A 129,772-nucleotide genomic window follows, 5' to 3' on the forward strand; every position below is an offset into this window, starting at 1 on the left:
GTGTACATGTACAATCCATTTCTAAAACAACCTTAAACACCAGTCATATGGCATATGAGCCCTATCCCTGAGAAGTTTGATCCTTTGTCATTATGGAAGAAAACCACCGGATCTAGTTTTAATCAAGTTGTGGGAAAACATTAAAGCTTATCCGTCAATGTCCACGGGTCGTCATTCTCCGCGCCAGCTTTATCTGATATGACCGTGAAATCATCTGACCACAAGATCGATGAGTGCTGGTCATTGTAAGGGTAAGAGACCCCTCATTACAAGAGTCTGGTCATATGGAATATAATGGATTCGGAACTGATGATAAGATGGTAACGTGTGGGCATGACACGGAAGACAGCCTAGACGATAGGTGAAATTTGAAAGTGTATATAGTTTCATTTATCCACCATGTTAACAGTTCGAAACTTGTGATTTTTACCGGAACATCGAGAAAAGAAAAGAAAAAGCCTTAGAATGTTTGTTTGCCATGCATAATAACGATTTTACACGATATCAGTACTTACACTAATAAACGACAGACGAACGCCAGCTTGATCGACGAATGTATAGCTTCATTCGACCTCACCCTTCTTGTATTTCTAAACTTGTTCATATCTATAACTAAAGAAAAAATGAATTTGTTTCTCAGAATAGGGAGATGTTCCTCATCATGTTTTAACCCCGCTTTACATTTCTCCAGATAACTTATTAAATCCGACATATAATGTGAATTCTTATGATGAAGAATACTTATTAACGCTATTTTCACGTGGCATTTTCTCAGGAAATTCTGACTTTTAATTTATAGAAGTCCAGCCAATACAGATCATATACTGAGTACGTCAAATGCATTCGCAAACTTATTCTAGTCTGCTTTGTTTACCAACAGCTGCTCGGAGGATCAGTCTAACCACGACCTAGTCCAGAAAATCGTTCCGCGGAATTGTGTCACACCGAAAATTCGAGCTATCTTGGTTTTAGAACGAGTGTCACGTAGTGATGATTAGGAAATCGATTCATGGATCAATTCGTCTTATGACAGCCAGAGCTCATGTACATGTTCCCACTGTAATATCGATTGTCACGCACAGTCGGACCAGTTAACTGGGTCGAACATGTTAATTTCAGGCCCAGAGTGAGAAATCTTTCATGAGAAGACATTTGTGCACAATTACAGGATTAAAGCTGTATAGGCCTATCGTATAAAGCCTTTCTTGGAGGAGCGTACTTTGCATTCTTCTGTCAGACACACCTTCCGTATTTAAATTATGAGTTACGAAATCCAGTCTGGCAATTCTGTTCACGTAGCATTTATTTAGATCAGTGAACAATACTGACACATGTAACTATTGGAAAACTGGCATACTTTTTCCGCTTATGCTCTGTAATTTAAACATAGTTAAGAAAAGTAACTATTGATTGAGTTGTTTTGATCAAATTCTGCTAATAAATTACAATTTAACATCGGCAAATTTCGAAAACAGATTCCTGAAAAAGAAAGGTGCGCAATAAAAATACAGGGTAAATTTAAGTTTGTCAAACTTCAGGTATCAGTGTAGTGAACATTTACTTAAAATGACAAAACAGTTCTTGGTTTCGGAAAGTAATAGTTTATGAATCGGAATAGTATGTAGCATATCGCTTGTGTCGTTATGACGAAAACACAACTTGCCAACTACAACCGTGTTCTCTAGACATTTTACGGTTACATTTTAATAGCATGAAAACAAATTCCCCAAGAGAGCGTGTGAGCATCACAATCTAAAGGGTATAGTTAGGTTTGTATTATCTATTGTACAACATGGCATATTGTACCCCAGGTATTATAGAGTATTGTAGGCGAGTTCCATATGACTGGATGAACTTATCGATATAAAAAAAGTGCTACGCGCCTGAGCAGCAGGTTGTGCAATGATATATACATCGTTTTTTTGCAATACCCATTTATGGTTTACGAGTGGTATACCAATGTCGGAGTTAATGCTTAGATTCCGAAGGTTTTTTTAAATCAAGAGTTTCCCTATGCGGATTTGATCTAAACCATTATAAACCTAACTCTTAATACTGTATAGGTCTACATTGACTCCATGTCTCGGAGGGTTGTCTAAAATAAAGATTTCCCATAGATCAGTTTGATAAAAAACCAATGTAAACGTAACCCCTACTACGATATGCATGGTGGTGTAGTAATATGTAGAGATTGTTACAACATCGGGGTATGAGCTGGGTAGATAGCTTCACCTCTTACAGGCAACGCGTACATTGTGCATGCATTTTGATAAATCGGTATGGATGAGTATAGATGAAGTTTTCTTAATTCTCATCTCATCTGTCAGTGATAATACACTGGTGAAGATTGTCGAAGAGATGAAATTATATAAATCGGTGTGATGGAAAAAAAATTACCTATTTCGACCTCTGTTTTACTAGACATTAGTGTGCAAATCGTAATACGTCAATATACGTGCTCTTTCTGATGATCTCGTAAGATGTTGTCTTATTTATCTCACCCCTCATATTCTTCATGGTTCTTCATGGATTTATCGACGTCTTGAGCGGGGTACCAGCGTAATGAAACTTTACATCATTGTATAACACGTTGAAAAGACAACACTTGCTCCACAGAAGTGCAGCGTGTCAGTTCATCGGGTCACGTGACGTGAAATTGATCAAGGCATGTCAATTGCTCCCAGCTGCTCCTTGCCATGACGGAAGCTATAATTTACCGCAACCATATCCAGTACATCGTGTCAATCTAGCAGAACCTTTCTTTGGTATAAAACCCATTTAGCCTCTAGCAAGAGGAACTTCGTTTTTGCATAGTAATGGATTTTCTAAATCTTCTTGCGCCGACAAAATAATTACGCACGACTGCTTACTGCACGAATGTTTATTAAAACTTTGATTTAAGTTTAATGAGGTTTACGTGTAATTTAGACCGGCCAGGCCACTGTGCCTGTGTACAAGAGCATTGGATTTAATAACTAACAAACCGACGTCACCAAAGTACGGAACAGTCCGATTTGAAATTTTGAAGTCGATGGTTTCTGAACTGTGCAATCCCGATTGCAATGTAGCAACGCCCACCTACCGCAACATCAGTGACAAATTTAAGCGGAGACAAAAAGTTACCGCATAGTAATGAGCTCGGAGTGTTGAGAACATGGGTCGTTTATCGGCACCGGGAATTCAAAATATGGCCGCCATGTTGTTTTCATTGGCATATTGAAACAATCATAGCATACGATGGAATAAGGCTAACTGACTGGTCACAACACTATACAACCTGCGTGAATTGGGTGACCTAATGGTTAGAGCTCGCGCCTCGAAATCGGGAGACGCGGGATTAAACCCAGGTCGTGTCATACCAATGACTTTAAAAATAGGACTTGTTGATGTCTCACATGGCTCTCTGTACTGTGAGGTTAATGGCAGGAAACAGGGTTAGTTGGGCCGTTGTCAATATAATGTGACGGACAGAGTGTCATGTCTGGTGTCTTCAGCATGATATTTCAGTTACAGCACTTTGGCGAATTGAATTCACATTATATGTACACACACTAATGACTCCTCCACGAGGTAAAATATTCTTGATTACGACGTAAAACACCAATGAAATAAAATAAATGAATAAAATAAATAAATCGATTTTAAGACTTTGTTGATCACAGACATTTTTTTGCATGTCTAGGCCTATACTTGTTCTATCCTTCACTCTGTTGCTTTGTATACATGTATATCAGCTTAATAGGTCTTGTATTTTAATAGTTTAGTGAACTAGTGCTTCGTCCTACTGATTGTATATCTTGTCTGAAATAACATTTTTAAATATATTAACCGAATATGTGCTTGTTCTTAGCAGCTGACGTGTGCTGGAACACAAAGTTTTCATCATCTAAATTATACATTTTAACTAGATCGTATGATTGTTGATTGGTCATTTCCGACATTGACATGTGTTGTTGTGCTTCTTGCTTGCTTGTTGTTGTGCGTCTTGCTCGTTGTTATTCTTCGTGCTTGTTGTTCTTCTTGCTTGTTGTTGTGCATCTTGCTTGTTGTGCTTCTTCCTTTCTGTGCTTTTTGCTTGTTGTGCTTGTTGTTTGCTTGTTATTGTGCTTCTTGCTTGCTTGTTGCTGCGCTTCTTGCTTGCTTGTGGTGCTTTGTTGCTTGCTTCTTTTTGTGCTTCTTGCTTGCTTCTTGTTGTTCATCTTGCTGGTTATTGTACTCTTGCTTTGGAGAACAAGCGGGTGCTTTTTGTCTCGGAATCGTTTATATCTGGGTGAAGAGAGATTCCCGGGAATTTCAGCTCATGAAAGGCTGGCGGGGAAAGACTCCAAAATCAATAGAGATCGATACAGATTAGGTCTGGATCCAGGGCAGTGATGAGACAGTCAACAGCAAATGTTGTGTGAGTTTCCAGGAAGTTTCACTTAATCGTACATGGTTGTGTATGTCAAATGAGCCGGTATTCGTGATCGTCTTTCCCTGTAACAATTACCAATTACAAATATATATTTTTTAAGACGTCGTAAGATATAATGACAACGCTGCCTAATTCTGTAAAGCACATCAAGATTCGACATGCGATAATTGGCACACCATACATAAGTTTAAAATGACGAACGCTGACTGCAGTATACATTGTCCGATGGTTAGGCATTTTACTTCAACGTTTCACCAAAGTAGAGCCATATATCACACACGCCAAGAAAACGTTTTTGACATTTAAACAACCATTGTGACGTCGTGTGTGATCTTCACAGTTTGGATAGAAGAAGATTAATGAGGCTTAACCCATGATCTCTTCATCGTGTCTTGCATGGAAATATGTTGTCTAAGAGCTTTATTTCTGAGACAGAAAAGTGAACCAGGACAAAAACATGCAGGGTAACGTTGCTAGCTGCACTCATTCAAAGAAAGTCTGTCCATCAGCCGTTCGATGAATTGATCGCTCAATTAATCTGTCATATTTCCTGTCTTCTAGTTTTTCGAACATTTTCAGCAGTTAATTGCTCAGACAGGAAATTAATTAACCGGTGAGTCAGATAATCATGCAGCGAATGAGAGAATCTGTTTTCAGACAATGCCGGTACCTAAAGTATATATTTTCAAAGGGAGACTTGTTGACAGAATGATCTAGATTGACAGGTATTACTGGCGGTTATGTGTCTGATACTCAGGTCGCTGGTTCAAAACCACCAGGGGTCTCAGCCTATTTTCAACACAAGAATCGTACTATATACATTGAAATTATAATTATTACCTAATAAAAATAAGAGCGCTAATGTACTAAGTAGACCAAAGCACAATGCGAGTGATTAACCATTTTACGTGTTATTCGTATGATTTATATGAGCTCAGCTGAAGCCACCTGTTACTCCCCCTGAGGCATATGCGCTGAATGCTTCCAGTTCCAAGTACATCATATGACAACCAAATCTCTCAAGTACAGTCGTTTATATGAGACCACATTGTAAAGGACAAGAAGATAGCAGAAATCTGACGATATTTCATCAAATCCGTATCATTTCGAACCTCGAGTGTCAGTATGGAAACGATGAAGTTTGTTGAATTGATCTCTGAATTACTGTGCCCATCGTCTTGGGGAGCACCTTTAAACTAAGTAGGACAGGCTAAATGAAACGAAACTCTGAAGTGAGGGAGACCCGTGAATAGCATTAGAGTACAGACAGAAAAACCATCTTGCAGAATGAGTAGACAATTTGTAGAGACTCATATATTGCTTGTTTTGAATCACTGTCCAGATTGGTTTTCAATTTTTATTTTTGAGGATCCAGAATGTGGAACATTGAGAGACATTTAGCCTGCGGAATATCCCACATGCCTGGAGGCCAACAAATGTTTCGACTAGTTTCTGTTATGTATGTAATTAATAAGTTAAAAGGAAAGACAACAAATGAAATAACCTAAGGTATTTTGGAAGAGTGATGGAAATACATTCAAACGTTCACATACATTTTTTCTGACTTGGTTGGTAACTCTATAAAACAACTTTCAGAGTTCTAAAGAGGCCACGGAAACAAATATACCTCTTTAATCTTACCCTGGGCACTTATGACGAAAAGGCAAAGCAGGGCTCATGTGACATCAGCAGAAACAGCTGCGTTCTCGAGTTATAGAAATGACTGTCGCCTGATTGGTTAATATTGATAATATGATGGCGCCTTCGACTTTATCAATGTTCTTGCTTTTGCTTTTTTGGTCTATAACACAAAAATAATAAAAAAGTTACGCCTTTTATAACTTTATAAGGGATACTTTATCGATATTTTGTCTCGGCTTACCTAAACAATTGAGAGAAATTTTTGGTAACAATATGAGATTAGGGCTTTAGACGACTTGGTCGGGATTGAACAAACCTGTGGTATTGTCCATTTTTGTGTATATGCGAAGATGCCTGCGGAAAACTCATACAGATAATCAAAAGATTTACGGAATGTAGCTCATTAGGTTTATATCGTTTCTAGTTTATTTGGTTTGAATGCTGCAAGGAGCGGCCCCAATAGACAAGCTACGGCCCCAAAACCTTGTCACACAAGGGTCATAGTGTACACTCTCTGCTATACACATCCATCTCTATTAATAAACACAAACTACATGTCTGTAAGGAATCACGTTTCTATGGTGCATGACGATGTGAAATCACAAAATCCCTTACTGGGGAGATATTTTCTTTGAAAATATTCCAACATTTAAATACTATCAAATACCTGTCAACACTTAGTGTTTCTGATACCTCGGCGGGAAGAAACTAATCGTGATTGGTTGTTCATCAGTCAGGTCAAATCGTTAGACGTTTTTTATTGGCTGCTTTGTTTAGGAAGGACGCGGGCATAACAGAAGCCAAGAAATATTGGTAAGAGCCCGGATGTTAGCTTTAACCTTCCGATTTGCACGCGGAAGGAATGGTCTTCTCTGTTGAAGGTACATATGGTGATATAGAAGAGATGTGGAAAGACGTCTTCAGCAGACAACATGGTTGGTCGCGAACTATCCAAACATACTTCCATTTACGAGCCGGCTTGTGTGACAAGACGCGCGTGCTGATTGCTCTTATAAGCCCCCACAAATGGAACATGTCTGTTGACTTGACCTCATCGATTGAATCATCGCTGAAATCTGTAAATGCTAGAGTCTGACCCCAGGAAATGTAACTTGCGTTATGTTAGGGTATTCACTGGATGTTTTTAGAAATTGATGTGGTCTACATATGTGTATGCATTGTTTTAATGTTATTGTATGTTCCTGACCAGTGACGTCTAATAAATTGCAGTTATCATCAGTGTATTTTTTTCTTATTTCCTAATTCTGCTTAAGCCATAGTGTTAGGGGGCGTATAATTTACTACTATTTAAGCATTTGAATGGGTATTTTGAGGAAAACCATAACTGAGTTAAAATGACAAGAGGACGTACTTCATCACTTACGCGCGATCATTTGCCAGCTATCACACTGTCGTCACTGCTCTGGATCTTACTCTCTCTATGCCGCAGTCTTTTATATTCAAACTTATTTCACCCATACGGATTTTTAAGAAGATCGATTAATTATTTGCGGGCTTTTTTATTAAATGAATTAAGAATCTAAATTCCAATATACGCTGGTTTATTCATTAAAAACCTTAGTCTCCACAGCTGATGGGTCTTTAGTCCACAGGCTCAAAACAAACTATCACTAGTTTTTAGTGTATATTATATCATGCAGGAGAATATATCCAAGTTCACTTGGTAGGGTTCCTCTAAGTTCCTCTAAGAAAACTGTTGACTGTTTCATTTTGTATGGTTCCGTCTTAATTTTGTATTTAATAGACATGTTACTTCCATTTTGGTTGATGACTGGAATAAGAATGCCTATTTTGACGAATACTGCACATTCGTAACATATGTGCGTACTTACTCCCTGGAGTTATTCCATCATTATATAAACATGATATATACACTTCCATTTTTGACTTCTGGTGGCGGTAAAGCCCAGGACATGGAAGTACTCTCCGTGCCCTTGCCCTTTCTTTCTTGTTGATGTTATCACCTTCCAAAGCCCAAGCAATTTGTCATTTCAAAAGAGTAACCATCGCTTAGATATCAAAGTTGGTTGATTTGGTATAGTATTCCCGTTGAACACAGTAGGTGTAAGACGGTACTAATCTGAGATAAATTTTATTATTGTACTGTGTCGTGTACTTGCAGAACTAAGGAGGAAATGCACCTCAAAATCTTGCACCCGACATAACAGTATTTAAAGGATGTGTCCTGTACTCCAGGCTACAACTGTAAAGGTTTCGAATATTTTTCCAAATATATTTCTAGAGGTCCCTGTTACAAAAGCCTCGTTGTCTGTTTCAATCGCTACTTTTACCATATTAGCGCGAGACTGGAATAATTGATCAAATTCACCGCCTACTCTACTAAATGTATTGTATATACTCTACCTCCTCTAACATGATGAGAAAAATAACTTAATATGAATTCAAATAATCTACTTAGGTATACATATCTCGCCTTGTAGCACTTGTTAGACCATGTGTGTGATTTCAATCAAAGTCACAAGTTATTACTGCAAAAACTTGTGTGTCCAGGTTGTTTCATCAAACGTCTTCACTCCAATTTTATTAAGTTTTGCAATGAGTATGATTCTTTTGGAAGTAAATATGGACAGAGCTTCCAGAATTTCTGGCGCTCTGCTTCATGATTGTGTTTAATTCCGCTCAACCCAGGGATAAGGGCTGTTTATTCGTCGTGTTGCTATCAAAGCGCAAATGAGATACACATTTTGTTGTCGACAACTGATATTCTAGCATGGTACACGATTTGAATACTGTTTTCATATAGTCGCATAGAACATACCTTGCGTCTTTCCAAGATCTTTGAAAACTGTTGATTGTTTCTCTTTGCATGATTCCGTCCTATTTTCGTACTTTATATACTTTCTTAGTTTTATGCATCGTTTTGGGTTTTGCCCTGGTACGTCCTTATTGGTCCTTATCCTAGCTCACGAATGTCTATTTCGACGCATAGATTCGAATTTCACACTTAAGGTAATGGAACGGACGGTTGTGTTTGATTTTCATCGTCCATACTCGGTATGGCGGTTGTCGACCATAACACTCAATGGCAGTCACGCATTTCTCTTCAAGATGTCAGCATATATGTGAGAGTAACAATTTTCTCGTTACGACTCATCTTGTTTCTTTGGCTCTTTTAAGCAGGCTATGCATGACTTACCTTCTGTTATTGCATTACGATGTTCTAATTAACAGTTATAATACTTCATTTTCTACAATAATTTTGTTATACAATATTAAAGTTCATGAATGCATTTCTAATTAATTTTTTGTATAAATATTTTATCTTAAGTAGAATAGCCGTTTTACCAGACGTCCCTCCCCCCCCACCTCACTTCAGCTGGCCAAACTAGCAACATATAAACATTCTTCCTATGGTTTTGTGGTGTGACAGCACTCATAAACTACCGTATGGTGGTTTGGTCTGCATACTTAGGGTTAAGATGTGAGATAGCGTGTCAGGCTGACAGCCAATCTATGGTGGCACCAGGTTAGTCCTGATGGCCGCAGTGCTAAGGCCACGCATTATTAACTTTGGCTGTCCACCCACATTTCATAATAAAGACTATGAGAAGGTTGGGTGTCAGTACGGTTTGCCAGGAACATACCGTTTACCCGCCGGTATTGGGACGAAGAGATTGGGATCAGAAGTGAGTCGATCTCTTCTTGCCGACCCGCATCGGAAAAAGCTGGCCGTCTCATGCATATATACAAGATAAAGAGAGAGATAAATCGTTTTTGGAGTAATAACAAAAACTGTTTACGTTGCAGTAAATATAGATAAGCATGAGCGGTTAATGGGTGTAATATTGCTTCAATACGGTACACACGTTATGTAGGACCTTACACATACATGCGAATTGCACCGACTGGATCATTTTCATAGTTGTTCGGAATGCTTGTGATGGACAATACATCAGCAATACTTATATGTTGTGAAAGTTATACATTAGCTGTGTTTAGACCAGTCATTTGATGTCAAGGTTTTGCGTTTCTGAATTCCGCCTGATTTTATTTTGTTATATTTTTCGCATCATGTAAAACTGAATAAACAGTTTTTTTAAAAATTAAACACTAGCGCGAAAACAATGCAAACGGATCAGGCCTCCAGCACTCTTAGTTCACCAGCAGAATCTTGGTTTATGCAGGTATACAGCTAGTTCATTAAATCGAATGTAACCGAATACATTAAATGTATGTCAATTTTGATATCGTTATAGGTGTTATACCCCTCTGAAAAGTCCCCAGTGTTCATTTCTGTCAAATGGACGTTACTTTGAAGCCTTTAAAGTCATGATTTAGGGAGAAAGGCCCAGAACAAAATTTCCACAGGATTTATATCTTATTTCTTGTGAAGATCCTTCTGCGTCACGACTTCCGTTATGGTTAATCGAATAAGTTTGTCTTTTGTTTTAGAATATCTTTCTGTTACCTAGACATAAACCAAGTAAATATTATCACATAATGTGCGTTGGCTCTACTGTACTGGATGGCAGGTTCATATTTGGGGCAAGGAAAATCGAAGGTTCGAGTCCATATTGGTGTGCAAACTGGTTTTCGTCTTAAGTGCATAATTTTGCAATAATATTGAACAAAATTAGGGAATAAATCCATACACAATATGAACAATACTTGCATATATGGAATCAACAGAGCCGAATGCATGACCGCCATGGTGACACTGTATAACAATAGCTAGTTAGATGACACCTCACAAGTAATTTCTGCAAAAACTAGTGTGTCAAGGTTACTCCATGGAACGCATTCACTCTGTTTCTTTAATTCGACAATGAATATAATTCTCTGGTAAGTAAATATGGACAGAACGTCCAGAAACGCTTATGCTATGCTACATGACTGAACCTGATTCCACTCAAGCCGGGGGTTAGGGCTGTATATTCACCGTGTTGAATTGGATCGCCACATTGGGGATATGAACAGTTGTAATCAAAGCGCAACTTTGATACATATGTTATTATCGGGGGGTAAAGGTGTGCACTGGGGCTGATGTGTAGAAATATAGGTCTTATCACTACCCATAATTGTAGGCGTATACAGATCTGAGTGCTCACGCTTCACCCTAGAGAAACCGTTAAACGTGTGAAATTGCATGTGTACTCTTTGCAACTCTTATCGCCTGTGGCTGACATCCAGTCACATGGTTGACATGAAATGTGCGGTTGTCTGAGATTTCGCGAGTTTTAAGGTAATGTATGTGGCATGAGAACGATTGCGAAGCATGCTGAGTGATACCCAGACAGCTCACATCACCAGTTTTCACCAGAGCTCGCCAACACACACAAGCCTTACACATAAAAAGGTAAATGTTCTCTTTCGTGTTGTAGTCTATATGAAAGAGCTAATGTTAGATTACAGGTGTAAGCAGATCATGGAAATGTATGTGTCTCGGAACTGGGTGAAGCATACCTTGTGCTCGTTATAGGTAAACTGCTAAGCGGAATGCACTTTATATTATTGCTCAGCACGTAGGCCTGTCGACCTCATTAGGTATGACTCCTTACGCGTAATCTTATCTAAGTCTTTTTTCCTACTTGCGTTATATACAAACACTGACTCTTCAACGGTATTCGGTAAACTGAAGTATTGCCAGACTTTTACAGCAGGCTGTAAATATAACAGTCGGAAATGCTGTGCTACATATGCTGCTAAACAGCGAGGCAATGCCATGGAAATAGAACGTTGACTTAAAAATATAAAATAGAAAAAAGTACTATAAAAATACTTCAGTATGGAGAATAAAGCCTGGGCAGTGACGATAATGGTCACACAGTTAGGGTTTTATTCTAATTGTTGATGTACATGATAAAAAATATGCGTTGTTGTTAACTGTAATATATTAGATGTCACTGGTTTAGAATTACCCAAAATGTTGCCATCCAATATAAAATTAATAAAAAAAATTAATAATTAATATAAAAACATATTTAAACAGAGCAAAGGAACTATATTTGTCGTTCTGAGGTGACGCTGAGTATTTTACACACACACACACACACACACACACACACACATATATATATATATATATATATATATATATATATATATATATATATATATATATATATATATATATATATATCCCAGGGTGAGTAAGATATACCTGGCTGACTTTAGAATTGAGTAAGTAACTAACTAAATGGATAAATAACACTGGAGGTCATTTACAGATCGCCAGGACAAAACGATGCCTGACAGAATAATGCGATTGAGGTAGATGGCCTTTCAGTACTATTGTGAGGCTTTGCAGACTGGCTGGCATTGTAATAAGAGACATCTGCTACCACGGTGATTGTTCCTTAAAGACCTTCTGTCACCGCGTGAGCCCGCATCGTGAAATATGGCAAATGTAAATTATTTAGATAGATGATACACTGAATTCGAGTTAAAAGGAATCAGATACCTGTGCAACAGAGCGTTAGGCTTAGAGATTATTGGCAATATTTTTGTCCTTTGTAGCACTGGCATCCAATCAAGCATGCGCAATCGTTACGCAAGCAGTGCAGAAATAATCGCAGACGTAAAGGTAGACCAACGCTATATTCATTCACACAAATACAATCTTTTTTTTACTTCAACAGCTGCTATGCATCTCTAATGCCTTTTGTATAAATAACTGTACTGATATAAACCACTTTTGCTTATATGTGGATAAGATGTCTCGACACACCACACCACACCCTTCTGCCAGTGAAAACAACTAGTGGACTTTATTACATATAAGCGGCTCACAAACTGCACCTTGCCTAACTTCCATGGCATGTCGCTGATGAATTAAATAAATACGGTGATAAATGCGCTTGACGCAGCTTTGTGACAACTTTGAAGAACAGGACTTATAGGAAAGTTGATTTTCGTATTGCTGTCCTGTAATAACAGAGCTGAAATGTTGATTTTATACAATTTTCTCACCCCACCCTCACCCAACTCCCATCCTCACCCAACCCCAAACCCCGGAAAAATCGGGACATAATTACTCCTAATGTGTAGACTTTATTAGGCTTTTTGGTCAGCCTACTCACTCAAAACACAATAATAAAAAACTGCATTCAAATTGTGTTCAAATTGTGTACTTTGTGAAACACATCCACTATCACATGTGTATCAGCGGCACACAAATTGTGTACCTCTGATACACACGCACATCTCTTTCACCCAAAAAGCAAATCTGAAATATGTGGAGTAAAAAGCTTACGAATGTTCAAACGAGTGACCTTTTTTATCATTAAACTTGAATTGATGAAGATTTGTCATTCTTATTTCTGTCGTATTTGTTTCCTTCTGTGTGCGTATGTTAGCCTGTAGATGACCTGCTCTTGCGGCCATGTTGAATCTCTAAAAAACGGAATTTCATGGCTTTTTCTTGACTGTGCCTTTCACAATGAGAAATTAACCATAAAATTCTATTGTTACTGATCCAATATGACCGCGAGTATAAATCACCTATCACGTCAGACGTTTGCCGTCCGAAACGTCTACCCGCTTTTCCCGAATTTAGCGGTTTGCGTTAATCCATATTCAACTAGACATGGAGTTTGTCAGGAAACCCACCTGGGGAAGTGCGATGGTTCCATCTGATGGTAATTTGTGGAGGAACCCTCACTTTTTTCTTCGCCAAGGAACTTGGTGGTAGTCGTACATATGGTGTGTTCTAGCTTGTGGCGAGAGACATCATTCAATAAACATAAATGAAATAAATGATAAATGTACACTCCTATGGGCGGAATTCTTGTTAATTTTAATAATGTAATTATCTATTTTTTTAGACATATGAAGGTGATATTTTATTACTAAGTAATAAAGTTAAGAGGAAAACCTGTGTGATGTGATAGATCAGTATTACGGTGTCATTATAGTCCATAAAGGTCGCCATACACAACCCACAGCTGGTAGTGTTGTATGTAATACTGGTCGACCCATAAACCTGGCCGACATCGCATGGGTAAATAAAATCGTGAGTATACAGCGTTAAACACATAATAAATAAATATACATATAGATATTTCATACCACCAATTCAGCTCTCAAGTATATCCATCAGTGCTGAGAAATGATTCACCATTAAAAAGCACTTTGAAGTTATACCTGAGGAAATGATTTACTGATGTGTTTTAGCTTGCGCAAAGTAGTAGGATAACTCACGAGGCGATCATAAACTTATTAAACCTGCTGGGTTCACTGAGGTGCGGGTAAAAGCCTGTGGACATTACCGTTGTCTGTGTTTTTATATAGGACACGACAAGCACACGATTATGATGGCTGAGGGACTATATGGCCGCTGTGAGCCACCATAAAAATAGAGGGGATAGCTAGTGGACTCGAGTCACATGGCAAAGAAGATTTTAACATGGCTTTACATCAATAATATCAGTTTGTACACATAATGACACAATGACATACTTTAATTCTGCTTGACTTATTAGTTGACATGCGCTTGTTTCTCAGGTAGAGCAAAAAGAAGCCTAAGCCCAGACCAATAAGGATCCAGAACGCTGTGAAACGGTGCTTTTTGTTGTGGCCTTATTGGAAACATTTGTAACTGTTTCAGTAATTCACGTCAGGTGTTGCAAGAGAGGTTGATGTTTTCTACAATATTTGAGGGGATCTATTTGGTTGCTGGAATGAGTTACCTTTCCGTCCGGTTTAGCCATTTTGCTCTTTGTTCACTGCACAGGCGAAACATGGAACGGTTCATTAGGCATTGTCCATGGCATTAACTTAATTCCTGGAGACGTAACCATCAAGTTAATGAGCACAAATACATTAGTATGGAAATGCTTAAGTGATCAGTAATATTCAGTGAGTACAATTGTAATAGACAGTAAATCTAACAGTGAACATAACATAATCAATGAAGTAAACCTTGAATCGACAAACCTAATGAGAACCCTACGGTCATATGTGGCTGTGAAATTTAATATATGGGAATGTTGAGATTAAAATCTTTTGTCACAGAGAGTGACTTATCCAAAATGTTAAGCAAGTATTGCTGACATTGACATACCAACCACTTATTGCCATGTTCTGAAGGCAAAAATCTCACCCATTTCCATCAGGAGCTTTGTGAATCAGGCCTTTGAAGATGACTAACGCTCAGCTCTTCAATTTTCTCCTTCGCTTGTCTACTCTATATAGCCTTACGAGAAACTTTTTTGACGCCCTTGTCATAGTAAATGTAACCGAAAATAGTTGCAACACATTTGTGACATGGCATTTGGTACGATATGTCTTTTTATCAAAGTTTGAGCTCGGAACTCAAAGTTAAATTCTTAGTCGATTCTTAGTTGAAAATCACAATTATTACACCTGCAATTTAGCACTGACCAGCTCATCGCGTCATTTGGATGCTTGTCTTTGAAATGTCGGGCACACCATGTGTTGGTGTATTTGCAGCCTCAGAAAGGGAATCACTGAGATTTGATTGCTTCCACTATTATCTCAACCTTTGTAGCAACAAGGCCATGGAAGTGGTTTGACATGAAGCTGGTCGAAAGACGTATAGTCATCGTGTTGAATTAGATCGTAACTTTGGGTACATGAACAGTTGCTTCCAAAGCGCAAATGAAATACATATTTTTGATTGTCTACAACTTATAAACTAGCATGGTGCGCGATTTGGATAAGGATTCAATTTATGGCGTATGTGCGTCCACTTTTTATCACTATTTGAAACTGTTGACTGTTCCTCATTGCTTGAACCCGTACTACTGTCTTACATTGAATAGTTCCTAAGTTATGTGGTGGTTTGTTTAGGAACGTTGTTTAGGAAATTGATCTCACGATCATTGACCCGGAATGTTTGTTTTGGTCGACGGCTGGTTTGACGCCTGGATTCCACCAAAATGGCATATCACGTTGTACTCGCTCGTTCTGTACTACTGATAATCTGTACGTTGAAAGTTCCTCAGTGACTAACAACCAATCAATCAACCAGTCAGTGAATCAATTAGGCAACCAGATAACCTCAGACGACAACGGTCTCAACAAATAATGTAGATTACACAGGTCAGCTGACGGTCAGAGAGTGAGCGGCAAGTTACCAGTCAAATGGATCTCTGTCTGCGGTTGACCTGCGGACGGCTTGTATATACAAAGGTCAGAGTCCGACAAAGGCTTAATTAAATTACCATGAAATACTATTAACTTAACTTCATCCGATCTGACCTTTGACAAAATAAATGAATTTGTTTTCACTAATCAAGCTGTTTAACCCATGGTATATTTAATCACTGATTCGCCAATACTTTCTTCTTAATCTTGCTTGGTGTCGCACAACGAATTTTCATTACAACACACAAATAAGTGGATTCAGAGCAACTACAACACAAAGTGTTATCAGATTAACTGAAGAGGCTACTTCTTTTTGCAGTTCATCCGTCGTTTCGCTCTCAATTCCAGACACGCGCCAATAGTTTGTTTGTACCGAACTCACTGGTTGGCTGTATGCCAGCGGTGAATATACCGTCCTTAACAGCCATTGGTTTAAGACATCAACGTGCTTGTTCCTTGTACATTCAAATGCTGTTAGCACAGATGGAAAACACCATTATCAGCTCTAAGGCTTCAGTATGCCAATGTTTTATTTATTGGGTATCTCTGTTAATCATTTTGCCCACAGACATTGGCCATTGTCCATGGAATGAAGATTCCATCAAAACTCATGCGTAGCACATCGGCAGTGGAATGCACTTCATTGATTCATTTATTTTACGGATTTTTCCTCGAAGCACGGTGCAATTGATTTCACTAAGAACGCACTCTCTGTAGGGGTTTGTCTCCAAGGCAGATGCAATGGGTTTGAAATGCCGTCAGGCAAACGAAAGTTTAAGAAAAGCATTGTTCTCTAGTATAGTTATGGTACACTCCCAACAGGGGAACATAAAGCAATCTGCACATGGTATAATAAAGTTCAAATTAAATGCCTTTTCTTGTTAATGTTTTGAACACAGATCCAGGTAAAGTTAAAGGAGAAGGAAATGTAAATATCCATCAAATACCAGTGAAAACAGTATGCATTTCCTCGCAGGTGCACGCCATAAAAATTCTAATATGTACCTCAAGTTGATAAATTATAACTAAAGTCAGCGCCAACATTCGTTATGGCCAACTCCATTGCCTAAGAACTAGTCCTGAGGTCTTCTGTGTTAGGAGAAGAATTGCTGTCGGAAACCGCCGAAGTGCAGTTCGTACATTTCCGGTAGAACTCTACAGTTCATTTTTCGCAGGTTCCGAGTTACACGAACAAGCCGGCAGTTTTAACGACTCACATTGATTGAGAGCCAACACACCCCCCCAGCATAAATTACAGGGTGTTAAAGATGGAGGGCGCGATGGACTCAGCGATTTATGCCAACCTTGGCGTTTTCAGGCTTTACGTGTACGGCGAGGAAAAATCGCAAAATTATGCAACACGCACCACCAGATAGAAAACAATCTGCTCGTTACAGCCTATAGTTTAATGTTTTTAAGTTTTCCTCTCCTTTAAGAAACCAGATGGCGGTGGTATGAGAATATTCTATTGGCTTTGATTAGATAACTGAGCATAGCTTAGTGTCTGACAGAAGCTGCAGTACACATACAATAATAGGACCGCTAACTGGTAAAAGACGAAGACCACAACTAGCGTTGTTTACACACTGGGATGTAATCTGCTGGCAGCGCATAGGCCTGTGCGTTGTATCTGTGCTGGTTGCCGTCGTCAAAGGGAAGTGCGGCTAAAAACACCAATCAAATAAATAAATAAATAAATTATATCTGGTTACTTACATCGGATGTGTCAGAAATGAACGTTTTTGTATTACATGTGGTAAAGTGAACAATTCTCGGATTCAACACGGTTTGGGCGTGAGTGGCTGCAGTACACATACAGTAATTGGACAAGTAACTCGTAAAAAACGAAGCCCACAACTAGCGTTGTTAACACATTGCGGTGTAATCCGCTGGCAACGTATAGGTCTGTGCGTTGTATCGAGACCAATAGAATCCAGCGGAAAATGTACACTCCTACGTATACTATAGCAGCTTTATGGTTATCGTCGTGGATGTTGTTACTTTTTAAGTATTTACATGAACAGTTAAAACAAAGCCCCAACTACTGTAAATTGACTGTGTGACTGTTTGCAAACTATCACATTGTCGGTGCTGTTCTGGTTTTACCCCAGTGCTGAAATCTATCACATTGTCGGTGCTGTTCTGGTTTTAACCCAATGCTGAAGTCTATCACATTGTTGGTGCTGTTCTGCTTTTACCCCAATGCTGAAGTCTATCACATTGTTGGTGCTGTTCTACTTTTACCCCAATGCTGAAGTCTATCACATTGTCAGTGCTGTTCTGGTTTATACCAATGCTGAAGTCTATTACATTGTCGGTGCTGTTCTGCTTTTACCCCAATGCTGAAGTCTATCAAATTGTCGATGCTGTTCTGGTTTACCCCAATGCTGAAGTCTATCACATTGTTGGTGCTGTTTTGGTTTTACCCCAATGCTGAAGTCTATCACATTGTTGGTGCTGTTCTGGGTTTACCCCAATGCTGAAGTCTATCACATTGTCAGTGTTGTTCTGGTTTAACCCAATGCTGAAGTCTATTACATTGTCGGTGCTGTTCTGGTTTTAACCCAATGCTGAAGTCTATCACATTGTTGGTGCTGTTCTGGTTTTACCCCAATGCTGAAGTCTATGACCTTGTTGGTGCTGTTCTGGTTTTACCCCAATGCTGAAGTCTATCACATTTTCAGTGTTGTTCTGGTTTAACCCAATGCTGAAGTCTATCACATTGTCGGTGCTGTTCTGGTTTTAACCCGGTGCTGAAGTCTATCACATTGTTGGTGCTGTTCTGCTTTTACCTTAGTGTTGAAGTCTATCACATTGTTGGTGCTGTTCTGGTTTTACCCCAATGCTGAAGTCTATCACATTGTTGGTGCTGTTCTGGTTTTACCCCAATGCTGAAGTCTATCACATTGTTGGTGCTGTTCTGGTTTTACCCCAATGCTGAAGTCTATTACATTGTTGGTGCTGTTCTGCTTTTACCCCAATGCTGAAGTCTACCACATTGTTGGTGCTGTTCTGGTTTTACCCCAATGCTGAAGTCTATCACATTGTCAGTGTTGTTCTGGTTTTACCCCAATGCTGAAGTCTATCACATTGTTGGTGCTGTTCTGCTTTTACCTTAGTGTTGAAGTCTATCACATTGTTGGTGCTGTTCTGGTTTTACCCCAATGCTGAAGTCTATCACATTGTCAGTGTTGTTCTGGTTTTAACCCAATGCTGAAGTCTGTCAGATTGTTGGTGCTGTTCTGGTTTTACCCTAATCTTTTAGATGTTTTTATTTGACCGAAGCTTTTGTATTCCTTCGAAGATCGTTTTCAGCCCATTGTATCACAGGAAGACCACGCTACTGTACTAAGTCGAATCCATAAACTTATTTGAGTGAATTATATTTTTTCAACTTCTATAATACACATTTCGTGCCGGTATTATCATACAGGATGTAAAATCACATTGTCCAAATACGGGAAACGTTGTAGTACAGAAAGAAAATGTTTCAGCGATTCGTAACTCAAAAGCAATTCCGTGAAAACAGGCTGCATCTGTTGAAGTGCTATACAGCAGAGCCATTTTATCATTGCGCGTTCTTTCTCGCTACTAATCGCTCAACACCGATAAATCTCTACACTTCCGGAATGGTGAAGACTGGTACATTGATTGTGTGAATGTCATGTTAGTTAGCACATATCTGGCCAAATATCAATGGCTGATGCCAAATCTATATACGAGTGTTGAAAGCCTATGCTTATCGCATCTACATGGCCGTCGTCGTAGCTATTGTAAGAAAACGACAAGTCTATGACTAGAAAGTTCCTAAGCATTTGATGTTTGGAGCAGAATAAAACTGCGAGTAAATATACATTTCCGTTAGCTGTAGTTGATCAAACATGTGTTCCTCTAAATACAAAATCACTCCTGTGTAACTATATTTTGTGCATTTTACAGACTATTATACAGAAATCTTTGGTGGACTTCCCATAACATACGTGTTATTCCTAACAAACGTGCATGGCTCGGTTAATGTGTACGTGAGCTGTAAAATCCAAAATTGTGAACCAAATCTTTCGAAGCATTCCAGAGATTCCGGTAAATATGCTATGCTAAATATAAGCATCTAGAAATGGTCACGTGGTCGAAGAAAGCCGTCAATCCATTGTTAATATAAACTTTGACATATCTTAAATCTAAACATATCCTGCAGTTATATTGAAAATCCAGGAACCATCATGTGACTCATAATACTGGTTTTCATATCAGCACCGCTCTCACATGCATTATATACTCTTGGTATCCTATTTTGATGATCAGTGGTATACATATGTACTTTTATATGCTTGATTCGTTGTAATGGATAAGATGTGAAACGCTAGCAGTAGTTGTGCAAGGGCATGTGTTTGAGTGGACGATGAGCAAAAGTAAAAATAACCCTATCAAAGATGTTACTGACTTCATAAATAATCATCAGCATTTTTTCTTTGACCGTGAACGTACACATCTAAACATCTGAGCAACATATGAAGAGCTGGTCTATACCGTTATTCAATACACGACGTGTGCAATGTGTAGCTGGTACATATAAATCACTCGTAATCATAATCATATATCAAAACAAATGAAACTTCAATGTTTGGTAAACTAAAACGTGTTTAAACTATTCATTTAGAGATTTTTTTCTCTCTCAAGATGAAGAGGAAGGGTCTCGTAACAGATTTCTGTAGTGTCTACTTTTTTGTTGATGACGTGGTTTATCTTCGCTGAATGTGCCTCCTGCTTTAACATAACTGAACAGGTTTGTTCGGAGGTTTATGTAAGGAATGAAATAAAAACCTCAAGAAACACTGATTTCTTCATGGTTTATGAAAGGTAAATTATTGCTAAAAATTGACGATGTAAAATTGCAAGAGTGAAAGATATCGTTTTTCGCCACTCGTAGAAAAAATGCTTTACGAAGCAATCGTTTTGATTGAGCTGATTTTCTCTTTAAACTTTTCCAGATACAGCCTAAAATAGAAATATTTAGACCGGTGATAAAATTTGATAATATAGGCAAAAAAAAAACAAACAAACACATAAACTCGTTGCGTAACTGTATGGAGATAACATCAAAGCAGGTTAACATGAGAAGATATGCTACATGATGGTTTTGTCATAATGATACAGAAACAAGCATGCTGTGAAATTGGACCTATGCAGGTATGGAGAGAAAATTCGATAGCTAAGTGAACAGCATGGATATTGATCATAAAGCCGACGCATGCGCTGTGTCTTGGTTTCTGCCGGCACGGTTCGCGCGGTTATGTGAGACACGAGGGACTCGGGCAGCCCTCAGTCGACCGGCGGGATTCTGTTATGCTGGCAATGTATGTGCCGGCAAAGTTTACCGTAGGCAGGATCGAGGTTCACATCAGCCCGAAGGGATGGCTTTCGCTCTCGACTCTCAATCTACCCTTATGTGCTGTAATGTTTATAGAAGGTAAACGCTGACCAGAATTTGCAGACTGTTTTTTTTTTCGCGTTTTAAAACTCTTCTCTCTATTTTCTTTTTTCGTACCTGGCGGTGTAAGTAGTTCGTTTACAGATCGGAGTGTAAAATTCTCCTGGCGCAGGTCGATATGTGGAGAGTGATTACCTGGAATTTACCCATTGTAACTTTCCTTCTGCTCTTATTCGGGAAAGGTAAGTGTTTACTTTTACTTACCGATATGTCAGTAAATACACGTACTGGATAATGGTGAAGATGCACAATGTAACTGTAAACAAAAGTATAAAAACAAAAAACAAATTACGTGTGCTCATAGCTAATGGAAGATGGTGAAACGGAGGGGCACGGCACAGTGTAAAATGCATTAAAACTATACTTTCTTGCACCAGATTCTGGTAAATGGTATTGGAATGACGATTTTCCTTTAGGTTTACTCTTCCGTATATTGCTTTTGATCCTCATTGATTGAGTAGAAATCGCCTGGATTTGTAGGTTCCGCTCCGTGATAATCTTGATAGCGACAGAAAATTCGAACCAACTATAGACACAAGTAACATATGTCGACAAATGAACAAACGATATGTCACCCGAAATATGTGGATTTCACAATAACAGGATTGCTGAATTCCTGTAATGACTGAGCCTGTTTGGTTTACTTCAGTACTCATCGTCAAAGATGTGTCAGGCGGTGGAAAAGGTGCGCACGTTACAGATCATTCGAAGGGACGAAGTTTTTAAAACTTCACCTGCCCGAATTAAACCTGTACATGCTCTCTGGTGATACAGTTAATCATGATTAACTCTACCTTAGTCAGACAAACAGCTGCTTATTATCGACGTTGACTGCTCTGATTTTTTTCTGCAAGATGAAGACATTTCTCACAGTCGATGTCTGATTATGTACTGCAATATGAAGTACTCTCGGGCGAAGTCAAATCTAACACGGAGAACATGAAAAGCTTAATTTAAATGATTCAGATTTTTATTAAACGACAAAAAACATTTACGAAACAAAAATATGTAATAATCTTCATTCCGTGGAATAAACATATAAAAGTTAATCATTGCATTTATTAAAACAGATTTATTGCGAAAGAAGTTAGACAACGTCAAGCTTATTTAGCGGAACTACTTTCAGCTTTGTGTGTACACTGAGTGTGTATATCGTTCGGAACGTCATTTATTTATTTATTTATTTGATAGGTGTTTTACGCCGTACTCAAGAATATTTCACTTATACGACGGTGGCCAATATTTTGGTGGGAGGAAACAGGGCAAAGCCCGGGGGAAACCCACGGCCATCCGCAGGTTCCTGGCAGGTCTCCCACATATGGCCAGAGAGGAAACCAGCATGAACTGGACTTGAACTCACAGTAACTGCATTGGTGAGAGGTTCCTGGGTCATTGCGCCGCGCAGGCGTGTTAACCACTTCAGCCACGGGAGCCACCAGGACGTAATGTAAGACTTAAGTATAATTTTGAAGGAGTTAAAATACGCACGTACCGCGAATTAGGAATGACAGACACAACGGATGGTTATCACGTATTCAGTGGCTATATTTACTGTAATATTTGACATTAAACGTTCAGCGTTCAACTTATGGTATAAATTTTATCTACATATATAGTTGTTGTCCATCGCCATACTCAAGGACTGTCCTTTTAAATGATCGAGGATATTTTCTGTTATTGGTTGGAACCGGAGTACCCAGGATAAACGGCCGGCGAGCTTTCCTACAGGTGATGTACACGATTTCGCGCCATATTACACTGGATGATAAGTGGCCTTTAAGGAACTTTCGACTGCGGACTTATAACGGACTTATGAGCGCAGTACGCTCGCTTACTGTCACCAAGGCCACACGAGCAATGAGCGCTAGGGAATCTGTAAAATCGCGATCCAGAACTAGGGTTGAACCTGAAACTCTTGTGCCTCGTAGTGGAAATGTCGTAATGTATTTACTACTGGTTCAGGCCCCTCTCCTTTGCAGTGTACCAGCCATCGCAACTTCGAGATACAATAAATCAGAAGCTAGCCTTGTTCAAACGGTGCTCTGGCAAATACCACAGCTGTGATCACAGATATGTTTATCAGAGTTTTATAGACAAATAGATCACACATCGCAGAATTTCACTACTCCGTTTAAAGGTAACCAATGGCGTTGTGGTGGTCAACACATAGCTTTAGCCTGTTTGTGTAGTAAAACATTGTTTCTGAAAGTTGAATGGTCATTGAATGGTCATTGCATGAATAATGCTTTAATAGCAGGCGCGAAATCTACTTGGGCCCTCAGTATGTCTGGTAACTCAAACAGTCATATTTTTGTACGTACGGCTCTCAGTTCAGCAAAGAGGGAATGACTATATATACTGAACCTTGGTACATTGGTATTATCTAGCAAAAGAGATCAATTTTCAGTTTTCCAGACATATGTTTGCGGTACTGATTCATTTTTTTATGATATTTACTATACACTGTGTAACTACATCTCAAGTCACGTCATTACTTAATACAATAATGCACGTCACGATCAGAATTCCACCCAGCACTTTGTGGCTCACCAGAAAACATAATGCGAGGTAGCTATGGGAACGCGTACTAGTCTTACTAAGCACTCGTCAGCCCTGGTGATTATGTAGTAGCGTTTAGTCTGCCAGGTAAGAGCTAATTCCCAGGGGCTGAAAATAGTATAGTTACCACACTAGTTTTTCTTACCTAAGAGGGGCTCAAGTTTGGAAAAAACGCTCTCTAGTGTGCCACGGAGAGTTGGAACGACTGACTCGCCCACATTGTCAGTTACAATCAAAGAAAGTGTAAGATTTATCTCTGGCGAAATGTCCAGATTTATGCTAGCTCTAAAGACATGGACAAAAACGTTGCTTTCTGCAGTTTTACCATTCATCATTTGGTTCAAGAGACAGTCCTGCTGTTTGCGGTCGGAGCTGGAGCTGCAGTGGTTAGATTTAACGCCCACCGTTGGGGTTTTTATTACAAATTTGTTCTAACCTATATTCTGCAGGTTATGTTGGTCAGTACATTGTTCAATACGTTTTTGCTAAAGGTTATTCACTTAATATAGGCCTATATCAATACCCGTTTGAGATATGACATTAGTGGCAATGTTGCACTTTATCACATCTTTTTTCACATAAAAACAGCCGTAAGCCTTCTTTCTTTTGAGAAAAGCTTTGAGATTGACAGTGGAAATAGCTTCTTTTCATCTTCCATATTTTTTGCGTGTAAGGGTGGAGATGAGCCTCTGACAACCCGGCTTATCACAGTAAGACTGTATTAACCCACTGTCACAGCTTAGCTTGACAGCCCCCAATCACGGCACCAAACCGAGTGTTTTTTGATAATCGATTAAAAAACCAGCCCTCAATAACATCACAGATGGTTAACGGCAAAAAAAGCAGATTTGAGTGCCCCAGAAAGCAGCCCACCCGCGAAAAGAGCGTGTTTGTGTGCCTTTTTTGTAATATATACTTAATGTAATACACAGAAACGCCGGTGCGTCAGATGTAGCTGACGTAACTGTAAACGTCGGCACAGGGAAGCTGCACCGGTGTATCTCGCGATTTAATAAGTACCGACTGCGTCAAAATCTACCAACACAGCAGTGCCTGTTTCCTGCACAATTGTGGGTTTGTATATGGCAGCTGTTGAAACCATTGGGGTCGTTATTCTCATATTAGGCTTTGAATTTCATATACCGCACAAACCGCGTGTATTTGGTTGCATCTCATTGACTTTGTGGACAACAAATCCTTTGTATCCTTGAACTAAGGGAAAATATTTTAACATGAAAAATCCTATGTTGATTTACTGCGTCTGACTGGAAATCAGACTTAACATCAAATAGCCTAGTACCGTTTGCTGACACAAATATAAGGATCATACATGGTGCACTCAAGTATATCGCTGATGGCGATTGTATTAAAGTTTCTGTTCCGAGAAAGCACTGGTCGAATTCCATGTTTAAATCAGTTGATGAATATCTGATGTAAAAATTGCTCCTCAATAATTTCCAGGGGCCTCCGTGGCTCAGTTGGTTAGCGCGCTAGCGCAGCGTAATGGCCCAGGAGTCTCTCACCAATGCGGTCGCTGTGAGTTCAAGTCCAGCTCATGCTGGCTTCCTCTCCGGTCGTACGTGGGAAGGTCTGCCAGCAACCTGCCGATGGACGCGGGTTTTCCCCGGGCTCTGCCCGGTTTCCACCCACCATAATGCTGGCCGCCGTAGTATAAGTGAAATATTCTTGAGTAGGGCCTAAAACACCAATCAAATAAATAAATAAATCAATAATTTCCATATCATGTCTGAAGCCACTGTTAATATCCTTTGCTCAAGGAAGTGTAACATTTGTACACTTGTTGTTTACTGCAGATCAATGTACCTTTTCTGTCCTGAGTAAAGAACTTGCAATTATGACTTAAGGCTTGAGTTGTTTTACAAATACGAAGTCTGATTTTACACTTTATGCTGTGACCTTTTTATGGCAAAGTTTTTGTCAAGCCATGATTCCCGATTCAGCTCATGGACTGGATGAACATGCGTATTCATGACGTGTGTTTCAAAGTTTTTCGGGGTTCGGCGTTTACCATGGTTTGGAAGGCGTCATGTTATTTTGGATTTGGTATATTGTTTTCACAGTAGGCGAGTGCTTAAGGAATATGGAAACTGATCCACAGATTTAGGCAATTCACCTGACTCACGTTGTTATGGAACGCCAAACCAGAGGAACCCGAAGGATTCCAAAAGAGTAATCCGGAGTTCAAGTCAAATAACCATTTGTCCCGTGATAAATGAAGTGGCTGGGGCCACTAATTGCAACCCAAGGGAGACCGGAACCGACTAATTTAACCCAACACACGAAAGAGCGGTACAAGGGCGACTTCACTAAGGGACTATTGTCACGATGCCGACGTACGAATGCACTTCAGTCTTCAGGCACTTTGCGACGCGGCGTTTTGATAACCAGGTATTATTAGTTTATAATAAGTAGGTATTCCTGCATTACTCACTCAGCGATAATAATTCATCATTGACATATGCTAGCCTACAGGAGGTCTTTATCCCCGGTGGTTTGACCCATGTCTCTTTAGACCAAGCTGAACAGCTTTGTCTATCCCAGCGTCTAACACGGATACAATTACAGAGGCTGGCTTCATGCATACGTAATCACGAGATGTAATCAACGAGATACGAGGTATGACGCAACAAACAAATTATACGCTGACATCACCAGTCGGACGATACAGTTTGCCATGTGCTCATTGATGTTACAGGTGCATAAAAACTAACAATCGGTTGACCAGCCTACTAATAATATAAGATCATGGTATGTCGAATTTGAATAAACGATAGTACATTTTGGGGTCAAAACGACAACGTATTAGTTAAAAATGTTCTTTTTTTATTTGCTTCGATATTTCTCGCTCAACAGCAAAAATCGATCTACATGTTTTGACAAACTTTTTATGAATTTGTGACCTGCGAATCAAAAGAAATCTTCTTGTTTATTTTTAAGAGCATGGATGTTCCTGTCATTTAGAAAGGTATAGGAAATCTCTCCAATAAAGTCCACCAGACCAACACAAATCTAGTAATAAACCGCGATATGTCATGAGAAGCTGGACACAGTGGCCACACTGATGTGACAGGGGCGTCGTTTAGTTCTTACTAATTATTTACATCAATGGATAAAATGCAAAGGTATTCACTGCCGTCACTGATCATGAAACATTAGTGTCATTAAGTAGTCGGTAGTAGTCTTTGTCTTTAATGAAAGTTTAGTTGGGTTTTTACATGCATGACTTACGTTAGATTTCACTTGCCTTCCACTGATGCCATATGTTCGTAACACATAGGGAGCTTCGCCAATTACTTGCCAAAGATCAGTAGTTCACTCTAAAAGTAAATTCTTGTCGCGTAAGATAAATACTCCTGATGAGCACAGGGTAAAAAATCAGGTAAATAAAAAGGTAAGTAAATAATAGAGGAAGTACACACATTTACTGCTTTGTTTCCCTGAAGTATCCTCACATTCAAATGTACGAAGCTAAAATGCATAGGTCGAGCGTAACATACAACAGGTGCCATATCCTTTTTTGAAAAAAACGTGAAGCTCGTAACGAGGCTGAAGCTTCAAACGGTGGTAATCATTACCGCGAAAATAGTAACTCAGCCCTAAGTACAGATGGCGGATACTCTGCAGGAGGGAGAAACTCTAATACATAAAACAGCAAAAGATATGGCTATTTGCCGAACTCGAGTGCATTTATTCTCTTATCCAAGCAAACACCTGTTTTAATTTGAGATGTTTGTATATATATATATATATATGTGTGTGTGTGTGTGTGACATTCTATCAAGAAAGAAAGCCTGTTTGTATTTCGTAGGAAATGAATTATTCGGTTGCACTCTTAATAGGCTATCATTCCGTCTGCCAGGCGTCTGTCAGGCGTTATTCTGGATCACGTGTCTGTTACGTGAGCCAAGGTCATGTATTTAAACTGGAAGTTCACAAGCACATTTGTTCACACCTTTTTCTTGTCCCTTACGTATTTGCGTAAATTCCTGTTTAATGTAACTTTTTCAACTTTTTAACTGATAGTCAAGCAAAATCACACGGCATTTCGCGAGGTTTCCGTAATATCTAGTTCTAATGAATCTCACACATTACGTTACGTGTTCCATAATACTGTTGCAGAACATGATTGAGGTTAACACCCAAATGTGTCGTTTTAAGATAAACGCCTTTATAATTTCAGCGTTGATTGCGTAATTTACGTTGTCACTATTAGTGAAAATAAATGCCTGACATACCTAGCATTGATGCTCTAAAGGCTATATTTTACCCTGTACCAATTATCATCCTTTCGCCTCACAGAATTAAGACATTCATCCCCTGGTATCTGACCTGATTATCCGACTGACGTGGATAGGCAGTATGCTATTTAAGTAGTCTTCTTACTCCGTTTAAATCAACTTGTTTTGAGAATAATGAACATATTGTATACAAGCCTGTTATTATGTTAGAACACTGATAAATTGCACAGCAACGTTATAGTTATCGAAGACAAAATGCAAGGTAACAGCGACTTTTATCACATATTAACAACAAATGAAAACATATAAGGATAAAGAGATAACGGAGATACATGTATAAATAAATACATAACCACCGACTAATGTATGTATAGGCAACCGAGCTAAGGGATAAGTGTACGTCATATATTAGAGGCAGTATTCTAGAGACAACATGTTGTTCAATATTTACATCAGAAAGTAATGAAGAGAAGCATTAGGAGTATTTGTAACAGGGAAGTTTGTAATCATGTTCCGCTTAACTAACTGACTAATAGACCGATCAGGGTACTCATTACACCGGAAGCGGTTTATGCCACAATCATCCTAGTTCGTAAGAGCAATCACCGCATTCATTACATCAGAAGCGGTTTATGTCAAAATGAACATAGTTCGTTCCACCAATAGTGTATTAGATTCATCTTTACCACTTTACAATTTTTACTTAATGCTTCTCTTCGCTCAGTTTAACAATATATATTAACAATATGTTTCAATAGTCAATACCAAATGCCTGTAACAGAAATAAGTATCAAATGAGGCGCAGGATCGAATCCAGCTCTGGCTAGTTTGGATGTGGCATACGTTTCGTCAGGACGTTTGTGATGTACATGCCGAAGGGTAATGGTTTTCTCCGGGGTGGCCCATAGCCCTGGCCGTCGTCGGCACCAATCAACTGAATAAACGAGAACAAAACCAGGTATATTTATTTATTTGATTTATTTGATTTGTGTTTTACGCCGTACTCAAGAATATTTCACTTATAAGACGGCGGCCAGCAGGTTGCTGGAAGACCTTCCCACGTACATGAGCATGAGCTCCATTTGAATTCACAGCGACCGGATTGGTGAGAGGTTCCCGGGTCATTACAATGTGCTAGCGCGCTAACCAACTGAGCCACGGAGGCCGCCCCCCCCCCCCCCCCCTCACAAAAAACAGGTATAAGATCACTGTATAAACGTACAATGTATTCAGATCAGTCCATGACTGAGTCACATTCTACCCGTTCTTGAAGCTTTATATTCATGCAGAAGATTTCAAAAACCTGTACTAAAGACTGGAAATTATGAAATATTCTTATTTCATCATCTGTGGCAATTTTAGTGTGCATCCATGAACTTGAAATTGTTGCAGTATGTCAACAAAAGACACCATTAGACACACTGTATGGATACAGGCCCCCAAATAAAAAAGCCCACAGCTCTGGTCTTTTATTTATTTAATTGCAGTAATAAAGAATATTTCACTTATATTACGGCAGCCAGCGTAATATGGTGAGAGGCAACAGGGCGTTTCTCTTTGTCTTGAAGAATGAAACGACAGACCCAAAAATGTAACCCTCGAAATGAACCATTAATTCAAAAGGCAGTAAACGAAAGACCTTTTCCCAAAACACCCATGGCGAATTGGTCTTACACAAATATGGTTGGCATATCTGAACATCACACGTGTATGGGGATTTAAGAGTTCGCCAGTAACTTGTCAAAGGTCCATAGATTACTTCCTCCACTTACCGCCATCTTAAAACTGGAAAATTCGTCAGTATAGAATCAAACAACAATTAAACAAGTCAAATCAGTTTACATGTTGGCGGTTACATGTATCGAAAAAAAAGAGACAAAAGTGTTGGCGTAATCTTTCACGAGTATCCTTCCACTATAATGCTGGCTGCCGTCGTATAAGTGAAATATTATTGAGTACGGCATAAAACACCAATTAAATAAATAAATAAATTTTTCATGAGTCTGATAGATATCTTCTTTAGATTTTTCTTCAACATGGTAAAATACATTTGAATCCTTAAATTCTGTGGTTTCAATTTCTTACCATTTTGGACCAGTGACGTCACATCCGGTTTGGGCACACACACAGGCTGTTAGATTCCATCATTCAACATCCACATACAATGGAGCAATGAATGCATGCGCCGAATGAACATTGAAACGAACTAGAAAAGACTAATGTTGTGATGTCACCGATACCCTCTAAATCACTACCGACCACCGTAGAATCTGATGTTTTCGACCTATTTTATTCGATTGGAAATGTTAAAAAAGAAATAAAGAGGAAAAGAAAAAATCGGTGTTTAACAGTCTTTAATCTGATATACACTTCATTCCAGTGTTTTCTTTGTTTTTAAGATGGTGAATGCCGTCAGATTCTTCGCTTTTCTAGATGTGCCAAGAATCTTCCCGGTTCTATCTCCAGGGTGTTAACAATTGGGGGAGTTCTCGCTCAGCACCCTGACAAGCGCTTTACCTGTCTCACATCTCCTGGAAGGTTTCTATCCATTACATAGTCTAGTCGTTCACAGCTGTTAGAGCGTGCCACGACAAAGTTGGCTAATATAAAGAGACGACTAACCACATCCTAAACACCACACTGCTGTATACACTGTAGACATTCTCTGTATATTTAGCTTAATGTGTGCCAGGCTTAGAGACAACAAAGCGTTAAGTAAATATAGACGTCGGCAGGTGCTTCCTTCGTGTGCTTTATACATCGGATGGCTGTTTTTACTTGCAAGTCTAAAATAATTAGAATATCCCAAGAAGCATAAGCTTTTAAACTTTGCCAGCGTTTAAAGAGAGGAAGTTTGTAAAGATGATTATGCTTTTGTTGAGTGCTTTCTTTTCTGTTTTGATCACGACTAAACGGATTACATTAGGGCATAGCCTGTAAAAATTGTATTGCAATACTATAAGCTTTATCCTTTTCAGAAAACTGCCTAGAAGCTTATAAATGTATAACAGAGGCACGGGTTAACATGTAACACAGACTTCCAATAAAAGTCAGCACCGTGTGACCTGTACACTCTCGTCGCGTACACGTTCAAATCCATCTCTGGCTGGATCAACTGCGGTGTACAGTCAAAAGATTGTAAACAGCTGTCAAAAGGATGATTTTATACGCCAAAAAAGCATGACAGCAGAGGTACTGATAAAACATTATTGAGTAAAACCTTTAGAGTCCCTCAATAACTAACTAACTAACTAACTAAATTACTAAATAAATAAACAAATAAATAAATAGTGTAATGTATATTGTTCAGCTGTACAGTATTTAAAATGAGTTTTGCGAGCTTAGGTGAAAGCTTTAGTAAACCAATGATACACAAATGTTGGTGCGATTTATTTACATTTTCCCTACATAAATACTGGTAGCAACGAGTCTTCGAAAAACTGACCACATGCAACATATAAATGCATGTAGGTCTTTAGCACCAGGTTGGTAGAGAATATCATTATATACCATATCACAGGCCAGATGGTTTAAATTTGATATTGATGTTAACTTTAAGCTAACCCTGATTTTCCCACGTCTAACGCAGAATAAATATCACAAACTCCACGATAAAAGTGGCTCCATCTGTTGAAGGTACGTTTACCGTTACAATAACTGTACAGCAGCTTGTGTCTGGGGTGAGGACTTCCCTGTGGGTAAAGTGCGGGTATTCTGTCAACAAACAACCATTTCTTATCCCTAGATAAATGGAAGTATGATATCTTTATTCACCGAGTAATGTTGTTACCTTTTGTGCACATTGCGTTGCTGTTACTGATTATAAGGAGTTATCCCGAAGGTCTCTAACAGCGGCCCATATGTGCTATAGAACACTCCCTATTCTTGTCGACATCGTGTGCTGTTATTGACATAAGGGATTTATCCGAAGGTCCTGAACAGCTGCCCATTTGTTCTATAGAAACACTTACTGCTCTTGTACACAGTTGGATGATTTATTAGTGTCAGGTATAATGTGTACTGTACCACTACGGTACACATTTAATTTAGTGAAGCGGCAGCAAAACCAGTTTTTTTTCCTGAAATGCCACCTTTGCCAAATGTTTGCTGATACAATTACAAGTTCATGTTCACTACATGTCAAATTTTTTCCACATCGACGTCTTTCGAAAGACTTGTGTGAAAAACTGAAGAAGCAGAACAAACAATTGTTCGGCACCGCTTGGAAGTTCAGTATTGCTACTGTCTAGAATGCATTAAAATATAGATATATTTCTGTTCCAAATCGAACTGTAAATATATACAGTACAAGATAAATTTCCTGGACATTAAGTCGTTAAGATATCACTTAGTATAAGCCCATTGCTCGTTAGACTGACTTTATATCTTCATTTATTGTTTAACCCGGTATGGGAAAGACCAAACATTCCGAAAAGGGTAGTACAAAAGGCGTAATTGACAGCCTCAAACTTTGAAACCTTTTTTGTCTCGCTTTAAGCGTTAACTTGTGTCAATTTTGATAACATCTTAAAAGGCAATATTACTGGGGTGTGAAGCAAGATTACAAAACTATGCATCTTTACCTGGCTGAAAGTTTTGATTTAGACCAATCTTCAAGATGTCAGCAAAATCCGCTTATTATACAACTATTACTAACTTGTAGCTTATATCGGAAAGGGCGCCTCCGTGGCCAAGTTGTTAGCCTGCTGGTGCTGCACAATGCACCAGAAACAAGCCCATGCTGGCTTCCTCTTCGGTAATGTGGGACAGTCTTCCAGTAACCTCAGACAGTTGATCCTCCGTGGTCTGCAGGTCTCCTCCCGTCATAATTTCAGGTCGTCGTTGTACGAGCGAAAGATTCTTCAGCACGTCGTAAAACACGAAATAAACAAATATATGGGAGACAACCGGCATACCGCTGGTTTCTGTTTTGACACTGTTCTTTTAACAATGAAACACTTTTTTACCGTAACTACAATCCCTTATCACAGTAAAACAGGATAATCCTATTTCAGGCAAATTAGGATTATTAACTCAAGTACTTGTCACTTCCGTCTAAATAGCACATGTTTTCAAAGTATTTCCTTTTTGTTTTGGCTTATTACGGTTAATTTGTTTACTTCCATTTTATCTTGCGCAGAATTGCGTGGACCAGTGAACTATAACCATTAAGACGTTCTTAATGTCAAGCACTAAGATCCTTTTAATCCTAAAAGAAATAAAATGTCAGCCGACAATGCGTATATTTCCTGTAGTATGAACATAGCTAATGCACACACTCACGCTCTGCTAAAATGTCGGGATATTTTTGTTTCACATACCAAAAGAATATTAACACATGTTGGCCTCAACCACTACTCAAGCAACTACGTACGTCATGAACGGGTGCCAACCAGAGTTTACACAAGGACGCACATCATGTGTGGGCGCCAACCTCGACTCAAAAAAGAATGTACTTCATGTGCGGGCGCAAACAACGACTCAAACAAGGGTCTATTACGCGGACGCTGGTCATTTTTTAAGCCATACCTGAGCACCAAGCAAGACTCAAACGACTATTTTCCTAGTCAGGGAAATTTTAACGTCTCTACATCAAAGTGTAAAGATACCGGATACAAATTTTAAAACAATATACTGGAATTTATTCAAGGAAATTCGTATCGCAAACGTCAGCTATTTTGACCAAATTTAAATGTACTTTCAAAATAAAAAAAAGTTATAGAAGGATTTGAGGGGGCGTGTAATTTGCTACTATTTACTAAGCATTTAGCTGCACAGTTAGTATAAAACCTTATAACTAAGGTAAACTGAGAAGAAACCGTTCTTCACCTGTTACGTGTGACCATCTGCCAAGTATCATACTCTGGTTTCACTTTCTATTGTATTGTATGCGTGCATAAAACCAGGATTCTGTTGGAGGACTAAATATCCCATAAAGGCCTGGTACCTTTGCATTGTTTTCATGTCATTGTTACTAAATTGTCACTAAATGTGATGGCAGCACAGCATTTTGAGTAAGTGTAAATCAATGCCGTCTAATAAATTGCAACAAACATCACTGCGTTTTTTACCTACCTTACCTTACCTAATTCTGCTTATGTCACGGTGCTAGGGGGCGTGTGATTGGCTACTATTTAAGCATTTACATGAACAGTTAGAATAATACGTTAACTAAGGTAAACTGGCAATGGGTCGTATTTCACCGGTTACATGTGATAATTTGCGAACTATAACAGTATATTGAGGTAGACCACACATAGCTCGTGAAATATTACATAAACATGGTATTATGTCAGTAACGTTGCATCTGACACTTCCCTATAAATGATGAGGTATCAGGGTGCTAACTTCGCCGGTGGGTGGCTGTCAGCGTGGTATTTATTAAGCACCGTGGCGACGGCCTCAGTTAATGGCACCTTGTTTTTCTGTTATCAGACATAAATCATTGTTACTCATGGCAACTTACACGTTTTGTATTACCACACACCATTTTATCCACAAAACCGTAAATACATTTTGCTCAGCCTCTCCACTCGCAAGATCCATGGAAAGGCTTATATAATGAAAGATACCTCATTTGAATTTCCTTTGTGTTTTGATTGGTTGGTGTCCTCTGCACTAGTTTGGGTCGTCATATCATGAGCCATGGTCTGTGGTTTAGGCTAGTGTAAGATCTACCCTATCTTGTGTGCAATGTCAATCTCAGATTTCGATCCGTTTTAGGTAGATACAACGATTGCAAACATGAATTATTTACATTGGTGCTTTATGTAGGACTTATTTTTTTACTTGTCTCACAGTTAGGATCACACTGGTGACAAGAGCAGAAGCGGGGCAGATCTCATATGAAACCATAGCATTTCACGGGGTGCCGCACAAACCTCATGAAGTAGAGACTTCTGATTTTCTCGTCATGGTCATAAATATGTCTTTAAGTCATAATAAAAACTGCTGATTACTTTTCCTTTGTATGACGAATGCCAGTCTTATTTTATCACGTTCGTGATTACGTGGTGATTTACGTACTCAAGTCTTCCGCCAACATGGCGCGCATATCTATACGTCTGATGTAGAAAAGATTAACAGTAAGTTGCCAAAGGCCTGTGGTTTACGCCTGGTACTCCGGTTTCCTCCATCCATATATATATATATATATATATAATATATATATATATATATATATATATATATATATATATATTAAATAGATTAATAAATATACGTTATTAATTTATTTATTCATTATTTAAAACTGTACCTTTGGGCTGATGGAATACAATCAAGAATACAATAAAGACCCTGGTGATCAAATCGAACATGTCACAATAACATTTTGTACACACAGATAAATCGCTTGTCTTGGAACCTTTCTCTGTGTACCCAACGGCTGACGCATCCATCTGCATGTGGACTGAAGCACGATGTAACTTCTGAGTGCTGTTTTCAGCGTGTGCACATGCTTTAAAAAGGAGATAGAGGCTCAATGGCGCTAAGTCACACGTGACTCACTACAAAGGTCGTCTGGTCGATGACCTAGAAAGTGAAAAGCATGAAAAAGCTTGGATAACGCGAAAAAAGTCTGTCGGCCTGATTGGCTGTTATGAAATATCCAGGTGATGGCTTCCCGAACAGAGCCTCCGTCTGCGGTTTGAGCCAGCAGGCAGCTCTGAGCACAACAACAGGGAGGGAGTCACTGTAACGACCTACCATTAGGACCAGCCTCTCTAATTTGGCGGAAGGCAGGAAGGCCAAACACTGATGGATATAATTCAAGTAATTATATTTCATCTGCGCCCTTTTCACTTGTGAAAGTCGCCAGTGAGTATCGATTCAGGGAGAAGAGGTATCACTGGAGCAGAAGACGAAAGATTGAGGATCGCAGTCACAAAGAGACGTACGCCACGTATGGCATTGACCTTTTTGTTTTGCGAAGAATTTTCTTTTTACATCACATTTCATGTTTCTTATATTTCGTTGGATTCGATATTTGTGTTTGGATTTAAATTCTTTTCTACTGAAGCTCTGATTTATATAAACACAAAGACAGCAACCAAATCCATGTTCTCTGTGCTGCCGCTGTGTCATAGCAGTATTGTAAAGGAAAAGACCTCTAAAAATCAGAGAAGGCATCACTAAATACACCATTTAAAACTGTGCATAAACATACTTTATTATTTTTTTTTTAAAATTTTTGTGAAAAGAATGAAAGACGTCGAAGCATTTGAATTCTAAGGTGGGCTTTATGTACCATATTATCAAAGTTTAGGAACTCTGACTTTAAAGAAGTTTTGTCAACTCTAATCACGACACCGAATGTTGGAATAACTCTTTCTACCCACGAGTAAAAGATTACTGAAATAATGTTCCCAAAATTCCTTTCTTCTGGCGAACATCAGGAAAAAAGGTGACGTGACTTCAGAGTTCCTAGATATAGTCAGTGTGGCTCATAAAGTCCACCATAGTACTCAAATATTTGAATGTGTTTCAACACTTAAACAATCTGGAAAATAAATGAAAGCACTTGCACGCATAGTTTTCAGTTGTCTCTATGATAAATCTTACTTCACATTTTAACTTTCATTTACTTTAATAAAATGAAGCGGAATAGTACAAGCTAATAGAATAAACTTTATTTTGTAAGAACATTTAGAGGTCACAGTTTAGTCTTATTGTCTTATTCCACCAATTGTCGGATTAAAGACATTTAAGCATCATCATTTGCCTTGAGAATATTCTCTTGGAATATCTACTTAACGACTGGGTGTTGGTATTTAGTAATGTGGGGCTTTATAAGAACATTCCTTTGTGGCTACATCTTTTCAGATAAATGTTGTTACCGAAATCATTATTTCTTTGATCCATGCATATAAACAAACCTACACTGAAATAAATCTTTTAACACATATATCTTTTAACACACACTACATGTGTCATCATTCATTTATTCAGTGTGAAGCAGATTCCAGAATATGACATTACTTTAGCAGAAAATTACGCAGAAGCTTTGGTGTCACTGGAAAAACAAATTATAATAAAGTACTGTCGAATTTCTTCCTCACTTACAAAAGTATAAAAATTGCAGATGTTTCTAGCCAAGAAAACATGGCATCTAAATGCTAGTTCTTTCCGCCATACACCCGGCATTGGTATCGGAGCCTTAGGGTTCTACAACCTGACTTGATTGCAGGAATTAGTATGTAAGGGCTCGCTCACTGGTCCATGGGTAACAGACTGGTTAAATTGGTTTATGTTACTTTGTATGTATTGGCTCTCAAACAGAGGTATCAGGGGGCGTCCGAAATACCACAAAGAAGACGTTTATTACCATTTATTGTCTTGGAAGCCAGGAACTTTCTAGTGCAACTAAACACTTGATTCGGTTGGCCATAAATATTTAGGGGCAGAGGTTACAAAGGATAGTTTGACAACTGGATGATTTAATGGTGAGAATGGTGTTGTGATAAAATGTTGATAAAAACAAGGTGTACAAGGTCTGCCGTGCTACTGTGCATTTTAGCTTGGCTCAATGTGCTGTGCGATTCACCCAATGAATAGTCATCTGAGTTAGATAATTTCCAATGTACATGAGAGAATATAAACTTTACGCAGAGTGCGCATATATCTTAGATCGTGAAAAAGATCTACTGACCTATGTGTTAACTGTTACTTTTCTGTTGCAATCTATACTGAGTGTACTGATTGCATTAAGTAAAACGCGCAATTCTGGGCTGACCAGCTCACGGTAACCCATACCTGCCCAACAGGTGATTCCTTCCCTGCCTCTTTTGTTTTCTACTTATTCAATCAGACTTTAGACGTGAGCTGGCCTGTCTAGATTGCATGTTTTTATTGCCCTTTCTTCTTGCAATCTATACACTCCGTTTATGTTCACACCCTATAAGCAGTATATATAGCTGACCTAAATCAGTTATCATTTGCCTTAAAATGAAATAAGGCGTTTCTGAAGCTTTGGCATTACTGTGGCATCACGTCTTTGTCGTTATTTGTGCTATACATATAAGTTTACCCGAAAACGCCATCTGTTCTAACCCTTCTACGGCACTACATTACTACTAACAACTGACCTGCTGCTTTATTTACCTCCTGCAGATTGAATCCCAAAGTACGTAGAAGCAGCTGCCTATGGCTGGTTCGTCTTGGTGACTCATGTAGTTATTTCTAACAATACGATTTCAGTAAACATTGATGGAAGCCGTTAGGGAGAGTTATCTAGTCTGGATTTGAATCCATTTTGGTATAACAGGTTCTTTGGAACATGAAGAACTGTCAATGCCCATCCCAGTGTTATAATAACCCCGGACAGATTGTTCTGAAGTACATATTAATAGATTTAAATGTTAATAATTCTGATTTTTCCTAGACAAAAGTTAACGTCAGGCTTAAATCGTAATTAACATTGTTGCTGTGTTTAGATTATATTTAATGGGAAAAAATACAGTGTCATGAGAAGCGTACCTTGTTTATGACAACTTTTGCAAGTTAAGTTAGTTTATTGAATTGTCTCATTTTTCTCCTGCAGATAATCTCAATGTCTCTCCTTGTGCAAACGCAGTACACAATCTCTGAAGTAGAGACCTTCATTTCTCAGATAATCTTAGATATTAATACACTAGCAACAATCAGACAGATGAGATCAAGAATTGTAAGGTATCAAGTGATAAATAAATAACATTTCACACAAGCCTTAGCTGAAGCTTATTTCTAATATTTCACCGCGCGTTGAAGCGGAGAGTCTACTGTCTAAGGATTTGAACTATGTCCAGCAATATGTATATTTGAGATTCGTAGTGTACCCTAGAAGCAACTTCCAATAAAAGCAAATATCTTGTATCCTGTACCAATATATACCACACATCCACTATGCCAGTGGTTATCTTTCGCTTTGCTGTAGTAGGATCATGATGGAGATGTGCAAGTCACATAGTTAGAAAAACAATTGTAAATAGAAAAAAATAACAACAAAAAGTGTCAGTTAAGTTTTTTTTCGCACGAAATAGTAAAAATCTCGAGAGCACGGGGTAATTGACCAATAGAAATGCACAATTAAGTCGTGCAAACAAAGATATCATGCGCACGACTTAACAGATATCTCGTGTGCACGACATAATTGTGCATTTCTATTGGTCAGTTATCTCGTGAGCACGATTTGTTTCATAGTTGACATTCTGAAAGTTGTGTGTGTGCTCCATACGGCTTCGTAATTAAAAGATACGATGTAACTATTTTACTGAGAAACAGACAGGAGCTACATTTAGAGATACTTGTCACATCTTAAAAATCATTACTATATATGAGCGAGGAATTCATAAAGGATAGCGGATTTGCACTACCTCCTATATCCCGCGAAAGCCACTCGCACTCGTAGAATGAATGACCCATGCTAAACGATAGGGTGTCAAAAAGTTGACCGATCAGTCAGAGAAACTTGTAGAGATGCTTGTCGCCGCTTTTCAACCGATTTTAAGCATGTACAAGGGACAAAAGAAACCGTTCATAAAGCTAGGACAATGATGATTCCATCAGATTCTCAGACAAGAAGCCATTCCTTGACGATTGATCTATCCTAGGTGAACGGCACGGATATCATGGCCTCAAAATTCAAAGGGGAGAGGTTAATTACAGGATGTTAGATGACCTTTAAAAACGTCTATGTCGCAGTAGCAAAGATTGAAGAAGGATCCACAGTGGATTTCTTTGTCTTATGAGTGTATACATGCTATGTATATTATTCAGTAATTGCTATAAACACCTATCACAAACTTGTTTTCGCCCGTAATCAAAGGATGGGCTCTATGTGTGCTGTTACCACAGCTTATTCTACTGTATATCAACTCTTTTACTTCATTATCTTTCTTTACCTGTTACCTTATTCACAGCGGGTACTGGGGCCAAATCCACACGAATCTGCAAACTCTCAACATACCCACGAAAAGAACAACTCAAGAAAAGCCAGAACAGGGGAGTTTATACACCCCTAGTCGAACATGCTCAGTCGAGATTTCTATTAAGCTTATTTTACAATTTCCGTGGTATAGATCTCCATAGACTTATTATTTGTTATCAGTGATAATAATTATAATCGAGTCCATACTTTTGAAGAAAATATTCTCAGTGTTGTTCACAAGGCCTCCAGGGAAGAAAACCATGTAACTCATGAGACACTTGTGCCCTTTATCTACTAAAATAACAATACCAGCTGATCATTGATAGTCCTTGGTCGAAAATCACTGATGATGAAGTAGGTATTCTTGAAAGGATGTGTTATTTTCTTTTTATATTTCCCTCCATGGCTCTGTCCAATTTCGTCCCATCATAATGCTGGCCGCAGTCGTAGAAGTGAAATTTTCTTGAGTACGACGTATAACATCAAACAATGAAATAATAAGTCAAAAAATGAATAAGTTAATAAATGTTTGTGGATAAATTGAATGATTCTGAATTATTGCCATAACTTTAGCATAATGACGATCATAGTACTGAGTAGAATTTTGGTTGACACTTCAATGCTAAGAAATGACTATGACTCCTTCCCCACAAAAGAAGAAAACACTGGTGGAAACATCTGATGGAATGGATACTCATTCTCATTCGAATACTTCCTTAAACTATTACGCTGGACAGTTTGAATATAATCCAATCTAGTCTATTATTTCTGTCATCGTCTTGTTTTTTGTCAATGCTATTAACACTACCTTCAATGTACCACGTCTTCTGACACAGTAGTGGTATATAATAAGGCTTTAGGAAAAGCTTCAGCCATAGGACGAATACTGTAGGATATACAAAACGCTGATAATTTGGCGTCCTTGAAATGTCATAACCGTTTCATATGACACCAGGTTACAATATTTAGGTATGACCTTGGTCCATTTTGGTCTACACCACCGTCAGTGTGTTCCAATACGGATCATTTAGTGTCAAGGGATGTAGAAACAGCTCTGCATTCTTTACTCATCTTGGCATATCCAATTTTATCTACGTTAGCAATATCCAAATCGAAAAATGATGGCATTAACTTTGAAAACATGTATTAGAATGCGATGCGAAAGTAATGTTGTTGGAATTCCCCTAAATAGTACTTTTGACTAATACAATAAAAGACTTACAGCAAATAAAGTAAAAGCAGAGCAGCAACGACAGTGTGTTAGTTGGCAAATACGGCCTGTTGTCAATTTACGTCAATTAGGGTTTGATTATAACTATTCACGTAAATGCTTAAACAGTAGCAAATTAAGCGCCTCATAGTACCGTGACTATAAGCAAAATAAGGCTAAACAATGCACTGTTCTTATTTGCAAATAAAACCGATAATTAAACCAATGCCTCTATTATTATCATTGACAAGTGTATCTCCTTGTAGAGAAGCTTCCCAATGGTGCCATATTTATAGTTCTGGCACACTGAAGCAATATACCGGGAACAACATACATGACAATGCAGTTCCAGCGTAAAGATTACGGCTCGACGACTCCATCAGCTTTAAAGTAAGGCTTGTCGGGCACAAAAAAGTCTCAAGTGTCGCATGGAATAGTTTTGAACGTGTGAACGCTTTTGAACGCTTGAATGTCGAACGTGTGTGTGTGTGTGTGTCGTGACTGAGTGGTTAATGTGTATAATTTATTTTATTTGAGTTCTTCTAATTTTCTAAAGAATATTATACGACGACGGCCAGCAGTTTGGTGGGAAGAAACAGGAAAGAACCCGGAGGAATCCACCACCATCCGCAGTTGCAAACCTTCCCATGCACTGTCGGATTTGAGGTGTCTTTAAATCACCGTAGCACAAGCGGTGTTGATTCTATCCCAGCTTCGACTGTTCTCGGGATCTTTGTGGCAGTCCGAGAAGAACCTTGTTAAGAGACCATCTAGCGTTGCTTTATGCACTTATATCAAGCACACGGCGGCACGAAACTGAGTTCGTCATGAGGTATATTCATTGTAACAAAGGTATTCATAAAAAAGACATCTCTTTTAATATCTGTGTCTTGAGATCTGCTTTCATCAACCTCTTAACCTCTGCTGTTATCATGTGCAACGGCCATTATCTCGATTGCAAAAACCTGATAATTGCACATCTCAGTGCAATGCCGTGTAAGTGCCTGTAATCCTATAAAAAACAGCAAGTTTTCATTTCAGAGCCAAGTAACCCCAAAATTTCTTGTAGATATGTTATCAAGCAAGGGTATTCCAGCGGTGCGTGCTGTATAATTTTTGTGTCAGAGATAGTTATTTTGTGTGCACCATAGCCGGGTATTTTACCTTCACCACATAGCCTTCTCCAGGAAGCAGGTCTTAGCCGGTAATCTTCATTATTTTCTTGAACCGAGAATTTCTTTGGCACAACTACATTAAGTCGGCATTGTCTGAAAAAGTATTATGAAGCACAAATGCCTTTGCCGCGATCCCGATCCAGTTTGTAGAGATAATACTGTTATTGTCTGAAACTGAAACGATTCAGTTGCAACGTGTGAGTCGTCAACGTTTGTGACCACAACGTTTGTGTTGTGAACGAGTAAGATGGTAACGTTTATGGAGTGAACAAGTAAGATAGTAACGTTTATGTAGTTCAAGTCTGTAATCGGAAGGCTTGGGTAATTGACGTTTGTAATAGAAACGTTTTGTGAAGATCTGAAATTGGAATTTTTGTGTATTGGAAGTCTGTAATCGGAACGCTTGGGTAATGGACGTGTATAATACTAACGCTTGTGAACATTTTTGTGCACTAGACGTCTGTACCTGGAACGGTTGTGTAATGAAAGCAATGAACATCTACGATTGTAATTTTTGTGTACTGGACGTCTATAACTGAACGCAGTGAATCTGTAAGAAGTTTGTGTACGAAAGCCCAATCCTTGTGTTTTTGCTATGAGCGATTGACCCTGGAAAGTCTGTTATATGCATATTTCGCCAGTGGCGTAAACGTTTGAGATGATGACATCTGTTTTGCAGCAGATGTGAGTGGTTAGAACACACGTGGCTTGACCACATAACGCTTGGTATGGACGGTTTCAAAGGGGGGAATTGCACTGTAACATTTGTCAGCCCTTATCGGCTGCTATGTGCTGGAAGAAGAACATTACTTCCCGGAAACAATGATAATACAGCGGGCTCGGTGGGATATCGTCTTTAACCTAGGGAAGTGGCTGAAAAATTTGGAAACACATATCCTGCAAATTTAATGTCATTATGTTCGATAATTTTCCCGGAAAACTTTTATGCTCATCCAGAGCTTTCCAGTGGTCTTCCTAAGGCTTCGTCGCTGCCTCAAACACTATCCATTACGGCATGCACACAGAAAAGGCAATAAGACTCTAGTCACTGGGTGCGATGTCCTTTAGCTAGCTTCCGGTGAAAAATCACTGCTTATGTGCGCCTGAGGCTAGATTATAGTCATTGTGCTTCGCCTTTAGGGAACAGTATCCCTGATTTCTATGGACAAATGGTTCACAACTGTATAGATCCTTTCGGATTCTAAGTCTCATTCACTAACTAATGATTGCCATGATAGTGGCTACTTTCACTTGCCATTGTCAAGGTGTTACTTAGCCCGGAGCAATGTACGAGAATGGTACGGCCTTAGTGATTGCTTAGAGCATGGTGATAGTTTAGGGGTGACAGTAATATCAAGCTGTTTATAATGGTTAACATGAAATAACAATACTTTTGCGGAAGAAAAGACACCAGTATAAATTTGAGATGACAGAATACAAAGACGAAATTTATACAAGTGGACAAACACGTTCGCCATTCTATGAACAACATTATTACTGTACAGTTTTGCATCATTTTAAAATCATTTTTAAAAACACATGGTGTATATGCTGGTATGATTTCTTAGATAAAGACTCGCCTGTGGCTCATCACGTCTCACAGTGCTGCACTGATATTGTGTTAAGAATGAATATTAAAACATATTCTGTCATATCGATCAAGTTAGATACCTGCCATTCACCTGTACTGTGGTTGTGTGTGTGTACTTATTTGTGATGTATGCAGTGTTCGGGAGCGACCTAAATGTGCCCCGCTAATATGTGTTTACATAATACATTTGCGGATAAGTGAAGTGCATCACAAACTGTTTGACGTGGCTGCATCCATGGATTCTGCATTGAAAACTGGGATACACTTTTCATTTTTGGTCGATTTCTCATTTATGGTACAAATAATGCTGACGCACTTTGCAAAGGCACCATCTTTTATTGCAATAAAAAGACACCAGCTTGTAATTGTTCCTCACTCAGGACGATCCTGATATAACAGAGAGTTGAGTGTACGGCTAGTTATAGCAAATGCCTATGATGTAACACCAATGACAACTAAACTTTTAAAATCTATTCTGTTATTTTAACATTGCACTGTGTAGTATTCAACATATTATCCTGTTAGTTTAATAGAATCGTTATGTTGAATTAATAGAATATAAGCGTTATATTTAGTAGAATAAGCTGTTACAATAGCAGAATACATTCTAGCATTACCCAGACAACAGACATTCTGTTAAAATTAACCGATTAAATTTTTGAATGTACTTGATCTTATTGTCTAATATTAGAGAGGTGACATCCATAGGCGTTTCCGTTCACTGTGAACACTTGCAAATGAAAATATGTATTACATCAGATTCTATGATGTCTTTCCTTTGTTGTTGAAAACTGTTAACAGTCAAACTGTACTAAAAATCTTTCATTTCGGCTGTTTTTCTCCATATTTCTCTATTATTGATTGTTTGGACATCCATTGTTTATTGAACTGAGATTTCTTACTCTCAGTTGGTGGCTGTTATATGAGTGCTAATTTTGACGCCTTAATACATCTAAAACTAATTTGTTTCATTAAGAAGACAACTACAAAAAAATGAAAAAGCAGCCTATAAAAAGAGCTTTAAAAATGTTTTCTTGAAATTCACATGGAAATTCTGCGGTGATCGGGCGGATTATGGGTGTTGGTGGTATTTGTAACCGCCGTGGTCAATTTGAAGAAGGATAGCTGTATTTTTTATGTGATCTTTGGCGTCAGGAGGACAGGTAGGATGCCATTAGAGATGACAGTTGAAATTGCCCTGGCCCGGCCCCTTCCAAGTCGCCGCTGGGGACACGGGCCACTTTGCACAGCGGGCGACTGTTTCGGAACCTCTTCCACCCATGGTCCGTATTGGAATCGATAAGACATCGAGAAGACAGCCATCGGGGAAGCTCTAGTCAACAGTCAGGGTTAGCAGAAAGGCACGAGCTGAGAAAATACCAGAAATGTCGAGCTGTTTTTGCAGCTGCCAGTTTTTGACGTTTTTCCATTGCAGTCCCCACTCAGTGCTTACCCTTGGTGCTAATCCAGTTTCCCAACTGTCTACTTGCGAAGACAGCTAAAGCGGGCCCGGTTAATAAAAGCATTATGCTTTCCGTCTGAGAAAATAATTGAATTCCACCAATATGAATGCTGGGATTTTGATAAGAAGACAAGACTTGAGGGGGCCATGTCAACCAGACGGAACCAGCCGGAAGACATCGCCTTTATTTTGCACAGGTTAATCGGGTGTAACAAGCTCTTAAGGCACTCGACAAATCTTGGGCATTTATTTTGCACATGCTAGTTATGTCACACTAGTTGCTGTATAATAAAAAGTAGTTTTACACTACAAATCATGAGAGGACACTTTGTCTAATGTATGTCATAATAATTTGTTTAGTTTTACTTCGCAGGCTACTTCTGAAAGGCGCTTAATTTAAATTTTTACAAAAAATTATCCGTGTATTTCCAGTCAGTTTCATGAGCATATGTTTATTTAGTATTGACCATCAAACTTTAAACTTCATTTTCAAAGTGAAAGAGGCTAAACTAGAGAACTTGATTTGGTACCTTGTCTGTGTCTGGTAATGTATTTATAGCTCCCTTACTTAACATAATTTATTTATTTACTACATAAGTGCTTTATAATGAGAATATAGAACTCGTTAGACGGCGATACTCTTCATAGAAAAGCAGAGGAAACCTTTGTTCCTTAACTGGTGCCAGAGATTGCATGAAACACAAAACGTTTATCTCGCTGATGTATTACATGATGTTTCAGGATAGTACAGCTCTAGCCATTTCATCCTCACGTTGCTCTTGCTATTATTATATCAGTTAAGAGTTGGGGTGTTCATTAGCTTACTTGCCAAACGACGGTGGTTTCTTTGCCTCAGACATATTTCCTCCACCCATCAAATGGACGCCTTCGCAACATTTCAATATTCTTAAGAAGAGAACGTTGAACTCCAAATCATGTACACAAATACACGCATAAATTGTATTATTATGGTTTTCATTACGTGAGACAGACAATTAATTATTGAAAATAAATGACAAATAGCGGGGTAGAGATTTCGTTGACAAGACATATTTACAAGCACACGGTCGGACAGGCAGTCTAATCACCATATGCCCCTGGAGAATAGTCGAGGGTATATAAATTATAGCGTAAGGAATTAACTTGTAAATCACATGGCATTACAAGAACCCGGGGACATAAAAATCATCCGCGAGAACTATAACAATCCCTACTTCGCCTCTTTCCGCATCTTTCCGGCTAACATTGCAGATAACATCTGATTCAGCTTCAACACTGTCCACTTGGCTCATTCGCAGATTCTAGTAAGTTTTCATATTGTTTTGCAAATAATAAACGCTTATTCGCCCACTGCTCAACCACTTGTCTAGTGGAGCGACTATAATCGGATACCATGTACAGAATACGGGATTTGATGTCAACTACGAGCATATCGGTTTAGGCATGTAATGTTTTTTTTACATGTATTGCAACGGTCGATGCGACATGAATTCCACCATGTATGCATCAGCGGGCAACGCCCGAAGTTGTAATTAACAGTGCCTTTTAGCACTGACTAGCTTCTGATTTTTCGATAGAATGAACATTTTACTTTCATATTAACATCAAAACAAGTATTTTATAGCAAATTAATACTTTGTTTTTTTTTTATAAATATTAAGGACCATTTCGTTTAACTTTTAGCTAATTTGAACTTAATTATGAAATGAAAAAAATAGTGAAAAATGAACACGTCAATTGTCTATAGATATTAATTTCCTCGGGTATATGTAACTGTTGTGTATGTATATGTCGGTTTTTGATCTGCAAACAGTTTCTTGTCTTATACAATGTAGTGAATTTCACGGCTAGAATGTATAAGGGTTTTTTTTAAAATAAAAAATGATGTTTGCTTTGTCTATTCATTTCCTTTTTATCACTCACACACCACTTCCATCTGGGCTTTTTTTTCTGGGCTCACAGAGTCTGTAACCTTATAAGGCAACTTGTACAGTCCAAAAGAGACGCCATCCATGAACATCATAAAAAACGGTAGTGATGATTTTATTCAACGTTTTGTCTACTTTACGCTTCGACGCCTGCCCAGTGGATGTTGTAAACTGTTCACCACCACGTGAAAAAATCTGCTAACTGTCCAGTGGAGACATAAAAACTTAACAAGACTTGATATTCTGGAGAAAAACTCCCAACACGTTTAAGATGTGCTCAAGAGTCTTTGAACAAATCTTGGCAAAGAGTTGATAACTCTGCATTCTCTGCATGAAAGCTGTTGGCGTGGCTTTATTGAACATCTTGTAATGATTTTGACAGCTATGACTAGATACAGGGTGTAGCGAAGAGACGGCTCACTGTACGAGTTTTTGTTTTTTCGTATTTCACATATAACCACAGCTATACGCCAGCTGTCACTACAAAGATTTATTTATTTATTGATTGGTGTTTTACGCCGTACTCAAGAATAATTCACTTATACGACGGCGGTCAGTATTATGGTCGGAAGAAACCGTACAGAGCCCGGCGGAAACCCACGACCATCCGCAGGTTGCTGAAGACCTTCCCAAGTACGGCTGGAGAGGAATCCAGCATAAGCTGGACTTGAACTCACAGCGACCGCATTGATGAGAGGCTCCTGGGCCTTTACACTGCGTTAGTGCGCTAACCTACTGAGCCACTGAGGCCCGTCACTACAATAAACCCCTAATTTGTAATTCCACGACTTTTTCATATAAATTCGTAATGTTAAAAAATTGAAAATTCCATGATAGCAGCTTCTTTAGGAAGAATACCAATGTATTCAATGTACCAATGTACAATTCCATGTAAACGCCCACCCATTTATTTCCATTTTATACAATTATCGATATATACTTCTAATGAAGGAAAGAGTGTTGTCAGGCAAATCCACACTGTAGGATTGAGCGTGGGGTATAAGGTGTAGAGAACAAACTTGCAGCACAAGACAGCAAGAGCAATTTATAAAGAGGTTTTTCCTGGAAAATTTCGAACAGGAAAGACCACATGTTTCGAAATTTTCCAAGTACTCTTGTTCTCTCTTTGCACCCTTATCGTTTTCTCTTACTCGTCTAGTGGGGCATACATCTGATGCCTGAGTTTTCTGCTACAAATTGCAGTTTTGAAGTGGATCATATATTTTACATATTAAAATCTCACCAAACTCATTAAATGATAGACATATCATGAAATCAATTTACTAGCACCACACTTTCAAGTATACTAAAATATGAACATCAGTATATTTGTTTTAATTGTACTTATTCCATTCAATGCTTCTGGCAAAATTAAGAATATAAAGTACATTCGACTGAGAACAAATACGCATTAAATGTTACGTGAGCACTCTTGATTTAGTGTTTCCCTTAAGATGGAGCAACTATGACGTGTTTCCAATAAAGAAAAAAACACCATGATGACAGCTGACAAAAAGCACAGGCACTTGACAGTTATGTGCCCCTTGCTGGGTAGTCCCTCACTGTCAAGCTTTGCGTTGAATGCTCCTCCAAACTGTTGATAAGGAAATAAGGAAATAGGGATTGAGACATTACAGATGTTTATTGAGCATGCTGAAGATTGCTGACTGATCCGTGAAGTGGCTTGTGCAGTTCTGATATATTGAAGACCTGGGCTGTGTTAACAATATTGTTTTTATACTGTCATGCAAACGTTGCAAACAACTGTAAATGTACAAAGCCCGCTTGCACAAGAGATTGTACGGAAAGGACCCTGCAGCTGAGTATACAACTGATTGTAAAAACAAGTGGCGTCTCTTGCACAAAGGAATTGTTAAGCGATTGTAAATTTTTGAAGTGACAATCGCGATCGTGGGACGAATTTGATTCGAACGTAAAGGTGGCATGTGTAAATGGACAATGTACCGGTCAATAGCTTTTCTTGCCTTCATTTTCAAGAGAGTTCTACATCATAATGATTCAGTAGCTCACAATAACACTTGAAAAATGCTATTAACACGTTTTTGAAACAATTACTTTGCAAATCTTTGCAAAACGAGTCTAAATGTACTAACTAACAATCTACTTAAGGCAAGTATTTGTACTTAGCGTTAATTTTGGGGCGATTGTAAATATTAACAACAGGGTCGAAACGGCTCTAATTTCTGACTGTTAGTTACAACTATCGTGGCTTACAATTCCTTCATGCAACAGGGTGTCGACTGTATACTCAGGCTACGACCGAGATCTTTTAATCAACTTCGGCTTTCGACCTCTTTGTGCAAGCGGCCCTAGAAAATTTTCAAAGCTCTATAATTTTAGTGCAAATATTCAGTCAAAAGAATCGGACATAAATTATCATTGGATTTTTAGCTGATATCCTGTTGTCTCTGGATTCCTCTACAGAAAATATTCCAAACATCATTGGAAATTGTTGACTGCTTCTTTTAACATTTTTCTATCCTAGTTTCGTACTAAATTTTCTTAGTCCTTTGGTGGTTTGTGTTACATGTCTTTTGGGGAACTGACCTGGATCTTTCTAAAGGGCACTTTTTAACTTTTAATATGTACTTTCGAGACAGTTTTTATTGAACTGAAAGCTGTCATGACTTTCAAATCCAGGTATAAACAGCCGTAGTTTCACTTCTTTTGCTTTAGTATTGATTTTACTCCTAGAAATCATCTTCATGTATAAAGCAGTCCTAGCTTCTGGCTGAGCAAACAACTTTACTGAGGTCGCCTAGAAGAATTGATTTCCCATGGAATCGGGAGCATCGTGTCTCTAATGCAATCATATGCTTGGTGAATGTTTTATTTCTCAAGCTATCGGCGATAAAATCCAATTTCTGCCTACTTTATCCTCCCCGATTAATATAGTAATATATCTCAATGCTTCTCGTTTCTAGTCGGCACCAATTTGGGGATTAGTTCGATGACTGTCATTAATGGCTCTTTGTTGGATATTTATGGCCAATAATGTCTTTGAATAAGACATTTGCTTTGATGGTGACAAATGTTCTTTATATATTTGTTCTGTAAGTGTTGCTAGCGACGCTGAAGGCGATATTTCAAGCGTTGTCATACGCTTACTTAGTAATATCTTGAAAAGTCTTGTAAGGTCACTGTAGATGACCTGGAGTTAAAACCCTTGGCACTGGAATCTCCAAACTTCTACGCACGTTAATTGCTGGAGGGAAGAATGATCGAGGTCATTTCAAGGCTGTGGTCTTTATTTATTTATCGATCAGTGTTTAAATATAAGCGTCATGTCCAATATTCGTCATAACATCGAACTCTAGAAATGTTTTCTTGCAGGAATGTTTTCTTATAGGAATACATGGTGTTGGCTAATTTGTGTGTGGACGAAATCTGTGTGTCAGAGCTAAACCTCCGCTTTTTGGCAGGTAACTGACCGATTTTCCACACGTGACAGATTGATGGAAGGAAACTGTGATCATCAACTGACTTCATGACTGGCGGTCTACACTGCCCAACGAGCTTCACTGCAATTACGGGCCCTATAGCTATAAGAGAGAGGGAATCTCAAATATCCCTTGCCCATGACTGGGATTTGATACCTTGTTTGTGTAAGTGATTGAAAAACAATCTGAATCCTAGGCAGCTACACTTCTCTTACGTGGTCTCCTTTGAAGAGACAAAGGGCGATGAAGTAACTCATGCAGTAGTCAAACAGTGAAGCAAATAATGTTATAATCATTTTTATCGTCAACACCATTAAAATGGCAGCACTTCGAACACTTGATGAGGTAATCAAGTAACCAAATATGTCAACCAGTCTGTCTGGTAATCATGTTTTGTAGTTAACACCATTGAGAAGGCAACACTTCGAACACTTGACGGGGTAATCAAGTAACCAAATATATCAACCAGTCTGTCTGGTAATCATGTTTTGTAGTTAACGCCATTAAGGTGGCAACACTTCGAACACTGGACTTGAACACAAGTCAACCAGTGTGTCTGGTAATCATGTTTTGTAGTTAACGCCATTAAGGTGGCAGCACTTCGAACACTTGACTGGGTAATCAAGTAACCAAATATGTCAACCAGTCTATCTGATAATCATATTATGTAGTTAACACCATTATGGTGGCAACACTTCGAACACTTGACTTGAACACAAGTAACCAAATATGTCAACCAGTCTGTCTGGTAATCATGTTTTGTAGTTAACGCCATTAAAGTGGCAGCACTTCGAACACTTGACGGGGTAATCAAGTAACCAAATATGTCAACCAGTGTGTCTGGTAATCATGTTATGTAGTTAACACCATTAAGGTGGCAACACTTCGAACACTTGACTTGAACACAAGTAACCAAATATGTCAACCAGTGTGTCTGGTAATCATGTTTTGTAGTTAACGCCAATAAGATGGCAACACTTCGAACACTTGAGTGGGTAATCAAATAACCAAATATGTCATCCAGTATGTCTGGTATTCATGTTTTGTAGTTAACACCATTTAGGTGGCAACACTTCGAACATCTGGCATGGCAATCACGTAATCATCCAATCAACCAATCTGTCTGGTAATCGTGTTTTATAGTTAAGTCAACACCACTAAAGAAGCAAAGATAATCCCTCTACACAACAATCAAATAACCCAGGAATCGTCTAATCAACCAGTCTATCTGATAATCATATTTTATAGTGAAGTTAATACAACTAAAGAAGCAAAGAATCTCTTGACATGATGAAGTCAATCCGTCTCATCTGGTAATCGTTTTTTATAGTTAAGTTAACACCACTAAAGAAGAGAAGGAAATCTCTCGGCATGGGAATCAAATGACTTAGAAGTCAGCCAGTCTATCCGGAAATCATTTTTATAGTTAACACCACCAATGGAGCAAAGGGAATCTCTTGGGATGAGAATCGAGTGATTTAGAAGTCAACCAGTAAATCTGGTAATCATCTTTTATATTAAGTTTACACCACCAAAGAAGAAAAGGCAATCTCTCGGCATGGGAATGAAGTGATTTAGTAGTCAACCAGTCTATCAGGTAATCCTGTTTTATAGTTAAGTTAACACCGCTTAAAAAGTGAAGGGAATCTCTCGGCATGGGCATGACGTGATTGAATAGTCAACCAGTCTATCTAGTAATCATGTTCTATAGTTAAGTTAACACCACCAAAGAAGAAAAGGCAATCTCTCGGCATGGGAATGAAATGATTTAGTAGTCAACCAGTCTATCTAGTAATCATGTTCTATTGTTAAGTTAACACCACCAAAGAAGAAAAGGCAATCTCTCGGCATGGGAATGAAATGATTTAGTAGTCAACCAGTCTGTCAGGTAATCCTGTTTTATAGTTAAGTTAGCACCACTTAAAAAGCGAAGGGAATCTCTCGACATGGGCATGACGTGATTGAATAGTCAACCAGTCTATCTAGTAATCCTGTTTTATAGTTAACACCACCTTTAAAGCGAAGGCAATCTCTCGGTATGGGAATCAAATGATTTAGTAGTCAAGCAGTCTATCGGGTAATCATGTTTTATAGTTAAGAACTAACGCCTAAAGAAGAGAAGGGAATCTCTCGGCATGGGAACGAAGTGGTTTGGTAGTGAACCAGTGAATCTGGTAATATAGTTAAGTTTACACCACTGAAGAAGAGAAGGGAATCTCTCGGCATGGGAATCAAATGATTTAGTAGTCAAGCAGTCAATCTGGTAATCATGTTTTATAATTAATTAAGTTTTATAGCACTAATGAAGCGAAGGGAACCTCTGAACACAACAATCAAGTAAATAACCTGTCAACCAGTTAATTTGGTAATCATGTATAAAGATTAAGGCAATTCCCTCAGATGACAAAGAACCGTTAAGCTATTAAAAAACAAAGTAGGTGAGAAATCGATGATATAATCAATCCAGCTGCGCACCAAATTAACTTTGTTTCTTTAATGTCATTAATACAGTACTTGATATGATTAAAAACTATACCCACTCCGGTCATACGTGGGAAGCTTTTCCAGCAATCTGCGAAAGGGGGTGGGTTTTCATGTTTGCTTTTACCAAAATGCTGCTCGTCGTCGTATAAGTAAAATATTCTTCAGTGCGTCAATAAAAAAATGTACAGCTGAAAGGATAAAGTGCTTTAAGGATGCATGAAAAGAAACTACGATTTTAAAGGAAATAAAAAATGTTATGACGAAAAAGATGAAAAAAGAAATTAATGTTTGAGATAATATGAAATTTCATATCTTAACAATCCCTTTTATTTATACGCATTTTCCACCAAAAGACGGAAATTTTCGGAAATGACGTCAGTAATGAACCCTTGATAATCTTAGCGACACTATTTTGGGCCCTTCTCTAACAGTGTTGTTTTGAGATTTGTTATTGTTGACCTCACCTTTGCAGACCACTTAATTTCCGGACTACCCGCTATGGCCTAAGGAAAACTTTAGTTTAATGCCATTTTATATCCCAAGAAGAAAGCTAAGTTAGTCCTAAAGCACCTGTTTCATCCTTCAATCAGATCTGAGTTGAGCAGGTTATTGTGTGACATTTCCTAATTTTCGTGTCCGAAGACGCTTTATTTGGGTGGTATTTAACGTAGCCCTTAAGACTTTTTCACTTAAATATCTAGTTATTCACAGATGTCTTTCCTAACTTCTTCGTCAACAGTGTTAGATGATAAATGACTTTACATTGATGGGTTTTCGTCTGAAGTATCAACAGATAGTGTGAAGAAAACAGCATCCTTTCTCTTAAATATAAGAACTATCTGATAGGAGTGTTGCGGAAGAGCGTAAAACACAACACAACGGAGCCTGGCTTTCGTAAACACCATAAATTAAACAGTAATCTTTGAGTATTCGTGTTATGATGACTTACTAGATACCATGCCACAAACAATGTCGAGCTAGTTAGGATTTTCTTGACGTGATATTATCTAAAGTCTGTTGCCAGCCATCCATCAGTCGTGGGTAATTACTATGTCTCTACTAGACAGGATAATTCTATAGGAAACAGCTTTATATCATGAGCCATCATTCTCGCCAGCCAATCACCAGCGTGACAAGTCAGAACGCCTGCACGCACGCGTCAAGTCTGGATGTTAATAGACAGATCTCTCTTCACCTCGTTGTTGACTGTTCTACTTAATATTTCAACAAATTATCACCCTTACTTATCACAGCCACCAACAGCATTTGCTGACACTGACACCATCGCGGAGATATTGGCGATATTTGTCCCTGTGGTTCCCAGCTGTGTAACGGTTCTATGCTTCCATTGATACAAATCGAATACAAAAACAAATTTCAGCAGTGACGCTAATCCCCCACCCCCGCCCCCACCCCCGTCTTCTAATTGTTACAGGCCTATGTGCACATCAGTTCTCTAATTGTAACAGGCCAGACAAGGGCTCATAATTTGACGGTCCTATGCCCCCACGAAGGACAGTTCATTTTTCGTAGTAAAATATCACTCTCCGGTTAACCTAGGTATGCGCTCAGGGTGACTACCCTGTATAAGTCATATTGAATATGAAATGGCTCTAAACTGTAGGTAACAAATAAACTTAGTTAAAAAAAACAAACTAACCATAACCCTGCATGTAAACTTCGTACAGAAATATCAAACTCTGCTTAACCCGAGGGGATGTTGCCTGCAGTTATCATGTGGAAGAACCAAACAAAACAAGAATCAAAAGAACTCCGTGCAGAAATTTAAGTGTTTAATCCGTGACAAGTGACATACATGATAATTCCAGGATAAAGGCAATACTGCTCTTTGATATACTGATAGCCAGGATAAGGGCAATGCTGCTCTTTGATATAGTGATCTATCTAAGTTTTAATAGGCGACGGAAGCACTGTTGAAAAGCGGGTTGAATTAGCTAATCTCGACATATCCAGGAGAAAGGATAAGAGCTCAAGTTAAGCAATCACACGAACAGTTAGAATAAAACCTTAACTGAGAAAAGTTGACAACAGGCCAGTGTTTCGTGAGGCCATTTGCCAATTATCACATTGTCATCGCTGCTTCGGATTTGCTGTTCAGTCTGTATTCTGAAATACAGAACACCATGTTGTGGACACAAATTTCCACCATTTTGACTGATTCCTTCCTCCGCCTTTGTTACAGTGACTCATCAAGGCAAGTACACCCGTCTGCTACTGAAACACCTGTTTGAGGATCAGCCCTACAACGTCCTGGAAAGGCCGGTCGTGGACGAATCGTCCAGCGTTAACGTCACGTTTGGTCTCACCCTACAACAGATCATAGATGTGGTAAGGCTGTTTCCTACCCCGAAGGGGATCTTCTTAGCAAAGACTAACTTGTTCTTCAGCTAGTTGACAGTTGACAGCTAGTTGACAATATTAGCTAGTTATGCCATGTTATGTTTTATTTTACTCACACGGCAAGTTTAGGTCACTGTCAATTATCGGGGGGGGGGGGGGGGAAGGGGAGTGGAGGGTATTATCAGTAGAATCGGTTTCACAATTAGACTGATCGCATCTCACAAATTCGTCTTACCACTTTCTCGCATAAACCTGTGATCAGGAGACCAGGCCACAAGATCACAGCCTATATAAACGACGGTTCCCGAAAGCGGGGAATTACTACTCCAATCTTTGTCAAAACAGACAACTCTAAGACTGAAATCAAATCTATATCATTTTATCCTAAACAAGAGATAGGTATTTAGGGATCAAAATAGTTCAGCTGAAAGTATGAATCTTAAATTTCTGAGACTGACACCCATGTATTAACTTTTCATTTCATTGTTTTTCCTCGTGAAGTTTGACTGGGCGTGGGGATGATTAACAAGAAAACGCACGGGGACGATATTTCACCACTTGTTTCCTCAATGAGTTCTCAATTGATTGTGAACCACTTAGACGACAAAGACTACACCCATGTATTACGCCAATTCCTCGAGATATTAATCTCAAAAAATATCTATGTAAAGTCGCTGATGCCTTTATTGCACAGTGGTGCATCGTTTTTAACCCCCCAAACTGGGATTTATTTGATCCTCCATGGCTTTGGTTGTGGCTTTACGTCAGGAGTTTTATTCAGGTGCGGTTGGTATACTCCGGGGTCTCCGGTGTTTATCACCCATAAACCTGACCGCCGTCAAATAGGTCGAAAATTTGTGAGTATCGCGTTCAATACTCACGAAATGAATAAATATTTAAACAGCGACCAAGAAATAGCAAGTGGGTTGTTTTTCCTTGGCATGGATAATTGATGCTTGGGTAGGGTGTCCGGATTGGTATCCTTGTCATTATAATACTGTCCAGCTTTACATGCCTGGACACGAATACGTGAAACTAAGAGAGAAATTCCTCATAAAAGTAAAACTGCACTGACAACCAGTTTATACATCTGGTGATACATGTATTGGTTACAGAAGTAACTACCGATAAGATAGATTGGTTTAAATTCTTGTCCCAGCTCCAATAAATGCATTGTTATTCGATACTTCGATTTATTTAAAATCTGTTTCAAGAAAGTAAATGAAAAATGGCTGAAAAGAGTTAGAATAAACCGAAATATCGAATTACAATCTACTGAAGAACGTTTTTTTAAAAACAGAACAGTAACATCAAAATCTTGTCTCAAATATAGGTAACTAAATACATATCTTAAGTATTTGACAAGTACATAATCATCTGCATTACTTCCTATCCCGTTGTCGTTGTCATGGTTTACCTGTTTGGTTTTCTTGCGATGATCTTTGGTGTGTGTTGACCATTTGGCCAGTGTATCCTCTAAACGAGTTTACGGGCAAAACATTTTTATATTAACAGGATGAAAAAAGACAAGTTATTCTAACAAACGTCTGGTTGGAGTTGGTGAGTGTTGTGGTAGAGTCCCGTAAAGAAAAAAACCACACAGCACCAGTCTAAATTCAGTTTCATTTGTCTCCCTTTACGTAGTACATTATGTAGTGAGCAGTCGTCATTGTGCTTTTCCTAGCATGTTTGGTTATATATCTCCTTCCGATTGAACACGGTTGAATATTTTCAATTTGACAGTTTGCAAAACAATTCTGACAAGTTAAGACTTAAGAGCTTGTTGACAAGCTAATTTGTTTTTCAGTAAAGGAACAATAGATTGACTTTCGCAAATAAGTTTCCTTGTTCCCTATTCTACGCTCATCGTAAGGAGACACACCCTGTCCTTTTCTTCACGGTCCCTTAGATATGTAGTCCTCTATAATTAGTAGTCATTGTCTTTTCCACGGTTATTTTCTTGACCTTTTCCCGTTTTGTCGTTGTTTTTGGCCTTATATGTATGTCTTACCAGTTTAGAGATGCTACTTCAACCTGTCGAGGTAATATAAACATTCTAGTTTTGAATTCGTCCATGGATTATATTTTGGGGATTTTTGTATTTAATGTAGTTCCACGATATTTTTTATATTATTCATTCCAAAATGTTATATACTTTATAACGTGTTGAAGTGTTTGATAAGTTTGATATGTGCTGAAGGTGAAAAAGTTATTTTATGAAAATTTTTCATTTTAAAGAAGTTAATATTTTGATGTACTGATACATGAAACCCCGCATGAATCTGTATCGACCGGTTGAAGTAAAGATGTTGTTTTTGATGTCCTCTGTATTACGTTAGTAGCTTTGTAATTTCAGCCAATGAGGTTTCGCACTAGCTAACCACGTGATCACCTGTTAAGATTCAGTTGAGATTCATTTCAATAGGTATGTAGCTGAAAGCGATTATTTTAGTAATTAGTAATTATATTTATGTTATTACCTGCTGCCTATTTATTTCACAGGACGAAAAGAACCAAATTCTTTACGCAAGTATTTGGTTAGACATGGTAAGTTGTGAATGGAAAAAACACGTGGCAGTTTTTTTTACAGTGTTAAGTTATGGCTTATCTACTAACATACTCTTTCTACTAACCTACCCTGTTCAACTGTTATTAACCAAGTGGGCCTAATATTAACTCGTTTTCTTATCGAATTTTAAAAGGCTACTTTACTTAGTGCACGGATCAAACGAAACTAACGTCTTCGAACAACTCTGCTAACCCTTGTATTGACTATATAAAGTCATCTACTGGGTTTCTATTACCTTTAGGCCGATCGGCCATTCCAATCACTTCTTTCTCTTAATAGGCATATTCCTTCCATAGCAAAGGTCAATTAGTTCTCCAAAATCACTGCTGCACTTAAACTTTGCACTGAGAGATGTGTGAAACACAAGCTTTATTTCACTACTTTTGACTTTCAAACCGCCTTTACTCTGCCTTGCTGGCTTCTAATATTTTATAGGGCATAGACTACTAGTTCGAACGTTTTTGTTTCCGTGACAGCATTACTGTCCTCCACTAAGCTGTCATTACACCTTTTTACATCAATCATGTTAAATGAAAAACTAATATTCTTGAGTACGGCGTAAAACACTAATCAAATAAATAAATGAAAAACTGATAAACGAAATTGTAGTTAATATGTGGTATGTTGGACAATAATTATGCGTAAACTACAGATGATATTGAAATCTTCGTTTTCATAAGTAATGAGAATAACACAAGAGTTATAATAATGAAGTCAAGGCATGACCACGTCATTGTAAAAGGTTTGTGAAACCTTTTGCATGTACGTGGTAATGCTTCTGCATGACTATTATTATTACTGGACAACTATGAGTCTTAGGCAATATATAACAAAAGAATTGTTCTTTGGTTTGCTTCACTTCTATCACAGTTCTTTCTGAGGATCTTCGGAATAGTCAAAACTATTTTAATCTTGTGAGGATAACCTATTTTGACTTGATGAACAAAATCATTGAAAGCCACAACGTAAAACACTGCAGCTTAAGGAGTGAAACCAGAGCAGTTATGACAGTTCCTATAAGCGTGATCGTTGACATGTATATTTACACGCCGGTAAACAGTAAAATCATTGCTCGGTTTCACGAAGCACTCTTAACGTTACGTTCACTTAACTACAACGGCAAACAGTACTGCAGGCATTTCGTCGTCCTGGTAGTTGCGAGCTCGTAACGGCTTCGTGAAACTGGACCCAGAGGCCTCTTTTCAATTGACTTTAGTAATAGTTTATATAGTTGTTCATGTAAATGCTAAAAACGTAGCAACTTATACGTCCGCTCCCACCATGCCTTAAGCAAAAATTAAGGTAAAAAATGCAGTAACGTTTGTTTGCAATTTATTAGGTGTCACTAGTTTAGAACTACTCAAGGTGTAACAAACGATCAAATTGAAAAACAGGTACATATGCATGTATATACTCATAAGCAGAAACACATTTGATTGAAATGGACAGTACACGTACACAGGTTGACTTTGATTGGAATTTTTTGGGGGGGTGGAAATATCATAATTTCTTTTGCAAGGTGTCCGTTGAGTTCATTTATGCATTTATATTACACCTTTAGCTTTATGCAGCAAATGAGAGTGCACTGGACCAGAGCTCAGATTTCATCGGATGACAAATCAGACGACAAACTAAAATATCTCAGCAAGCCACTAGGTTCAAGTGCTACCGCGACCATTTAGCTTTATAACCAGATATGAAAGCAATGAGAACTTTAGTTATGGCTCCTTCAGACATATTTTTTGTCAGTCCAATATCCACATTTTCCTTTGTCGCATGATGCTATCCTGCTAATAGAATGCATGGGCATGTCCAGAATGGTACTTGTAGTTTCCCTGTGTTTCTGGAGTGACTCTGTACATGTCTTTGTTTTTATATGTTTTGGTATGTATTATGTAAATTAGTAACATGTAATACTAAGCTGGGCTTTTAATCTGTTGTTAGATATCCTCCAAAAGGATGCACGCTAAAGTAACTTAAATATGTTTCATTTTTAAAATGAAGTCAAAGTCTTTCAAATGGTAAGATACTTATTTACTGTAAATATTCTTCAAATTTATTGTAAAACCAAATAATTGGCGATGAAATTCATATATCATGAAAGTTGGTGTGAGATGAACGAGGGATATGTTTCTCTTCACTGGCATGTGTAATTTGTCTTTCACAGACGTGGCGGGATCCTAACTTAATGTGGAACGCAGCGGAGTTTAATAATATTTCAGAACTCCGAGTCCCCATTAAAAAGATATGGCGACCAGATATTTTGATGTACAACAGGTAAGATTTTATTGATATCTTTAAGTGCAAGATGTGACACTTCATTGGGATCCATAACATGTAAAATTGCAGTGATATCCTTGTGTATAACATGTAACACGTCAGTGAGATCCTTGTGTACAACATATAATATTGCAGTGATATCCTAGTGTACAACATGTAACACTTCGCTGAAATCCTTGTGTACAACATGTAACACTTCATTGAGATCCTTGTGTACAACATGTAACACTTCATTGAGATCCTTGTGTACAACATGTAACACTTCATTGAGATCCTTGTGTACAACATGTAACACTTTATTGAGATCCTTGTGTACAACATGTAACACTTCATTGAGATTCCTGTGTACAACATGTAACACTTGATTGAGATTCCTGTGTACAACATGTAACACTTGATTGAGATTCCTGTGTACAACATGTAACATTGCAGTGATATCCTTGTGTATAACATGTAACACTTCATTGAAATCCTTGTATAGAGCATGTAACATTGCAGTGATATCCTTGTGTACAACATGTAACACGTCGCTGAAATCCTTGTGTACAACATGTAACACTTCATTGAGATCCTTGTGTACAACATGTAACACTTCATTGAGATCCTTGTGTACAACATGTAACACTTGATTGAGATTCCTGTGTACAACATGTAACACTTCATTGGGATCCATAACATGTAAAATTGCAGTGATATCCTTGTGTATAACATGTAACACGTCACTGAGATCCTTGTGTACAACATATAATATTGCAGTGATATCCTAGTGTACAACATGTAACACTTCGCTGAAATCCTTGTGTACAACATGTAACACTTCATTGAGATCCTTGTGTACAACATGTAACACTTCATTGAGATCCTTGTGTACAACATGTAACACTTCATTGAGATCCTTGTGTACAACATGTAACACTTTATTGAGATCCTTGTGTACAACATGTAACACTTCATTGAGATTCCTGTGTACAACATGTAACACTTGATTGAGATTCCTGTGTACAACATGTAACACTTGATTGAGATTCCTGTGTACAACATGTAACATTGCAGTGATATCCTTGTGTATAACATGTAACACTTCATTGAAATCCTTGTATAGAGCATGTAACATTGCAGTGATATCCTTGTGTACAACATGTAACACGTCGCTGAAATCCTTGTGTACAACATGTAACACTTCATTGAGATCCTTGTGTACAACATGTAACACTTCATTGAGATCCTTGTGTACAACATGTAACACTTCATTGAGATCCTTGTGTACAACATGTAACACTTTATTGAGATCCTTGTGTACAACATGTAACACTTCATTGAGATTCCTGTGTACAACATGTAACACTTGATTGAGATTCCTGTGTACAACATGTAACACTTGATTGAGATTCCTGTGTACAACATGTAACATTGCAGTGATATCCTTGTGTATAACATGTAACACTTCATTGAGATCCTTGTATACAGCATGTAACATTGCAGTGATATCCTTGTGTACAACATGTAACACTTCACTGAGATCCCTGTGTACAACATGTAACACTTCACTGAGATCCTTGTGTACAACATGTAACACTTCATTGAGATTCCTGTGTACAACATGTAATATTGCAGTGATATCCTTGTGTACAACATGTAACACTTCACTGAAATCCTTGTGTACAACATGTAACACTTCATTGAGATCCTTGTGTACAACATGTAACACTTCATTGAGATCCTTGTGTACAACATGTAACACTTCATTGAGATTCCTGTGTACAACATGTAACATTGCAGTGATATCCTTGTGTACAACATGTAACACTTCATTGAGATCCCTGTGTACAACATGTAACACTTCATTGAGATCCTTGTGTACAACATGTAACACTTCATTGAGATCCTTGTGTACAACATGTAACACTTTATTGAGATCCTTGTGTACAACATGTAACACTTCATTGAGATTCCTGTGTACAACATGTAACACTTGATTGAGATTCCTGTGTACAACATGTAACACTTGATTGAGATTCCTGTGTACAACATGTAACATTGCAGTGATATCCTTGTGTATAACATGTAACACTTCATTGAGATCCTTGTATACAGCATGTAACATTGCAGTGATATCCTTGTGTACAACATGTAACACTTCACTGAGATCCCTGTGTACAACATGTAACACTTCACTGAGATCCTTGTGTACAACATGTAACACTTCATTGAGATTCCTGTGTACAACATGTAATATTGCAGTGATATCCTTGTGTACAACATGTAACACTTCACTGAAATCCTTGTGTACAACATGTAACACTTCATTGAGATCCTTGTGTACAACATGTAACACTTCATTGAGATCCTTGTGTACAACATGTAACACTTCATTGAGATTCCTGTGTACAACATGTAACATTGCAGTGATATCCTTGTGTACAACATGTAACACTTCACTGAGATCCCTGTGTACAACATGTAACACTTCATTGAGATCCCTGTGTACAACTTGTAACACTTTATTGAGATCCTTGTGTACAACATGTAACACTTGATTGAGATTCCTGTGTACAACATGTAACACTTCATTGAGATTCCTGTGTACAACATGTAACATTACAGTGAAATCCTTGTGTATAACATGTAACACTTCATTGAGATCCTTGTATACAGCATGTAACATTGCAGTGATATCCTTGTGTACAACATGTAACACTTCACTGAGATCCCTGTGTACAACATGTAACACTTCACTGATATCCCTGTGTACAACATGTAACACTTCATTGAGATTCCTGTGTACAACATATAATATTGCAGTGATATCCTTGTGTACAACATGTAACACTTCACTGAGATCCTTGTGTACAACATGTAACATTGCAGTGATATCCTTGTGTACAACATGTAACACTTCATTGAGATCCTTGTGTACAACATTTAACACTTCACTTTGATCTGGTACAACAGATCCCTCTGTGTGCCCACAACAGATCCCCCTATGTACCCACAACAGACAACGGTTGATATTTTGATATTTAATTCAAAGGCCTAATATGGAAAGTTGGCGTTAGACAACGTATTTCCTCCTTCAAAACTGGAACCTGGATCCACAGGCTTTTGTCAAGAAACCAAGTACAAGGCATGTTTCCCTTTGTTTAACCCATTTTGTTTTATATTCTTTTTAGTGCTGATGACCGGTTTGACGGAACATTTCCTGTCAACGCCATTCTGTTCAGTACTGGTGATATCAACTGGATACCACCGGGAATGTTCAAAAGCACGTGCAAAATTAACATATTGTGGTTTCCATTTGACGAACAAAGCTGTGATTTAAAGTTTGGGTCGTGGACATATGCAAGCGTAGCGCTGGATTTGGTGATCAAAGATCCTCGAGGTGGGGACACACAGTCATTTATTCGTAACGGTGAATGGGATCTGATAGGTAGGCAACGTTTTTAGTCATTCTAACTTGCGTTTTAATTTACTGCTCTAATTATATATAATTTATAGCTGCCAATATTTTAATTAACTTTATGGTCTGGCAATATTTTCTACGTATTCCAGCGCGATAAAACTTTCTTCGGATGTTATTGTTGCCATCTAAAGATTTAGATTAGAAAGTAGTGCTAATCCTCAAACTTTTTCGAAAGTAAGGCAGCATCGATACAGAGAGGGATAAGTGTTCTCAACCTATTGCCGGGTTGGTATTATCATCTATTCAGACACTTTGTACTTGACCTCACAATTTGTACCGGATAAAAGTAATTTGACCCCGCTACTGAACATTGCTGATGTTGATGGATCGCACTGGGAGGCCATCTGCCATATCTAGGGCCTATTGTTGTTTTCACATTGTACTATCATAGATTAACACTAATGAACCTTCTCTGGCTAAGCCTCTTGGTACTAGGAGACTCGCCTTAAGCTTTTTGAATAACGGCTTTGGCTTGAGATTTGTGCATGTAGATAACACGAGTTTATTCCGTACATGTTCTTGCAGATGTTCCTGTGAAACGCAATACTCGAGTTTACGCCTGTTGTCCGGACAAGGACTACCCGGACATTACGTTCACCGTACGCATCCGGCGCCGGACGCTGTATTACGGGTTTAACATCATCCTTCCTTGTGTCCTCATCTCTTCCATGGCCCTTCTCACTTTTATTCTTCCTCCGGACGGCGGCGAAAAAATCTCACTGGGTACATAGTTGGTGACGTTGTATCATACATTGTGTGAACTGTACACCAGTCACTGTTAAGCAATCTACTAGTCATTTTGTCAGTCAACCAGTCACTCTGTCAGATAACTAGTCACTCTGTCAGACAACCAGTCACTCTATTAATAAAATATCCATTTTGTTCATAAGTTATCCAGTCAGGCAACCAGTCCTTCTGTTAGCTAAACAACACATCACGCTGTTGGTCAATCCGTCATGTTCTTAATCATGAACTGTCAGTCTGTTAGTCTAACAGTCAGTCTGTTGGTCAACCAGCACTTTCAGCCAACCAGTCTGTTAGTAAGTCTGTTAGTTATTTTCTATTAGTCAGTCAACCACCTACTCTCTAAGGCAATCAATGACTTTATTGTCTATCTGATCAGTCAATTAGTCATTCCGTTATTGGTCACAATAAATTTACACTTACAGGAGTGACCATTATGCTATCCCTCATGGTGTTTTTACTGCTGGTGGCGGAAACTATGCCCCCTACGTCGGATGCTGTTCCATTAATAGGTAAGGTGTGTTAACTATTGGATTGTTACAGGACTGTAATAAAGGTCTATTTGAGGTGTTTTATTCAATGCATGTGAAAAGTAAGAAAATAATATTAAAGAAGTATTTTTGTGTTGTTAAATTGTTATAAAGTGTATGAAAATAAGAAACACAAAATTGCGAAAGAGGTTTATACTCAATATGCGTTCCAAGTAAGAAATTTGCTTATGTGCCATACACAAATGTTACTTTATCGTATTTTGTGAAAGTTTGTGAAAAGGAAACATAACAGAAGTGTTATTTGGCAATTCCATCAAAATTTGTTCATCGAAAAGCGTTTTCGAGCTTAACATATAATGTTTCCCTGCAAACCTTCGGTCGCACTGAAATAAGTGTTCCACACGTATCTCTTCCTTAGGTATTTATTTCGCCCTCATCATGATCATGTGCTCCTTGTCCGTCATGTGTACGGTCATTGTACTCAATTTCCATCACCGTGGACCCGACACACATCACATGTCCAAATGGGTAAGTCATCACAATGTCCGTGAGTCATCTGAGTGTCAACGTACGGGTCTAAACACGTCTGTGGACTGGAGATTGATAGATTCCCCGGCTCTAACAGCTTGTTGGGTCCTCGTGTCAAAACGCGGTCGTCGATGCTCACGTGGTCGCCCGAGTAGGTTAACACCCGTTGAAGACAAATTGTATTCCTGTAATATGGTGTGCACGTTGTATCTCACGTTACCATACCTTAGGTAGGTGGGTTACGCCAGGCACTCTGGTTTTCTTCACCAATGAAATTTACCGGCATGATATAAGTGAACATGTATTGAGCAATCAAGTCAATGAATCAAAAATCATCTGAGTGCCCGTAAACCTTCTGTCTAATCTACGTGCACGCCTCTACGTGCACGTTAAGCCACCACCCTTAACACAGTGCTTCGAGGGGAGGTAACCGTTTGCAACCAATCGGGGTAAATATGCTTCCACCCATGTGATTCGCAATGCGCGACAGCAATTCACTATTTATTCAGTATTGATAAAAATTGTATGGTTGTCTCGATGAGTAGCGATAGGGAATTTTTAAACTTTAAATTTCACCATAGCATTTTGTTTCAAACGCTGGCAATGTGGTATTACCAATTTGGGGGAAAAAGCTTTTTCGACACCAGTGAGCACGTGTAACACTGAAATATATTTATGCTTTCTTGCAGGTAAACAAAATCATATGTGAGTGGTTGGCTTGGATATTGATGATGGAGAGGCCCGGTAAAGAAATCTCGCGTAAGACCCTTATGCAGAACTCCAAACTCCGTGACATAGAGATGAGTGATCGAACGTCGAAGAGCTTACTAGCTAATGTACTTGATCTGGATGACGACTGTCCAGTTCCGGTTTACAACAAGAGCAATGCCAGTACGTTATCTCGACGAATGGAAGACGGTATGCCGACGGTGAATCATAGGAATGAACTTCTTCTAATCCTGAAAGAATTAAAAAAAATGACGAGTAAACTGAAAAAAGACGATGAAGAATCGGACATTCGCAGTGACTGGAAGTTCGCCGCCATGGTCATTGACAGGCTGTGCTTATGGATATTCACAATTCTTACCCTGGTCTCGACTATAGGAATTCTGTGTGCTGCGCCTCAGATTCAGTCGTAGAAGAAAATGGGCAATACCTTCCACGAGATTCCTAAAGGTTTTCTTTGGGATATGTGGTGCAAGGTAGCCAGGCTTAGGTATCCATTTGGCTTGATAAAAAGCCTTGGATAATGTAGTTCACCCGGATTCGTGTGGGGAATACCCTCTCCGGCTTGCATTGCAATCACTTGGCATCCATTTGGCTTGATAAAAAGCCTTGGATAATGTAGTTCACCCGGATTCGTGTGGGGAATACCCTCTCCGGTTTGCATTGGCATCACTTGGCATCCATTTGGCTTGATAAAAAGCCTTTGGATAATGCAGTTCATCCGGATTCGTGTGGGAAATACCCTCTCCGGCTTGCAATGGCATCACTTGGCATCCATTTGGCTTGATAAAAAGCCTTGGATAATGCAGTTCACCCGGATTCGTGTGGGGAATACCTTCTCCGGCTTGCATTGCATAACTTGGAATCCATATGGATTGATAAAAAGCCTTTGGATAATGCAGTTCATCCCAATCGGAAGTCGTATACGCACTCTCGTTTTGGTTTTCGGTTCGGTTATTAACGTTACGGGTTTGTTGTTGACTGTGTTTCAGTGAATTATCATTGACATTGGTCATATCTAAATACAAAAAGTTATTTGAAAAGACAGCTGTATTTAAACTCAAGAGGAATTCTGTGGCCGTTGATAAGGTCAAAAACATTTTAGTTGGTTACAGATGTTTTCTTATGGTTCCTCGGTTTTGCGACAGTCGATTTGTCAAAATTCAACAAACGCTGATACAATGTTAATGGAGTATCAAGAAGTCTTTGTGATTTGTGTAAGTCCTGTCCTGTTGTGCGCGTGGAAACTTTCACAAACATTTGTGGAATATTACACGAAAATTTGTGGAATATCTCGATTCTGTTTCAATAATTCTTGTGGAGAGCCCCGGCAGTAGCTGTGTACAGTATCGCATTGGTGGAATATTTTGGCAGTTTTTGTCAATAAGTGATCTTTCACATTTTGTAGTCTAACGGTCTAAGATCTAAAGATCCGCGGCGGAAAGCGGATATTCATACTAACTAGTTTGTATTTGTATTTCTCAGCTAACAAGCCATGAATCTCACAGGGAATGCCCACAAAAACAACGATGATTTCTGAAAACATTTCTGCATTTTGGAATGATTTGAAGTACCTAACTAACATCAAATACTCGGAATGACTTTTGACACCTGCATATTCGAAATTAGCTCAACGCGTTTGTTTAAATCGTGCATTCATCATCGGATTTACAATTTGTGAGTACGAACAGCACTATTGGATAACAAAGGATACCAGAGTCACGCACATCAGCATTTTTTCTGGAGACGTGAATAATATGAATATATTAATGACCCAGCATCAAAGTGTACAGATTACTCAGTCTTTCTTCCAGAGATGATTAATCTGAAACTCCCCTGTAAAGATTCGAAAGCAAATTCCAGAGAACATCAAGCTCCGTGATGATAATGAAATTGTCTGTCTAATGATATTGAAATAGGGTGTCAGATGATATTCAAATAACAGGACGTTGAATTGTTGTGAAGCATTGGCTGTACAATTTGAACTTTGTGCTTTTTGGAACTAAACATGAATTTGTCATTTGGAAGAGGAAGAGCTGGCTTTCGACAATAACAAACATATCAGTATTTCTTGATAGGTTTTTAAATCTTCCAAAATGAAATTGTTATATGTTACCTCAGCGAGTAACTAATTTAGTAGCCTAGTAATTATTAGTAATTGTTTTAACTTACAACTAAATAATTTATCAGAAGAAAGTTACTGCCTCTACCTCTCTCATGTATAGTATATCTGAAAACCATACAGTCTGCTTGCGTTAAAAACATTTATCCCTGAGCAAAGACGGTTCGTCTATTTCTATATAATCCAGTGCGTCACTCAGTACCTATTAACCTCCACATTATCTTGATATTTCATGTTAAGGGAAACAAAGCAGGCTGGAATGGCCATTGCCTGGCAAGTTTTAATGTATATAGTTAACGTTGTATAGAATAACAAATCGTTCTTATCGCCTGTTAAGAAAACTTTTTAACGAACACTGTTTCATTGGAAAGATACGAGTCTTCACAAGATACAAAGCATCAGTGTGTTTCATCCTACTCACGTTTTAGTCGGACTTTGCTAATTTGTGGTCTCGTGGTTTGTCGAAAACACTGCTGGTTCAGTGATCAAATTATATGTGGATTTCGGTAAAGTAGAAATGAGTGCTGTTATGTCATTAGATTTATATTAACTTGTATTCATAATGTGAATAAATCTCTGACATAACCAAATACAAGAAAATCGTTGAATCGCATGTCTACAGCAGAAGTGAAGGAGCTTAGAAGAATATCACGCATTCCATTGCTAACTCAATAAAAGCATTTAGGAATCCTCATATGTTTGCTTGGGATTTGAAGTCACTGTCAATGTTATTTCGGTCACACTAGAGTGCTGTCTCCCAGTAGCCGAAAAGATGCTGAAATATACTTATTGTATGGCCTCACTGGAACACCGTGCCAAAGACAATGAGTATGACATCTCGTAATGTACTGACACTGGACCCAAACTTGTTTGGGTTACTACATCCAACCAGGAGATTCCAAGGTCACCAAGGTTGTCCGACTCCACTCGAACCTTGATTTAGGCTACGTTTCAGTGGTTTTCATGATTATTTTGTTATTATTGGAGACCGGAAGGGTTCAGTCATCATTGAACTGTGTGGCTTTCTTAGAAGGTGTTTCTGTTCATCAGTTAATAAAATTTATCAGAGGAAGTCTTAACGTTGGGGATGTTTTTAAAGTTATGCAAGTGATTATTTAATTGTGGACTTAAAACTCTGTTGTTGCTATGCGTGGGGCTAAACAATTCGGCTACCTTTCGCATTGAATATTACTAAAGGAAGAGAATGTAACGTTCTTCAACATCCAGACAGACAAATGTTAAATTAACGACTCAGCACCTTTTGCAGTCACATCGCGTGTTTGTTCCTTAATAAGAGACTTTATTCTTGCACCACTTTCTTGTAGTCTAGAGATGGAAATGGCAAAAATCGATTATTATGTAAGATGTTTTTCTTGGTTTCCTTCCCAGAAGGCTTGTCAACACGTATTTATGCGCGCCGTGCTGTGCGCTTTGGATGACGGCATAAGATGACATTTTTCCTCAAAGCCTTCTGTGAATGAGAAAAAGAACTTTGTCAGTGGTCATGATTTCAGAAGACACACGAGACGAATAGGGAAAAACATCTTCAGAGTATGTCTCATTTTTAGTATTCTTTTAGTATTCTCTGTTAGCCTACATTCTCTCGGCCAGCTGAACCTGTTATAGTCATACCAGAACTACGTGTATGTCGCCTGTGTGGGTCTGTTTTCATGAAGATTCGTTAGTTGGCAACGTTATACAGTTATGGTAGTCAGGTTAATTGAGGTTTTATCTCTCTGTATATGTGTTCTCCAAAATGTTTTCTTGCCTACTGCAAAATTGTCTAGTGTAGCTTGTCATGCTGTCAGAGGCGCTTCGTTCCTCAATGGAGCATATCCTTCTTATTGCTTAAATATCTTTGAAACCAGACGTCATGTAGCATTCCCAAACTTTCCAAACGAAGTGCACGAAATTTGGTTGTATTACTAAATAACTTCCTCCTGTTTAAGAAGGCGATTATTTCAAAACTATCCTTATTTGCCTGCTGTATGCATTCCCTGAAATTATTAACAACATTCATAATTGTTTAAAGAAAATGCAGCTAACTATTTGTTTATTTCACGAGATTTTGCAATACAACTTTATAGATACGTGTATTTTTTTCAGCAGTAAAATCATATTCACCAATCTATATAAATGTTTATAGACTTGTCTGTGCATTGGATGGGTCGTCAGCAACCTGTCTGGTTTCCTCCCATCAATTTGCTGACCCCATGAAAAATTTTTGAGAACGGTGTAAAACGCCAGTAAAATTATATAATAAATAAATAAATACATAAAAATAAATTTGTCTGTGTATTATGCAGATTTTACAGTGTTTCAGCACCATACAGTATGTCCCGAGTTATGCTTAGAATACATGGAAAGGAACTCTTAAAGGAAGATTATGGTTTCAGGGCAAAGGCAAAAAAGTTACGTAACTTTTTTCATTTTTGAAGCATATTTCAAATTTCTTTATAAATCTGTCAATGCTCGGAAATATGGGGAAATTACGTCATCGATGAACTCTCTACTTCTCTAACTTGAAAATGAAATTCTGAATTAATTCTGCTACTGCTATGAAAATCGGATGTAAATTTATGATTTCCAGGTTTCCCTCCGCTTTTGTGTATTCCACATAGTGTCTAATCTAAGTTTTTATAAAAATGCTTCAAATACGTGAGCTTTTTTTCACTTTTTGTAGAATTTACGGTCACCAGTGCATTCACAATTTTTGAATTTTGCCTACTTAAGCGTAGAAAAATACTTGGAGGCCTGGAGAATACTCTGTTTTCAATAATCTTTTTTGAATGTCACCTGATGCTCCAAAATATGTGCAGTGAAAGACAAAATTCAATAAGATTCAGCAGTGCGATCAATACTGACAGCAAAGTCAATATTGCATTCCAGGATTACAATTTAGAGACTCTTTAATAATACTGGATGAGTTTCAAAAAGCATAGTTAAGGTGAAAATCAAGAAATATATGACCAATGACCTGTCAGTTATCTATTTGATTTAGACGGAAATTAAATGGTGCCCTCTAGCCATCATTCAATGCGGAGAGAAATAGTGGAATTTAAGAAATACAATCCTATGATGTCGACAGCAGATAAATGTTGAAAATTATTTTCAAGTAGAATATGTTCTAAGATTCAAAATCAAATTCGGACTATTAGGCATTTTTACGCAATACATATTTGATTTTTTTTTTGGAACAAATCGAAATCCACTTTGATTCTCAAGAGGATTGCAATAAGGATGGCAGTTAGCCGATATGAGTTCGATTTGTTACAGATTTTCATTTTTTTGTGCTCTACATAGAGAAACTGCCACCCAAACTTCTTTCGATTTGGCACATTGTGAAGTTGTATGCGATGACTTCTGTAAACTTGAGGTACCACACTCTCATTCTCCCAGCCCAACTTCCGGTCTCTTTTCTTGGGCTAATGACCTCCTCATCTCCCTAGACTTTCCGATCGTCTATAGATTCGCAATTTGGAAAACCCATCCATTTCCTGCACTAGTTGCTAAGCTCTGAGAACCAGTAGTCATTGTATTGACAATATTGAAACTGATTGTTCAGAGATTCTGTGAGAAGCCTTCTTTGACCAATGTAAGAAAGTTATCCGCTGCTCTCCTTCTCTCTAGGCCCACTACTATGAACAAAAGCCCCAAATTAAGAATATATTAACATTTAGTTGACCGATTTTATGCTTGTGTATAAAAATGCAGTTAAATTATGAAAAATCTCCCTTTACATTTGTCTTTGATAGTGGACACCCAAGTCTCCACACGTTTCACTTTAGTGGAAGCATCTGCTGGTTTGGCCGCTGTAATGTAAACGAAATATTCTAGAGTAGCGTGTAGGACACATAGTACTTACGAACCTAAAGAGAAGCATCATCATCAGATTTAGACTTGTTTACAATAACGTGAGATTCGCAGGCATAACACAATCCAGTCAAAGATTTGAACCGCATTATTTAAAAGGTTGTCTAACACTTTGATTTGATTCTTTGTGGTTCCTGAATTGCTAAGAAATGCTAACTCTCAAGAAATGCAGGGGTTATAAGATAAATAGGGTGAAATTTACAGCAAAATCTGTGCAATTAAACGATAAAATTAACAGTTGATTTATTGCTTTGGATGGCTTTAGGTTTCATTACCTACAGGAAAAAAAAAACAATTTCCCTTGTAGTTAGCGTTCAAGGGACGCATGTATAAGACAACTTGGCCCACACTGACAGTGACTAAAACAAGTCTGGTACCAGCAACGCAATATCAGTGAAATCAGACTGATTCACAGCTGTCCAATCGAGTGTATAATGTGTAAAGTATTTTATTTAGATGACAATTGCAGTTTTGGTGGGTTCCTCAGGAAGGGAGAAAACTCCTACTGACTAACTATAGACGGGGTTATTCCCCCTCCACCTATTCTCCCCCAGAAGCGGTATAGGTGATTGTGGGGTTAATAGCAAATAGAACAACACGTTAGACACTGTAAAGTTTCCAGTAAACCGAGCAAACTGTCTTTAGTACTTACGTCGAGCTGTAACCGTCATCGATTCGGAGGTGTTCGAACAGATCTAACGTTAAAGATTCTGGTCGATTTCATATGTAGGCTACGTACTGGCATATAGATACATATAGATTTATTTGTTCGTTGAATTCGTGGATTCATCATGAAAATAAATAAAAATTACAATTATCCCAAACACATGACATGCGTAATATAAAATACTTTTGTAGTTGAAGTTTAGATTACCTACAAGTAAATTGTATAAGGAGTGGTAAGCCTTTATTAGCTGATGTAGGGTCTGAACTCAAATTTTTGTTCTATTCAGGAAAGCGTGCATGTTGATGTTAGCTTTTACACGCTTATAGAGCGCAGATATTTCTGGATTTGAACGAATTGCACATTTAACTATAGCGAGCAATATTTATCAGGGGGAAAGGCCAGTGCAAATCGAAATGTGTCCAGAAAACACTTCCATTGCTATCAACATTTTCAGAAAAATTCATGGTCCAACACGGCATGATAGGCCTACAATTGGAGTGTTGGACACAGGCTCTTACCCACTTGTTAAATATTACTCGGTCTCTTAGCATTATGCCAGTCATTGTCACTGAAATCAAAAACAATATTTCTCTCCCTTTAACCGTGATTTACAAAACCTTCCTTTAAATACATGGAAACGATTTTCAGGGATATCTGATAGAATTCCATCTATTTAAAAACTCTGAGGTTTGCAATGATTTTTTCTGCTAAAAATGGCATCCCTAAAACCGATATCTTTTCAAAATCGTTGTCAGTTTAATTTAATACTCTGGGACAGCAAGTACCCAAACAAACAAAAGAAAAGATCAGATATTAGTGCCCAGTTAGTTATCCTACCTGCTAATTTATTGTCAGAAGTAAGGTATAGCTGTTAAGGATCAAAATTTTCTTAAATTTATGGAATGACAAGACACAATAGATTTTTTGATTAGTTTATTTGGTTTCAGTTTAGAGAGTTTGATCACTTATCTGACAACAGTCAAGTTACTGTGGGGAGGTAACCAGATTGCCGACACCAAATCACCGTCCTCCGCTAGGTTTCCTGACATACCACCTGGCCGAAGCTAAACCAGGGATATGTCATAAATAGAATGATACCTAACAAATTTTGGTCTGGCCGAGATCTAGGAGATATTTCTCAACACTTCCTGCGGTATGTCATTTTTATCCTGTTAAGGTACAGCATGGCTTTGTTAAATACAGAGTCAGTACTAAGAAGATCAGTTAATGTCAGGCTAGATTAGAACAGAAAGCCACAAAAAGGGCCCTTATCTGAGATACAAGAGACCTTGGGGGAGATCTACATTGGCATTGATGATAACCTGGTTACTTAATGCAGCAAATGAAGTTAAGAGGTCGGTAAATGACAAATGTTTTGTCTATTAACTGAAGGCAATGTTAAGCTTAACACGTATAAGACTGAAATACCTGCTTCCGGACATATGTACAGTACTATCAGCCTTCTTCGAGAGTTCGCTCATGGGATCGAACCCGAGTCTGGCCAAAGCCAAAAAATTAAAGTGGTATTTCCTACTGCCTCCCTTGTCACTCAGCGGTGAGTAGTTAGAGAAAAGAAACAGGACTGATTGACCTGGTGTTAATATTACGCGATGGTGTCATATCTGGTGTCTTCGGTATGATACTTCAGTGGTGGCAGCACTTTAGCTGCATACAGTTTTAACTGACACAAGTAGACACAGCATATGTACACACACCTAATGACTCGTCGCTGTAACATGAAAAATAATTAAGTACGAGGTAAACCATCAAGTATACATACATACATACCGATTTAAAGTTATATTATCAGAATATAAAATTAACCTCGCACACCTGCAGATGTATAAATTACGCCGGATCACATATGTCTGAGATGTCTATCTCCTGTTCGTAAACACCTAAATGTGTAACCCTGTGAATTAAATGTCAGCCCAGCAATAACATTGTGGAAGTCCACGTAGGATCTTGAAACGGTTCAGAATGGAAATGTTAATAAAAGAAATCAGGCAGGTCGTATTTAATGTGGCTCTGTTGATCCTACTCAATAAACTAGACCTAATAAGATTGCTGATGGCGGTAGCACGAGCGACATCCAATCACGACTAGAGAGAGAATTGCCATTCTTGAAGCGAGGGCGGCCATCAGCAACCCACAGGGGAAGCTTCATCCTGTGCCTCATCAAATCATCGGCCATTAACGCTTATCGGGTACTCTGATAAATAAACTGAAGACCCCACAGTTGCTGGACTGTTATATGATATGCGATTCTAGCCACGTAGAGCTTTGGTTAAAACTACAATGAACAATAAAAGTCAATTTGTGTGTATTTGATTAATATACTGGAGCTGACGAGACGGGACTAACAAGACAATTCTATTGGTAGAGTGTTCGAGACTGGAGATGAAAGTAACTACAAAATAATTCTTAATTGTACGTGAAGCAGTAAGGCTGAACAGAAATTTGTTCAGTAAATTCGTACTGTCATTTCTACATTTAAATCTGGAATTAGTGACGCACCTCTTGGTTTCGATCTCTTGACTTAAGTGGGTGTATGCGGTATTGCGAACAAACTAAATAAATGAATAACGTGGCCAGTAAATATCACATTTCCTGTTCTTCAGCCCAAGTGTTGACAACGAGGATAAGCTGAATATCTCCATTCTTGTATGCAACTCCCTAAACTCCTTCTCACCTTTAACAAAACTGTTTGTTCTTTTCTGTTTTATGTCACATTTTTTGGTGTATGTTTTCTCATAAAACGCTACGGCAGCACCGGTAGAAAACGCTGGAGTTACGCTAGAAAACGCTTGAGTTACGGTAGAAAACGCTACAGTTGCGGTAGAAAACGCTGGTTTTACTGATATGTGGACATCTTAACGTGTGTAGTAGTCGTCAGAGTATCCAATACATATATTGCTGTCTCCATCTATTACATCACGTATTACACATGGCTTAGTCTAGCACCCTTCCTGTGTCGGGCACAAGGCCAAAACTCCGACGTGATGCATGGCCATTTATCACATGACTGAAGACACATTGTCTGCTCAGGCTTATCCTGAAGAATCGTGTGGCTAAGCCGTCATCTGATTCTTCAGCGCCTTTCTATCAATGTGAGAGGAGATAAACTCTAGCTTATGCCAGACACAAGTGATACCATTTTGTGAGTTATTGTCTGGACAACTTACGATACAGTATCTCTATGGTACATGGAAAGGAAGATCCCTATCCACCTACAAAGATAAAAAAAATGGTGACGACATGCAGTTTCTCTTGTGACTATTACCACGTGACCACACACTCAGCCCTGATAGCAGGTATTATTAATTAAGGAAAACATTAAAAACTAAGCTACTAGAATATATTTTCTAAAGAAAACTTCAAAAATGTAGCGTGGGATAATGGTGGTACTTACCATGATTAGTATATCATGAAGAAGTCGTCTTTGGCGAGGACCTTTGATATGACCGAATTGGTGTTGAAAATGATATGAAAAGCCAAGCAATCAATCAGTAAATAAATTAATATTTATATAATATTTATTTATATACTGTGGACAGTCTCCACCACTGCAATAAATCTTACCCGTTTCTTTTAGAAAATCGCAAAAGAAGAATGAATGCTTCTAGAAATTATGGCTTAGAGCTCCAACGGCAAGGTTTCAGTCATATCGTAAAAACGAAGACGATAAGCGAAACCTGTATATAGCTGCAATAGGTACAACCAGCCCACTGTTCAGACATTGAGGATGTCTAAGCATCATCCCTTGTTTCTGTATTGATATGTTGTCTATGACACGATCTTCGCCATAATCCAGTCAAGCTCTGTCCGCCCCCGCAAAAAGAAAAACTCGATAGCATCACCCGCTGGCCAGTATTAAAAACATTATACTGCTCGGAGCTCACCAAATGTGGAAATATTTACAGCGCCGATCTAGGGCCGCGCCAGAATTGCCGCTATAAGAGAAGAAAATGGCATATTCGTTTCAGGCAAGGGCATCTTTAATTGGTATATTTCGTATTATTCATTTATCAGCGAAACACATTTATTAAATTCTCTGTCTGGAGTTTCAGCTCAGAGGTAATCACACTAACAAGCGAATGACGACATGTTAGCTTTTATACAAAACTTCCTAATATCCCCTATCATGTTTCACTGCAGGGTATACCATGGTAGAGATGTTACAATACCGTTGCTTGTTTGTGATTGCTTTGTGGTTAAGGTTGTCGCTTAAAAATGCCATTTGGTTTCTCCGGGCATTCTGGTTTCCTCCATCCATCAAACTGGCCGCCGTTGTGTAAATAAAAAAAAATCTCCACAGTACTGAATTAAATGCCAGAAAAATTAAAATACATTCGTTTCATTCTTATTGTGCGTCTTGCTTAGGTGTATTTCACACTAGTGGTCAGCGATAATAGCCGGTGAATAAAAAAAAAGTCCAAAACACATGACATACTCTTCACGTCAATTTGCGATGTGCGCTCATAAGCATAGGCGCATGCGCATTCATAAAATGCACGCACCTCCACGGCAAAAATGAGAAGAACGTCAAGCAACCTTCCACAGATCTGTTAATTGAACAATCTGGGGTATCAAGTCGTCTTTTTTCGTCAACAATATTGTCTTTTTTTTACATGACGATAATTCTATAACATGAAATTTTTGTGTAAATTTATCCCACATCTAAACTCTGGCATGTAGAGGTTAGCTTACTTTATTTATGTTAATTTCTTTTTCTCTGAGCGGAAGCCCTTCAAGGTTTTGTTGACTTCACCGAGTCTATCTCACGGGATTCACGCCCTGAACGCATAACGACTGTGGTGGAGAAACTCCACAATATGCCTGGCAGCGAGCGACTCGGGGACCATTAGTGTCCATTAATCACGTCACCTGTCAGATTTCGCCGGGAAAAAAATTGGGTCAAAAATTTAATGATCTAGTGTATTGCTAATATGTTGGCATTTTTTGAGAAGTTTCTGCGTAAAATACGGTTACTCGCATAATTTTTGACAGGCGAGGCAATTGTGAAATTCCAGAGCATAATATAAAGTCGATATGATGCAAAATGTATAAAAAAATGCTGACATATGATAAAGTGAACTTAGACGTCATTTTAAAATGTTTGGGTTTAAATGATTTAATCCTGTCAGGACTTAGTGTATTTCAAGTTTATTTTACTCACTGGAGAAGAAAAACATATGCACTGGCGAATACAGGCTGTATTATTTTTTTGAAGGTTTTACATCGAGTAGCAAATATTACTGCCGCTCAGCTTGCCGGGGGCTCAGCTTTCGTTTTCTGATCAAATGCTTTTTACTTCACTTCATGTACTTCCCACACTGCTGTCCCTTCATGTCAGAGCAAAACGTTTTTACTTTCCCTGCCTGATCTACTTGATTCATTAATGCGTGAGTGTTCCAAGTGGAACTTCAAAATAATAACTGAATTAGTTAATTTCATGGAGAAGTTTGAAGAAAGTAGCGCTGCCGTTTTACTTAACATTTTCATCATGTTTTATGACATTCTGTAGATGGTTGTCATGGAAACAGCGTGATCCTTCCCGGTAGGAGACTGAGCACACGTATAAAACCACCTGCTTTTCAAAGGAAAGTAAGTTACTTACATACTAGTAAGTGATCTCCAAAGAACTCCAGGCGATTCCACCTAAACGACCCTGATCTGTCTTATTGCTACCAAGTAAGGTAGAGGAACAGGTAGGCCTATTTCAAATATGATCTATCACAAGTTGGGACGGAATGTAGTAGATCCAAACGGTTTCAGAGTTTCTCTAATACATCACCGTTTGTGTATAGTTGTGCCCATAGAGCAAAGAGGTAGAACACAAGATTCGCTGGGTGCCCGCAGAGTATCATTTTTTTTTCTTCAGAGCTTGAAACTGACTTGTTTAGACCCGAAGTGTTCCCTTTTAAAAGAATGAATGAATGATTATGGCTTAACGCCACATCAGCAATTTATCATCCATATCGTGGCGAGTATAACAAAGAAATCACAAACCAAACCACCGCCCCCCCCCCCTCCGAAAAAACAAACAAAACAAAAATAGCATCTTTACCGCACGGACACCACCCACCTCCGACAGTGTGATAAAACATTGTCCTAGTGTGTGATCTCTTTATTTATTTATTTGATAGGTGTTTTACGTTGCACTGAAGAATATATCACTTGTACGACGGCGGTCAGCATTATGGTAGGAGGAAACTGGACAGAGCCCGGGGGAAACCCAAGACCATTCGCAGGCTGTTTACAGACGATCCCACGTACGCCCGGAGATAAAGCCAGCTGGACTTGAACTCACAGTGACAGCATTGGAGCCGTGCTGGCGTGTTAACCTCTCGGCCACCCATGTTCCTCCTAGTGTGAGGCGTACTTACCTACCACGCTATATGTGAGCCATATGTTTCAAAGCTTTAATAGTATTGGCACAAAACCACATCATTTCACTGACATTGTTTAAGGATTTCTGCAAACGAAGGTCATAACAATTTTTAGAAACGATATTTCAGCAGGGGAGAAGCACTGGAATTCTCTGTTCTCATGCAAATGTGAAGCTTTTCTAGACGACGAGATATTGAGGAGAGCGACATTTTTAAGGACGACATCACTTTTATGGCGACAACACTTTTGTGGCGACTACGCTTTTATGCGGAAAGACGCCTTTATGGGGAACGACACTTTTCGGGACGAAGCGTTTGCTTGAACTTTGAACAAGCCTAAACAAATAGCTCTTCGAAGGAGGTGAAACAAAATGTTTTGCTCATTAGTTTGATTGTTGCAAATATTAACAAAGCAGAATCTACAAACACATGGTATGGCAGCGTTTGTATTTGCTAAGCAAGGCGTTTGCTTCGTCCGTACTATGTATTATCTGTAAAGGAATAAATATATTATCTGTAAAGGAATAACTAATCTTCATAGTCATTAAAACTCTTTAAAACCTCTGTAAAATATTATGAGGATGACCTTAAATTGTAGACCTTTCAACGGTTAATTTGAAATTAAAACGTAGACAGACGTGGTGACATTCACAAAGCGGAAACAGTTTCAATGCTCTATGTTTAAATACTTGTACTTCATTTACACTTAGAAATAACCAAAGACAGTGTTATGTTGTCGTAAAAAATAAATCCCTGTTGGTGGTAGTTTTATTCTGGGCCTGATTAGAAGACGTGTAGTGGGTGTTGTGAAAGTCGAATAACAGATTTAGAATTTACCGGAAACAAAGTTACTCCGGTAACTATCCAGAATTGATCCGGCTGTAAACAACGTTTGCACACAACACCTCAAGGAAATGCTTCGGTGAACAATCGTAAACGGTTCGGTGCTTTCCGTTGTAATCAGGAAAACATGACGGCACATTGGATGGCAAGACAAAGTGCAAAAAAATGCGTTCTTCATCAAGAGAAAAAAAAGAAGCAATCACCGGATGAGAATTGCATCAACACAGGAAGTAATGGAAGGAAATGTCATTCGGTCTTCGTGTGGCCTGGGGCTGCGCACTCGCCAGGAAGAGGCGGGTATTGCAGGAAAATTGACCACAACTCCGAAGTCGCTTTAATTTGAAGAGAGCGAAACACAGACAGCTTGTGGCAAGATACAACAGGCAAATGACACAGAGACACAGATGTATGCAACACAAAGGTGTATGTAGACCCAGTGACAACTTGCTACAGCACACAGGTTGATATAGACACGAAGGTAATGTACGGCAACACAAAGTTTTAGATAGATAAAGCGGCAAGTACTACACCTATAGTTTAACAGAGAAAGACATAACGTACTGCAACGCAAAGGTGTATTCAGATAAACACGCAACATAAGGCAACAGACAGGTTTATATATAGACACGGCAAAACATGTTCATACAAAAAGGTAAGGCATGCAGCAAAGATGTTTATATAAACAGGCAACATAAAACCGCACCGCAACGAAAAGACGTACCGTAACAAAGATTTATATATAAATTGATCAAAAATGTAACTATTGCAATAAAGACATTTATATATATATATATATATATATAAAGGCATTTATATATATATAAAGAGAGAGACAGATAACTTACCACAACAAGCAGGTTTATATTGACACATAAACAGAATATATCAAAGTACAAGGCACATGAGTAACGTACGGCAGAATAAAGGTTTACACTGATAAAGAGGCAACGTGTGACATAATACCGGTGTTACAGACGCAGCGGCAATACATGCCCACGTGCAGGTTTATAAAGCCAAATAAACGGCTTCAACAAACGAGTCTTTACGAACGCATGAATGCCTTAAGGATTCCTAGTGTTTGTACAAATGGTTTGTAGACTTCTAAAAAATTTTACTGTGTAAACAATGCTCTTCTAAGGTTGAAAATCATAACACACTTATGTTGGAGTTGATTAATGATCTGAACTATGATGACAATACTTCCTAAAATACGTTTTTGCTATGTTTCTGATGCTTTTCTTGCTCAGCTAATCCACGGTAGACAACGATGGCAGGATAGTGTTGAAATAAATTTGAATTGCCTGAATCCACATTTTATTGTTTAGCTCACTCGTAAAAATATGGGTTTTTGGAGATTCGTAAGTAGTTTATAGAATTTGACGTCAGACGTATCCTAGGTAATAGAGTTATGTTCGATGGGTTGCTGTTAGGAATCAGTCATGTCGAATTGCCCACAGAAAAGGCATTGGTCTCATTTTAAAAAGCACAAGCTTTACATAACGTCTGTTCTGGTCTTGCAATCATTCATGCGTCGACGGCAAAGTTACTGGCGAAAAGCTGGTTTGCTGTCCCAGAGTGGCATACTCAGTCATTCTACGCGCTCCACTTAAGTGCCCCTGTCTCCCTTATTAAACCCTATACCTCTTATACACAATATGTGTACCTGCAGGTGCACCCTTGAATTATGCTGTCCGCCTTTTTTCTCTGATCTGGAAGTTCAGCTCCATTTACCAGTGTTTATCTTCGGCCAAAACTCAGTTAGCATGTCTCAGATTTGCGCTATGCACGATTGTCCACTACAAACTTCGTCTAACAGGGTCACCGAACTTATGCACACAGTATAAAGTAAAGTTCAAAAGAGCATTTGTCATTTGTTCCAATTCACGGGAGAAAGGATCATCATAGAAACGGACCACTGTCCATACCATAGTGTATCCTGTGTAGATCTTGGCGAAACCGCTTATAACTCGTAAAGTATTCTTCTTTAACAACAGTCAGCGTTACACTTTTTGATGGTTAGATGAATCTGTGCCAAGGAAACCGATTACTACCTACCAATCGCCAGACAGAAAGGATCTACATGGACTTTTCGGACAAAAGTTGTCTTATTGTGTTATTCGCTGTTTTCCGTCCACCCACAGATAACTGTGGACGAGTACTTGAGAGTACATTTTTCAGGCAGCTTGATGCACAACTCCTTTGTTATGACAGATGCTTCATGACTTTACTGAACAGAATACCATGAAACTATTCAATGTTCAATAATTTGGGAAAGTTGTCATGCTTTAAGCGGCTCTCATATATATTTCACATTGGACCGACATCTTTTTTACTCTTCTTTTCAAACCTAATGATAGAGATTTAACGTCACATTGCCCTGTCTGACTGACACTAATTTAGCGAGCCACTGAGTAACATATATATTTTAAAAATTATTAAACGGCATCACCTGAAAACAAAGAACTTGTAATATCAGAGCATAATATTAAAATTCCTTAAAGCTCAACTCTTACTTGCTTCTGAGGTTTACAAAATAATGTATCTTGAAACAAAATTAGGTCCTTTGTAGAAACCGTACCTTATCAGTAATAAGACAATAAAATCCAAATCTATGTAGACGTCCATCAGAAAAAGGATCAGCTGTCCAATTGATAACTTAAGATTGAGAAAATTGAGGAAAAGCACCGTTACAAACAGACCCATGAAGTTGTTTCAGAGCCTATTTAATGGTTCCTATACAAGGGTTCCATCAATCTCTAAGGCGGAGAACAATCGGCGGACAATTGAGGGCGTGAAGTGACCACTACAACCAGTAGTTATCGCCCACTCAGCAATGTTAAACTAGACAGACACGTCATCCCTCATAAAGTGCAAGATAAGAGATTCTCATCAACACATCTGCCAGATAAAACATCAGGTGACATCTTCTTACTTCGTGTGAAAAAGCCAATTCAAGCTTTACCCTTAAGTTGCTAAGATACCCTTTAGATGATTAGTCTTTTTTTTTTACACAATCAATGGTAAAAGTTAATCTGAAAGAAAAACAAACTATTTGCAGCTTTTATTCAATGGCTTTCGCTCTACACTATGTGACGCAAACCGATTTCGAGAACAACGTTCAGTACAATCCATCATAGAACCGCAAGGGTATCTGGAGTAAGATACTATAAACAGTCCTGTAAATTAGAAGAAACTATAGTTTTCAGTGATGCCGGAAAGACACAAGAAATGTTTAAGACCTACATCAAAATGTTTTATCCATGACTTTTTCAGCATTTCCATACCGAATTCAAAAATGCCAAGTTTTGCCATACTACCTGCTCACCACTGGTAGCTCAGATCGCATTAATCAGTGGATTGCATTTTATCACCTAGTACGAAATAAGATGATTGTAACGCTCTGTCCTAGTTCAGATAACATTCGCCGCTATTCGAGCCACGTCTGTCTGTGGTTGTGCACAGAGCAGGAAGCCAGACAGAACATCAGCTACATCTACAGCAGGCACTTTCTAGAACAGGGCGTTGTTTTTTTCTCCTGGTTATCTATTGCTTTGGGTCGTCAACTTTCTCGACTCTTCCCCATCCATTACATTGTTAACCTGCTGACTGGGTCGAGATGTTTAACTGTAAGCATCCGTCAACAAAGCAAACAGCTCGATTACATCAGTTTCACATGACGTAACTGTACCAGGTATGATATGATAAATGGTTACATGGCCGCAGCCCAGCATGAACAGGAAGGCAGTGGAGGCTCTGTTGTATGAAATAAATTCATATTTATTTACTCATTTGATCTATATTTCTGTCCGTATGTATTTATTTATTTATTCTTATGTGGTCTCCAAGTTAGAGAGTAAGTAATTGAAAGGCCAGCATGACATGAAGTCAAAGGAAGTAAAACTAAAAGTAGATAACTCGCATTTGTATCCTCCACCGCAGAAATTTGCGTTTGTATCCTCCACCGCAGAAATTTGCGTTTGTATCCTCCGCCGCAGAAATTTGCGTTTGTATCCTATCTTGTAATGATAAAGAATCGTCAGACAATGCTATGTCCACAATCAGGTTAATTTAGTAGATTTGGGTAAGCTGTGAAAAAATCCAGATTTGACAGGCTACCATGACTATAGTAAAGTCGACAGTATAACAACATATGACTGCCACAACTGTATGTGTATGTTTTCTTTATATTACACAACTGTTATGTAGAAAGTCAAAAGGAACAGTATTTTGTACCTTTTTACCATAAAAATGTACCGAAAGTATTGTCAGCCAACAAATGCATAGGTTTATATTCTGTCGAAGTAACGTTAATATGGATTGGTGTGATAATATAAAGCTATATGTCTATATTTATGTATATTTACTACGAGTACTTAGCAGTCTATAAACCATGCGCCCCATTATCCATCCACTCAGTAATATATAAACCCATCCATCTACTTCTCAGCAATCTACAATTCGCCATCCATCTTATATTTGTTTATTTATTTGATTGGTGTTTTACGCCCGTACTCGAGAATATTTCACTTACACGACGGCGGCCAGCATTATTGTGGGAGGAAATTGGGCTCCATCTTATAAACCTCATTTCCGTTGACCCACTCAGCAATCTATACCCCACCAACCCGGCTATCCATCCAATGATCCGTCCAGTCTTCCACCCATGTTTTCATCAGTACAAATCTATTACCTCATCATTCCAGCTTCTCTCCGCCTGTCCACACCTGTGCAAGGCTGGGGCGTGTACAGAAAAGATTGCCCTACCCCCATACACTCTCCCGGAGTCTAATTGTGTAATACCATACGTAACCAATCCATCAGTGAGTGTGGAATATGTCAGGAAGGGGGAGATTAAGACTTGCCTGTCTGTGAAAAACCGACAGCGCGTTAATTGTCTGTTTGTGTACGCACATACGTACAGCACGCTTGCAGTAGGTAGTACGGAACACGGTTAACTTGTGGACGGTTTAACTCGGATCTCCTCATAGCCAGAACAAACACAGTTAATCAGTTATCAGACTCGCCCAAATGTCTCGGTAAACACATCAACAGTGGAGAGTTTTGGGTAAGCAAATCGTTTGGAATACATCGAGCGAGAGATTTACAAGCCGTACATGTTAACATCCGCTTCACTACAGAAAACATGGTTTTAAGTTGAGGATACTGAGTGTAGGTTTACGCGTGGAATTGGAAGTAATTCTGAAAAAGGAGATCCAATACGGTTGTGGAAGATATTTTCTGATTCAAATAAAAGTCAGTGTATTTTTGACACTAAATGTCACAACAATTACGGAGGAGTTGTTAAGAGTACAAGACATTTTATGCAACTGCACAAGACGAAGACTACGACTGGAGTATCTATGAGCCAATCATTTGATTGACCAGCCAACATAAGCACGTGATAAAGGTTGAATATAACTGATCCTACGTCGATGCCTATCAGTTTATTTAAATACTTTATATTTTATGAAGCTGCCATTTTACCTGACGAGGCTAGTCAAAGTGAACCGATGGAAATGCACTAGTTACGATTTACACCGGAATTATAATGTAGCCCTTTTCACACAGTGTTGTAAAATAAGATGAAGTTATCTTGGGAAAAAAGTTTGGAAATTATGTCTTGTATTGAATTCTAACAACCGAGTCTCATTTTAACCTTTGATCAGATGAGGTTCAGATTGACTTTTGAGACACATGAGTTTATGTTAACTTTTGAACATCTCACTCTCATGTTGAGCTTTGAGATACCTGAGTTTATGTTAACTTTTAAACATCTCACTCTCATGTTGAGCTTTGAAACACCTGAGTTTATGTTAACTTTTGAACATCTCACTCTCATGTTGAGCTTTGAGACGCCTGAGTTTGTTAACTTTCAGGCTTTTGGAAATACATCTTATTCTCACGTTTCCGGGTTTTCCGTTAATTTTAATTTCATTTCATTAGGGTTTAGCTCCGTATATAAGAGTATTTCACCTACACGATGTTTTACTCCAACGAAATTGGGCAACATTAGAAGTATTATGTCTCGGTTCACTCCTAACTATAACGTACTAATGAGTTTTTCATGTAAAAGACAATGCATCAAGAGTGCTGATAAAACAAGCTGGCAAATTCACCTGACACCACTGTCCGACTGAAGCAGATATCAGTACGGTAGTGTTGTTTATGTGTTTATTTTGTCAATGAGTCAGGGATCACATTAGTAAAGCATTATATTAGTCTTGTCAGTATATATATATGTAACAGTAGTAGAGATCACAACCCTGTACTACATTGTATATCGCGTAATGTTGGTCTTTCTGCGCAGCAATACCCTGTTATGTATTTATATGACTGAATATGTAATATGCTAAATGTGTTTATTATTTTTTTATTTACTTATTTATTTGAGTGTTGTTTAGCTTCACACTCTAGAATTTTGAGTGACCTGTTGAGAAGTGTAACATTCGTTTACCAGTTAATGGTGTTTATGGTGCAGATATCTGTACACGCCACATGTGGCAAAGTTCGTGACTACCTTGCCAAATCCCGGTGGTTTACTCTGGACAATACGGTTTCCTCCATACTGACCACCAACATACAAATGAAAGTTTTTGAGTATGGCGTTGAAGAACAAACAAATAAATCAAAAAATCAATAAAAAATAAATGTAAAATAGATTGTGTACGATGATTATTAGGTTTCGAAACCTGTATTGCTTACTTATCCAATTTCTAATGCTTTTAAATTCCTTGAATACGAAATAAATCTTCCAGTTTTTAATTGCATCACTTCCTACTTTTCAAGATAATAAGCTATCAACTTTTGTAAGTTGTTTGTCCCAGTTCTGTAGGTTGCAAGGTATGAATATTTGTGTATTTGATGCATTTTTGTGGGCATTAAATGAACTGTACTTCACTTCATATGCCGACGCTCAGGTTTGTGGGTGGTAGAAACGTGATAGTGTGTTTATACTTCCCGTGCATTCACAATTGAAAGTTTCAGCAGGACAGTTCCGGTGAAGTGGGAATGGTTTAGCCGCGGTTAGAGGCTCTACCGGAGATTGTCAATATTCAAAATTCCCCTTTTTGCAGCTTAATGGCGATAGTTGTTCGGCAGTATTTTCTCGTGTATAGTTTTGCACAAAGTCCGCTGAAAGGCACTTGGCTTCAGAAGTCCTTAGGTGTTTGTTAGACCCAACCTTTGTTATCTTCAACCAAAGGCAAATCTTTGGCTCTCTTCCAACGATAATTTACTGAGACCTATTATAAGACACGTAACACTCAAAGTTTTAACTCTGTAAATGTAGGTGACGCCAAGCATACAACCAGATTGGTGTTTCCAAGCGATCCGACTGACAGCTACAAGAACAGGCAAGGTAAAAGATCGATTACTAAAGCTAAGCACTTAGTGGCGTCCGCACATTGTTTTCCTTCCTCTGTATCTCTAGATCTACAAACAATAATTGCTTCGCATAAAAACATATGCATGTCAATGATCAAATGAATGACTTTATTTGAAACATTTATTAACATATTCGTGTTTTTTTGTAGTGGGATGCTTACATACATATACTTATTGTTCATAATAAGGTCAAACTTGCCTTTTTGGTAACTTTTGATTATCTTATAATATATTAGTATTCATTGATCAATATTCATTGATTTACTTTATTGTTGTTTACCGCGGTGCATGCTCAAGAATTTCCTGTCAAATGCGACAAACTTAGCGAACATCATGAAAGACATAATTATATATAAGCAAAATCGTTTCATTATGTCAACACAAACATCGCTTAACACGGGCCGTCGTTTAGGAATTTATTACATGATTTGTAATTCAACACAAGTTTTACCACAATGGAATCATAGACACGGCTTGGCATGGTCCTCCAAAGATTATACTCTGATACAAGGTATTGAGAAGCATGTGGTCGAGTACTAATTTGTTTGTTCACGTTGTCCTTTGTTTAGAAACCAAATAATCGATCAAGTTTCCATCAATAAACAATTCTGATGAAAGGACTAATATAGATGATCGCTTGCGGGCAAATTTGCTATAGTGTTGTTATAGGGCTGAAGCATGATACCGTATCGGCCATTTCACACACGACAGGTTACCATATCGTCATTCGATATCTTGTACTTACTCATCTCGGATGAACCTGTGCTTTCGCATTTTTATATTCTGAGCAACAAGACAGCTGCAATACCATCTTTCGCATCGCTCATTTCTGAACTGTTGTATACGAGACCGAGCCTAGCCGTTAGATGGGATTTTAACAACCAATCAAAAATGAAAACTTAAATATATAATAAATCGAAATTATTATGTATCCCTCCACATCATTATAAATGTGCGTATTCAAAGGCATTTGACATTATGTGGGGCCTATATAACATCAAAATAAGGCGAATGACATCCCATCCGTAAAAAACCTGTGAGCAACAACTCCATTCGTATTTTGTCAGAAATAAGCAAATATAAAATGTTAACTTATATACTTCAGGTCATGGGTAAGTATAGTAGTGCACGTGAGCAGAGATACATACCCGGTAAACTTTGCGTACGCTAGGCACGTGAGTATGTCAGTTTGGCACGTAAGTACGCCAATCTGGTACGCGAGTACGTGAATGCAATTATTGCCCCATCTGCTGGTAAATAATGTCGGATAAGGTCGACGTCGGATAAGGCCATACGCAATGTGTCGAAGTCTACGTTTGTTAGCAGCTGTTCATTCGTGTAAGGCGACACCGGTGAGTTTAGCAGGGAGAGTTAGTGTTTCTCTATAGCGAGACTGGCAGTGCGGTTCTGACAGCGTTCTGGAGAATGATAACCTGGTATTCTCCCCACATGCGCTTCTTCTGTAATTCTTGCGGACGTATTACAAATAACAACACGGGTTAATAATAGACTAGGAATGCGTACTGACCTAAATTTACACAAAACTGGGCCCCACTTTACATCTTCACTGTAAAACATCCTGTAGTTAACAGACGGTTTAGTCAGTAAATGTATAATACTGTGATAGTAATCAGCTGAGCTATGTAATGAAGACCCACGTCTTTCCACCGGCTAGCAGTTTTACGTTTTACCTCACAGTCATAACTAATATTTCGCTCACTAACCAGTCCTCTCTCGTTTTCTCTATATTACTAACTCACTTGTGATTGAAGTTCACCACAGGAATGAGGACTCTACTCAACGAGGAAATACTTATATGCCTGACCAAAACCAGCTGCAAAAATGACATCTGAAAATAGAGATAATATTTAATTCATTCATTATTAAATGCGGCCAAATACTGGTTAGTGTCAGTAATGACAGGTGTCAGCCCCTTCATCGCATAACACCTAATGTTTGGGATTGCACCGTTTCAGTGTCTGTGATAACACCTTTGTCAAGACTAATGTGATTAGTAATAGTGAGGAATGTCAATATTTCACCATGATTTTAACGTCAAGATAACATTTTATACATGACTGAATATATACAGCATAAATAAACCGCGCAATAAGTCCATCTAAAGAAAAATGATGTATTTAATATTTTTTAAAGTTCTAACTTCTAAACCCAACTTTGCTTACTTACCATACCTAAATGCCTTTTGTCACGCCTGTCATGCTGATGATCACTTGAACAACATTTGCCTTAGTACCCAATTCCAACCATTCTTTTCATGAAAATATATTACCTACTTTATTCTTTGTTCTTTTTTTTTGCAATACAGTTGACTGACGCCATGTTAAAGCTGCATTTAAACACTCATTCTGACAGCTGCGTGGGAAGGTTTGCCAGCAACCTGCTCACGGTCGTGAGTTTTCCCCGGGCTCTGTCCGGTTTCCTTTCAACATAATGCTGACAGTCGACGTATAAGTGAAATCTTCTTCAGTACAGCATAAAACTCTAAGCAATAAATAAATACATTATTGTCAGATTTACGAGTACAAGAAACGTAAGAAATGGCAAATTTGTGCCAAGATATTCTGCCATTGACGAGACCTGTGGGTTTTATGACACCAGTCTCTGTTCCCGCCGTAACACCCTTGTAACCTTGGATAACAGAAACAAAACGCGACTCTGACACAAAGTTAATGGGCTGAAAGATATTATTAGACACATAACTCTCAAACTCGGTAAACGTCGGTAAACCTAAGTGAAGCAAAACCAACAAGCAGAAGCATCTCTCAGCGATCCGACAGACATCTACAGAAACAGGCAAGGTAAAAGGTTGATGGCTAGCTATCCACTCACTGGCGCCTTCACATTGTTCCTTCCGCCATATCTAAATATCTACAAGCAATAAAGGCTTCGCAAAAACATATACGTGTCACACGAACAAATGATTCGGTGGTGCCAGACATGATTTTATCTGCAACATTATTAACATTTTCACGTTTTTTAGTGTGTTGCCCGGGGATAGTTTTACATACTTGGTGGTCGTAAAAATGTCAAACTTGCCTTATAGGTAACTTTGGACAATCCTACACGTGACCTGCAATCACAGAGAAACTTGAATATCATAGAAAACATAACTGTACACACAAAATTGGTTTCGTTAAATAAGGAAAATTATAAAACGACATATTAGTGAGCCTTTTATAGCCTAATTTGCAATTGAAGACGACCTCACTTTTGATGTTTTGGGAAAATGGACCCCAGACACAGATTGAATGGATCCACCACGGAGTTTATATGGATATTAGGTAAATGACATGGATGTGATTGAGTTCTTCTTTGTTTTTCCATTCTGCCCTTCGTTTAGAAACCAAACAATCGCTCAAGATTCCATCAATAAACAATTTGGAGGAAAGAACGAGTATACATGATCTCTTGCCGACAAGTTTGCAAATAAACAAACTCTACTTGCTTCGGATGGATTTTGCCAGGACTGCAAATCTGGTAATTACGAACGTGAGCTCATTGCTACTGAGGACTACGAGGCAGCTTTAACAGCTGTTATGAGCTGTAAGAAGACATGCACTGTGCAGAGTGAAACACTTGGGTTAATATCTAAGGTTGCATATCATTTAACCCTTGCTTTAGGCTGGATACAGACGGAGCCGGCTGCGGCTATCGGCTATACTAGGCCTTGTCAGGAAAACGAATTAGCTCCACAAAATCTTTAGACATGAGCGAATCATATTCTTACCATAAACATCACATGAATTGCCACAAAGAGCGAGTTGGCTTGCTCCTCCAGATGAGAAGATGAGTTTTGAGGAACAAGTCAGGAGACATAACCCCGGTCTTTAACAATTCGAAGTTTTAATGTCCTTATGCATTTTGTGCATTTCTGTGTTTTTTTATTTGATTTGTACGACATATACTTGGAAATATTTCACTTATACGACTGCGTCCGGTGTAGTGGTGGGAGGAAACAGAGCCCCTGGGGAACCTACGACATTCCGCAGGTTGTCGGAAGATTGCATTTTGATAACATTCAAGTGAACGTGTTAGACACCAGAATACGAAGTATGCACAGCTAAGATTGGTGGCTTGCAGGCTTGAGATATTTATTTGATATCATTTTATTTATTTGAATTTTACGCCGTACTCATATTCACCTATACGACGGCGGCCAGCATTATGGTGGATGGAAACAGGTAAGACTTTGGGAAACTTATGGTTACGCTAACCACTAGGAGGTACCTGACTTGAGATATCATGATTCCAAAACCACAATAATCAGGACAACAAGTATTTCTCAATATCGTTTTTTCTTGTTGGGAAATTATGACAGAGCCATTGATTTTTGGTTCTTTTTTACTTCAGACAAAATCAAATGAAACATTCAATCATAAGAGACCCCTGTATCTTCTAATATGTATATTACGCCCATTTTGCATAACAAAGTGTTAGTAACCTGCGGGTGGTCACTGGTTTCCCCGAGCTCTGCTCGGTATCCTTCCACCATAACGCTGGTCGCCGTCGTATAAATGAAATATTCTTGAGTACGGTGTAAAACACCAAATAAATAAATGCACAGTGTTACGGAATGAAATTTTGTAACGATTGTCCGAACAGGTACAGTATACGGGAGCTTGGGCCGGATTGACACTGGACGACACGACACGATGCTTGATTCCCTCTGGCAAAGCTACACGACTGGCTGATAAGCGGTTGTGTCTGATGTCTTGCATGTCTCATCGACTTAGTCGGCCTGTCCTCCATCAATAATCAGAAGACGTCTTTGATGTTCCCATCATCCTCCGGCTCATCGCGCTGTGGCGTTACCAAGGTTACCCGATTGAAGAGCTCTCTTTCTACCTCTTGGTGCTTGTGAATGACAAGGCGGAATCCGAATGACAGGAGCTTGGGATTTTTTTCTAGGATATATCAGGGTACTTGTTTGTTTGCAACGTCGACGTCTTAATGATGGCTCCAGAAAAACTTACCAGATAGACATATAGTGACATTTGTAAAACCTGACCAACTGCATGTCTCAATTTGATATCTAAATAAGTAATTGGTTGGATCGAGCAAAGCTGTGTCCACAGAATTTGACCCATTAGTAACTGGAAGTTGGATATACTATGTATTAGATATCACAACAGTGTCCTTCCTCTGTCAGCAGCTGTTATGGGAAGTCCGTTTCAAACAACTCATTTTTTGGAAAGGAAATATGTAGCAATGTGAACATGGTGAATCATGTTTAAATGGTTGTCACCGCAAAGATATGAATGGCCTACTCATTGCTTTTATTAAAAAATGATTTCTATGATTCTGTTTGTTTTTACGTTATATCTTATATTATATTATCATAGTATGGATTATAGACTAAAGTAAAATATCTAAATTATAGCAAATTTTCTTTGTTTAAGAAACGGTCAATAGTTAAATGACTTCAGCATAATATATATATAAATATTTCATTCTTTCGTACGTATTTTAATATTTCATTGTGGTGTCTAATTCAGCATACTGCGCTGATAAACAGATTCTAAGAGATCATTGTTTCAACATCATCACAACACAAAAGACAACAGTAAGATTATAACCAAAGCAGCATATGTGAACAGTTATAATCAAAGTTCAGCTGGGGTACAATTACATGTACATGGTCTTTGATGTGAATGGCATTTATGGGTATTGGATTTAAAATTAGATTTCGATGTCTTGGATTGAATATCTTAAACCAAGCGAACAAAAAGAAAAACAACAATACAATTCCCTCTTATATATGACATACCGTATTACAACATGTATGGACGTCTTACTTCAGCTGATGTCGTTATCCTTTGTTCTCAAAATTAACTTTGTCAAATGGCCTAAGTCTATTGGAGATGATGACGCCTATATCTATCCAAGCTTAGATCCATAGGAATAATATTGAGATGCCACCCATTATAATTGTCTGAATTATTTGGCACAGACACTCTCACTAAGGATATGGCTTGTCTTTATGTTCCATTCTGCATCAACATCAAAGACAGCTGAGAAATAGACACAATTCATCAAGATATCAAAATATCAAATCTTCTGGTCGGAAGGGGAGTAGACAATTAGGAAAGGTAAAAATGACGTAAGAAACGAATTAATGAGGAAAAGATTGATTAAAGAATAAATCAATGAGTTAATATGTAACTGATCGAATAAATGAATTTATGAATGTATAAATCAGTTAACTACATCAGTCAAAGATATTCTTGAGTGCTACATAGAACAATAATCAAGAAAATAAATAAATAAATAAACACTTAAAAAATTAAATAAATAAATAAAAATGAAGTGATACAAGTCAATCAGGTAATTCATCAATGACTCAACGTATCATAAGTTTCACTGATTTGGGGATTCTGTGTTAATTATCAGGTTTTATACATAGTGGAAACTGGAGTGCACAGTAACTCGATAGGTACATGTGCCTGACAATTCTGTACCACAAAGATGCGGTACAACCAGCCAGAGTTGTATTTAAACACGGACGCTTAGAGGGTCAGGCTGGAACGAGAGCAATGCTTTTGGGTGACTGAGCCAGCGAGGGCTTCCATTGTGGTTTACCTGAACAAATAGTGTTTGCCGTTATAAATGTTCTGTGAAGTTGTAATTTTAATGTCTCATTTTCCGGCAATTTAGTTTGAAGTTGCTTTAAATGGACATTTTATATGTGTTACACAGAACTTTGTTGGCATCAGACCAAGAATGCGTTGACATGATGCATGAGGGTGACGTTTTTGCATTATCTGAACGGTGAATGTTTTTCTTGTCCCGAAATCGATTTTGAGGTTCAGATGAAGTGTACGCTGAATGATATCTTCACGGTATATTTAATAATAGACGTGATAAATTGTACCTTGATACGCAGGTCAGGTCAGTTCTGTCATTTTGTGCCAGTGAGGAAAGCTGTCTGTTTAGGTCCAAATTGTAAATCTGATTCCGCTGCAATATCGGTTTGTTTTTGTCACAAAAACTGAACTGCGATAAATGCATTTACATAACGGTAACGAGCCAAGCACGCTTATCTCTATTGGGTTTGTGGTCTTCCAGTAGAAAGGGTTCTCGGATTTTGAGCTCGGGATTAACGTAGCATTCTTATCCGCTTGTTTGGATTTATTACTTGCTGTCTGCTACATTGTTAACCACCGAGTAACATTTACAAACAGCATTATCTGCTCATATAAAGTCAGTGATACAAAACGTCCATATGGACATGACAGAATGTTTAACGAAACTTTTAATTTCACCTTGATGGAATCTAATCCACTGACTTACTTAGGCCATCTTCTACCTTTGTGATTATTTCCATGAAACGATATAGTTTTAGGTTTTAGTATATAAATTATAAAATAAACAAAGAAGACATGTAGGCATGACACGAAAGTAACAGGAAAGTAAGGGATCAATAAAAATGTTTTTCACCGGGTGAATTAAAACTACGAGACCTACGGTTGCCAGAATTCCATCCATCGGTATGCATGGATATTTCAAGTATGGAGTGGAACAAGGTTCCTTCTTCTTCCTGAATCTGTCGTTCATTTTATCTCAACAGAATTGAACTTTGTCCATTTTGAAGTCAAGCAACAGTAGGCTGGGTTCGAACTCTTCACGCTCACGCGAGGAATTGTCCACGAAAGAAATTATGCTGTTACAAACGACCAGGCGTAATAATTGACGGCAAGCCTGTTCTTGAAATTGCACTGAACACGAGTCGGGCAGCTGAGGCTTTCGGTTGAATGTGGTCAAGGCCCGGTCAGCATCTGAGGCGCGAAGCAGAGGAGGGTCTAACATAACTCTGTTAGTGAATATGACCCTGGGACGTAGCTAGACCGAGGCAGAAGATAGTGTGCCTACTGTACATTTCCAAGAATACCCTTCCCCACTTTCCGTCTATGTTTTCTCTCCACACACCGGAGAGAGGGGAGATAATGTAGCCTTCTGACTCTGACGTACTTTCACACATGTTTTATGGCTAAACAAGACGTCAAGGTCTCTGGCAGCTTCTTGACCTTGTTAACAACGCCAGGCTTTGACCGTCATGTATGAACTGAGAACGACATGAAGCGGACCCCGTCCGAGTGTTTCGGCCGGATGTTGGCTTGACTTGTAAGATGCGCACACATATACCGTCATTGTGCAACCATAGTTTGACTCCACGGTGAGACTATTTAGGGCGGAATATTAGAAGAAGATTCAGTCAGTCGAGGTTACTCTAGGTTTTGTGAGGTCGAATTCCTTTCGATTGGTTGTTTGCTGGGGGTTGAAGATCATTTGGCGCGCTGGCCGTCCACCGGTGATATGCTAATGTAACGCACCGCCACGATTCATACGAATGACAAGCTGAAAAGGGACGTTACATGCACATACAAGAAAATCGATCGGACTGGCTTGATGGGCAAACTTGCCTTCGGCCTGCCATAGAATCTAACGTACTAGTCTTTACAGTACTGCAGTCAGCTTCCATACAGCCCTGGTTGATTCCATCGCGAGCCTTTCGAAGTAATCCGGCTCCAAAGGCTACCTGCAAACGTAAGCTACATTGTGTTACTCTGATGACAGATGAAGACATCTGTAAAGACCGCATTTTGTCATCGCTGATGGCCGGGCCAAGCTTGTGTGATCATCAGTGTTGTATACAGATCCCAAGCCCAGCTGGAATGTAAGGCATCAGTTCACGATGTATTGCTTAGTGGCTGGCGTCCTCCTCACTTTGACGGTGACGACTTCGTGTAAGTACTTAACTTCTCATTAACCCAATTCCTTAGACAAGTTTATGTTTGCATTTCTTGCTCGTTTTTTACCGAATCAAATTTTTGACTCCATAGAAGGTTGTTGTTGTATGAAATTGTATGATCACATGTTGATATACTGTTGATCACAACAATAAGCGGTTTTTCTACTTTTCGTCTCTATGTGTATGAGCTACAACAGAGTCATTCATTGTCGGATATGTATGTTTGTTTATGCTCTCGTTTAGTACACTGATAAGACATATAGTATACAAATCATCGTGGTTCGTCATTATTCCCTATTGTTTGAACGTCAAAGCTAACGCCGACAGCAGGTATAGTTGCGTCATGGCCAGTGGCCTGTGGGTCAGGATCATAACATTCTCCTATACGACAGCCTCGATTTTTTGTGTAGCCATATGCTCTTAGCAGAACTGCTTAATGCGACCAGGCTCTCGCTGAGCACGTCTTGGGATTCCTGGAAGCGTATCGTGTCTTGGAGCCCGCAGAAGGTATTAGTCGGGATATACAATTGAGAGGAGAGAAATACAAGCGCCATCTGCATTCCAAGCCATAAGTCTTGCCAAGGATATGAAAGTAAATAGGAGGAAATCGATCTCGCTGGTTGTGATGATGCGTAAGTTCTACCATGACATTGACCAAGGCATAGCACACCATCACACTGACGCAAGCCTCATGAGTGAGCCATTACACAGACTTTCCACTGTCTCCTTTGATATTCCCTCTTTCCTTTTTTTCGACTTGAAAGAAAAGCGGTTCCTTTTTATCGAAAGCCAGACGTACTTTATTCTTTGGCATTTGTCTCTTTCGGTACATATAGGTGTGTGTGTTTTTTGTGTGTTTTGAAACTCGAAACCCAAGGCAGTAATGTTGCATTTGTTATCGATGCTGAAATGTCTATTGGCTATACGCTTTGCCACGTGACCCCCTTATCACTCAGCGAAATATGCGAGAAGTGTGAAACGTCTTTGACCTTGGTGTACATCAATCAAGATTGTACTCAGAGACAAAAGCTACGTCTGGTGTATGATAAAAACAAAAATGCTACAGTTATGTCGCTGAGGATAACATAATTTGGCACCTCCAGTGGTAAACACCCACAGTCATGTGTGTCATTTAGCCCTAATGGACATGCCATTGTCACAAGTCTGATACATTCTGGATAAAATGATCACGTCTGTGCTCCGTGCCTTCGAAGGAGGCCAATAAAACGTCGATCTATTGTGCCTGGAATTATGCATATGGCATTTCACGCCAACATCTTCAGTCAGAGAATCATGTATTTGTTAGATAAACCTGTACTTAGTTCAGCTTGATGCCATTGTTTGAAACAGTTCTTATTGCTGTTTTTGCAGAACGGCTCTTTCGTCAATAAAACACTTATTTCTAATTAGAAATTTAAGCTTACGTTTCACCAAAGGTGTAAAGATACAGTTGTCTGCCAGCGCGAGCGACCAGTTACTAATTTTCTTTGGACGAGAGGGAATCATGAAATATGACACACTCATTCATGATTTTTCAAACGTGGTTGTTATTGTTATGCTCTTGTCCATGAGTTCGTCTGTCATTTCCGTTAACCGTCAGCTGACATCACAGTCATTGTTCCCAGCGCTATTTTATTTTAGGTAATTGTAGGAAATAACTGCCAAATTGCTATATCTTTTGAAGGCATTTCCTTCGAAATTTGCCTTGTCTTTTGTACGGTACTTAATTTTACTAAACTGTCGTATACAATTGTAACTGAGTGCTGTGATTAATTTATGGTTCATATTTCGCAGTAGTAATTTGAAGTTATCAGTGGAAATCCGAGTTTTATGGTGGGTCAGCCTTGTTTAAACCATGTCACTTAGAATCGTTCACAGGTAATTTATAATGAAAAAATATCATCTGCATTCAGATCATAAAAAATTAGTTCTGGAAAAAGTAAAACTGGTGCGTCTCATGATTTATCATACTTCTAAGGCAGCCTTTTATGATTATTCATTTAAAGAGCGTCTGATGAATTTCTTCACAAAACAATACTGTATGATTTAATCAGTGAAACGACGTCTCATGTTTTATTCAAGGGAACATTGACTTTTGTTGAAAACTATTTGAAACAAACGCTTATGATTTACAGTACCTCAGAGAAACAGCTTCTAGTAATTTACTCAGTGAAACAACATTTAATGCGTACTCGGTGGAATAGTGTCTGATTACTCAGTGAAACATCATCTCATGACTTACTCAGTGAAACACCATCTAATGATTTACTCAGTGAAACTGTGTAATGTTTTACTCAGTGAAATAGTGTCTGATGATTTACTCACTGAAACAATGCCTAATGTTTTACCCAGTGAAACAGTGTCTGATGATGTACTCAGTGAAAGAGTGTATAATGTTTTACTCAGTCAAACAGTGTCTGATGATTTACTCAATGAAACAGTGTCTGATTATTTACTCAATGAAACAGTGTCTAATGTTTTACTCAGTGAAACAGTGTCTGATGATTTACTCAATGAAACAGTGTCTGATGATGTACTCATTGAAGCAGTGTCTAATGTTTTACTCACTGAAACAGTGTCTAATGTTTTACTCAGTAAAATTCATGTATCCTGAGGCTATACCTCATACCGTATGTTAATAACACAGTCTGCACTAAATATGAAAAAGTCTTGATCTCTTCAATATGAGCGACCTCACTTGAAAAATAATGCCAGTGATTTCAGTCATTCACTCTGCTTAAAAAATGCTGATGTTCTTTCATACAGTTTTAGATTACTAGAATTATATTGGATAAAATTGGTGCCACTGTACCACTGTCACGTTCATGACATTTAAATTTGTTTGAATCACAACGATCTACTTTTCACCAGACAAGTAGTTGCCGATTTCCTTTTATAACGGTTAAAATCCGTCTTTTAGCAGAAAGTTGTATTTCAGCAATCTAATCTGCAAGCTTTGTTCTAGTTGCATGGCTATGAATACATAATTTATTGTTTGTTCATATATAACTTCTAGTTAATTGTGTGGGCTGTTTAATTTAGGCAGCGTCTTTCTTAAGTGAAATCAGCAGTTAGCAACAGTCTACATGCATTTAGAGGATAAAATTCTCTTTACTGTTACTCGGTACATATCTGAGGATAGGCCTATTTATCATCACAAAACTAGTCATTTCCATTTGTAAAGTAACGCATAAATACTGTCGCTCACTGTGAATGCAGGTAAATTACAGTAACTCTAAGTAGCTCAGGAAGTACTTTATGTGTAAGAAGGTTGAAAAGAACATAATTCCACAAAGCTATTTCTGACTTAAGTCAAAATTTAAAATCTTTCCACAACGCTCAGTTTTATGGTACTGAAAGTTGAAATTTAGATACATTTGTCTGAAAATAACACTGATCAGGTGGACAAAATTTTACTTTATAAAACCGAAAGATAAGCTTTAAGATCATATTTCAGATTTTGACTTAAGTCAGAAATGTCTTTGTGCAATCGATCCCAGGTTCTTCAGAATACGTGACTGAGGCCTGAAGTATCACTGCGCTTGACAGCTTAGGAAATATTACCTAACCAGAAGATTTCAAAATTGAAGAATTTAAAATCTATCAACAGACCATATGGAAATAAATACTTAAGTAAAGAATCTGTTAATAAAAGTTCGTTCGCGCAATATTGATACCTAAATTGATTTGCACTTGAAAAGCAGGTTTTGACACAGAAAGCAGTAGCGTTTGTTGGAAATTGTGTTGCCTGAGTAGATGAAAGGAAGCACCTTTTAATTTGTTTGCAATCAATTTGAGTCTTACTCGGCCCGTTGTTTCTGCTCGGCATTGAGAGGAAGGGACTGTATTTTGGTGTCAGCCAGGTCGGATGATGTTGAATGTAGAAGATGGATAGGGACCAATAGCTCATTAAAGGAACAGATTCATTATATTGGCCCGACGGTGCCCACGGCACTGACAGTAATTTAGTTTCCGCCAACAAACTCGAGGGATCCAGTTACAGCTATTGATCTTCCCGAGCTTTCAGAAACAATGGGGGATTAGAACTGATACCAAAGATTCCTAAAAGCCTTCCATGTTTCATTTTCCGGATTTTCGAAACCTTCTGACCTCTTGGTGGCAAAAGCAATAATTCTACGAGAATCCGAAAGAAGAGCCAAACCCTGTACACTCCCTGCGGAATTCCCATCCACATCGTTCTGTCGCAACAAAGAGGCAAAGGATCCCACGCCCTGGTCAGTGAAACACCACTGATCAAAGCTTAAGATAGCCAAAATATCCCTACATGGACAACAGTTCAATAATTTATTTATTTATTTGACTTGTGGTTTACGCCGTATTCAAGAATATTTCACTTATACATCGGTGGCCAGCATTATGGATGGAACAAACCCTTGACCGTCTGCAAGTTGACCTTCCCATGTACGACCGGAGAATAAGCCAGCCAGCTTCAAGAGTTTTAGACCATTGAACTCCGCAAACAGGGTATTACACTAGTGACCCAACTATTTAGGTATATGACAGCACGTGTTATCCGCCTTGTCTGTACCGGTATGGTGGTACGCTCCATAAAGACAGGCTCATAACTTCCATCAATGCATGAAACCTAGTGACAGATTGAACGGCGCTCAACCTGTTGCACTGCTCAGATAAACTCCACTTGTGCCTCCACAGACCTGCAACGGCTTGACGCCTGCTGCTGAGCGCTTCACAAGCGAGTCCACGGCCACTCCAGCAGGCTGCACAATTACCCAGGTCTGGAACAAAAATGTCTATTAATTCGCCATATTGATTTGGGCAGTGTGGCGAGGTTTTCGGGCCTAAAAACTCGTGACAGTTATATTGTTCGGGTTTGGCCAGTATTGCGGGCGAGCGGGCGTTATAAGCTGGAGTCGTGTTGAGCTGGAGAAAAAACTCTACCTATATGCTGAGCAGGCGCCGATCAGAAATGTAAAAGTATAATAATATAAATAGAATAAATCCGTAAAATCAGGTTTATTATCTCAATTTTTTGATGCTCACGTAATTTGTAGGAACATCTGATAACTGTAATGTTGATATTATTTGTACGTCTTCAGTGCACGCGTCTGTATGTAATTTTCCCACGAAGTGGCCCACGTGGTTGAATTGATGGGAGTGGTTCATCAAAACACTACGGAATAAACCACTTGACATTTTCCATGATCTGCCCGCTGATTCAATCTTGGTCACTCAGCACTGTTGTCGTGCTCTAGCTCTATTGCACTGACAAGTTCTCCAGGGGAAATGGAACTTGAATACCGGAAGAGAACTAGGGACCATGAGCAATTAACTTCCTTCAGACTTTCGATGGTAGAGAGACATACCATCAATACTGAGGAGAAGCGGTTTCTATATAGCCCCTATACATTTTCAAATGTTCCTAATTCTTCTAATGTATGGGAAAAAACGCTTACATGTACGTCTTCCCGGCATTCCATAAAGCGTTTTTTTTAGCCTGGTCAGTTCCAATAACGTGGACACCCTACTGTAACGACGTACACGAAACTGTAATTGAAGGTATAACGGACACTGAACAATCTCTAACTGCCCCCATTCTGAGATAGAATAGAGATACATATGTGCTATGTCGCCTAAACACTGAGGAACTCTTTATCTGCATGCTCTATAACGTCGTGTACGGATTATTTCAGTCATGTCCCGACGCAGACTCCCTCTAGCATGCGGACCCAACTCGCGACATACCTATTATTCTGCCTCACTGCATGGATTGACATGACAAAAGAAATCGTTCCCTACAAGACAGTGATAAGGTATTAACACACGAGGAGGCGTCTACGAAGCAAAACTCACCAAAGTCATACTCAGAGCAGAACCGTGCAACCGAACCATCGGTGATTCTCAGTTTCATTTCTGTTTGTGTATCAAATGCAGCTTCAAGGAGCTCACTCTAGATTCATTTCCTTGTACAAATTATTACGGATATTGGAAGTATTTCTCCCTTCATTAACCTTGAAACTCTGCGCCGCTTTCACTAAACCTGGAAAACATGAATTTCTCGTAAATTCTTTCGTAACTGGCTTTGTCTAGATAGCGATGTGGTTTACGGAAAGGAGTCACGATTAAGAAATCTACAAAGCTTTGTGAACGTGTGTCAAGGTTTACTGGTGAGGCTCACCAGTTTTATCGAACCTAAAAGTAAAAGCCAAACAGAATGACCGTCCTATTTGTTTTTCAAATGCTCCAGCAAAAAATGGGCTTCGTATTGAAACAGTCTTGTCATAGAAAGTTTCTCTTTTAAATTGTTGCAGTGAGTAAATAAAATAGTTATCTTTGAGTACAATCGAGTCATGTGATTATTTGAAAGTGGTTCAAGACCAACGGGTCGTTTTTCCGGGAAACGGTTAAATTGATCATGTTAGGTTTTAGAGTTTTGACAAGGTGTCTTATCTGACATAAGTGACTAGGCCACAGCACACTCCATATGTGACCTGGAATACAAAGACGTGCAATCCAGATAAAACAATAGATCGTGGAAATATTTCACAGCGATTGTGTAAGGTGTGTCCCCCCATTTACTATTGTATGATCCACTATGTCATCATCTGATCAAAAAGTTAGTCTTTAAAAAATACTGACAAAGATATTTAAATTGATATGTCCATTTGCGCGATAAGATTCGATATGGAGATATCGTCACTGGAAGCCTCGGTATGCATGTAGATACATGTAGATGCATGAACTTCCATTGATACAAACTTCCATTGATTCAGACCTGTTTCTTTCTGAAGGTATATATTTCGATAAACTGTTTATACCTTGATTGTTGTGCGCAGTTGTTATAATTTTGTGCGTACGTGTATTAGGATTAGTATAAGCAGTATGAAACATCAGCATTATACTAAAGGATGACAAAATTAGGACTCAAAGTCAACAACCCAAGAATGATTCTATTACTGCATTCCGGAGGCGTTTAAAGTAACGATCAATAATAGATAAACATAATTGTGGCATCATCTATTACTTTCTTCGTAAAAATTAAACTACGGTCCTTTATATTATGATTCTCGAGAAAAATAACTTTTATATTACAAATTCTTTTGTTGCTTGAATTAATTCGTCATATGCTTGTATATTTTTTACTTAACCTCATTTTAGCCTTAACATCAAATCTAAAGTGTGTCGTGCCTTACTGCGTGATAATATCTTAGTAATTACAACCAATTAAAGGGTGCTTTTCTGCGTAAGTGGCAATGAAGGAGATATATCGTCTATTCATTCGATCTGTGCCTGTCCCGGGGCATATCTTTTGTTTATAGTGTGCGCCCTCTGTGGAGTGCTGATAACCTGGCTGCTGAACCCATGGGTGAGGCATGGGGACTGACTTGAGCATAGGTCGGACAGACAATGTACGTGACTAAACGACAGCCACTCCTGTCAGTCCGCGTGCTATTGTGAAACTGGAGAGTCTTCAACGTGACGGAATCTCGTCCTGATGGTCTAACGCTTTGGGCAGAAAGAAGCGATCCCGGAGCATTCATCGGTTTTGTCGAGTAGTAAAAGCACTCCGTGAGAAAAGCGCTACGAGTGTAGCGCTCTCAATAGCTTTTAGTCAGCACTTTTGGCCCGTGAGATTAGATTCCTCCCTCGTGGTACAGGCGTCCAGCAATCAGCAAGGCCCGAGGAAATTAGATTTATGTATGAGGAAGTCCAGGCCAGTCTGTTGGCTTTAAACGTGCCATGGTTATAGTCACAAAAGGCCTTCCATTATACCCATGAGAAAACCAGTGTACTTTGGCAATCGTCAGTAAACTCGCTACACGGCAGTCCTTTGTAACGGCTGAACATCTGTCAGACCTTGTTACGTCGTCAGGAGAGATATAAATATGGTAGAGACAAAGGACCATTTGTATCTTCTTAATGATCTTTATCGTCTTCCATAGAGCAGAGTGCGATATACGTGAACGCAATCAGACACTCTCTCCCGGAAGAAATCGAGATCCTTTCAAAAATCCTATAATATATCAAGTTTATATACAGTCGGTCTCATCGTCCATTGTGGGTATCCCCTATGTAGTGACGGGACCAGACTGGTCGGTTCTCAGAGCTGCCCCGGGCCAGATCGTCAACCTAACGATTAGCCGGTATTATAAACACACTAGACTTGTAACCTGAAATCATTAACTTCCCCTCCAGCCCGACCTGGACAATCAGTCCGATAAGCCAAGATGTATGTATTGTTTTCTGAGATCTACACAAATATATCACCTTGAAAGCAGACGGACTTGGAGTCGAATATCGTTCAGTGCTAGGTGTATTGACCCTCTGATTTATTCGATCTCCAGTGGTACCCTGGAAAAACCGCGTAAGACGTAATACTTCCACTCTTTACTCATGTCAAACTAAGGCCAACACTGACCCGGTCCATCCAATACCTTCCATCTCATATATCCTGGTTAGGTCTGACTAAATTAAGTGTAGAGGAGGAGAAACCAGACCGTTGATGTGACGTATACTGATGATACCCCACTCCGAAATGCTTGTCAGTCTGACATCGGCAAATTCCACTATCCCATACTAAGTCAGTTGGTCGTCACCTAGTGTACCTAGTTGAATAGTTAAAGGTTGCGTTCTTCCCCTTATCGGCATGATGTAAAGGAATCGAAACGACAGACTGCCAGGTCGCGAGTTCGAATAAAGCTCCTTCGTCGTAGTACGTACTTCACTACCAAAGCTTGCTACCATCATTAAAAGTAAACATAGATTACTATAACTTGGAGAGAAAAATCGGAGCAGCGACAACAAAGTGATAGATGGCAAGTGGTAAAAAAAATGAACAATGAAATCCGGCCTCATGTTAATTTACCTTAGATAGTGTTTATTCTAGCTGTTATGTGAATGTTTAAAGATAGCAACTTATATCCTCTTGCACTATGACAGAGACTGAATTAGGTAATGAAAGGATTGATGTGAATTGGAGTTTATCAGATGTCATAGTTTCAGAATTAGTCATTACCCTATATAACGGTACAACAGCGGTAATCAAACAATGTGATATATTCTTTACCTTTAAACCTGGATTATGTATAACTATAACAACATTGGTCATATATATGGCTTTAGTTATCCAGCCTTGTTGTGCTGTGTCATATTGCTTGTTTTCCAACCGGCCCGGATAGCACAGTTGGTAGAGCGTCCGCTTCGGGAGCGGGAGATCTAGGATCAATCCTTGATCGAGTCACACCTAAGACTTTAAAGTTGTAACTTCCTCGCTTGGCGTTCAGCATGAAGGGGATAGTGCAACGACTGGTTGACCCGTATCAGTATAATGGCTCGGGCGGGGCGACTTACTTGCCTTTGATAAGTCGTCTCAGTGAAGCAGCACTAAATAAAAGAGCGGTGGAAATCCGTCCTGCTACAAGGAGTCACGTTACACGTACATGCACCCTAAGGATTCCTTCGTCGTCATATGACTGAAAAATTGTTGAGTACGACGTTAAACCCCAAGCACTCACTCACTCACTCACTCACTCACTGTTTTCCCAACGGGAGCGGGGTTTGAACTCCCGAAGCTGGGAAATTAAGAGTGGGTCAATTACGGTCTTGAACCGAACTCTTCTTATTGTCAATGGATTCTTGGTGATAACAAGTGGTTGACGGAAACAGTCACATAGGAATTAAATGAAAAGGTTTGTTTTGTAACTGGTAGACCATGAATGAGTACAACTTCCATATGCAAATGCACGCATAAATCAACACACTAAGAGTACTTCAGAATACCAGTACGTGCTTCCAGCGCCACTGGCTGAATGTTTCAATATATATTGTAAAGTAAGATAGTTGAAGTAGGCCTCAAAATATGTCATACATGAATGAAAGCTTCGTGGAACACGTTCAGTCATGTCAAATAGGTAGGTCGTGGCCGAGGTGGTGAGCGTGCTAGCGCTGTGCAATGACCTAGGAGCCTCTCACCCGAATGCGGCGAGTTCAAGTCCAGTTCATACTAGCTTCCTCTTCGGCCGTAAGTGGGAAGGTCTGTCAACAGCCTGCGAATGGTTTTGGGTTTCCCCGCGGCTCTGCCCGGTTTCCAGCCACCATAATCCTGACCGCCGTCGTATAAGTAAAATTTTATTGAGTACGGCGTAAAACACCAATTAAATAAATAAATGGAAGAAGAAGGAACATGCGAATGAATATGCCCAATGCTTATTTCTGTCTTATCGCAGGGCATTTAAACTGCAGATCGCGGTGGAACAATGTATGAGTGCAAATTCATGAATATTGAGTAAAAACATAGATTTTCTTGTTTACACCTATTCTTTTGTGAAACAGGAATTAACTGGTGTTGCGTGGTCTTGCGGTTAAAAGGAGGGAATGATTTAGTGCAAGAAACGTAAGATAGATTGTAGAGTGTGCAAATCTGGGGATCATCTCGTGAACACAATATCGCTTGGTAAGTGCTGTGGATCGCCATGGTAAACCGATTATATGCGATGTGATTGTAAAACCAGACATGCACCCGCCTGCCGGCTCCAGAGGCATTCTGTCATTAAACGAGGAGATGAGTGGGAGTCATTTCACAAGGTCAAGGTCGAATGGAATGACCCATTTTCCCCGATGCCTTACTTGGAGAGAAGGTAGAATAAGATTGCAGCGCATACCCTTGCGGCATATTATCGCAGGGCATGTATTTTTCTTTATTGCATATGTAGTTATTGTTTTCTAATTCAATTAAAAGAAAGTTCCAAACAGTCTTTGAAATGTACTAATGTGAAGATTTTACATTGCTTTAATATTACGTACATTAAACACGTACTGAATGCTAGCTTTTCTCCAAAGACTTCATGGTCACATTTGCTTTGTAAATAGCATGAATTTTCATCTGTTATAACGTGTTAAGTATGTTATGCGTATTGAAATTATCATCCACCCTATTCGCGGTATTACACCTTACCTACCTTAATGACGATTGTAGACGACATGTGCCATTTGTGACATTTGTCATTAAATTTCCATAACTGTATTACCAACAATAGAACAGCTGTTAATATAGGGCATTAAGAAATGCAGCCAGTCAGCTGTTTCAAATATAGAAAACAGGTCAACAACGATTTCCCTTTACGATGATTCACACTACTGTACGGAGTACCCTGTATATCACTGAACATTATTATATATAAGATGATTTGCTTAGTGCTGCGATAGTTAAACAGAGGTTCAAATGCCAAGCGTTTGTACTTTACCAGTTTTTCTATGATCCGACTTTGGACGTCACCTTTCTGTTTAATTCAGTAACTGTCTTCTGTAAATTGTTGTATGAACGTATTAACACCAAACAAAATCAGTTGTTTTCACAAAGGTATTAACATCATTTCCTTACTGTTTCTGATTTTTAATTCAGTAAATGTTGAAAAAACCCCATCAACATCAAACAAAGACTAATGTTTGCGCAGGTAAGGTATTGACATCATATTATCACTGTCGCTGTTTTATCCAATAACTGTTTTCTATAATTGTTGTATTAAACATCTAAACATGAACCAAAGACAAATGTAACAAAAATGACGTATTCATATTTTCAATAATGACAAAATGGTTTATCAAATGATGCATTGGTACTGATGACAACTTCTGTTGACTGGCTTAGTTAGATTTAGAATGCCGGTGGTAAACGCCCTTAATATAGAATAATCAACTTATAAAGCTACCACGTGCCATGCTCAAGACATCCTCAAATTACCCCTTTATAAATAAATAAATCCTGTCATATAGCGGAAAAACAGAAGAGTACAGAAGTAAAGTTTAATTTACGTTTTCCGTTGCTGTTTGTTACTCTTTGCTTTATGAATTTGGTTAATAGTTGCTTTGGATCACAGTTATATGATCAAGCAAAGTTGAGCCAAATTATGAACTGGTAAAATCTGTTGCTATGTTACACTTTCCTACTATTTAGGTAAACGCCCGTGAATAAATGACAAGCATACATGGGTATGATGATTTGGTATGGCGGAATTATTTTCTTTTCATGCTTTTTATATTTCCCGAGAATATAATAGGCTTTATGCTCTAATTCATCTTTCTTTTTTTCTGAAGGCTGACATCGATGCATCATAATAAATCCATTAGTTTTCGTCCCATTTCACAGTCATGTTTCATATGTCGAACTTTAATTAATTTGTTCTGTCAAACCACAGCTGGTTTATTGTATTGTGAATTGGGGTGTATACGGTGATGCCCTGTTGATTGATTATTATTCTTTGCCGTCCTCTTTTAAATTTATTACAATCTGACAAGTTTATATGGATTCACCCTTGAAGTTATTTGTTGCCGTCTTCATATGTCATTATCTTCATATGTATTATTGTCCGTCTTCATATACATTATTGCCATTATCTTCATATGCATTATTGTCATTATCGTCATATATATTATTGTCTATCTTCATATGCATTATTGTCATTATCTTCATATGCATTATTGTGTATCTTCATATACATCATTGTCATTGTCTTCATATGCATTATTGCCAAACTGTAGCGATCTGTCCTCGTCATTGTGCTTCCTGTTATTGTCTTTATTATGCGTTCACGTGATGTGAACTGAAATGAATAAGTGCCCGAATGAATCAATCACCCAATGAATATTCTGAAATTTTTTGTGTAGAAAGCAAATCAAGTAGTCTCCACTATAAACACGTAGGCTTGTTATATTGCAGTGTCTGTCATTTTGTTTTATCTCATCACTCTTGGGTGATGTATTTTGTGAAAGCATTGTAGTACTTTCATTAATCGGCTTCCTTGGTCACATTTCTGAAGTTTACGGTAGAAGAGGATTGCGCTAGTGCTTATATTTTTTATGACAAAGTCCGCAGATGCTTGTAACAAAAACAGCGTCATATTACTTTTCCACCAAACATATGGATTCATACAATAAACTGAATATGGCGCTTTTAATGTCGGAATGACAGTATCTTGATGTTAAAATGACAGATGAATAATAAACATAAAAATGGGAGATACTGCCCAAGATAACACCGCGCAGATCGTGTCGTGTGAATTCGGTGCCGTCAGCGCATAAAACGTGTCAGGTTAGACAATATATGTCCTCCTACTTATGCCCTATATCGGCGTTAATTCAATTAAGCCAGGGGTATAATGGATAAATGATATATTAGGTTCGGTACGGTTGTAACGGGGAGACCTGGTCCTGGAGTCAGAGGCAAAAATTGTGTGGAGTTTGTCTCGGGGATTTGGGAGGGAACCCATCCTCAATAGCTGGTTCTGCGACAGACTTCACACCGACATAACTCCAGGGATAGCATGTCTGTCTGGGATGAATCTAATCTGTAATTTACCGGCATATCCGTCTTGGCAGTTTCCAATGTCTCCGCAGTTTTCGACCAGGTTGTACAGATCTAATACAAATATAGGAAGTCCAGAACCAGTTCTACAGATCTAGCGCGTGTATCGAGACCGTTTGTTCATTCCATATGAGACTCTGTATATGTTCCAATAAACATACGCAGGCATTTTCCATATGTAGCTGTGTAATTGTATTTCATTTCGTGTCAAGATCTAGTGTACTATAAAGTTTTGTTAACAGATATTGCATAGATACGCATAGTACAAGCAAAACAGACCACAGAATCATTTCGAGGCTCCTGGCAACTACTTTGAATATGTATGTATTGTGAACTTTAATGTTCATTTGTGGAGACCGCCGTCATATCAGTGAAAAATTCTTGAGCACATCATAAAACACTATGTGAACAAGTAAATAGTTAAACGTGGTCAGCACGTGGTCAGCACGTGAACGGTATTTTCTGACGTGGATTTGACGGTCATTCTTTGTCATTGTGTATTAGAGTGTACGTCATGAGGACCAGAGTTTAAGAAGCAAACTACAGCGGAATATAGGTAATAATTGAGATTTAGACAGATTACGTTAATCCTAGGTAACACCTTTATGAAATGCACAATGAAGACGGATTTGTTTACAGTGAAGTGTCTCATTTTATGAATAAAGGATGTATTGTGGCAACAGGCTGAACAACTAGTGAAGTTCCATACTCATTACTGCAAGATGTATATGTCCTCCACCTCTTGTACCAGTACCCAAACTGCGAGTCAGTGCACAAAGGGTGTGTGAAGTGGCTTTAAGTGGTTATAATGTGCCCCACACATTAGGTAGTTTCATCCCAATCTATGACATGTATTGTACAGGTGTTAAAAGTAAAATCATACTGCTTGTGTCATTTTCGTCAGAGCCAGTGCCATACCTTTAATTAAGTTTTACTGCTCTAAATCGCGATACTGGTGCCTTTTATTTGTTACTGGACGTGCTCATATGAATATTTTTCTAACACCATCCCCAAGACTATTACATTCAATATACAGGCGTCAGTTTCAGGGCGGATTAAACAATTTATCTCTAACAAAGTACCTGAATGGTCCACATTCGCTCATTTGACGCGTAGGTTTTCGTCCTCAGAGGTCAATGTTATATCATATTCGTTGTGGGAATGTGTTCTTCAACAATCTACATATTAGACCATCCAAACGGCTATACAAGCTAGGGTAAATATGGAGGTCCTGCAATATTGATTTGGTAACCCGTAGGTAAAAAAACCTTACATGTTTCATGTTTAGTTTCGGAAGTTCCTTTGGTGAAGAATTTTATGGTATACGATCTACTATATTACATATACTTTGTATCCAGATTGCTATGATTCCAAAATATTCAGACTGCATCACATCATGTTGAAATGATCGCAGAGATGGATCAGAGTTCCAAATCTATTTTGTAAAGTAGAAAATGTGATACTATAAATAAGGTCGTCTGTGTAAAGAAAATAATTGCAAATGTAAAATTCCTATGATTATCGTGTTTAATCATGGTAATCATGTCATTTATTTTCGTTTATGTGATAATTACCTCACGTTTTCCAGACTATTCATCCTCCCTTCCAATAGTAAAGGGGTAAATCAACATTTTCAATCAATAAATTACTAAAATCGACCAGGATCAGTGGCCCTTCATTTTTGTCTGTCTGTCTGTCTGTCTGTCTGTATGTATGTATGTATGTATGTATGTATGTATGTATGTATGTATGTATGTATGTATGTATGTATGTATGTATATATGTATGTACATGTGTATGTATGAATTAATAAATGAATGAATGAATGCTTAGGGCTTTAAGTTGCACTTAGCAATTTTTCAGTCATATGACAGCGCAGTGTCATTAAGTGTGTCTATATACCGTCTTCTTGTGACAGGGCGAGCCCATGCCGCCAAAATGCTGTTTATTATGAAACAGATAAGCTGTGTATTTCTCAACCTCCTTTATATCGCTATGTTCTTGTTCACAAACCAGTTTTTGTCAACTGCCCAGGAAGGTCGGCCAACTTGGCTTGGAAACTCTTACTATGGGCTCTATCCATATTCCCCTGGCTTAGATCTCTGCAAGCGAGTGAGTGAACTAGTGACTGGATCATTGCTTCACAGAAATTGATCGAGAACCATTCCCCTTATATGCCTAGTTGAGAAGTTAACCGTTCATCATCTGTGGCGTTAGGGCCAGATTGCCAGTATTGCTCCCCTTGTTCTCAAGTCTCAACTGTTTTCTAAAGCCGCTGACAAGTCACTGAGAAAGCGTCCATTTGCTTTCAGTCTGTTTGTATATGTCTATTCGGTCTATCATGTGTTAAGGCCAGCCAAGACCCGGCCATTTATTCGACTGGCCCGCGAGAGGGTAGTCAGCCATTTACACGTCGATTCTGGGGATCGATGATCGAAATGTGTTCCGATTGCCTGGAGTGGATTGCACATCTAAGAACTGTCCAGTCTGGCTGTCCGTCCACAATAATTACACTAACAAACCCCACTCTAGGGGTAACCAGCCCTAAAACATAGCACTATGGGCACGCATAATGGTACTGTTTGTATGTACATGTTTTCTTTTCGGCATACGTATACCTACATTATCAAAGCTCTTTTTCTGCAAAACTAAATCAAAGGACATTGAAAAGTTAACAGTGTAAGTGTGATGAAGACGATGGTAATTCCTGACATTTTGTCGTGTTTTAGGCCATCGAGTGGTATGCGGTATCTCTGCCGCAATCGAGCTGGAATCCAGCTGGTGTTAGCTTGGTCGGAAAATCTTTAACTAAGGCTGTTTGTTAGGTAATCTATAACGTGCTGTGGTTTGTTCCGAGTTCTGCGATTTACTCTGTCCATTGGGTCATTTTAGTATTGTCGCTTGAAGATTTCACTATACATCCTTCCATCCATAAATGTGACCGGCGTGACATAAGTGAAAAATTCGCTACGGCGTTAACCTGCAAGCAAACAAATAAATAGATCCATGGTCAAAATGTCAATTTTTAAACTTGGAATGTTTATTTGCTTTGTTTTTACTGAAATTTTTTTTACAATGACTTACCCAAAATTGACGTTGTCAAGCAATATTGTGATATTGTTACGTAAGAACTAACAAGTGATTTGAAATTTTGACTTTGACGGAGTCTAAGACTGCTTCGTGATCTCAGGGAATGTTCGTATTAGTGTAACTGGTGATATCACTATCCAGCCTGCAACTTGTAGGATTCACCTGCCAGATAGAAAAAAATAATAATACAAAACACGAAACGAAGAAAAAAATTAAATGAACGCGAAGAAAGTTACAGTCCCACTGCGTGCGTCATATGTGATGTGTCTGGTTTGCTTTTTTAGAGACTGATGTTGGTGTCCACAAATGTATTTTCTGGTTCAAGAAACGGGTCAAGTATGCCATTAGTTAATGATTTTCAATTAAGAAGTTAGCCAGTTTGCGAGGGTTCACCTGAGGTGTTTCTGCAGACATGGAGTGGGATTAATCCACGCACGGGATGTTATTGGCTGCTGGGATATATTCCCAACGCTTCCACTGCCCTCTCTGACATGCGCCCGCAAACAGCGTGAATGGAATTAATTGCTATTCGTGCCAAATATTAATGTCTCAACAATAACCTCACTTTTTTTCTCATTAATCTTTTTTTTTCGGAGGACCGAGGTTAAAATTGCCGAATTCAAATGGCATCAAAAGAAACTCGAAATTATTGCTATATTAATAAAACAATGGTCGAAATGAAGTCCTTTGAAGAAGAGATTCGAAGCGAAAAGTCAGAGAATGGCATGATCTGTAGAGAAGCAAACAACACAGCTGTTTACAACGGCACCTGATCCGGATGAGAAGGCCAATGAACGCGACTAACGATTTACTTATAACACTCTATCGATTATACACGGCTTTCTCATTATAAAATCTTCGATTTATTCTCTTGAGATGGACAAACTCATAACGGGCGCGCTCCGTGCGGTTCAAGTGTAAATGGAGCCATCGATTGTCTAGCCCGCCAAGACCGTTCCCTATTATCCATCATGTCCGATATATACAGCACCGGAGAAAATGCCCGCCACCAAAGCCATTCCCTCTGACCATGAAGAGTGGATCTCGTTTGATATCAACTGAAGTGCCATCTACTGTCGAAGAGGGACACTAATGTGATCTTGTCTCTCGGAGAACAAAAAGCAGACGACAAACCCCTCGCAGAGGAGTCATTTCCCGCCCAAGTTTTAGGGGAGTGACTTTGACGAAGCCCCCGAAACTTGTTAACTGTAGTTCTAACGATATCAAACAAAAGAGTTCCGAACCACAAACATGTTCCGTTGAAATGCGCCAGCGGCAGTCACACACTTGTGCGATTCTTTTATTCTCCCCTCTTCCTTATACATGGCTAAAGATAGATAACAGAGGGTTTGGACCACAGTAGAAGGGTGTGCTGCCAGAGTTACGTCCCTTACAGCAGAATTAGCTTTCTGCGTTTTGTACTTGGACGCCTTGGATGTGTCGGAGAAAAAAAAGCTGAAAATTGAAAGAGTTATTTGAAAAGTGCTGCATTATTGTTTCTTACATATATCTTTCGTCTATTGCTCAGCTTTTTCTTCATAATTGCCGTGTGTGGACACGTATTTAAACCACTGTGTTTCAAGCAATCGATAAATCACTGCCATTGTTATAGCTTTAAATATATCTCCACATCCCAGATAAAATAAATATTAACAGTTTATATAAGTGGATCACATTCTTAAGTTATTACTTTTTATTCATTACGAAACATCTGAATAATAGGGAAATCGAATAATCAGTATATTTGATAATCTACAGACCAATCAATCAATCGATCAATCCAAACAACCATCATATCGTTTAGAACTGGGCATTCATCCCAGTATAAATCATTCATTCGTTTCATACTACCGTCATACCTAAGTTACCGATCGTTTATAACATGTAGTATCCCGTCTTGTAACCTCTGTCACTCCCTCGGTACATGTAGGAGAAATACCCCAGCTGTGGCTAAGCCTATTGTTTGCTCCGGTCCATCTGTGTGTCAGTACAGGGCCTGTTCTGAGGCTGTTAGGGCGGGGACTATCGATCAGAGGGTGGCAGTATAAGATCCATGCCTCCATGTCACAGAGTCTTGCTGTTCGGCATGTTTGTAGGTGTCGCTTGCATTGTGCACAGATCTGAGAAACAGCGTTATCTAACTAGGCCTCGTGATGTGCATCCACATAATATGTGTTAAGATATGTATAGCGCAGTTAGCCAGCCCTAAGGAGACGAGACAATGTTGAAAGTGCGAAATATGGTTTTCGATTTTTCCCGTTTGATAATATGTCGACTACTTAGGCCTAAATACAGGTGTAATTTAACAGTCCATGGGTTGTACCCCCACCCCACCCTATACGTCAACTCGCTGTCTTTTTTAGTGGAGAATCAACTGTTGCGAGTTTTTTTCATCTACTTAAACGTGCTTGTAGTAATATAACAACTATCGATTCTTTTTAAAGAATCGCGCGGCGCCATTTTAAACAAATAATTAAAAGATGTTATATCACAATTAGCGTCAACGAATGCTTTTTCTTGCCGGCTGAGCCGCATTATTTGGATAGCCAGAAATAATACGTGGTTGCTCTTTCGTGACGGTGTTACATGAAGTTTTAGTGCAAAAGCGTTAAGTTGGCGCTTTCAGCCAATGGGGCATCGGTCGGTTGTACTCTATATAGGTTACTACATGAACATACACTAAGTGACTCGGTCTATGATTATGCGGGAAAGTAAACCTGAATTGATTGAAGCTTACATATAATCTGGGGAAGTCTGATAGCACATTATACAATTTCTGTTACGATGACATAACCAGGACTCGAGATGTCGAAAATGATCGTAATCCGAATGCCACAAATTAGACCCACCAGTTGACATTAGTACAAACTCTGTTTTCCTGTTCTTATTTGTGCCTAAGAGACTCTCCATTTTCTCACACTGGCAACATTTGGAGTATTTGAAATGAAGGCGAAGAACGAAACTGGTAAATAAAAAGCAGTGCAAAAAAAATAGTAAATAAAGTTCTTTTTGATCAGAAACGAATGGACCATTCTTATATAACATTCTTATGATCAGTTAGACAAAGGACTGACGTCACAACAAACTTTTAAAGTCGTCTGAAAAGAGAATTTGCCTCCCGGATAGCTCAGTAGGATATTAGACTGTTTTCAAACCTTGTGTTTGTAGGTTCGAATCCCGCTCTGCCGTACAACAATCGATCACCCATCATCACTCAGACCACTAACTAGTAAATGTGGATTCTTCAAAAACCGTCATCGCAGACAATAACGTGACGTCACAAGCTTGCAGAAAAAAGCTACCTCTAAATGCATGTGCACTTTTACACCCCTTTGTGACCTTAACACTTTTTGTGTAAAATGCACTATTAAGATATACAATAGAATAAAAAGGTGTACGTATTCCAGAACAAAGCATTTGTAAAAAGTTTTAGAAATATATTATGAACTCATTATCTTTACAAATACTTTATTTGTTAGTAATGGATTAGGAAATTATTTACTCTTTGTTAAAAATTTTCATTTGTTTTTGTTCTGGCGAGAGGGGCGACTGTAATTAACGTTTCCATTCATAACAAGACCCTGGATGAGACCAGAACACTCAGTGTGCACATTGTAGCTACGTTTGACTACTAGGCTTTTATAGTAGATACATTGACCTCGAAGCGTTTATCTCCCTTTACCTACCATCTTCCCATTCCATGACATCAGTTATGTGTATGTACTGTTTTCACTTAATCAGACGTCGTGAATTGTCGATCTTCTTGCTATGATCTGTGTTCTTAAGACAAACGTACATATATAAATAAAGGCAAGACAGATTTAGATTTTGTGTTAGGATATAAATATAAGGTATTCACCTATAGAAAATTAGATGTATATTGTTTACGAGGTTTTGGCTTTGGTGCCATTCTCACTGAAGATTGGCGAACTAGTCTTGTAAAACCCATGTACAACGTGATTTGAAGTGGTGAGGTTTGAATTAAAATCAGAGACTGAAATAGGTTTGTGATATTTGTCGGGCGATGTTATCTGGTTTCAGTGTTTTTGCAGTGGTTTCTTTCGCGATCTCCTTATTTTGAATCCTTTCCGTCAAGTTTTAAGAGGAATCAAATATCTATCCATGTGGGTAACTGTTGCACTCCAAAGAATACACATGGACTGAGGATTCCTTACAAGTGTCATTGGAGTATATCAGAACAGTCCGTGTAACTCATCCAAAGCGACGTGCCGCGGTCATAAGAATACTCATGTAGCATTGCAAGATATATCCATTTGTTTTCTGTCTGTGGGAGGTGAAAATGATGGTTGGTTGGGGTGGTCATTTACGTCTCATATTTAAAGGGATTCAGTTTAAATGAAAAGCTCTATTTAGATCTATTTAAACCAAAGGACACAATTTAATCCATTTAAAAGCAAACACATATTTATACCCTTTTCAATCATGGAGCCCATTTAAATGAAATCTCCAAGTTGGACCCATTTAAATACTAACAAATGGATCAGTTGGAATTAGAAGCCCATTTGTACCTTATATGTTTTAAATATAAAACCAATTTAAATCAAAAGCCTAATTTAGAATCTTCAGTTAGACCCAGTAAAACCATAGGGCCTAATTAGATCCGTTTAAATGATAAGAAAAATGATTTCGAGAAAACCGTCACATTTTTATTTTTATTTTTACAGAAAGTGTTTCAATAATAGGATGTTATGTAAGAGAATGGGAGGCGAATTATGGGATGTTAAAACTTTGGGATGTATTTGTACCTCTTTGATACCATCAACAAGTGCTTCTAGAGCCACACGGGCCAACAATTCGCAGATCAAAGCGTTTGGATGAGTGGATACAGTTCTCTACCCAGGTTCATTAACCTTTACACCTGGATTCTATTAACCCCAAGTACCGTAAAAGTGAATATGCCAGAAAATGAAGATAAACAATCCGCGGTCAGCACATACTCAAACCATTCCGGACCTACACAAGAGCTTCATTTATATACGACCTGTTTTCTCTTTGTAAAAAAGGAAAACAGTTGCTTTGTGAAAAAGTGACAGAGAGTGTGATTTGCTCGATCAAGTGACTGCATCACTTTTCTGTGACGTGGAGGAACATTTGCATTTCAGGCACCGTGTCTAAAGCAACACGGGCTCCCTTTACGTTTTCCGTTATAAACCAAAGCAGTCATAGAGGTTTTACGTGCTAAATGTGTAAATAGTAAAATAGACGTGCATTTTACACATCTGTGAAACTTTTGCTTTGAATGCCAAAAGTTTTGTCATCGAAAAACAATTGATTGTTTTCAGAGCCATTCTATAATATTTTTGAGATGTACTGTGTTATAAACTTATCAGACGTGTCTGTCGAGACACCGAGTCAGCTCAGCGGCAATACCTCAGGTATTCGTAGACTGTTAATCATGGAACTTTTCTTATTATATCATGTACGTATACTTGAGGATATTAGCCCTCAACTGTCGGGTGATTTTCAGCGTTACACGGGATGCTTGATCCCGGCTTCTTTTGTGGCCAGTGAGTTGGAAATCACTTTTCTCTTCTTTAACAGACAGCTTTATAGGCAAGCCGATTCAGCCGGTCTCTTCTTCACGTTGTGTCACGCGAGATTATGCAGTCCACATGCGCAGCTGCATAAGCAAACAATGTCCTATTTTAGTTCCTACATCTGTTACTTTACGGTGTAATTGTTTCACTTGAGCGATAGGGTTGTGTATTGGAAACCTGACAAGGAAAATAAATCCCTAGTCCTGGATTGGTTCACTGGAATTTTTTGCCATCAAATGCCGATGTGGGTATTACACCCTTAAGCAGACGATAGTTTGTGATTCAAGAGTGTTCTGTGGCAATCACTCAGTTAGTCAGTCAACCAATGAAGCTGTTTGGTAGGGATTCAGCTGTATATATAATCACGATTTAGACATTGACTCTAAAAGTGTTCCATTCCGCAGGGCTCTGCCCGGTTTCCCTCCACCATAATGCTGGCCGCTCTCGTATAAGTGAAATATACTTATGTACGGCGTAATGAAATACGCCCAATCAAATAAATAAATAAATAAATAAATAAATAAATAAATAAAATTGTGTCATGATCTGCGCGCCTGTTCCAAAATCTGATCTTCATAATTCAACCATTATAGTGAGATGTCATTTCACTATCTCTAGCCCTATTGTCACAGCACACCCACCCACAAATAAGTATATACATTTAGGTAATAAACAAGACCCATCATATAAGACCCATATAAGAAAATAACATGGGTCAGTACACACTCCATGGTGGCACGAAATAACGTAGTCTGCGTTTCAGGTATTAAATCCCGTGAAACTCCATATCAGGGGCAATGGCAGGTGATCATTGGTGGTACCTTGTTCGGATAAATGAATCACTGGGCCAGTAATTCTGAGTCCTTTAGACAGCTTGCCGTGTACCTTGGAAATAAACTTACTAACACTGACCAAGTCTCTTGTTTATAGACTACCCTTAATGTAACATATGCAGCCTTGGGTAAGGTGTGAGTAGTGCAGATACTTTGGATCCACAGTCCTGAATTCATGTTTCAGCGTCTCATTCATCAGTTTTGCTAGTAAGGATGATTATGTCTATAAGGATTCAGCTGCCAGGAAAATAACACGTTCTTGTGGTAATTTATCATTATTTAGTGAGCTCGTTACATTAGAAATTGTTGATCGACGGTTCAACAAAATGTAAACCTATCCTACGTACACCATTCCTCATGCCATTCGCTAGAAGGTAAATTGTTTGCAGCGCGGTCTAAATGTTTCCAATCCAGTGTAGCAAGAGAAAACACGTCTGTGTTTAGCTAACGGCAGTAATTCCGAGGTCAAATTTAAAACGTTCTTCCATCTCGGCCAGGTCTGTCCGAAACTTAGTGGGAAAAAATCTGTTCGTCTAAATTTAACCGAACTGGAGCCCAGCTTGTATCTGATGTGTTTTGACAAGTTGCGAACACGATGGATGTTTACCATAAATAAATCATCTCCACTTCCGCGAGGGCTACTGTACGAGGATGGAATAGCTATGGGTAAACCTTGAGAAACACACCCCGACCACACGGGTTATATGATACTGGTCACTGTCGATGTTCACCATTGAGAGCAACGTTTGAGGGCAGAAAGAAAGATGGTTATAAAGAAAACTGAACTAAGTCACACTGACACTGAATTCATATGTGTTTGGTGCATTTTATGATAAAATATGTTAACTGAGGCAAACTAACAAGAGGTCAGATTTCACCGGTTACATGTGACCATTTCCCAAGTATTATACCACACTGTCATGGCTGCTCTGGATTTACTTCATAGGCTGTAGTCTTTTATAACTGGCGCGTTTTATCATATAATGTGTTTGGTGTAATTTATGCCTTAAAAGTGGCGTTAGACCTAGAAACGTAGCGCGCTCTTGAAAGAAAGAATTGTGGTATTAATATGCATATGTGGATGGGCCTGAAAAATCTCCCTTGCTCCGCTCATTCGCTTAGTGACGTTCATTTAGTGGGCACTGTTTAGAGACGTACTTGTTTTGTGAACTCCTGCCTATTTGTACATATCTTAGGCGTCGTAACAGACAAGGGCATATGCCGATTGTGAACCAGAAGAGACCTTCCAAGTCTATAACGGTAAAACCAGTTTTCAAAGTGAAGTCTTGAGAAAGACGTTAAAACACAATTCAAACAAAACAATGTTCGAACCAGTAACGAAAGAAAAAAATACCAGTATGTAAGAGATTATGACAGAGTCGCGTGAAAAGGAAAAAGGTTTCAGTGACGCCTTAAAGAAATCGGTATTGTCCAAGGTATGCAAATGGTCAATTATTCAAGTCGTAAACCATGATATAACGTAACCTAGTCTATAAGCTGTCGTTAATCAGAAAAATATGAATTACAGTTAAGCTTTGATTACAAGTCTCGATATATCCATCAACGTGGCGATTTCATTCAACCGTATGTGCATGTATATCTCCTAGCCGTACATGTATTTTCCCCGGCCGTGCATCGGTTAAGCGGAAGTAGACACAAAATAAATTCTGCAATTTTCCAGTGGGACACTGCGCTCAATGCTGACTTGCATGAAAAAAAACCCTAGATTACTGTTCAGTAAAATTGCAAAGAATTTGGAAATTCAAATGGCCCATGTCCTTTTACTGACTTGTCTTGACTTTTAACTAAGTGTTCAGATTGAGGATTTTGGCCACGATGACCTGTGATCATCTATATCCAGACAACTGGTCAAGGGTCTAGTGCTACTGACCAGCTTGTGAGGGAAACTGAGCCCGGTACCATTAATAACACAAGTTGTTTTGGGTTTGCTATAAAAAGTGGGTCAAGTGTATATATGAGAAACATGCTTTTGGAGACTAGGTCCATTTGCTTGCTTAACCGACTCATTCAGGGAATTTGCGGAGGCTTTGTAGATTGTACCCAATGTTCCACATGCTTGCGAAAGGCCAAATGGGTAAATGGTAAATGGTCTCTTTATTACCAAGTATCGATTCTATGGAGGGATCATGTCCTAACTGACACCCCCGCCCTTAGTTAAATGTCTAGACGTGTTCAAGGTCATTGTCTCCCAAGCTGAGCTTGCTCTATATCATCTTCACAATATGAAGGTTTAAACACCTTGTACAAGGTTTTTTCGTTCAGATATAATAACACAGAGCGGACAAACTTCATGAAGTATGCCTATGTCCGACTTTACGACAAGAGGGATAGTTTTAATTTTGACATTTTATATTATCCTTACTTGGATAACAATATACACCGAACTGCCCCTGCACATGGCATGTACATATCTCGCCTGGTAACACTTGTTGAATCTCGTGTGTTGCGTGACTATTTCAATCAATTGCAAAAACTGGATCTAATTCCGCTTAACCCTGAATCGTCACATTGGATATATGAAAAGTTGCAACCAAAGCGCAAATAAGATACACATTTTGATTATCGACAACGTATATACGAGCATGGTACATGATTTGAATACTTGCATGATTTCACCCATTTGCCGATAACATTCCTTGCTTCTCTTTGCATGATTTCGTTCTAATTTCGTTCTTAATATACTTTTTAGATCTTTGGTGGTGTGTGTGTAACGATGTTGGGGAACTAAACTTGTTATTTTTGACCCGGAACGTCCATTGACGGTTGGTATGTAAATGTCTGTTTCTACGCATAAATTGGGAAAAAATGAATGCTGCATTTATCACATTTAAGGCCACGTGTATGATCACCGGGTTTCAACGACAACGTTTAATTAGAAACAAGGCCTTAGTCTAAAAGTAACTGATCATACATATAGATGAAGTCAGCCGTATTTTAAATCAGTGTCTCACCAAATCAGTTTCAGTCAAATCTTAGTCTAAGAGCGGAGAACCTAACACTGGTTCGCAAACTTTGCTCTCCATCCATATGCATAGACTAGAAATTTCAGTGGTCAAATTGTCGGCTGCTCATGAAATATCTACACAGCATGGACAGCCAAGACATGTAGGGTACATGATGTCATGAAGGTGAATTTATATACATTCATATTCGACAGATGTCTTAGATTAAAGTGTTGTTCTAAACATATTTGCGTTATGTATTTATTGGCAGCCAAAGGAATTTGGGGAGAGGTTCAACCTTCCTGGCTACATGTGTACATGTTTGCATATTTTACACAGAATGTGGGTGAAAATTTCATTATTCTTGTGATACAAACATATAGAGCATCACTTTACCGAAATACCGTAATTAATCTCTGAAAGATATAGTTTAACCTGGTGGTTCACGAAAACACCAAAGTGCCCCCTTGAAGAACTGTTGGTAGTTACATTTAAAGATCTAGGTATAGGAAGACCGTTTGTCGGTTCTGCACCTGGCGTCCTTTGGGACCATCTGGTCAAAGGAAATGCTTATATTCTATCAAAATATTTCCATCCATCGACTTTTTTGAAGTACCCGTCGGTAAACATGGGGGTGGGTTCTGTGTTACTTTGTCTATGTCTTATCCAAACAGCCATTCTTCCTACGAAGTGCTTTTCTCTGTTATCTACCGGTAACAAAACGCCCGTGGCGCGGTAAGGTAGTGCTTCCGATTTGACCTGGCCCACCCAGACCAACCATTACAGACAACATCTGATTTACCGATAGCTCTTTGAGAGCAAAGGCTAAAAGTCTTTGTCACGACCCAAGCCATTATGTGAATGTAAGGTTACACTAATGTTACTACTAAGCCAGTCGCCAGTACAAGTGCCAGAAAGGCCGCAGGGTGCAACCTGAATTGGTTAAGGGTGTGCATATGTTACTTTTTTCTGAAAAGATGCAATTTGTATATGTAAATGTATACTTCCATGGCCAAAGGAACGTTAATCACTTAACCCGGCCAAACCCTTTCCTGATTTTTTGTTCGTGGCTTCAATTGTTGGGTGTTTAAGAGCAGATGGAAATTAAGTTTACCTCGCTGGCATAATAACACCAGTGAATTGCATGGTAAGCCAAAGAATGCAATCCGAATTCTTAACAGTGCAGGAACTGGCGCCGCGCAATACACACCCTTAATATATTGCTTCGCCAAATAGCCTTAACACCATTACGATGTTGGAATCATAGTTCTCCGGCTACATGTGGGAAAACGACCTGACAACCTGTTATGGCAGCTCAGTTATGTTTCTTTGTTTGGATTCACCGCAACAAGTAGACACTTGTACTAAAATACCTTTGCATATTTTATTAGGTGTATAATGCAGAATTGTCGAGGAATATTCTTTTCTGTTGAATATGACCAGAAAGCAGTGAATATTTCTCTCACCATAATTCTTGTTGCCGTCGTATTAGTGAAGTATCCTTGAGTACGGTGTAAAACACCAATCAATCAAATAAATAAGTAAATAAAAGCGACAAATATGCTCCCAAGTTTTGACTTACTTTGCCGCGTCAACAATCAGTATAATCATGGAAATTATCGTAACAATGTCTCCCAAAAATTTCAACCTTTCCTGGTTCTTGTACGGGTAAAGATTGTCATTATGGGTACTTAACAGTATTTGAAGACATATTACAGTAAACCGTAAGTTGTGCGACACTTACATCAATGAACGATTAAACCTGCCATATAGTTTATCAAAATGTTATGCAAAACTATGATCGACTGTTACAATACCATGGATTTCTGTCATGGTTATAGTGCGGTATACATATTTTGTTTGCAGTGGCCATTGAGCAGAATTTAATGCGGACGTTTATGGCGATTTATTTATTTATTTAATAGTTGTTTTAAGAAGCCACGGAGGTCCCGTTTATGGCGGTTACTGTCACCAAACAATTTTGTTTGTTACTAGTTAAGACGATTATAAACTATATACCGAAATGAATGATTATGGCTTTAGGCAATATTACCGACATGTACTAGCAAAAACTTTATTCCGGTCATTACACAATGTCTATAAATAGGATAAGAATTCTTCCATTATCTGCGTCCGCTTCGTGAGGCGGTAAATCCAGGGTCAATCCTGGGCCTGGTCACACTTAAGACCTTAAAAGAAGAAGTTGTAACTTTCTCGCTTGGCAATCAGCATTAAGGGGATAGTGCAACGAATGGTTAACCCGTATCAGTATAATAGCTCAGGAGGGGCGCCTTACTTGTCTTCGGTAAGTCGTCTCAGTGAAGCAGCAAAAAAAAAAAAAAACAACAAAAAAAAAAAAAACAAAAAAAAATCAAAACAGGGGAGTAGATAGTTACATCAACTTTTGCTTAAATTTCTTTTTCGGCTTATGGGCTTACAATTCGGACAGCATAATGTGTTGAAGACCTAAGTTACACTAATGAACTATGTAGCTGTTACAGAAACAAGTTGGCACATTTCATTTGCGTGAGAACGTAGGTGTTAAAACTTCAGTGGTAGCCATGTCCAAGGGAACAAGCATAACAAACACCAGTTACTCGAAATCGGCCGCAGGGGGGAGCCTGTAATTGCCCCGAGAGTACTCGAGACAATCCCGTGGAAATACCTGCCGTTTCCAGCTATTCAGCCCATTTCATTCACGTTCTTATTTACGCACTCACCACGGGGGAATTTGCTTCAGTCTAGAACAGTTACCGCCTACGTACCGTACCGCTAACCGGGGAGCCAGCTGCTCGCTTATTACCATCATATGACGTTGGGATTGCAGACCTCGGCCAAACGACGCGTGTACCTACGTGTTATTCTGAATCCTGAAAAATAACTCAAGACTTATGGTACTCTACACTCCCATTGCTGCAAAATGTATTGCGGTTTTGAAGATCGAAAAAAGAGAAAGCTTGTTGGTCTTACTTTTTGTATCAGATAATGGTGCCGCCTGTTGGATGAGGGCATAGTCATGACTACGTTACATTAAAAAACAAGAGAAACATAATACGTATCATATGTACTCATTACGGTTTAATTCTGAAAGTTTTACTGTGGGATCTCAGGCGAAACAATGCGGTAATCTGGGTGAATCTACCTGAGTCTTCGGATGGACGTAAATTCTTAGAAACTGTTTAACTTGTTATCTTGCGGAAGAATACCAGTTTCGAGCGATGCTTAGATGATAACTGCGATGTTCTGTACTTGCAGGAACTGATTTCATTTTTCAAATTTTTTAAAATATGGATGCCACGGATAAATCACAAATGCCAGCGTTGCTGTCAACAGAATCGCCTTTCTGCATGTTGTTAATATCTTAAAGCATCACAGCAACATAACGGAATACACAGATGTGGATCATGAATTCCTAGCGCTTGACCTCGTCTTAACACAGACAGCATAATTGGATCTCTTGAACCGGACTAATTAATTTCCAAGACCGTAAAATGGTACTTTTACTGCCAAGCTTAGTGCTCAGTACTGAGAGTTTAGAGCAAAGAACAGACGGCTTGAGGCGGTGTCGGTATAATGTGACTGGGTGGGGTGTCATGTCTGGTGTCATCGGCATGATAATTCAGTGGCGACAGCACTCTAATGGCATGGATTTGAGAAGACAACAAGAAAACAAGAATTGTATATACACTGAAAGACACCTTGTCGTGATATCGCTGGAGAACTAAGTAACTTGAAAACTCAAGCATACAAACATACATATATGGATTCATTAAGGCTCAATCTGATCATTCGATCGATCAGTTTTATTATAGAATTAAAATTCAGTTCAACCTGTTGGTTATCAAACTCTTGTTATCACAGTACATGTAGTGCCTCTCTAAAGGTCGTACACGATTAAGGCGTTTGTCGACACACCAAGACAAACATACGGATGTAAATGTAGAGCGTATATCTGGTCAGAGTGACATAGCTGTAACGACATGTTATTGTCTGGAGCAAGGAAAAACTGAAAGTTTCGAAGGATGGTGGTCAATCCCATCTGCCCATTATGTCATTGGCCTATAAATATAAAATGAACTGACATGGGAAAGTGTGTAGTTGATGCAAACATAGCGTGAAACTGAAGTGCCTAATTAATCAGTGTGAGTGGCTGGTAAGCTAATTTTTTATTCATAAACGCAGACTGATTCACTTCTATGCAAAGCTTTACGTTTAGAGTTATTACTACATTGTCATACTACAAGTGAAGTGCATTTGATGTACAGTCGGAAATGTTCTTTTGGACTGGTTTGCTGTTCACGGACAAATACGTAAATCATAAATCTGTATTGTCACCAACTCGCCTTTCTCCATCGTGTATTTTAGTTATATGTCCTCGTTGGAAATCTTTTTAACTCTTTAAGTAACTTTTGTAAATTTTTCATATATAATTTACGAAACTGTGTGTGAAGCCGCATTAAGGGATATTGGTGTGTGAAAATGCATGCAAATCATGCATGCTTGAGAAACCTATAAACATATTATTTTGTAAAATACAGTTGGTAAATGTGCTATCTTTAACTTTAGTAAATTTCTTTGGATTTTGGCCGGGACAAGTGTTTTCCTGTGGGATTAGGACCGATCCTTTTGTTTCCATAGGACTGAGTTGAACGTATGGTTCGCCAAGAACATACCTCGCGTCATTCCAACATCACTGAAAACTGTTAACTGCTTCTCTTTGCATGGTTTCGAACTTTATATACCTTTTTCTTTGGTGGTTTGTGTTAAGTGTCGTTTTAAAAACTGACAATGTGATTGGAATTGGAACGTCCATTTTGGTCGACGGCTGGTATATGAATGTCTGTTACGATACACAGATCCAAAGTTTGTTTTTAAATTGATAGCTAGTAGTAATGCTTTATGGAGGACGTTTGTAATCTTCATAGACATAGAGGATAATATAAAACTGCTACAGCATGGGTGGAGAGTAAATCTAGAGCGGCGACGACAGTGTGATAGTTGACAAATGGTTACATGTAATCGGTGATATCCACAGTTTACCTGAGTTACGGTTTTATTCTAACTGCTCATCTAACTGTATAAATTATTGCATCGTTTACTCCCCCTGATGCTCTGGCGTGAGATAAATTAGTAAAAAGAAATACAGTGATGTTAATTTCAATTTATTAGACGTCACAGGTGTATAATTATTCAAAATGCTCAAAATTGTTCTACGTACACTACAGAGTGGGGTCACATTCGATAAACATCACCACATGTTTCCAAAGGAAAGGTGATATTTCGCTTAGATCCGATAATGAAGATGTGCCCAAAATATGCTGGATACCTAAAACTCACAAGAGGCCTCCGTGGCTCAGTAGCTCAGTACGCGCTAGCGCAGCGTAATGACCCAGAAGTCTCTCACCAATGCGGTCGCTGTGAGTTCAAGTCCAGTTCATGCTGGCTTCCTCTCCGGCCGTACGTGGGAAGGTCTGCCAGCAACCTGCGGATGGTCGTGGGTTTCCGCCGGGCTGTGCCCGGTTTCCACCCACCATAATGCTGGCCGCCGTCGTATAAGTGAAATATTCTTGAGTACGGCGTAAAACACCAATCAAATAAATAAATAAATAAAACTCACAAAACATAATGAGGTCCTGTGTACATAGTTACCAAAAACTCTACTAAACGTTAAAACATTTGGGAGAGATATTTTCAGTTATCCGAAGAAACTCCGATGGTCAATGCATATTGATACCAAACATTTCAAAGATATTGACCGATGAATTAAAATTGAAAGTTCTAATCCAGTATAAACATGTATCCACATGGGCCTTCTCAACTCCCTACTCTACAGTCCCTCATCAGATGTTTCAAAAGTCAGGCTATCATTTCAAACAGGTCAGAGATCACAAGGCATTTTAGTTCAAAACATTATTTCGGTTACCATTCTTGGGGTATAGTACAGTTTACAGGACTACATAACATCTGTTTAATATTTAATTATTTTATTGGGTGTTTTATGCTGTACTCGAGAATATTCCACATGTACGACGGCGGTCTGCATTATGGTTGGCACAGCCCGGGAAAACCCCACGACCATCCGCAGGTTCCTGGTAGACCTTTCCATGAACAGCCGGAGAGGAAACTGTTTAATAACATCTATGTGAAATTCTTCAGTGCGGTACATCAACAGCAAATTGGAGTCACAACGAGTACTAACTGCTCTCCACTACCGCGGACTCTTTTCCCTGTGAATATGCCGAATATGTTGAAACAGGATTTACATGTAAATGCTGAATAACACGCCTTTACATTCACTAAATGTAACGACAAATGGACGACCTTCTAGTGATACATGATCCCTACATAAACGAAGCAGTGAAGGAAATAATCCCAATTTGCCGGAATTAAAAATGGAGTCCACTGATTGCCCACATGGCACATCTTATCTGGAGTTGTATATTTATAAAATCGACAAAGGCTTCCTCTTGGGTCAGTTGTATACCAAGAGAGATTTAATTTCGATATCGTCCACTATCCATGTATGGATGCCAATATCTCACATATAGGTCTGTATATGAGTACAGTATGCTTGGTTTGAGCATGTCATGTTTCAGAAGGTTATTATTATTATTACGTAAGAATGATTTTTGTCATCTATAAATATAAACTTCAACCTTATTGCACCAACAAGCATCCATTATGCTGCCATGACTTTGGTATCATAACAGTGAGTCTACATGCTGCCGGAGAAGGTCAAATTATCGAGGTCGTAACCCCCTAGAATAGTCTCACGTTTATTTAGGGCTAAAGAGGCGGAAACTACAATCAGGACTGAAAAGGGTTCAATTGTCGTGGTATATTACGGAAAGTGCACTCAATCAAGTCCTGGGATTAAATCGATCCTGGAGGTTAAAGAATGGCGATTATCTCTCACAGCTTATCAAGATCTGGGGGAACATATGGGATGAGAACAACAGCTAGTCCTCCTGTCGTTGTTAAATCCACACATTCCCCAACTGACAGAAGGACAACCCCACGCCACAGATAACACTTTATCAGTAGAATTATAAGCAGTTGTCATCTGCCTTTTCTCTAAACTCATTGGCTAGCAAGAGCGTTTATCCGTTTGTCG

The 129,772-nt window shown here is 38.7% G+C and overlaps 1 protein-coding gene across 1 annotated transcript; it reads left to right on the plus strand.

The window, feature by feature from the left end:
- The first annotated feature begins 21,589 nt into the window (after window positions 1–21,589).
- LOC135472988 (neuronal acetylcholine receptor subunit alpha-7-like) lies at window positions 21,590–67,355 on the plus strand. The gene is made up of 10 exons (XM_064752747.1): window positions 21,590–21,814; window positions 55,870–56,015; window positions 57,543–57,587; window positions 58,530–58,574; window positions 60,764–60,873; window positions 64,047–64,303; window positions 64,862–65,059; window positions 65,506–65,592; window positions 65,990–66,099; window positions 66,789–67,355. Exons 1-10 carry the CDS (start codon window positions 21,751–21,753, stop codon window positions 67,236–67,238), a joined length of 1,512 nt encoding a protein of 503 aa, XP_064608817.1. The 5' UTR covers window positions 21,590–21,750; the 3' UTR covers window positions 67,239–67,355.
- The last annotated feature ends 62,417 nt before the right edge of the window (window positions 67,356–129,772 follow it).

Source organism: Liolophura sinensis, chromosome 8 (assembly GCF_032854445.1).
Source record: "Liolophura sinensis isolate JHLJ2023 chromosome 8, CUHK_Ljap_v2, whole genome shotgun sequence".
Taxonomy (NCBI): Eukaryota; Metazoa; Mollusca; class Polyplacophora; order Chitonida; family Chitonidae; genus Liolophura; species Liolophura sinensis.

Excerpts from the sequence above, each read along its gene's own strand:
- LOC135472988 (XM_064752747.1), top strand. The coding sequence starts at position 21,751 with ATGTGGAGAGTGATTACCTGGAATTTACCCATTGTAACTTTCCTTCTG. Across the intron at positions 65,060-65,505 it reads CGGCGAAAAAATCTCACTGG|GAGTGACCATTATGCTATCC; the intron begins GTACATAGTTGG and ends TTACACTTACAG. Across the intron at positions 66,100-66,788 it reads CACATCACATGTCCAAATGG|GTAAACAAAATCATATGTGA; the intron begins GTAAGTCATCAC and ends GCTTTCTTGCAG.